Raw genomic sequence first — 144,179 nt, 5'->3', positions numbered from 1 at the left:
TCCCAATTCCTGTGCCATGCGTGCTGCAAACATGCAGAACCTCAGCAGCTTCTCAGTCTGTGTGGCCAAGGAGTAGGAGCAGAACACAGATATTACAGGTCTGCCTGAGCACCCTCAGAAGTTCCCTAATTTCCAGCGCAGTTCATCAGTTCCCAGCAAGGCAGATGTGTCTCACTGGGGAGGTTTCCCAGTAGCAGCAGCAGGGAAATACGGGGAAGAGTTTCTGTATAGCCACATCTGGACAATTGGTGCAGAGCCCAAATTAAAGATCTTCCTAACTTACTAGCTTTTTGACTTTCATACTAGCACTGCTGGAGCTGGTGACAGGACGATGAAGAGGTAAAAGCAGGGATTTGGGTGGGGTGGCAGACGAGGCAAAAGGAAGGGTCCAGTGGGCAAAAGGAAAAGGAAAAGGAAGATGAAGCAGCAGTAGTGAGGCTTACTCCAAGAGGTCTGAGGGATCTGAATCAATCCTTCCCAGCAGCAGAGAGCAGTGAGCTTCTTTGGGGACTGGTTGCTTTTCCTGGAAGGTCTTGGCTCCAGAAGGGTCCTACCTGACAGCTGAGCCATTGCTTTGCTTGCTGAGCTTGGGAAGGACTCTGGGAACGATTTCAGCTCTTTGCAAAACAGAGCAAGAGGCAAGGTATGGTTGGGGTGCATGGAAGGGTAACATCTTCATTTCAGCCTGAAGAAGAGAAGGCTGCGAGGGGACCTTATAAATGCCTACAAATATCTGAAGGGTGGTTGTCAGGAGGATTGGGCCAAGCTCTTTTCAGTGGTGCCCAGTGACAGGACAAGGGGCAATGGGCACAAACTGAGGCACAGGAAGTTCCGTCTGAACATGAGGAAGAACTTCTTCCCTCTGAGGGTGACGGAGCCCTGGCACAGGCTGCCCAGGGAGGCTGTGGAGTCTCCTTCTCTGGAGATATTCAAGACCCGCCTGGACAAGGTCCTGTGCAGCCTGCTCTGGGTGACCCTGCTTCGGCAGGAGGGTTGGACTAGATGACCCACAGAGGTCCCTTCCAACCCCTACTATTCTGTGATATTCTGTGATCTCTTTGACAGCCTTACAGGAAAAAACCTGCTGCAGGCGTAGCAAGTCCACAAAGGAAAATCTGCTGCCACAGCTTGGTGATCACTCATCTTAGTCCATGGGGCTGGTGAATGAGGTCTGGGCCCAGGGCAGGAGCAGCATCACTGTGACGGTCTCGTAGGGTGCAGAGGGACACCTGACAGCGGGGCTGTGCAGTTGCATGGGGAGAGCCAAGGAAGTAAAGGCACAGTGGACACCCTGCTTGCCTTCATGGAGTCATGCTTGACCTGAGCTGCAGCCACTGGTGCACTGGAGCATGCTGCAGAGACACTGGGGCCACCTTCATGACTGATAGCTCTTCAGCTGCAGCAATGTATGGCTTGGTAGGATTGCTTCATACCAGTGTGGTCAGAAGAGAAATGGACTCTTAGCTGACACCTCTGTCGTGACAGAGCTAGGTTACTGCAGACACCAAAAAGAAATAGGGCATCTCTGCACCAAAACACACTGTTTGCTCTGTATTTAGATTTAAGGTCTGTTGCTGAAATGTTTATCATATACCCTATTTGTCATTAGAATTGGAATTATCCAAGGCAGCCCAACTCCCACGGGAAGCAGGAGAGAGTTGGGAATACAGTTCCCCTAAGCTCCTTCCAAAACTGTCAGCAAAAAAAAAAAGGGTCTCATTTAGTATTCCAGAAGCTTTTAACAAAAACGTACATAATGCATCCAAAACTTACTTCCTGCTGTAAAAAAAGCAAAATACAGAACCAAGAAAACCCCTGGCTCAGCCTGATTTTTCAAAATGCCATTGTGCAAGTCTTTGGCAAGACTTTATCCAGCTCAGGTCACCCACATTCAAGAAAGAATTTAGTCAGACTGGGAGACTTGTGGAAGACTTCAGGCTCGGGGGAAGAAAACCCTGTCTTTCTGGATGAGACCAAAAGAGCCTGTCTTGTTTAGTCTAGCAAAAAGAAGGTTGAAATGTGTTCACTTTTTATAAATACATCAAGGCAGTAGACACCAGGAGGGCTGATGAGCTATTTAAGCTAAAGAATGATGTTGTCAGAAGAACAAATAGCAATAGACCGTCTCTGAATACGTTCCCACTGGAAATTGTGAGAAGTTTTCTACCACAAAAGGCAGCAGAAAATTTCTGGTAAAACATTACTAGTAGTTAAAATGTGAAGTTCGATCTGTTTACGAGAGGGAATATGTGACATAATTTCATGTATTAACAGGGGACTGAGTCAAAGATGGCTACTCAGGAGGTCCTTCCTGACCCAGCCTCCTCAGCTGGCTGGTGATTTGGATGCCTTTCCTGTTGGGTGCCCACACTCTGATGTGCTGGAATGACATCTTTTCCAGAAAGTGTGGAACCTTTCCGAGTATTTTGCTTGGGCCAACCTTAAAGACGTACCAAAAGTAAGTCAACATCATGACTTAAAAATACTCATTTTTCACCCCCCTCCCCCCCAAAAAATCTTTTCTGAGAGCTATTCTTTGATCACAGGCTCAGGATCAACATTCTCAGATAGACACTGGCTTGAAAGGGGAATTCCTGATACACTGTTAGGTGGATGCTAACTTGTTAACAGCAACGTGTTCTGGTGCTCATGCCCTAAGGCTAATTGTCCATCACTTTTTATTAACACCTATGTCTACCCGATACTATCTGATGGAAAGGGTAGTAATGAAGCACTCCATTGCCTTGAGGAATCTGAGGAGTCGTTCAACTAGATGAAGCAAGAGGACACATTACAGAAGTATACAGGTAGATCACAACATTCTGCATCAAATCCACCTTTTCTCTGGTCTACAAGGCCCAAAACCTAAGAGAAGACAGCAAGTTGCCTAAATACTTTTGAGTGTGTGCACACATCACACATGGTGATTACTACACAGATAATTGCAAAAAGCAAAACGGGCAATCTTGGCAGCAGAAATTCAGCTGGTGTTCCACTAGCATTTGCTGCCCTATAATATTGAATTATTTTCCATTTTTAAAGCAGCTTTCAAACAGTTTCATTATAAAACTGCATACACACATAGTTGCCTCCAAGCTACCTCACTCTTCTGACTTTTCTGAGATTCATTACACAGCTTCCCTCGATAATTTGAGTTACTATATGACGGGATCAGTATCTGGACAAGGCTGAACAAAAGTCCAGCTGTGAGTCGCAGCTTGGAAAATGCCAGTGCATAGTGCCTGTATCATGAGACTATTATTTGTAACAATGCAAGTAAGCAGACAGAATAATGCATGAACTATTCCTGGCATTTAGACATTATGGTGATGAATACTACATTTATGCAAAACTGCATACATATACAGTATCTGAACAGATAGGTCAATATGAGAAAAAATGACTGTCACTCCTGTACATGATAATCCGTATAGAATCTGGTATAAAAACAGAGAAAACCAACACATTTCTAGAAGCTGAGATTGCCTTTGCAGAAAGACGACTATTTACTGGTTCAGTTATACTGTACAACCGAGGCCATTCATAGTCGCTGAAGAAATGTCAATGAAACATCAGCTGACTGTGATTCTCGTTCTCCTATCAGCAAAGGCACGCTGTTGGGCGTGCTCCAACGTGACAGTCTTCCTACTTCACGCTCAAGTCAGGCTAACTAAATAAAAGGGACGAGTACACAAGGGAAATTTATTTTTTTCAGACAGCTTTTCAGGCATTGCAGTTCTTCCTTGTTTTATGTCTACACGGAGTTCAAGCTAGCTCAGACTAGCATCAGGCACTGTTTACCAGAATTCCTGTACTAGATTAAAAAACTGAAACCTGCAAACCTGGCATTTCTACACATTGAATTAATGGAATTTGAGAGAGAACATGGCAACCACGGTCATCCATTGATAGGAGATGCTTTATTTTCTTGCTAAAGACAAGAAGCTTGACTAAACTTTCTGAACACCACAAATATTGCTAGATTTTTCTCCCCAAACCAGCAGTAATGAAATATGGTTTACAAAGTGATGGATCTATGGATGGATCAATGAATATCCCAGCTGCTTGCAAGAACTGTATCCATTTGAACAATGTTCATCAGCTGCCTATATTGGAGAGACCTTTACATTCAAGAAAAAATCTCACCCTCTGTGAAAATTCATCTTTAAACTGGTTGCAGCACGAATTCAGACATGAAAGCAACTGGTGAAGGTTGCCTATCAACTGTAGGTAGTCAAAAGACACTGGAGATCTCTGGTAGGTTGTAAGGCCCTGCAGTCAACGGTTAAAGTGTAGGTGTATTTTTAACCAGTACTGTGCAGTTCATTTGCTCATTAAAAAGCACATATGCAAAACCAGCATTGATTTTCAGTCATCACTTAGCAGCTTCATCTGGAACAAAGTGAAGTGAAAAAGCATTTCCCACTGGAACATGAAAATGTTCGGAGGCTTTATTTTCTTTCTATACTATTGCTTTGAAATTGAATTAGGATCCAATCTAAGATAAATGAGGATAGGATAATTAAATAAAAATATTTGTACCAGCCTGAAAACTCTTTCGGCAGGTGATATTCCTAAGGGAGCTGTTTAAATAGTTTTTATAACTTCCAGACAAGCAAACAGCTATCTCTCCAGTGATAGCTGCATTCCTTCACAACGTTTCTGCCCGAATGACTTAAGCTGCAATAACCTGGTGGTCACTGTGGTTCCTCCTTGTGTAGACACTATGTTATCTGCTCTGTTGTTACCATGCTATCTCTTTAAAAATTAAAAGGGAATCTAAGCGGAAGAGTGGGGTGGTTGTTTTTTTGGGAAAGACAATACCAAAATAAATCACGTGCAGAATAAGGAAAAAAACCCCACAACCTTTACAATGTATACAGCATGCATAAATGAGCCATAGTTTCAACTGGTCCTTCTGAAGGCCTTCCTCCATGGTCTGTATTTAAAGTATCAGTCCTACTTCAGTGAAAATTGTTGAATCAGGTGAGCCGCTAAAATGCAGCTCCTCTGGGCCCTGTGGCTTGTCTGTTCCGTACATTCTGAAGGCACGATAAAATGTCCCATCTTTCTAAAGGATTAAACTTGCTGTCAAGTCATCATTTGTACCCACGGGAGGACTGATGAGATGGTCTTAGCTGAAGCCCTATGCACAGCCAATGGATCCAAAGAGCTGATGTTTGTATTAACGCTGCCCTTTCCAGCTCCTCATTTACCAGGTCCCTCCTCACCTGCCAACATATGCAAGCATTCGGCAGCACAATAAATGTGCACTTCTCAGTCTGGAGAAATATTCCAGAAGTCCAACACTGCATCATTCACTTGGAAAAATGTAACCAAAGAAAAGTTTTCATCCAGAAACAAAAATCAGATCGCTGTAAAACCTAAACTCTGTCTGAAGTTCTATGAACAGAGAGGTTGGATTTGCTGAGGCTCATGCCAGTGAAACTCCACTTCTTTGTAACAGAAACAAGTGGGCAAGTCTCTGCTAAAACTGACTTCAAATCTACAAGGATGGTGAGGGGACTGGAACATCTCCCCTACGAGGAGAGGCTGAGGGAGCTGGGCTTGTTCAGCCTGGAGAAGAGAAGGCTGAGAGGGGACCTTAGAAATGTTTATAAATATCTGAAGGGTGGGTGTCAGGAGGATGGGGCCAGACTCTTTCCAGTGGTGCCCAGAGACAGGACAAGGGGCAATGGGCACAAACTGAAGCAGAGGAAGCTCCGTCTGAACATGAGGAAGAACTTCTTCCCTCTGAGGGTGACGGAGCGCTGGAACAGGCTGCCCAGGGAGGTTGTGGAGTCTCCTTCTCTGGAGATATTCCAGACCCGCCTGGACAAGGTCCTGTGCAGCCTGCTGTGGGTGACCCTGCTTTGGCAGGGGGTTGGACTGGGTGACCCACAGAGGTCCCTTCCAACCCCAACCATTCTGTGATTCTGTGATTCTGTGAAATCAAAGCACAAAACGAGGTAGTCACCGACCTAGGCTACGATCCAGATACAATTTCTCTTGTCTGTTTTGCCTGACTGTGGCCTTGCCCCTTCTTTAGGTTCTTAGCACATCTCAAAGTTAACACGAACAGGCAATGGGATCGTGTTCCCTGTGGTCTGCAGACCTAACACCAGGCATCAGCTCCATTTCGTCACACTTCATTTATTGCTTTCCTTGGTTATGGCTTCAGTAAGATTTAGAACAAATTGGTTTTAAAGTATATAAAAAAGGAGCATTTTGATTTCAGCTCTCCACCAGGTGTGAGTATGTGGAATCAAAGCACCCGCAGCTTCCCAGGACACAAGACCCAGGGCCATCTTTCCTTTATGGTGATGGCTGTCATTCCTTCTCTTCAATAAAAAATACTGACTAAACAATGACCATAATCCTCAGTTTGTGCAATCTGAGGAAGCTTATGCTCTTTCCAACCTCTCTCATGGAAAAAGCGGGACCACACACTCAGTTTTCCTTTTTTTTAACTGGGACATTTCTTCCCCCCAGGGTCTTTTATACCCCTTTTAGCTGACCACCTAAAGACAAGGTGATGTGGCAGAGTTCTCATAACTGAAAGTGCCGTGGAACAGATTTCAGGCTGACTTGGTGATGGAGAGGGGCACGGCCTCGCAGCTGAAGGCCGAGTTCAAAGCCAGTATTGGCGCAGGGGTTTGCACTGACTGCTGTAGAGCCACGCTCGCTTTCTGAATTTGGCCCAGAGTCTCTTTGGCTAGGGAGTCAAACAACGAGCAAAAAAACGGTGGTTATGAAACTGCGCAGTTATTACAGCCTCGAAGAACTCAGCTTGTAACATATTATAGTTGTAAGAAAAAAAACCCTCACAATCTTTGCCTAAATTACTTCACTTGTTTGACAGCTGATTCTTATTAAGGGTTTGTATGGATCATACCAGTAATCTTGATAAACCTCTGATAAGGTGTCCAGATGTCCTAGTTTTTCCAGTTTCTAATTAGCAGTCCCAGGGTCCTGTCAATTTAAGTTGGTGTTTGCTGCCCAGGGCCATAAAGTGAAAAGTTCTCTGCATCTGATGTCAATTCTTCAAAGAAGGACCCCCTCCTTACTATTGGATATTGAGTCCCAGTTGGAGAGACTGCAAATTTGATCAGCCTAACAGAAATTACAGGCAAGCCTGGAAACAATATTCTCATGTGTATGTCCTAAGAAAGTGCCATTCTTCCTCCACGCTTTCCCTGCCCCTAGGGACAGACGTGCCCCAGCCTTCCTAGGCAGAGACAGGGCTTCCTCTGGTCCTGTGTCCTACACAGACAAAACTCCATGCCACTTCTCCCTAGCCCTGCTGAGGTTTGTGTCTCAAATACGACCAAAGGAGAAAAGAGTAAAAATAATGAATCCTGTCTAGATAGGGCTCATTTGCTCACAGGAATACAAGGGCAGCTGGAAACAAATGTGAACAGAGAGGTAAACGTACACGTGAGGCTCTTCTTAAAGCCTGTCCGGAGAGTCGAAGTGACTTGGCATTGAACTGCTGCTCCTAGGATGGCCTTTTCTAGTCTAGGGCAGGAAGCACAAGTCTTCTCCAAGGACCTCACACTTTCGGGAAGCTTGGGCATCTATATCAAGGCATGCTGTTGCATCTTTTTGGCAATGTGACAGGTAAAGGAAGCATGCAGCTAGAGAAAACTCTCATTGGAGAAGAAAAAACCCTCCGGTGTCTCAAGTGAAGGAAACTTGCAGCTGATTTCGTGTCCCTTCCCTAGTACCATTTCATTAACGATGCCTGTTGCATGCTGCTAACGTACATCACAGGACAAAACCTCCCCACTTTGTCTTGCTGAAAGACAGCCACTGGGAAGAGGCAGATGTCCAAGGGAGAGCCAAGCACGCAAAAAATGAAAACCTGAAGGGCAGTAGGTGTGCAGATAGTCTGATTAGTCCTTCAACAACGTGTGTCACAGCATTTCACTCCCTCTCTAAAAATATCATTCGTTCGTACCAAGCAGGCTGAAGCAACACCAGCCACTTCCCTGCCTACAGGGATCTCGGGATGACACCTCCTAAAAGTGGGACCATTTCAGTTTAGAATTCCCAGGCCAGATCGATCCGGTTTAAAGACTGAAATGAAGAGTACAGGTCATCTACCACCCTTCACACAACTGCTGGGAAAGGGAATTACGTGTGACAGTTCTGGCAGCAAATTCGGCCAGACCTTTCTTTGCTCTAAATGCCCTTAGATCCTATAAAACTCTGATCCTTTTTTTCCGTAACTCCAAAGGATAACATTTCAAGAACAAGCAAATTATGAGTTACTGAGGTAGGAGACAATCTAGATGTTGCCACAGCAGTTAAAATTTAGAGTTTAGCTTAAGACATTGAAATTTCTCACAACACAACAGTGTAACCCTTCTGTTTTAGTGACACCATTTGCTCATCCGCTGGTACCTTTGGTTTGTATCTCTTTTCTCCTGCCATTACGTGTGCATGCACATTGGAGTCGCAAATTACAGGGCTGATAGAGTCTTCAGAAAATAAAAAAGCAGCTACAGAATCCTAAAAATATCATCTCAGGCACTGCCTTTTCATCTGTAATCCGGAGGAGAGAGCTTTTACTGACAATCCCCCTGTGTTTTCCATGCTAGGAGAAGGCGTGACCCCAGGAATCTGCCAGAGCGGCTCCACTGCCACCTTCTCCACCCTCTTCCACTTTCCTTGTGGCTGCAGAAACAAAGCAGAGGTGTCTGAGAATGCAGAGCCATCGCTGAGATTATCAAGGGTCAACCCACAAAAGATTTCTCAACCAAAGCCTAAACAAGGGTATGAAATTGTCACGCTGAGAGGTAAATCCAGGTGCAAGGAAAGCCGTGCTGCGAGCCCGGATGCCCTACGAGAGGAAAGCCGCCGCGGTGGCATCCCGCAGGCGTGGGCTGGACCCAGACACGCTCAGCTCAGGGGTTTGGTATGCTTCCCCGGCAGAGCAGAGCTGTCCCTGTTTAGTTTCAGTGAAAACGTGTCCAGCCGGCTCCGCAGAGGAGAGCCTTCAGCTACGAAACGCAGCTTGGCAGGAAAGTCAGCCGGTCATGTGAAATCGCAGGAGGAAAACGAGGAACCCCATTTGTCAGCATTATAAACTGATAAAATTGGAGCCTTGCCTCTCAGATAATATTAATGGTAAATAAAATGCAGCTTTTCAACAAGCAGGCAAGCTAAGCAAAAAAAAACACAAAGTAAAGCTTCTGGATGTCTGTCCCACCACTGGCTCTGAAATATGTTGATATGGGGAGCAGAAGCCCTGCTTTATAGAGATGCAGCTTTTCACTCAGTGCCCAGTACAGTGTATTACGTCCTTCACATACACTTTACGCAGTGCAGGGACCTCACTGAGCAATGTCTACTCCTGCTGCTCCTGCCTGCCTGCTATCAAGCTCGCTGCAAGCTTTACATTCTTGTTTTCTTTAAGTGCAGTGAACTGCGGTAGTTCAGACCACAAAAGACTATTGTTGGATGTGTTAGAAAAGGAAGGATTTATAGGCTGTGCCTTTTTCTTCTTTCGACAGATAAATGCTAACGCCAAAATTATAGCACAAGTTCTTAAAGTCCAATAATTAAAAACAAAGTTTAGTCCCTGTGGCGAGAGGTACTGAGGTCTGCAAGATGTCCTTCAAATTGAAACCGACTGTGTAACTCACAAATAATATGGATACAAATTAGCTATATGTGATCATCCGCTTCTGTTTATCCAAAGTGTGTTCTTTTCTTGTGGTTTTTGCATATGTTGCATTTACAGTGTGAATGAGCCACACACACCTAATGTTTACCATCCAGTATTTCACATGAGGAAGATGGCAATTAACATTTTGGTTTAAATTCAATAAAATCTTCCCTTCTTTCCATGACCCAGTGCCTGATTTGACTCTAATGACAACTACAACTGCTTACCTTTGAGCAAAATAGAAAGAAGCATCTATAAAATGCAGTACTTCTCTCCAAAAATATGATACCCACTGAAGAGGAGCTGCAAAAATTCATTAATGCAGTGCTGGAAAAAAATAAATCATGGAAAGACTGAAACATGTATTTCAAAGTTTGTCCAGTGAACTTACTCCTTTTGATGTACAAATTAGGCTACACATCAAACAAGCCCCTGAGAAAATTCCTTGTGCTTCCTGCTTTCAATGACAAGCGAAATAAAATTTTTCTGGCCATTTCCAAAGGCATAATTTGTAATTTTAACAAAATGCTAAGGACCAGACCAGCCTGTGGATAGACTTACTTTTACTATGCTTTAGACTTTTACTAAAAGAAAGACAAGTTGCTCTCATAGTATGCTGGTATTTTTACATCAGACCCACGATGGGGTCAGGGAGTGGAGAGTAACCACAGTAACTAAGGAAAGCTAAACAAAACCCGGGCAGGATCAACAAGCCTTTTGCAGAGCTCAAGATCATCTGAGTTTGGACTGGGCTGCATTCATGGGGGAAGATCCTTGTTGATTTTTGTCTTGGCTGAACCCCCTCCCTAGCGTCTCCGGTCTGCGGCACGGCGTGGCGCGCATACCAGGACAGTCCAGTGCCTTGGCAGAGATTTCCACCTCTGGCGGCTGGAGCTCAAACCCTGGCCAAGGTCAAAAAGAAGAGTGACGGTGGTGGTCTAGACCTATCCCCCGGAGGAGCTTTGTCCACGTCATTCACACACGCTCAAATACAGCCCCCCCACCACACGTATTTGGAAGTCTGGGCTTCGGAGAGTCCCTGACCGCTCCCCGCAGCCCTGGAGCAGCAGGGCTGCTGCCGGTCAGGATGGCGTCGCGTTAGCAGAGCTGCGTGGGCGGCTGGCACAGTCCCTCCCGATGCTCTGCCTGGTTTCAAGCAACCCCACGAGCCCCTCCCTTTCACTAGCATTACTGTGCTGAGGAAGATTTCACCTTAATGAAATATTTTGGAAAAGCTCCCCCAAAAAATCCCCAGTCCTTTCGTGATGACAGGGAAATCGCATGGAGGAGGTTCTCACCTAAACGCCAGGAGTTGAGCTGCACAGTGCACAGAATCACAGAATGGTCGGGGTTGGAAGGGACCTCTGTGGGTCACCCAGCCCAACCCCCTGCCCAAGCAGGGTCACCCAGAGCAGGCTGCACAGGACCACGTCCAGGTGGGTCTTGAATATCTCCAGAGAAGGAGACTCCACAGCCTCCCTGGGCAGCCTGGGCCAGGGCTCCATCACCCTCAGAGGGAAGAAGTTCTTCCTCATGTTCAGACGGAACTTCCTCGGCTTCAGTTTGTGCCCGTTGCCCCTTGTCCTGTCGCTGGGCACCACTGGAAAGAGTCTGGCCCCATCCTCCTGACACCCACCCTTCAGATATTTGTAAGCATTTATTAGGTCCCCTCACAGCCTTCTCTTCTCCAGGCTGAACAAGCCCAGCTCCCTCAGCCTCTCCTCGTGGGAGAGATGCTCCAGTCCCCTCACCATCCTCGTAGCCCTCCGCTGGACTCTCTCCAGTAGCTCCTCATCTTTCCTGAAGTGGGGAGCCCAGAACTGAACAGAGTACTCCAGATGAGGCAGGGGGATGGCTGCTAACAGGGAGCACCGGGCAGCAAAAGCCCTCCCATCTATTAGTACCTCTGACTGGTCCAACTCATTCCTGAGGAGCCTTTCCCAGGGAAACACACTTCACACGCTCGTACATACACTGGCGTTTGACGAATCCCCATCTGCTAACAGCAAAATAAACATGGCCAGTCTGCAAGGCCAACGGGGTGGACTGAGAGCTGCAGTCACGTAGCTCCTGCAGAAGCACATGTCCCAGGGCTGAGGGAATCAGACGCCCCGGCTAAGATCCTTAACTCCCCCTCGCCCCCTTCTTTCCCACCCCTTCCTCTTCCCCCTCCCCCACACTTTATTTTGCTATTGACCCTTTCCCTTAAATACCCAGGGCTCCTTCTTTGGTCTGACTTCCCTCAGGAGCGCTACCAGCCCTGTCTCCTTTATGACCTACTGGACTCTGGCATCCTTCCAGCACTACAGAGTTAAGAAAGACATTTTCTATTCAGCAGTTCTGACTCCATCACATATGTCTCTGTAGAGTAGGTCAGAAGGCAAAGCCTGCAGAGTGCAATAATATTTGTACTGCTGTCTAATCCTAGAAGGAAATTCGTAGGAGGGAAGCAGAACCAGTTAAGAGAATGCCAAGTACCTCCAAACCACAGGGCTCTGCAATAAAAAGGGGAACAAAGAGAGATGGCTCTAACAATACCCACAGTGTTTCTTAATCTAATTATATCTTTACGCTCAAGTTCATCATCGTAAGAAATGCCCCTCATAAGATTTTGTTATCTTTTCCTCTTTCATAGGTAAAGTCGTTCACCTGGTTAAAAAGCAAGCTGCCAGTAAAACAGTCCAAATATACAGCAGATGCAAAAACATACTTTCAGAAATGATTGCTGGAGACATCAAATCTGATATTTTTCCCCCATAGTTCTTTTCTTTTCTTCCTCCTGTGGTGAAAATGCACCTCTCTCAGAAATGTCCCTGTTTGGTCTTGAACTGAGGCATGGTGGTCCTGCTTCAGGCTTGAATTATAGCATCACAGAAAGTATCTGAACTTACATTTTTATGAGACAAGTACACTACAAAGGAGAGCTTTTCCTTGCTCCATGGAAGAAGCTTTGCCCTTTCCAACACCCAGAGTGAGGAGACTTAACAACACAGCTCAGTTACCTATTAGAAATATCTCAGCTGACAAACTGTACTCTAATAAAGACTGGAAGTAGAGGAATGAGCCCAAACCATCGACACCACCTCTACTACTACCCGTGGCTTTCCACTCTTCCATATGAAATTTTAAAAAAAAATCCTTCCTTATTCCTTCCAGGAGAACAGAAGTATCACCTCTAACCTTATTCCTTCCAGGAGAACAGAAGTATCACCTCTAAGTAACAAAGGGCCTGAGTTAAAGTCATCACTGTAATTATGTTGGTTTAAGAGAACAGAATCCTGCAAGAAAGACATACTACAAAACAATCTCTCTTGTGAGAAATTTCTGTAACCCATGTGAAAATGCTTGCAACAAGGCATTAGGAGGTGGTATCACCTCAATTTAGAATCAGTAAACATACATGACCTTGACTGTTGTCCTTCCATTACCCTTTCTTGGAAAAAACGAGTCAGAAATGCTGAAAAGACACATCCTCATTCTTCTCATTTCCTCTGTACAATTATTCTTTCAGCTGATCTCAGTAAGTCTTTTCCATCTAGAAAGAGCAGAGAAAGGTAAAGTCACCTTTCTTCCCTCAAAACCGACGCGTAGTTTCCCATTTTCACTGGTTCTGATTAAGTGAAATACCCTGAGCTCAGCTCAGCTGCCCAAATGTGCTGTTTGAGATGCCACTGAGCATCCCGCTTGGCCTCCTGCTGCTGGAGGTCTCAGCCACACTATGGAACTGTGTAGCTATATAAACTCTCTAATCCACTCAGTGGGGTCAAAACCACTTGGGAGACATCGCCAGTCCTGAGCTGTTGAAAACAGACCCTGTTCCCCAGCTACCTAGGGCTCCAGAATCACACAGCCCCGCTCAGGAAAGGACAGCCTTGACGTGGTTGCAGATCTCCCAGGCTTTGTAGACAAAATAGCCTAAATATTGGTGTGCTTAATCTCTGCCTTTAATAATGACAGGAGCGCTACCGTTGGGTTACCTTTTGGGTCTTTGTTCTACATACAAGGCATGATGGAACAAGAGATCAGTTTTCAACGTGGGTCCTGCAAATTTGCTGCAGTAGTGGCAAGAATCATTAAAGTTATCATTTGGAGAACCAGCTTAACCCCCTCCGGAGAAAACTACTTTATTTCTAAAATGTGGAGGCATAAAAATTATTTCTGCCTCACATGTCGGTCATTTCAAATATGGTTTGAGACAGACAGGAGAGAAGCAGGGAGAAGAATGCTATATAAGTAAAATTAAAACATCTTTTTCCCTTTCCTCCGGAATATGCCACCATCGTCAGCCTGTCATTAAAAAATGCTTGCTGTTCTGCTGAGAAAAAGTACCAAGACATGAACAGTATGAGGGGTAAGAATACGCAAAAGAAAGCGGGAGGCAAAATTGCCACAATCCATTAAATAAAGAAATGAGGGATGAAAGAACTGACTTAAGATCTCCCTACTGAAAATCTGGATAAGCTGATTTCTGACTGTATTACACTAATGCCTGTGAAGATACAGCGACGTCATGTACTGAGCTGGACTGTCCACTCGGATGCAATGTGGGAAGAAACAGTCTGGTCTGAAGCTAATGTGCAAAATAGAGCTGTGAAGAAAAAGATTAAAGTTTTTTTGAGGATGGAGGTGAAAAGTAATCACATCATAAAAGAAATATAACATTTGCAACTCATTCGTTTGCCTCCGTTTTCAACTGAATCTATGAAAACTAGAGGTAAACGTTCCTCTCCTGCCAGTTCTGAGAAAGTTTGTTTTCCGAGAAAAAGCGAAAAAAAAAAAGGAAAATAGCACAGTAAACATCATTCTTCATGAAAGACGGGGATCAGGATGCCACGTCTTAACATTCATTTGTAACATTGTGTGCATCCAAATGTATGTTCATTTTTTATAAGTCCCTGTTCTACTTTTATGGGTCCTGGCAGATTATGTGATATGAGATGTGCTGCCCCAGCCTGACAGATGGAGCTAAAAAGCTTTCTACTGCTTGAAGATAAATCAAAATAGTAAACGTAAAACTTATGGTGGGAAGCATTAAAAAGGATTTGCTTGTAGCTAGATACAGATCCAAGGCAGGTATCATACCTGTCCCACTGCAGCATTTGTTCCCCAGCAGCATTCATGCTCTCCAGGATTGCCCTTCCTTTTTGCTTGTGTAGAGACCTTTGACTACATGCCAGGGGAAAGCTGACAGCCCAGAGCTATCTTCTCTTGGTCTAAGAGTAAAAAGTAAAGAGTAAAAATCTGCTGTTCTTCTTGAGCCCGGAGGAGAAGGTTGCTCCCTGCTGCCTCCCTGACCTGGACCAGGAAAGCCCTGTTGCAGGTGCCTTCCCTGAAGCAGCATTCCACACAGCTCACAGGATGCCAGCACAGCCAAAATAGCACACAGAATTTATCGCAAAACAGAAATGTACGTGAGGGTGGAGGGAAGCTGTTGCAGTGCTGTAACCCAGGCAGAAGTCAGAGCACTGCCCTTGTGTTCTGCCTTGGATCGAGCCAGACTTTGAGGACCGTAGTCTACTCCGTTGTGACTGCTCAGAGAATTTCAGCTTGAGTTTTGGCCTGGTTCCAGGCAAGATGAATGAGATGACTAATTATTGACAGGTTTTTGCAATACTTATAGGATTCAAGTATACATTTATGTCACAAGTCACTTAGGTCTTCTCAACTGATTTGATTTTCCTGATGTTCTGATTGAATGCTAAGAAGACCTGGTGGATATAGATGTTTTGGGTTTTCAAAGATGCTCTCTTTCGCACAAAAGAATCGCCCATAAAGCTAGAATAAACACAGAAGGAGCAGCAGCCAAGAGAAAAGAGTATTCTTTGAGCTAGGAATTACAACACCATGCAATCAAACACAGCATGGGATGATTTAATGAGGTTTTCAGATGTGTTAGAGTGCCTGCACTTTGGAAAGTCCTTGCTATTTTTAGTGACCTGCTAGACCATCAGTATCGCCACATAGGCTAGCGTGCTTTTTTCTGATTTCCTATGGGTCTCAGGAAGGTCTTTGCCTCCCGAGCGCTGCATCACACGAGGAGCTGGGGTGTGGACCAGCTCGGCAGTGGGATGTCGAGTAATAGTTCTTTGCTGAGTCACTTCAGGGGGTCACACAGGAGCACTCTGCTCTGCCTCTGCTAATTTCTGCGATCTCATTAGCTCTTCCCCTTTGCAAGCGTCTTGTTCACCCGCAAAAAATGTACATGCAGTCTAGTCATTACCCCATTCCAGTGGCCTGGATTTTAATCACTGCTCCATTCCTAGTTGTTCTGTGATGGGATCAGGCATAAAACAAATCTGCTCCTGATTCTTCCTGTCAACAAATGAACTGAAGGCCATAAACTATCCTCTTCCTAATCTACTGTTTCAGCATATTAGCTAACATAAACCTGTTCCAGTGACCCGTGTAATAGCCACACTGACATTTTATGCTTCGTTTCTCAGTCCCATATGTAAATGATTAAAACCTACAAGGGTTTTCTTTATACAAATCTATTAATAGCTCGGGGATTTTTTTGTTCAGTTTTTAGGGTAACGTATTTGGAGTTTGAAGTGTGGCGTGCATAGCAGTGGCTGGCGTCAGAAGCCGTTGCAATATCCATTTCAGTTTCCTTCAGCCAGCCACAGCAAGAAAATTGATGGCCTGTTCTCTGGGGCTCATGTGTCCCTCCTTGGCTGCTGTCTCCCACGCTGCTGGTGTATTACTCTGTTTTCACTGGAAAAGAATGCAGGACATTCAAGCTATTCCAAGCAGCATCCTTGATGTCTGGATTTCATGGGAATGTTTCACACCGCAGTTATTGCTAACTGTTAACTTTCATACCTCGGACTGTTTTTTTTGGCAGCCCCGTCTGTTTTGCTAGCCGGACAGATGTAAGCCAAAGCAGCCTGCGCTGCAAACACGAGACGCGTTGCCGTCTCTCATATTGTTGCCAACTGGGAGACCCAGACGATGGCACCCTGCTATGTGGAAAAAAGGAGGGAAAGAAAAAGAAATAGAAAAGGACTTTAAAAAAAAAATAAAAAAATCCATCTTTTCCCTGATCTCCAGGAAAGGCTTTCAGTTCATTCCATGGAATAACGTGGAATTTCAGCATCTTAGTGCAGTTAACAGGCATTCAGGCAACAGGGTGCACAAGTACAGGAGCAATGAGACAGCAGTTGTGTCTAAGAAATTCTGGCCCTCTTCATGATCTTCCACATGCTCCAGGAAAACTTCTTAAAGCAGTTACTCTCTGAGGAGTGGCTGGAAAGGCTTGGAGGAGGTAGAGGGCTATAACGCATACCCCACCATCTCCATGACTTGCATATCTCTTCTGTCGCTGGTGCTGTCTGCTGTTAGGAGGCCACAATCCGGGCTGGGTTAACCATTCTTTATGGTCTTACAGCTGGAAGCGTGTCAAAATATCCCCAACACTGGCTTGACGTTGCAGGAATGAAGAAGGGGCATGGGAAGAGAGGGATTATGTTTGAAGCTGCTCCTGTAGTTGATTTGACTGATACCAGAGAGATAATACAAAGCTTGGACTCCGACCCAGAGTTTGTCAGAGTTCATGGGTCTTCAGATGGAGAGCTTGGTTCAAGTCCTCAAATTAGGGGCTAAAAAAAGTTCAGATGCCGATCTGGTTTGCAATTTTCCTCATGCAGAGTTTGAAAAATTAGGGCTTTGGACTGAGTTCACATACTGCACAGAGAATAAACTGTTATTTATGTCACAATGAAAAAACAGGATATTTGTTATTAGGAAGCCGGGTCTATGTTCTATTCAAAAACTCTGGAAATCTCACAGGCTGTGGTGACTAGAAAAACAAAGCCAGACAGGAGTTTTTCAGAAGATTATTTAACAGGCTTTTGATGCTGTTTTTCTTTTCAGCTTGGAGTGCTTCTGTGGAGAGAGCTGGTTGCAAAGTGTCATACAAAAATCTGCTGAGCATGAAACGTTTCCTTGAAGCATCTCGAACTCCACAGCAGCACTCGGAGAGGGGAGCCTGCCTCCAGTCCTGGCAGGTCTACCATGGGCACAAGCCAGTTGACTGCCTTCTTCCCATCAAGATTTGGAGAGCTGTCATCCTGATCTCCCTCTGCAGTCACTGGAGGGAGAGGTTCATGCTTCCAGGAGGCAAAATGGATGTCCAGCTCTTTCGGAGAGTGGTTCAGCCCATGGTTCTAACTGTTGAATTCAGCGGGTGTTTGGGTTAACTGCATTCTTTAGAAACTCAATAAAGACACCTCAAATGAAATGCCATTGCTCTTCTGTAAATACTGAATGGATTAGGCATCTTTGTCAGCCAGCAATTGGTGTAAAACCAAAGAATATCAAGCTGTAAGGAAACTACAGATTTGAAAGGGGGGAAAAAAAAAAAGATAAAAAAAAGAACTGGGTTAAGTCCAGTTCAGTTCTTTCCTGCTAGTATAATCATCGTCTTACTGACAGAGAAGAAAAACACAAAGGCATTAATGGTTTGTCTGAGGCCACACAGGAAGCCTGAGAGAGGGCTGGAAACTGAGACTGTATCTTCAGCATCCAAATCCTTAACCACAAGGCCATCCTCCTTTTCATAGCTGTTTGTCCTGGGGAAGAGAAATAGAGTAATTCTGAATCCCGTGGGCCAATAAATTATATTACCATGACATGTGGAAGCAGTGCTTTGTGCTGGCGTAGTCTTTGCTGCTTGCAATTACCTTACCAGGGATCACTGGGCTGCATTTATTGGAAGACCGGTACATAATTTGGTGGAGATAATATGTCTCACTGTTTCATTAGACCTATAAATGAGCTTGGTGGTCTCTAAATCTATTGTCCAGTGAGTAATGGCCCATATTGCAAAATCTCTCCGCAATTTATCAGCATCTGCAATATGTTTTGAACTGACTTCTGACTGGAAAAGCAAAGGCTGCTGCAGATGAGGCTGAATGACACAACTGGTTAGAGGAAGCTCAGAATTACTTCCAGTATGTCTATCTGGCAATACTCGCTCATGTTTCTTATCACTCCTTGTGCTTTTAAAGATTCTGATGAAGAGAAGAAAGGAATGAATTTTTAGTAATTTTTTTAAACATAGCAGTCTAAGGATCAAAGCTGAGATGAGACAAGGTTGGTAGGGAGAGGTAATGCCTCATTTTAAGCACATAAAATAAAAACATCTGGCCTAATAAAAGATACTATCTCTGCCCTGTAGTCTGGCCAGAGGTCAGTAACAGAGTGCTGCTCTGGTGTTGTACGTAGCCTTCGTTAGCTGGTGTTGCAGTCATGCGCACAGCAGTTCTTCACAACACTGGTCCCTGCAGAGCTCAGAGATGGAAATAAATAGCTTAGTGTTTCTTTCAACCTTTAACATAAAATATTGAGCCTTCATGCGTAAGTTGTCTGAAATGTTAAAGTGAATCAGTGTGTTGTGAATGGAGGATACAGAATACAGAAGACATGCATCTTACGCTGGACTTCTAAATGGTGAAGATTCGGGAATTGCTCTTCATGGCAAGGAGCAGTAATGACGATTGAAAAATTGCTCCATCATTCAGAAGCAGTCGATACAAGAGGAGATGGGAAGGAAAGAACACTGTAATTCATTATTATCAGCGGGAGCCACAATGGGTTTTAGTACGGGTGATCTTTCTTCCACTCTTCCAGAGGAAAAGTGGCCAGGTTACTTGCACTCTTATGAAGGGGATGGGATGGAAGAACAGCGATGTCCCCTCATGGCAAGCTCCTTGCAGTTTTTTCCAAGTGCAGGATGAACCAGGTGAGGCAGCTGCAACTGGGCTTCACCTGCTGACAGTACTACAAGAGCCACTCACGCACAGCAGAGGGTCTGAGCCCATTCCTTTCCACAGGTGCTAATTCCAAGACATTGTTGACTAAGCCTGGGTGTAGTCATCCTGCAGGCTGCTCCATGCAACCCAACAGACCACAGTACAACTAATAAAGGAAGGAAGTCAACCTCAAGGGCAATTTAGGATACCAGAAATAGTCAATTACCTTGCTACCCTGAGTCAGTCCTTCCCTGGTGGCTCTTATGCAATCCTACAGCATTTTGGAAAGCAGTGCTGTGGCTAAATGGATATTCTCAGAAGAGGCAGGGTAAAGCCCTATACACACATCTCAACACGTAGATTAAGAGTTGGAGTTTCATCAGCCCCCACTGAAAAATAACTATGTCAGCACCGCTTGTGAGAATGACATCTCTTCTTCGACACGCAACCGTGGAGTTTGAGGTCTTGTGAAGCTTTGTCCTCCGGGTCTAGACAGAGACACATATTGATGAGGTGCTGTCGAAATACCCTTTGCGCTTAGCTCATGTCCTTGTCCTACAATAATTCATAGGTATTTCAAGACCTTCTGAAAACTGTGGAGCTGCTGTGACTAGATTTCATGCAAATGACATGTGTGACATTGGGCTAGCTGATAGCTTATGGCTGAATCAGCTTACCAGGGAGAGAGACTAAACAATTTAAGTGTGTCATAAACCATTTCTATATGTTTGAAGTACTAAGGGAAACCTTGTGGAATGCAATGAGAAAGACAGTGTCAAACTTTACACAGAGGAAGCACCTTATACTCATTCTAGAGTGAAATAACTGACCTTCACATCTTCTGAGGCATGCAGGGGGTGTACTCTACTTTTGCAGCCTTCACCCCTTCGGTTTTGTGATTGTTTCAGGCTCAAGGCTTCAAAGCTGCTCAAGAAGGACCTGGCCAGATGCAGAGATTATTTGCTAAACACCCTGAAAATATGCAGGTTTGTGAAAGCTGTGCCTGGCAGCGACTTCCACCCTCCCTCGCCAATGGAAAACAAATCTAGGTGCCAGGGGCTGTTCAGTAAAAGTTCACTAACGAACTTTGAACTGTGTGTTATAGGTATTCTTGTTAGCCAGTGTGTGTTATGTTTGGCTGTGGAAGTACCTCAGCTTTCGTTTTATGCAAATGAACGAGGCAGAGACATCTGACAAAACCTTGGATGGCCCGGCAGTACGGCTTTCTTGACTCTGCCGCCCTTCGGAGAGAGGGAGCCTGCGCGTGTACCCGAATTAAATTCATCAGAGCTTGGTTTCTCTGCTGACATGAGCTTCATGGAAATGGAAGGCTTCTCTGCGTAGGCTCATAGAAAGGAGACACACAGACACCTGCCCTGCTCCCTGGTTAAGAACATCTCACGTTGAAGAGAAGCCACCTCACTGCCAGCCTGCTGCAAGTTTAACATCCGTATTTCCCATTAACTGTGTGATATTGAGGAAAGCCTTATAACTCTGAAGCAATCTATAAAGGGATAGTGGCTTAAATAGTTGTAAAATTTACATCAACATAAAAAAACTTAATCCAGATGTTTGTGACTGGATTAATTACTTGTAAGTGTTCAGGTAGTGTGAGTCAACAATTTCTTGCTTGTAAGTTGTTCACAAGGGAACTGCTTTCTCCATGCACCATTTCTGCTGTGCAATTCATCACTTAGGCCCCATAATCATGTTTCTGGTTCCTGGCTGAGTAACTAAACACTTTTAGTCCCGTGGACACATTTAAACAGGAGCATAAGGAAGAAACAAGTGAAAAAATAGCGAACAGACAAAAAGCAGTTTTCAAACACACTAACATCCTAAATTAAAACAGTTGTAGCCCAAATATTTAACACAAATAAAGTCTTTGTGCAGTCATTGACATCTGTATCATCTGTTAATCACAAGTTTGGTAGAGCTAGACAAGAACACAAAGAATTTGGCTACAAATACCACTCTCACGAAAATCAACACACCCTGGTGTCAAACCTATTCTACTTCTTCAGCACAGGATGGTCAGGATAGATATCTTCAGGCAAAGGGAGAGAAGAAAATCATTCCCTTTCACCTGTTTAATTCTCTCTCCCGTTAGACTGAGGCAGTGTTTGTTATGTTAATTGAAAGGCATACTTAAGAAAGGTACTGCTTAGGTCTTGTTTTACTATAAAAAAGTCCCTGGCATAAGGCTAGCTATAACTCTTCTAAACTATCCATTTTGAATGACTGTCATTAGGAAAGAATTTAGTGGCTTTGCATTTCATACAAGGTAATAGTTTCTAGAGGATTTGGGGGCAGCAAATAATAACTTTAAACAGTCTCAGGAGAAGTCTGGATGACGTACAGCATTCAAAGCACCTGAAAGAGTCTGTCTTTTACCACCAAGTTTAAAGCATCTATTACTTACCTTCTTCTTCTTGTCTAAACCAGTTCCTCTGACATAGATAGGAACAACCCACCCAGTATCGCCCTACCATTGCCCTCTCAGTTGCAGTTCATACTAGTCCTACCCAAGTTACTACCTAACAGATGTAGGAGCTGCAAAACAATACAGTGGACACTCCTGTAGAAGTCCTGGGGGCATTTTTGAAGGAAAATAAATTTTCTTTATAGTATTACATCTTCAGTGGACTCTTCGTAAACTAACAACTGGTGTGGTGAACGCTGTCAGAAGATTTGAACCCAGCTCTTGTGATGATGTAAATCAGGATAGATCCATCCACTGCCACTTTACACAGCCTGCAGACTTGCCCCATAGTCTCTTGTTGAGGAGAAAAAGTACTTCATGCTGTATGCTGCCAATGGAAGTGCTGCGTAGCTTTATTGCGTGCTACCGTTGAGTATTTGTGGCGAGACTACAGAAGCATCCACTGCTCTGCACGTGTGGGCACATGCGGCTTTCTTTGAATCGATGGAAATCATATATAGATGAAAGTTCCTGGGAATAAAATCTTGTCAACTCAAGGAGAGTTGAGTTTTCCAGCTGAATTCAGTTCTTTCTTCAAGACAGTAGGAAAGAAAGGCAAGGAGAAGCAGACAAATTTAAGGGGCTGAGTTGTGTAGCATTCAACTGCAGCAAGTTTGCATGGGTTGAAAGTGGGAGCAGAATTTGTTACATAGATGAAATCCTGGTAGTGCTTCCATCATCTCACAGCTCTGGCCACAATGAAGGCAGCAGGAAGCACTGAGGACCTTTCTTCACTTTGCATATCTTAAGTTGTTTTTAGCACAGAAAGCTCATGATTAGACTGCAGATTTTTAGTGATTCCAGGATGGCTAAGCAGGTTTCTTCTCTGGGGCAGAAGGAGGGATGAGGAGTGAATGAAAAAAGAAGAAAAGCTTATGTTCAAAATCTGTACTCAATAGCACTTAATCTTAGTTGTACTTGGAAAATGGATAAAAATAAGGAAGAAAAAAAATGGTTTTGGAAGTGCTAAGATGTTATTTTACTAGTTTTCCAATACTTAACTAACATAACTGGATTCCAAGAGCACTCTAGCACAGGCCACAAAACCAGAATAGGCTACACACAATTTCTAGGTAGAGACACATAAACAGATCCTACTATAGTACACACTAGAATTTGGATGAAAACAGTCTCTCCCCCTCACACCATCGTGAAAGTCATAGTCAGAATATATGTCTTTTCATTCTGTCTTTTTATGATTCAGCCATTTAAATCCTCATATAATGTGGAGTAGCTTCGAGAGAACAAGACAAGGAAAGGCAGACGAGAATTCAATACAATCTTTCTCAAGGAAGAATGTCTGCTCTGAATCAGGTAAAGATGCGAGATGAACTTCGTTCCTCTCCATTCCCTGATGAGTAACCACAGCCCACTGCTTATGACATAGATTATAACTCAAGTTTCTGCTCTCTGTTTTGCCAACAATTCAAAAAATGCACATTCGTTTTTAGGTCAGCCCAAAATCATTTATTTGCTTTCTCCAGTTGGCCAGCACACCAAACCCTCCAAGCCTCAAATAATTTATATTTTCCTTGTCTTTAAAACCGTATCCCTCCAGAGTGAGCAATACATCTCTTGGGATTACACTATTGCAGTGACCTGATCTTCATCCATGGTTTGTCTAATGGAGTTCAGGAGAATAACTTCTAGCAGAAATAAATTTCAGGTCCTACCAGAGAATTTTAAAAGAAAACTTGATGGTAAAATTAAAGTATTTATCATTATCAAGAAGGTCCAAAACCAGAACCACTTTAAATATGGCTGTTTCATCTACTGTGTCTTTTATTAAGCTGGATCGTCAAAAGAACAAAAGGAATAAACAGTGAAGTCAGCACTGGGGGAGGGGGGTAAGGAATCTTTTCACCTATTATGATTTCTGTGTTTGAACTGCCTACAGAGAAGGAAGACACGTAGGGGAAGAGAAGAGGAGCAGATGACCGAAACAGGCAGTTGTGGATAAAAACATAGCTTTTACCATGTTTTTCTTCTCATTCTTGGCCACAGACTTCTTATGTGGTTTAAGATGGCTCTAGAGCTCCAAGAGGTAATATGCTTTTGTATTAATGATAACGTAGTTATGGTTGAACAAGTAGTTTTGTATCCCTGGAGATACTCTTTTACCCCTTGACTGAAGTTTTCTCTGTCTTGCTTTGAAACCCAGAATGTGGTTTACAAATTTGATTGGACTTTGTATGGTTTTGCTCTTGCTCCAAAATCTTCAATTTGCTGCCTGTTTTGGGTCCAATTTTATCAAAGCCCAGAACCACATACTTCAGTACAGCCAAGATCCAAGAAATCCATTTAAAGTCATTTAGCTACTTAAAGGCTTTATTGATTGAGGTCATAAGCATATACCATGAACAGAAATATGCCTTGTGCATGGTTAAAGAAGAAAGACTGAAACAAATTCATTGTAAAAAAAAGGAAAATAAAGAGAAGCTGTGCTTATTCTAACTAGTTGTACTTAAGGGCAGAAGGCTACCTGTGTAATGGCATTGCAGAAGAGAGATTTGCACACCAATGCTGTGTGTCTGAAGCTCCCCAGCCATAGGTGCGTATCCCCCCTCCAGAGGAGATTCCTTTCCAAAATGTTCCCCAGTCCACAGCTTGAAAACTGCTTTCTACTGCTGTCTTACAGAAGCAAGGACCAACACTCCTAACTCACAGCAGAGGATTTTCTCACTTCAGGGTGTCTCCCCATCATTGCACTCGTGCTAGACTGCTCTCAGGGTTCATGGACCGTCTTTTCAGTAATTTATCAACCAGATGGTTGTCCTCAAATATGGTTACTGAATGGCACATTAAAGAGTTCACAACAGAATATGTACTATATGTATAAACGTTACATGAAGAATGGCTAAGGATGGAGCCAGAAGGAAGTATTACTGCAGCTGAAGGGGATGATCCCACTTCAAAACCTCACTTCTTCCCTCTCCCTCCATTTCAAGCGGTGAGAAACAACCTTAAATACCAAGACAGAATGTTAATCTTTATATGAAGCATGTATTATTTTTTTATTATTATTTTAAAGTTCAAACCTCTAGACTGTAGCCAACACTTGTTAATTTTTATATGTAACAAAATTCATATATGACCAAGTAAATAAAAAAAGAGGGAAAGCTATGAAGATGTGGATAATTACAGCTGAATCTTACTGACATCATAAATCACAAAAGACCCTAGAAGTACTTGTAACTATGTCACTCTAAATTTCCCTTTGGGTATTCTGTGCATTATTACACACGCTCTCTCTATAAATGCAGATTTAAAAACCCCAAGAGTTTCAAATGGCACTTTATTATGTAGCATTTAAATCATTTCTGAGAGCAAGATCAATTTAAGCATGCAGAATTTTTATTAGTAGCACAAAAGAGGAGTCCAGCTGTTCCAGTGGACTAAACGTGTGTGAACCAGGCTTCAGAGCAATTTCTGCTGTGCCAGCTCCAGTGTTAAATGTTGGCCAAGAGGGACTTCGCAGAACAGAGCGAACGGAGTCTGCAGCACAGCTGAGGCAACACTGCCCCACATTTTGCATTTCTTATTAGAATGACCTAGTCCCTGGATCACCCAAACAAGCCTGTCGGAGATCTTGATTTCACAGCAGCAGGCGCTGCGCAAAACGCAATGTAAGAAGTTCTTCAAGCTCTTGGAATATGCGAGAAGGAGGGGTGGGTGGAAAGATGGCAAGTCTCAAATATTTGTCCGTCTAAGAAGAGCACCTACGTTCTGGGAACCAAAGAGTATAACCATTGTAACCGTATTATAGACTGGCACATTACTTGTTTTACCCATATGTGTAAACACTGGCTTAAGTTGTTTTTTTCAGTCAAACTCATGAGCTCACGCTTAGCTTCCAGAAATATACCTCCTAATTTAGGAATCATTGCAGGTAGCTAAGTCACCGTAGGGCACCCATTGGAGCTACTGGACTTTACACCAGTTATGAATTCATCTGTCCCTGGAGCCATTTTTGTTTCCAAAAAAGCACTCTTCTTCCAATGAAATAAATGCCTTTTTAAACACATAAGGAACATTTACCCAAATAATTGATCTTTTTCTCTGAATGCTAAGGAAAAAAAAAAAAAAAGTCAGACAGAAAAATGAACTAGGTCTGCCCTAGTTGGCCCCTGATGGTAATTGCAGAGAGAAATGTTTTAATTGCCAAAAGAAGTCCCTTTTGCCAAAAATCATGTCTTTATGGAGCTTGTCAGAAGTTTTCAGTTTCTATCCAAAAAGCTGCCAGAGTGAAATCCAATCACTAATGACAGCAGGATTAAAAGTGCACAGACTGGCTGTCTGAATAGCAGTTTATAATAGAACAAAAATGTTGTGGATTTTACACAGCTGATTCATGGCAAACTTCTTCATAGGACATAGATTTCAGTGTCAAATGCCCATCATTTTATCCCCTGGGATTTTTTGAATACATGGAAAATGTTATGCTGGAATACTGAAAAACAGAAGTTTTACTTAAAGTACATTTCCCTTTCTCTAGTGACAAATAAACAGTTAATAAAATTAATTAGAAGTGCGTACTACTGGAAATACAACAATGTTTGAATCCTTGCCAGTCTAGAACGCTGGTCTTGATCATGCATTTACCAAGGCTTCCATATCTTGCAAAAGCGCTTCCTCTGCAACAGGGAAACAATGCCAAAGGAATATGGCAGTGCCCTGTTGTTCGTTAGCCCATGTCTTTAACCACGGGATGGATTTGCAGTAGCAACACAAAGTAATTAGCTGAGTATTGTATGATACTGGCTTATACCAATTAAAAGTGGAATGCACTGTATGAAGACTTCAAAAATATCATTTATACAAGGAGGTGATATGGAGGGTAAATAGAAGTTTTGTTTTCTGCACCTTTCAACACAAGCATTTCTGACCAGCAATTGAGATCTTGAGCACGTGAAATAAATTTACACCTCAATAGATTATTAAACTCTCTTCCTCTTTTGGATGACTAGCTGGAGTTAGACAGACTCAGGTCAGGGGTACACCTGTCTGTGCAGCACTTCTACTCATTCAGCTGCACATCCATGCACGTACACACACAAATGCCCAGAGCAGCTCTTACCTCCCCGGCCCTTCAGCATAAACACTCGGGGCCAAGAAGATCCCACATGGAAGCTTTGGAAAAGACATGTGGACCCTTCACTACTGTTAGAAGCTGATCAGTTAAGAAAAGCACTATTTCAGAATCAAGGTTGTCAGGAGCTGGGGAACAACAAATTCCAACCTGAACCATTGTAATGGAACTTCCCTAGTAGAAATCAGAGCCAAACAGGTATATTTTCACGTTTTATAAACTCACAGCTTAATACAAGAATCTAAATCACACATCTCCTTCATTCATCTACAGATCAGCAATGTCACTATATATATACCTGCATGTACACTGAAGCCAAGTCTATGGCTTGCATACAAGATTAATTCTTTTATTTCTTATTGTACTATACAATTCAAGTATGAGACTTTCCTGAAGGGAGAAAGGTACACTGTGTGATAGTAGTACATCAAACAGTTTGGAAATGAAAACATCTGCTCTTTGTTTTAATGAAATCATTTGATGCTTGTCTTGCCCCAGTCAAATCAGAGTTAACACCTATGGATTTTACTAAATTTATTCCTTTTGTGAATATTCAACTCCTGTCTTTCAGATGTCTCATTGTATGTGACACACATATATAATATAATGAGACACAGGGACTCTTATTTTGCATTTCTACAACAACAATGCCAAAAAGCTCTTGGTGTAGCTGTACTATCCCTTAACACTCCGGGAGGCAACAGTGTCCTTAATGGTGTATTTGTGTTCAGTATAACCCCGGATCAAACAAAAGCACTGTTTGGATAGACACAGCCGTGATTTTGCCACGTAAGTATTAAAAACTAAGAACCAGAATGAAAAACAACGTAGTTCATACATTTAGACCTCGTTGTGTTTGCATGCATTAAGCATTCCACTTGGGATGAAACATGAGCAGAGGAGACCGGCAAACTTTTACCCCCAGTGATGTGCACAGTAAAATGATGGAGACCAGAAACAAGACCCATTCAGCCCAGAACAGCAAGACAGCCACTAAACCCAAGAATATTCATAAAGACTTATCTGTGCCTCTTCAAAAACAAACAAACAAAGAAAAAAACCCAAAGCCATCCAACCAAGAGCAATTTTTCCTCAGAGGCAGATTTTGGAGAGATAATATCGATTAGTGTGGGAAATAATCGCATAGGTTGATGAAAGCTCTATATAAACATAAAAGGTCCTTTGGGGTCCATTAAGAAGAATCTCAGCTGTTACAGAAAGTTAAAAAGGAAAAAAATACAAAGCGCTGGCTCCCTTCAAGTCAATTGAACTAGACTCATAGCAGAAAAAGCTATGATGTGTTATAGTCTGGGGACACAAAAGGTTTGGGCCCTAGATCCTAAAGCACTGAAGAAAGCAAGGAAAAATATACTTACTGAAGGCTGAAATAATTTGTTCTTTAAAAACCATGAAGAGATAGAGGATAACATTAAAGTTTGTCCAAAGGAGATAAAGAAGTACCAAACCACAGCAACAACAAAACCTTTACCATACTTTCAGAAAATTCTTCTCCAGCAGCTGAGCTGTTTTTAAGCCAGTAGGTAGTTTCATCTCTGTGTTTATTACTGTGATTACTGCAAAGGAAAAGTCAAAGGTTCCTTTTTTTCTGTTTTAGATGGGAAAACAGTCATCACAGACTGCATGCAAGAATCTGTAGCACCTTAAGAACTGAGGTAGTTTTAAATAAATAATTGGTGTTAAAGAGTAATATTTTTAAATAAGTTAGAAGAAGGGAAGCCCACAAACACATGCAACATCCAGTAACTTCAATTTAGGTGTGCTATACAAATCCTTTTTTTGGTTCTTCTGGTTTAAACTAACACCGTATACTTTCAGTAAGGGATTTTGGTTTTCCCCTCACGCTTTCACATACTTTAATTATTTTAATGACAGTAATACAACTTCCACTCCAGTTCAAACCTTTGCAAATTATGATCTCGCTTAGCAGTGCCATAATGCCAATCTGCCAAGCAGTTTGGGTAATGGGTGCTGTTACTTCTTGTTATTTTACATTAAGCTTTTCAGAATAATTTGGCCAATCATACACCTCCTAGTTCAGGCTTGTTCAGTCTAATAATACTAGATGAATGTGTCAACAGATTTCTTCTTTTTGTAGGCCTGTCAAAGTAATCAGTTGATTGTTGTTGGGAGTTGCCAAATACATGATTTACGTTCCTTAGTTTTGGGAAAAGTGATTAAAAAAATAGAAGTCACAAAGCAATCCAGATACTTTGCTGTTATAAAAGAACAGGTAATAATAATTCTTAACAGAACTTGCTCCAAGCAAAACGTTTTCTATTTGTCTCCTCACTGCATGAAAGAATAATGTGACGCATGAAAGCCATCATGGGTAAAGAGTAATGCTCTTCTGCATGTCTTTTAGATTGTTGATATCTCAACTCTACTACTTTTTCCACTGAAAACACATTCCTTCTCCCATCTTCCAGTGTCCACCTTCCAAGGGTGTGTACTAGAAATGAAGACCAAATAACAACAATTGTTTTTAAAATACAAATGAAAACCTATAAGCATAATACTTTAAGCATTTCCCAAAGACTGATCTGGTTAACACCAAATGTGTAGGGCAATGCAAAAGACACCACTGCCTTGATTCAGCAAAGAATTTAGTTATTTTCTTACATTTATGTGGCTGGCTGTTGTCGTTGGATGATTAGCCATTAGCTTAGCCATTAATAGATGATTAACATCTTGCAGATCCTCTCTTTCAAAACTGTTCAGAACTGTTTAAGTAAAAATTCTTCTATACATCTGAACTGCCCTAAAATTACTCATACAAGTAGGAAAAACTTTTCCCGGAAGTGTTTAGTTGAATATATCTCTCTTCCCTCCCCTCTACTCCACCCTTATCGCACCTCCTTTTCTTAGGAGGATTCAGGTCCCACTTTAGTCAACATGAGCTTTGGCATTGACCTTGGTGGAGCCAGGATTTCACCCCTAAAGGGTCAGGAAAGGCAACTAAAGAAGCATTAACCTCATAATTCTCAGACTGAAAGACAGTTTGGAAAATAGCCTACTGGAGTCTCAGCTTGAAATGTACCAAGATAACTTGTTAAGCAAAGAAAGAGAAAATTACATGCATAGTACTTTACATTACTGATCAAAAGATGGACCACCATAGCAAAAGCGTGCAAGTTTAACTTAGAAAAAAAAAAAAAAGAACGTGAAATTCATCTGAGTTATTCTAGTTTGTCCATTGAAGAAAGGATTCATGAAGTTGTTTATTTCAGTCTGGGCTATTCTTTGCACTCTCAGTTTTTCTTTAACACACGGCTCATCCTTACAGTTGCAAATTATACATAAGACAGAAACAATTCATAGTGATCTTACAGAATTTTATTTCCTTATTTTTTCATCTCTCATTCATTTCTCTTGTCCATTTCCTCCCAATCTATACTATGCTTTCATGTTTTTCCTCCTTGCACATTTGAAGATGAAAGTAATTGGAAAGGTGTTGTTCTTTATTTCCCCTATGTGAAGTTCTCTGGAGTCTACGGGAAACCATCCTGCCTAGCTACAAATTTAGTTGTTTCCTTATCTTGGTAAAATCCCAACACAAATTCTCAGATTGTCCCTAAAAGAATTTAGAAATAGGCATAATGAACAGTCTAACTGGCATTTCACTTGCAGAATTAGTAATGCATTATAGACCAAATTCTGCCAAACCCTCACTGATATCACAGAATCACAGAATCACAGAATGGTCGGGGTTGGAAGGGACCTCTGTGGGTCATCTAGTCCAACCCTCCTGCCGAGGCAGGGTCACCTACAGCAGGCTGCACAGGACCTTGTCCAGGCGGGTCTTGAATATCTCCAGAGAAAATATATAAAATATATAAAATATATAAAAATAATACTTCTCATTCAAGCTAGCAGCGAAAGCTCTTGGAATGGTGTACCCTTGCTAAAGCTTAAAAAAGTCTTGTCAATTTTCACACTCTGCTGTACTTAACGGCAATTAAAAGGACCAGTCAATCTCTCGTCCTTCAGTGATTCATCCTTTGCAGGCACAAAATGTTATTTAGCTATTTTCAATGTTTTCAGGGGACTCATCAAGGTAAAGAGAGATGACTGTTTATAAAAGGCCTCCTATCTGTATTATAACTCTAGAAGATACACAAATCCACCAAAGAAAAATGGCGGTAGGAACAAGGGGCGTTTTAGAAGGGAATGCCTCAGTCTCCACTTACTTTCCATGACAGTGAAACATTATCAGAGATATGCAATCATATCTGCCGCATCATCCTATCAAGACCAAATGATCTTCTTTTCTAAGGACACAAATCCATCTCCTCCCAGTACTCCAGACAAGCACAAGTCATACGGTTCATCACGAGTAAGAAGTTTCCTCCACCACAGCCAGCAAACTACTTCCCCTTCCAGCAGTCTCCACCACAGACCTATTGATCTACACACAGTCTCTTTCCAGTGGAAGTGATCTTGGTACCTCATCAGCATAACTATACACACTTTCAGTCTTACTACGTGAGTTACTGCAGCTGAGGAACAGATGGTGTCTCTGTTCATTTATTTTTTAGGGATGTTGTACAGCCCTTTTAAATTCAAGGCACTTCAAGTGAACCAAGGTAGTACTGACACACAGAGTGGGTTAACACCTTTATTAAGGCTTTTTAACATGAAGAATACAATCAAGAGAGCCACAAGAGCTCTTCAGATAGAAAGTAGGTGTCTATCTCAGGTAAGCCGGTTCTTTTGCCATACTCCACTGACTGTATTGATGATCTCTCCTCTAACTATGACGGTAGCTTAGATATTAGCTCACATTTAGACAGTTACATGCAGAAACCTTAATTTGTGCTTTAACATAGAGCTGAATCCCACAATTTCCACGCTGAGATAGCCAAGTGCCAATTCAGTTGTGCCCTGCAGTGACGGAATCCCTCTCTTGCCCCCTCACACAGGCAAGGTCCTCAACATATCCCTCCTACACCTTTCCAGGAAACCACTGGCACCCAGCCAGAGGACTTATCAACCCAAACTCTTGTTGGGCAAGAGTGACATTCAAGCCTCAGGGGCCCTAGGAGTACCATGTCAGTTATTTACAGTTCCAGCAGCATTGCACAAGGGTAAGGCAGTCCGATTGCAAGCCAGGTGTACCTCTTTCCTGCAAACACTTATTTCAACAGGCCCTCAAAATGATGTAGTATTCAGTAAACATCTTGCTACCTTCTTCACCATGATCTCAACACCTGACTACCATGAAAAGCCAGTTCTCTCTGTAACACTCAAGCTAGATCCTCCCAGAGCCACCCATCATAGCTGTAGCCAAGCACAAGGTTCTTCAGCAGACCCTCTGAGATGACAGTCCCTTTGGGCACTTGTACTACGATTTGGCATGACAGGACTGTTTAAGTGAGAGATGGGTCAGCACAGCCTGGAGACAAGACCTCGGACTGTATGATAAATAGCATCGTGACGCCAAGGGGAAAAAGATGGCTATGCCAAGTCTCAGCAGACCTAAGCACCAACGTGTAACAGCTGAAGGGACAGATCATTCTGTATACCCCAAGCCTTTAAATGAGCAAGGGCCTGCTGTCATGGCAGTGGTATAGCCCACATGGAGCAATGGATCTGAAATCACTTGGTTCATATTTCATTGCTTTTGGTGCAATATACAGTCATCTAGCTTGCTCCATCACGCCACTCATCATACTCTGAAATAGGGTCCTTGTCGAGCTTTTTTTGGTTTCAGCTGTTTCACTGCAATAACGTGACATTATGAGACATTTTTAAAAAATGTTTTCATATATGAACCATATTTTTTAATTTCTGCTTTCAGTCTCCAAACAAAGAATGGTTATTCTGTAATATAGTAAGAGCTATTTACTGGTATTGAAACCATAGACTTACTGTAAGTTTTACAGCATTCAAAATGCAATGTAATTCTTCTCTTTTTTTTTTTTTTAGCCCATAATAATTTACTGCCATAATCACATCAGCACTGTCCCATTGTTTAAAAAAAAAAATCATCTGTTGAAAGGCAGACTGTGAAATACTTGTATGTTACTATATAAATTGCTATTTAATAGAACAAGGTAGTGGCTAAAAGCAACTTCGGTCCAATTGGCAGTTTAATTCTCCTTTTCTTTTTTGATGTTCTCTTTACCTTCTTTCTTCTGAGTCAGGTTCCCCCAAACACAGGGGACACAGGCACAAACACTCTCTCTAGTTCACATAATGTTACTGACTGCTGAAGATCAAAATTTTGGCTCTGTACCTTGCCTGCAGCAAGAGATATGGCCTTTTTTTTCCTCCCACATCTGTTTTGAGGGTTGCCACACCTGGCTTTTCCTTATGCAGCAATGTAAGTTTTGGGAAGTAAAAAAAAACCCACGTAAAAACAACAACAAAAGAGAAAACACAAACCCCAAACCCTAGATAAACCCAAGAAAACCCGAATCTCAAAATCTAGACTCTTCAATTCCCAAGCACAGAGGAGGCATGCTTGTTGTCTGGGCATGTTATTCTCTAGTTTGGACTAAATGAGAGAAACTATATTTACAGTAAGTACGTGAAGCCTGCTCTAAAGCTCTTTAATATCTGTAGATTCACTCCCACTGCCACTCTCACCAGGATTTGAATCAAAGCTTTGCTGGGCTTCTCCAGCCAATCTTGTACAAGTCTTGCCAGCTCTGTCTGGACCCAAGTCTGTACAGGTTAGTCCACCCTCTTCAGCTCTGTAGATGTTGCTGGGGAAGCTTGACTTCTCCAAACCAAATCTGTTTAACATCTTGAAATCCTGATCTGGGCTCTTAATTTGGTGTGACTGACACATGTCCGAAATGGCAATTTGCTGTAGGGCCCCCACATCGCTCCCTATGCCACTTCTTCAGGAGGGACAGACGGTTAAGGAGACCTCTTCATACCACTCAAGTTACACACTGCACGTACTCCGAAGTCCCTGCAACTAGCAACAATTGATATCCAGAGATGCCTATTGGTATAAGAAGCCCTCCTGTCTACCACAAATTACTATCCTTTAATCATGATGCAGAAGGTTGGCTGGTGCTTGTTAATTTACTCATCGTGGAAGTCAGCATTAGTCATAAAAGCATTTTGCAATTTAAAAAAAAAGCCTGGATATAACACTGAAGAAACCTGACAGAGAAATTAATTCTAAATGGCACTCTACATAATTTACTTAGTTTTAAATTTACCTGTGCTTACTGTTGAAGTAGTGATCCTTGCTCACATTGTGTGACAGGATCAGAGGAGAGAAATGGATTTTTGTTTTACACTACAAAAGGAAAGTTCTTCATATATTCATCAGTCCAACCTCTTTCAACATATTTCACACAAGGAGATCCTAAAGAAGCCGGGATTTCCAGAAGTGAGTGGAGTCTCCTAAAGCACTTACTGACAGAGAATAATTCCAGTTAGTTGCTAATGTATTTTAGAGTTTCTTTTCCTCCAACAATTTATTTCAGCTTCTTTCCTCTCTTTTTATCTTACTCCTCCCTCTTCCCCAAAGTTCCCATCCTCTCAGTTGCAGCAAATGTTAAGCCAATTGTTTGAGTGACTGCACGCTACAGGAGGAGAAAGTGTCTAGGGAAGGTTGATACATGGGAGAAGGGATGCTGGCCGGGGGGAAGACAAAGAGGGGGGAAGTTCTAAATGTGGTACCAAAGACTTAGGTTTATTGTCTGTAAAATTAATCTTTTTTTTTTTTTTTTTTACAGATCCACATAACATCAACAAAAAACTTGAGTTTAAACTAATTGTAATCAATCAGATTTTGTTCCATTTACATGGCTTGTTCTGGTTAGGGCACACACATATAAGAGTATATTTGCATTTTTCACACTTGGATTTTCAAGAAATGTCTTTGTTCAGTCTCTGAACATGCTATATTTTGATGGCACGGTAGGGATTGTCTCTCGTAGTTTGTTGTTGCGCAATCAGAAAAATTTCCAGTTACCCTTCAGTTTTACACTGTAGAATGTAAAGTCCCTTTATGATCCTTGATTTTTCCACCACTTAATATCTTGGCGAACGTTCCACATTTTCTTGAAAGCTATTTCCTTTCCTAAGCAGTCAACCTAAATTTAGTAAAAGCTGGGATGCTGATGACCTCTACTCTTATTTATCCACAATTAGGTAATTCCACAATCACTCTCAGGGCTCTTTCACCAAGTTATTTGTCTTTGTGTCACTGTGTTATACACTCCGAATGAACTGTTGTCTGCTTGACTACCCAGATCTCGTTTGGAAGAACAGACCTATCAGACCTTTTAACATCAACATTATTCAATCATGAGTCAGCCAAGATGGCTATTAGATGAGGTCCTACAACATTTAACCTCATAACGTGTGAGCACAGTTTTATTTCAACATGGTTCAACCTTTTTTCCCACCCAACTCTCTCTTTTCTCAGCATATAATAGTGCCAGAATTTGGCATCGCAGTGCTCAACCAAGTGCCAAAAAGACTGCTAAACCTATTGCTACAGTCACATCATAACAGACATAGTGAGTGCAGGTGAAAAAATTAAAGAAAATAAGAAAAAATTAAAGAAAACAATGAAAAATATAAGAAATCAAAACAGGACAAGTCTGTTCTTTTATAATGGATATGGCTTTCTTAATTATTCCTTTCCTCAGCTTAAGCAAGGGGAATTTTCACTGTAACCCTTTCTTTCCCTGATTTTTGTGTTCAGGGGAATCAGGGTTTTTTACAGGACATCACCTTTCGTTCTTTCCTTATGATGAGGCAGTCTGACAGCCTTACCTATTATTTTGTGCTGATGGCAAAACCTAGCCATTCTCCACAGGGCACTAGAAGGCAGAGATGCTTATTTCAAAGCCTCATCCCTATCCCCACCTGAATTAATCAACCTCAGCAGACATCACATAACTCCTACTACCACTGCGTATCTGTTGTTGTAGAAGCTACACAACAGGCTTTTTAAACTCTCTTCCTCAAACCTGAGGCTCCTTTTTGGCATCTCCCCTGGGGAAGGATTGCCAGGGGGGCAGCTGAGAAAGTCACAGATGAAGAACTAGCACAGAATAAGGGAAAACCACGTGGAAGCACGCAGAGAGACACACATGGAGCACCTACCCTCAGGACAGAGCCACTGCAAACTCAGCCCCACCTGCAAGGAAAGCACACCAGGGAAAGCTGAAGGAGGAAAGACAGGGAGAAATGTAAAGGGGTCTTTCTTTGCTGAAATGGGCTTTCTTCCTAGAGGACTCAATCTTTCAACAAGTGCAGGCTTCAAACCATTTGACTAATGCAGTTTTGTCCAAGAAGACTTCAGGACTCGACTCTACAGTCTGAGAGCAGAGAAGCTGTCTAAGGGAGAACTTGTAAACGATATTTAAGTCAAGACACCGAAGTATGATGGACATCCACATATTGCCCTGACACTGTGTATAACAGCTGCCAAATGTGAATATTGTAGGACTGATATATTCTACACCAGAGATTTTCAGTGGTTTGGTAATAGAAGGCATCCGAAATGCACCAGTTACTTGACTGTTAATTTCCAGCAAGGATTTCTACCACCTCTGAAGATTATACTCCTGACAGATTCTCTAGAGCAAGAAATAGATATTTTAATTTCACAGCGTCTCAAGAATTAATCACACTGCTATCATCATATCGGGCATATCAAAGGACACAGCAGACAATATTTGTGTGATTTGTATAAATGGAGCTTACAATCAATTGATCTCAATGCCTAGAAAGAATGCAAAAAAAATGCATAGGAATCTCATTCTGTGGGGAACAGAGAGAAGAGCTCCCATTCAGATTTTATGGCCAAAAACACAGTAATGGAAAAGTAATCGTATTTATTGTACTGATGCTTTAGTGGAGTTGCTATGTTTTCTCTTTAGCTGAGAAATAGTTTTCAGTCCACCTAGATACACACAATCCTTTCCTTTTGGGAAGGACTCCAGGTTCTGAATGAATTCAAATGTAAGTTTTATTTACCCTGCAGGACATATAAGCAGAAAAATAAATTACATTAATCTTTCATTTCCAAAGCCAACTGAAACCAGTGGAGTCTTTGACTTCCTATCAACAGCCTCTGCTCTTCTTCCTGTTGAGGTTTCCCAGCATGACAGGGGTTATATGCTGTTCTCAATAAGGGCCTTCAGGGATGTGGCTCTTCACCAGAGGTTCACAACTCTATCATGTAGCAAGTGACACAGGTGAAAGCTTGTGCCCAGCATAGTCACATGTGACAACAGCAGGGTTGCTTCAGAACGAAGGGAACTGTTTCAACAGTGGAAGATGACTGATGAAAGTAGAAAGTCTTAAAGAGCAGTCAAGAGGGGAAAACCCCCAAACACTGAGCCTTTCTTCTGAACCAGTCATGTTTACAACAACTACGTGCCCACACTAGCCAATTAAATTCTGAGGGTCAGATATTTAAAGCAAAGCTAACCTTTACTTGGCTGGAACAGAGGCACAAGGAGCTCAATAGCAGCCCCTTCTGCCCAATGCCTTGTTTCAATGGCCACAAGAAAACAGCTCATGCCTCTCAAGACCCCAACAGCCAAAGTGTTGGACACAGAGCAGAGCAGGGGAACCACAGGCTCCTCAAACCCATTTGTGCCAAACACCTCTTGGCTGCCCCTGTCCTCCAGCTGCTGTTTGAAGGGCTCCCGTTCCCAGGAGGCCCAAAGACCCCTTATGCTAGGTGAGGAAAAAAAGGCAAAATAAAACCCTCTGATTGCCAGCTGAGCATGAGGGCTTACTGCAGGAGGAATGGAAATCATTCCTTGTAAAGTGAGTGCCTCTAACAGGGGGGTTGTTGAGAAAAAACACTTGGGTGTACTTTTATTCCATGCCTGGAGCTGGGCTCCCTTTGAACGCTAAAACTATCTCCCTCACACCTGAAGCATCCAGAACTTTGGATCTGTTACCAGTGTGAAGTTCACTGAAAGCTGTACAAGCACAACAGACGTTCTGAGAGGTCTATGCTGTCTTATGCACTTCTATGAACTGCATTTCCAAAAGCAGTCAACACCCAAAGCTCTCATGCCATCCCTCCTAACTGAAGTTCCTCAGCACCTCATTATCCTTAGAGAGGGAGGCATTCGTATAAAGCCCCCACATGCTGTTGCTGAGTGGCAAGGAGGAATGCAGGGAGATTAAGGACAAAATCCAGAGACAGAGCTGCAGAGCAAAATCCCACCATGTAAGAACATAAACCAACAACCTTGGCTTGGAAAGAAATGCTGATGGTGCCTACCTTGGGACAAGGCTCCAGGCTGCAGCTCCAGAGCAGGTTAAGGCACCTCCAGCGCCCAGGAGAAAGGAGCAGGGCTGAAGGCTGACCCCACTCCATCCCAGATCCTACCAGCCAGGTGCAGGCATTTCTCTGCTCATCAGGAGGGAGCAGGGCTGAAGGCTGACCCCACTCCACCCCAGATCCTACCAGCCAGGTGCAGGCATTTCTCTGCTCATCAGGGGGGAGCAGGGCTGAAGACTGACCCCACTCCACCCCAGATCCTACCAGCCAGGTGCAGGCATTTCTCTGCTCATCAGGGGGGAGCAGGGCTGAAGACTGACCCCGCTCCATCCTAGATCCTACCAGCCAGGTGCAGGTGTTTCTCTGCTCATCACAAGGAAGAAGAAATGAACTCCATTTGGAAGGGCCATACTTTTCCCACACATCAGACTGGGGGCACTGGTGCTTAATATACCATTCTGGACTTCCCTTCTGCCAAAAACTGAGCTTTTCAGCACCTGACTTTCAGACACTGAGGTAGTTTTTTGGATCTATCTTTACATGGTGTGCCAAAGATTGCATAGGAAGGCTGCAGCAGTCCAAGGTCTTGAACCACTGGTCTCCTGCAGTCTGTATTGAAGCGTTAATAACTGTGTCATTCTTCCTCCCCAGCAGGTTCTTTTTAAGAGTTACAGTCACCGAAAGAGAGAAGAGTTATATTGCATTATAAAATACACGACCAATCGTGTAGCTCAAATTTAATGCATAACAGCCACTGGCATCAGCCTGACAGCAAGCTTGTGACAAAGAATTATTCACAAGATGGCAACTGGCCCAAACTGGCAAATGCCTTTGAATTCAGAAGCTGTAATTACATACAGCTTGGTTTGGGATGTTTAGCTAAATACTGGTCTCTTCTTGGAGAAGGGGTACTTTCCAGCAAGCAGTGTATTTGACCTAAACAACAACTATGAAACACCATCGAGCACAGAAAATTTGTGGCCTCTCGGCTCTTCTTCCTGCGTCCAACGCCAGCCCTCAGCCTGCACACGACAGCAGCACGTCCCTCCGGCTCCAGACATACATTGCCATCCTGTGGCCGGGTTCTGCCAGAACAAGGGACTGTCCAAGGAGGCAAAAATCACTCCTGGGAACTCAGTGCCGCTATTTCTAGAGAGGTAAGGTACCACGCGGCACAAGCAAAGTAGGGCTTCATAGCAGACATAGGCTTGAGCTAGAAAATGCAAATCCAACCATGTTTTTGAACCTTTGCAGTTCAAGGTGCAGCTGGATTTATGATTCAGTGGAGTGTTGAAAAATATCTGAATAATATCGAGATGCAGGTAAGGAGAAAAGGAGCTTGAGGGAGAGGGGAAGGGAACACCGGGCTTTGAAACCTTCAGCAAAACCAGAAGTGGCCACCACTGACTTGAGCCCCACGCGGAGCATCAGGGAACAAGAATTGACCGGGGAAGTGTAAACACGAAGCAAAAGCCTTGACATGACAGATGACCCAAAAGCCTCTGGAAACTTGACCCCCCCCTGCCAAGAGGCAGTCGGAAAGAGGGCATGACTTGATTAGGGTGAGTGATAGGAGAAAGAAAGCAGAAGCTGGGTGGGAGTCTGAGAGTTGCTGACCCATTTCAGAAAGTAGCCCTGGGTGTTGTATCCAACCCTCTATGGCCAGGGCAAGGGGGACGTGCAGTTCTCGTAATGCTGTGTTTTGGTTGCCTAATTCTTTTGGCTTCCATGGAGGAGGCAATATTCCCCTTGCAACTGCTTAGGAAGGCAAAAGGAAAATGTTGATGAGCACTTAGCAGAGGAAGTGGCTTATTCGGCCTGATTAGAACCATGGGAACCTTGTTCCCTCTACTCCAGTGACCACATTGGTGGCATTAACTGGAAAGCCGAGTAACTGGTAAAGAAACTGCTGAATCAAGCTTAGTCTCATGCTGTTTGCATAACTTTCCTTGAATGGACATACAAGGAACCTTAACTTTCTTTACACATTGGGCCCTTGGTGGCTTTCTCCCCAAAAAAACATTTCACAACTCCTTATTGGGTCAAAATCTGCCTCTCTTTCCCTTGCGTGGCTGCTTGGACAGTGATAACGTTTCAGCAGGGGTGCCTGAGAGCAAAATCTGGGCCTGAGATGTACTGTAGCTATCAGTCTACCATCATTCAACATGCTGTCCTTGGGAATTATGTCTTAAGACCTTCTTCTAGTCAATGGTTTTCATGTGTGTGCTTAAAACAAAAATTTACAGTGCCATAGACATTAATTTCAGTTAAGGGTCACCCAGGCCAGAAGAAATAATGAAACAGTATTTTCATAATTGACACATTTTACGGTTGTATTATTAAATGCTGGAAAGCCAAAGTGAGATTTTCCTTAGCTCTGTTAAATTAATAGCTTAAGTTAACGTACTTATCGATTAATAGGCATTCATCTCAGCACAGGCTGGAAATCCTTGGGCGCGGGCAGCTAGAGCTTTTCCAGGGCCTGCTTATGTGTCAGTGTAGGGCAGCCCAAGGACTGCTTTAGGTCGTGCTTTACATTTCATTATGGTGGTGCATTATAGCTACGCCATCTCCCCATGTTCCCACGTTTCATCTCCCCCAGGCTAGGACACTGTCCTTGAGCACCCGGAGGCTGGGTCTCTGTGGGCCGTGGACGACGTCTGGTGTGGGCATTGTCCACAATTTCTGAGATTTTGTTGGTTTTTGGATTATTAGTCTAGCTGGAAATCAGGCCCACTGGATCTGAACACCAAAAGCAGAAGCCAGGAGAAAGGCTGGATTTCCTCTTCGTAAGAGAGCATTGCCGTTACCCTGCAGGACAGGGTTACCCTTTGCCCTCAAAGGCAAAACGAGAAGAAAAAAGGTAGCGCTTTGGCAACTTTCAACGAAGAGAACAGGTTAAAAAATGAATAAATCTTGTGGTGTCATTTTCAAGCCCTGTTTTGAGCAGTGGAGGCTGTTGGAGTTTATTAGAACACCATGTGGGAAAATGATTTTGTTTGGAAGATGCAAATAGAAAAGAATAATTAAAAGGTAACAGAAGACCGGTCCGCTTCGTGCTGAAACAGACACCCTGGGCTTAGGAGCACCAAACAAAATTACCCTGAAAAATATCCATTTAATCCTCCCATCTTCTCTTTCTCTTTAGATAAGAGCAGGGCAGAATATTCCAGGGATTTGAGGCATCGTTTGTTTACATGGCCATATTTTAATCATCCGCAAGAAGCTAAGGTTACACAACCCCAGCGTTCAAACGATCCCCTACCTTGCTGTTTATAAGAAGTGGGGCCATAACGCTCCCGGGCTGCTCGGAGGGGACAGGAGGAGAGGGGTGGGGAGGGAGGAGGAGGAGGGAAGAGAGGAGAGAAAGGTCAGCTCCCTTTTTAAGCACTTCTGAGCTTGCTGGCAGCTTTCAGCGCGTGGGTGGTAGGTGTATCGGCTGACGCGGGGAAGTGTAAGCGTGAAGCTGGCCACCCAAGACCTCGGGGTCACTGCTGACACTCCAGATCTCCGAGCCGGGGAAGGCACCTGCTCCCTTGCCAAAACAAACCATCTCCCGCTACGGGCATACTTGAAAAGACCTGCTTTTGTCAGCCCCGGGGAAGGGGGAAAGCGAGGGGGGAGGAATCAGAGGGACGCGGGGGCTTTTGGTTTTACTTAAACCGTCTCAAATAACCGGTTTACAATGCAGCGATGTTCTTCAGAATTTATTAAAGGGGGGGGGCGGGAAAAAAGGAGCCGAGGAGACTTGACTCCAGATCTGGTGAGCATTAATATGCATCGCGCTAGAATTTCATGAGGCAAGCGAGTTTCGTAGCCCTTGCTCTGGTGGTCCTCTGCTGACAGGATCTCAAGCCGCTATTTGTTATCTTTAGGCCTGATAAGTACATCTGGTTTTGATTCAGGTGGCCGCGAGCTTGTCTCAGAGTTGAAAAGGGTGCTTTGCTCAAATTGAATTTTCTCACAAATTTCAAACTGGGATGAGAACCAGAAGAAGCTGGGCCCTGTCACACAAAACTCCCGTTTTGCTTGCTCGGCCCTTGGGCTCGTAAAAACCTGGCACAAATCAGTTTCACCTGTTTGGCTAAGTGAGTACATGCTAAAAGTAATAAAGCTATTAGTGCAATCAGATATTTCTCTGCATGTGTTCTGATGTAAAAACGGGGGAAAAAAAAAAAAAAGGAGAAAGAAAGCGGGGAGGTGAACTCTTCTCAACCCTGCCTGTCATGTATCTTCCTGTCTCCCTGCAAATTAGTTGCAGAGAGACCGCTGCCAGTTCTCTGTGCCTTTCTGCCTGGGCATCGTAGGCTGGCATGGAGACCTGGCTGCAAAGAGCTGTCGGACTCCGCCGCCCTGCTTAGAAAAGCACCTGAAGTCGCTGTCTGAGGTGAGGAGGGCAAAGGACTAATAAATGCTTATAAATATCTGAAGGGTGGGCGTCAGGAGGACGGGGCCAGACTCTTTCCAGTGGTGCCCAGCAACAGGACAAGGGGCAATGGGCACAAACTGAAGCAGAGGAAGCTCCAGCTGAACAGGAGGAAGAACTTCTTCCCTCTGAGGGTGACAGAGCCCTGGCCCAGGCTGCCCAGGGAGGCTGGGGAGTCTCCTTCTCTGGAGTTATTCAAGACCCGCCTGGACAAGGTCCTGTGCAGCCTGCTCTGGGTGACCCTGCTTGGGCAGGGGGTTGGCCTGGGTGACCCACAGAGGTCCCTTCCAACCCCAACCATTCTGTGATTCTGTGATTCTGTGACTGTTTTTGTTGTTCACCATCTCATACTTCCCGGCTCTCTTTGTACCAGTACCAGACTTGCCCCTGTTTTTAGGCAGTGAAGCCGCGCGTGGCTTTCCAGCAAGGACAGCTTCAGCGCCTGAGCTGAACCCAGGTTCCCCTGACCCCATACACAGTCGCTTCCAGCAGCAGGACAGAGCCTGGGTGATTAGCTCTTGGGATGCCATAAAGTGTGAAGCAACACCCACTGCTGATGCCATCGTGTCATCGTGTCCTCACAGACCGTGTGTCTTTCACGGCTTTTGGGAAACTCTCAGGCAGAGAAAGGAAAGAATGTAGCAGGCTTCTGGCCCCAAATGAAAACCAGTGACACCTTTAATTAACTCCACTCTGGCAACACGTTTTATTACCCATAAATTTGTGGCATTCCAGTGGTGTCTCCTGCTCGTGCGAAATGCTCTGTAAAACGCTCTGGGAACCTGCTGGACAGAAAATAGTGTAAAAGCGTACTCTGTAGCTCTTCACCCTGACATTCGTCCACGCTCCACTTGAGGAACCATCGGGACAAAACATGGGGCATTTTTTGTTTGATCTATTATCTATTTTCCATGTCCCTTTTTTCCATTTTGTTATACGTTGATTTGTTGCACTTTTTTCCCTGCAGTGGCCTCTCTTCTGTCTCATTTTATAAGGAGCTTCACCGGACATGGAGATTAAGAAACTGCATTTGTGATACATATTTATCATGCCATCTAAATGTAGATAGTCTTACCTTAAGAAAATGAATAAAACAAGCCCCTGTGTATAAAATAATATTCTTCACAGAGATGTTTTAAAATTGCGTCAAAGCAGCTTCCTAACCTAGATCCGACTGTAGGAATAAAAAGAATGTTGGCATTTTTCGTAAGTATTTGTCCATATTTTCCAAAACTAAAATGCTACAAAAATATAAAACGTCTGTATAGCTTCTTGCAGAGAAGGGTGTCTTTCTTGAGGAAAAAATTACTGCATTTCCCTTAGAATGTTTTATATATTAACATCTTTTAAAAAAAAAGGTCACCAGCTGTACCAGTTCCCTCTCCTAAACCTACAGAGCAAGAAAACTGGCTGCTTTCTGATATGAAGGGTTGAGAAAGTGCAAAAAGCCATGTGATACCCATTTCATTCAATATTTCATAGCCAATATTTAACATGCTTATTCATGTACTCTTTGTGGTTCTCAGAAAAGGTACCCCATTTGCGTGCTCCATCTGTGCAACCGAGGTCTGAGAGGAATTCACTTTTGAAAGCATCCTTGTAATTTATCATGGCCCCTTTTAAATAAAGTGCTACGTAGTAAAGATGTCCTACCTTGCTCTTTTGGGTGCTCCCATGTAGCGCGCATTTCTGCATATCATACAAATGATGAGGTTCTCAGTTCCATGACTGAGCTCTGAACCAAGGAAGAGACGTGAAGGGTGCTGAGAGGACCATTGGCCATAAGCCAAAGGAGGAACTGGATGCTAGAACCAAAGCATTTCTGTCCATCAAGATCAATCTTATCTGGGGACGATTTTTGTGAGTGTCACGTTCTTAGGCAGGCGGATGGAGACAGAAAGCCACAGAGTATCTGAGTGTCTCCTCTAGCTGATTCTAGGCCCCTCAGGTGCTTGAGAATATCTGAGGGACTTCTCATTGTCTTCACGGCTTTATGGGATTTCCTACAGCAGCTTTCTACCAGATGGAGACTCTGCCATATTTGTGGGATCACCAGCCTCACAAATGCAATACCATGAGACATCTCTGTGGGCATTTGGGAAGCACTGTGGAAACTCATTTCTATGACTGTTCTGATACGATCAAAAAGGTCACTGACTCTACATCAGACAAACAGACAGACAGAGCTTTCAGACAATGTCTTCATGTCTTTTCAGACATCTCTTTACGGTGTAGGTCTCCTTTAAAAAACCCCCCACACTTCTTTTAGCCACGTATCTATTTTTGTTGTTGGGACCATCACTTGAGCCTGTCATCAGGCTGACTGAGTCCACGGCATTGTGTAGGTCATGGTTCTCCTCCACTCACCTTCGTTTACACAGTAGGGAGTCACCCAGGTCTGGGACACAGAGGCAGGACATGGATGAAGGCATACCCACGGCATAACCTCTTAGGACATGGTCCTGGCGTCCCTGTTCACACCAGTCTTCTCTTCTAGCATCTCATCACTTTCATTTCTTACAGATGGAAGCAAAGCACTGGTGACCATAATGGCAAGAATCATGCGGTGCAAAATTTATCACCGATTTCCACACTCGCTGCCCTGAATACCTCTGCCTAGATGTTCCTCAAACTGCCAGTGTGACTTTCCCAAACTCTAAACAAATGCAATTTTTTATCTTTCGTCCACTTCTGACATCCTGCCTTGCCTTTGCACCCGACCTACCAAAATTCTCCTCATTCCTGCAGTGTTTCTCTAGGCTGCGAATCGCAGAAAAGAATGGGAACAATCAAAAAAGAAAACATACTTAATTTCTACCGGTGGGATGCCTCCCTCCACCCACACCGGCCTTGTTTAGGTGGCTGTGCACACAGCATGGCCCTTTCTAAGCTGGCAAAGTTCATGCAATGGCAGCAAAGCCAGATCACCACAAGGTCACCATCAAGTTAATATCTGCGGTGTGTCTTGGCCCCTCTATATGACCTTTGGGGAAGAGACAGATCAAAGGGAAGGGCACCGAGATTGGGGACTGTTGCCTTCTAGGTCACGGGGACAAAATTTCACCAGCCAAAGAGCAGCAGTGGGAGCATCAGAGCGTAATTCACTGTGGGCAGGCAGAGGTGACAAGGAAAGGGTAAAGCCCTGGAAAGAAGTCGGTGTCCCTATCCCTGAAGGAGCTGGGGATCATGGTAGCAGAGTAACGCGGGGTGGCTCATTGGGTCTTTGTGCTGCAGCTTACACAACCCCACTGACCACAGTTTGTCACCTGCCCTCTCTCAAAACCCACCCTAATGCTCACATCAGTTCAGAACAATTTTTTCTAACTCCTTTCTATTCTCTCAGCTAAAATATTAGAAGGCAGAATTCATTTAAAAACCAAAATCTAAGTACCTTGGGTTTTTTCAGTAAGCTATTTCTGCAATGATGTATGCTTTTCCTCTTTACCTTTCTCGTCTTTCTTTCCATCAAATATTTTCCAACAGCCACAGTCTAACAATAAAAGCAAAATATTTAAAGTACCAAGAAAAAAAAAATGATTTAATCTGGTTGAAATAGGTCACAGCCACAGAAAGTACATAGAAGCAGCAAGAATGTCAGAATTTCAGAAGAAACATACTGTAAAAATGAAGGAGTTGAACAAAACAGGTTGGAATAAGTAGTCTTTTTTTAGAGGTCCTGGTTTCTAGGTTTTCTCTCTATACAGCCTTGTGCTATTTGTCTTTTGCTCCTTATATATCACACAATTGTTATGTGAAATTCTGTAAATTCAGAACTTTAAATACGTATTTTATTTTTTGTATGATTTTTTTTTGTTTCATAGAAGAAAAATAGGTAAAGAAAAAGCCTGTTTTAATACAATATGTCAGAAAGATGCTGGAAATGGCAGGATACAGGATAAGAGCAGAAAGAACAACGAATATATTTACTTAGTCTGTGGAGGGATACATACAGTCAGTAGTATTATACTGATGTTTTTTGGATAGTTTTCATTCCAGGAAGTGCTTAGAAAGTTTACATTTTTTCCTCCAGAAATCTAGAGGTTTTACTTTTGTTCACTTTTTAAAAAGAACTTTAAAGTTAACCACAGGTATAATTTATTTTTGAAATAAGATTAGTATTCAAGTAATTTCTAGTATTTAAAAGCTGTGAAATAAATCAGAAGTGAGTTTTGGGAAGAAACAACCCGTTTGTACAATACTAGATATCCAGAGAGTCAGAATATAATTAACCTTTGTTTGCCACACGTCTTTCTGTAGCAAAAGGGCAATGGATGGTTTAATATTTCTAAATTAGAGAGCAATATTATGACAGAAAGTACTTTAATGCAAAGTCAACAAATTTTAAGTTATGAAAGAGATGAGAAGGTAGAAAGAAATGGATTTTAAAATGTATTTTGCTTCTTTAAGAATGGGTATTCTTGGTGCAATCTTGTCGTCTTAGGAATGTCAGGCTCTATTTTTCGGTTTATTTCATTTTCTATTTCCTTTTCTCAGCCCACCAATAATCCACGCACAGACTGTGATCCAGTATGTATTTTGTTTACCGATTGCAGTAGAAAATATCATCCTATTACTTCTAGAGACATTTATTATTGTGTAGATCCCTCCTTCCTCAAAAACAGTTGGTCTTCACAAACGTGTGATTTTCTCCGCTGACTCGGATAAGCTGCCCAACCAAGCAGCACCTTGGTCTCATGGTTATGTGGGAACATGCTCAGAAACAGCTATGTTGCCATAGAGCTCTGTGAAACAATTGTGTGGACTACGCAAGAATTTAAGTGCTTTATCCATATGAATAAATTAAATTAGACTATGTTTGGGTGAGATACTGAGCTATATATCTCCATTTTGAAGGAAGGGAAACAGCCTCATCTACAAGCACACGAGATGTCCAGGTGGGAGTGGAACCAGAGAATCCCAACCTCACCTACGTTCTTCGTGAAAGGCATGGAAAAGATGTGCAATAAATGCACAAATTTTATTCAGTTCCTAACCCTTACCTACGCTTCAGTCCATTCTTCTTGCTGCTTTGACTTAAAAAATAGATATGTATCTATTTTTTTCCTTACCTTTTTCTTTGCATGCCCTCTCTTGTGTTGAAATTTTCCATGAAAGCATCAACCAAGAACTCTTTGAGTATTCCCAGCTTACCTGGAGTTACCTGCTACCGGCTATTGGGTAAGAGACTTTTTCCCACACTCGGGGATGCGTATGACTCAGAGAAGCTGTCAACAAACCCCTGCATATTTACCCTGTAAGCTACACCTGAAAGTTTCATTAGTTAGCCTTGGGGATTCATGCAGGGCTGGCACAGCTGCTGCAGCTGAGAAGAAAATAGTCCTGGCTTGTATTCCCCATCCTACATGCGGGGATGGTTCATCCTCACGTGAGCAAACCCCTGACTCACGGCAGTTTCTGGAGAGTCACTGGTTCTCCTTCCCCTCTACACTGCCCTGGTGAGGCCTCATCTGAAGTACTGTGTCCAGTTCTGGGCTCCCCAGTTCAAGAAAGATGAAGAGCTACTGGAGAGAGTCCAGCGGAGGGCTACAAGGATGGTGAGGGGACTGGAGCATCTCCCCTACGAGGAGAGGTTGAGGGAACTGGGCTTGTTCAGCCTGAAGAAGAGAAGGCTGCGAGGGGACCTTATAAATGCCTACAAATATCTGAAGGGTGGGTGTCAGGAGGATGGGGCCAAGCTCTTTTCAGTGGTGCCCAGCGACAGGACAAGGGGCAATGGGCACAAACTGAGGCAGAGGAAGTTCCGTCTGAACATGAGGAAGAACTTCTTCCCTCTGAGGGTGACAGAGCCCTGGCCCAGGCTGCCCAGGGAGGCTGTGGAGTCTCCTTCTCTGGAGATATTCCAGACCCGCCTGGACAAGGTCCTGTGCAGCCTGCTCTGGGTGACCCTGCTTCGGCAGGGGGGTTGGACTAGATGACCCACAGAGGTCCCTTCCAACCCCTACTATTCTGTGATTCTGTGATTCTGTGAGATTGGTGAGGGTTTGCCTTCAAACACCGTGCAGTGAAGCGCAGGCGTTCAGTGGCTCCTCCACAAGCAGTTCAGCCATCCGCACAGTAACGGGCGACTGGGGGCCGCAGCCTCTCCCAGTCCAACAAATCCCATCCCTGCTTTGTCAGTCGGGGCACGGGGACATTTATACATCACAGATTTTAAAGCCAGAAGGGAACATCGCTGCCATTTCAGCCTGACCTCCTATACGAGTTATAAGGCAACCTGACTTGGCAGTCTTATTACAATTAGACAGTGACTTTTTTCCTTACATCCTGAGCACTCTTCCCCGTAGAAGGAAGCTAAGCACGTTGGAAAAGCTCCCGTTCCCACAAGTCCTTACCCTGAGTTCACACAGGGAAGCGTAGCACAGGCGAGAGCACGTTGTATGCGCAGGAGATCCTTCTTGTTTCTGTATTCAAACAAAAAAAACCACGTTTGCTGATGCTTTTTCACGGCACTGAGCTCTTTCTACTGTCAGTTTTGCACTGTCAAACTGCTACAAAAATGAAGCACAGACAGACCTAGAGTGAAAATAATCTGTGAGGTCCATAATTTAGAGCAATAAAGAGCCCCTTAAAGTTAATGGCAGTAGTGGCCTGAGTATGCCCAAAGGTGCAGCATTTGAGGGGTTAAGGTTGAAAACTTGGGTCTTGAGAAAGTCTGGAAGATTTTAAATCCAAACTGGTTCCAACCAGATACCCACTAACCAGTTCCTTCAAGAGGTGCACAAGAACCTGACTATCATTTTGGGGCAGCCGGAAGAGAAGTAGTAGAATAGTATAACTTGTGCACTATAAACCTGTCTGGGTATTTCTGGCATTATTGTTAAATTAAAGTTATATTAAAATGAAACACTTCACTATTTAGCTTTCTGTCTGCCTGGCAGGTTTTGCTACATAAATCTAGCTGGAGAAAATTGGCCCATTTGAATTGGACACTGGATATGGCATTTCTGCACCATCAAGAAAATGGCTGCACGTTTTTTTAATTGTTTCCCTCACATATAATTTTTAAACAGTCTTATAAAAATGTTTTCCTTGTTTCACTCCCCACTGAATTAAGAATGCATATGAATAGCTGCCAGTTGGCCTACGCGATAGTCGTTCCAGCAGGCAGCAGTGAGAAAGTATGAAGTGGTTTTTGGAAGTACTACCTTGCTTTGCAAAATGCACTAGACTTTGCATAGCTTGAAAGAGATGCCTTTTATTCCCTGTGGACTGATTCCTTCAGCTCAAGAAAGAAGAATTTCCTAACGGGTGAACATAAAGGATAAACAGAAGAAGTCTTGCGTGTACTACTTGCCATCTGCTTCGCAGGCAAATAAACTTTTGCTGTTTCACTGAAATTTAAGTGACTTACATTCTCCACAGCTCTTGACTATGCATGAAGACAGAAGTCCCTTGTTGCTCTAGGCTTGTGTGGTATTTAATTCTCTCCTCGTCCCCCCCAGTCTCTGCCTTTCTCACAAATACACACGTGCATACACGGACCCATTAACACACTGACGATGCCATGTCGTTGCTCAGTTACAATTCTTTTTTAGGTGGCTGGGGGGAGTTGCAGCTTCCTGGAAAACATCATCATGCTGACATACAACCTCATGCACCAGTACAGGCTTGGGGTGGACCTGCTGGAGAGCAGCTCTGCGGAGAGGGACCTGGGTGTCCTGGTGGACGACAGGGTGACCATGAGCCAGCAGCGTGCCCTGGCTGCCAAGAAAGCCAATGGGATCCTGGGGTGCATCAAGAAGAGTGTGGCCAGCAGGACGAGGGAGGTTCTCCTTCCCCTCTACACTGCCCTAGTGAGGCCTCATCTGGAGTACTGTGTCCAGTTCTGGGCTCCCCAGTTCAAGAAAGATGAAGAGCTACTGGAGAGAGTCCAGCGGAGGGCTACGAGGATGGTGAGGGGACTGGAACATCTCTCCTATGAGGAGAGGTTGAGGGAGGTGGGCTTGTTCAGCCTGAAGAAGAGAAGGCTGCGAGGGGACCTTATAAATGCCTACAAATATCTGCAGGGTGGGTGTCAGGAGGATGGGGTCAGACTCTTTTCAGTGGTGCCCAGTGACAGGACAAGGGGCAATGGGCACAAACTGAGACACAGGAAGTTCCGTCTGAACATGAGGAAGAACTTCTTCCCTCTGAGGGTGACGGAGCCCTGGAACAGGCTGCCCAGGGAGGTTGTGGAGTCTCCTTCTCTAGAGATATTCAAGCCCCACCTGGACAAGGTCCTGTGCAGCCTGCTGTAGGTGACCCTGCTTGGGCAGGGGGTTGGACTAGATGACCCACAGAGGTCCCTTCCAACCCCTACTATTCTGTGATTCTGTGATTCTGTGATACAAAATGACAGTTGAGACATATGGGAAGCAAGGACAGTGACCAAAATATTTGGTGTTGCCAGCTTATCGGACAAAAGCCGTACGAAAAGGTGCAGGTCATACATATTTTCTGCCGCAGAGAGCGAGGGGAAGTAAATCAGCAAATGGGTTTCCCGCTGGGGCTGCACTCACCATCGATGTCTCTGGAGGTGTTCAAAGGGAACAGATAAGGAGACAGCTATTTTATTTCATTGCATTAAAAACAAAAGTGGAGCAGTTTCCAAAAACCAAGGCAAAAAAAGGCAAGGCTTGTCAGATGGGGGGAAAAAAAAAAGGAGGACGACTAGCAGTGAGCGCAAGCGGGGTGGTTACGTGGTGTGACCACAGCCGTCGGCGTCAGAGCAGGCTGCAGGAGCTCCCTGCCCTGCTCCGGGGACCCCCTGCCTGGGGGGCACCGAGGCTCCCCAGGGCCCCCCGAACAATCATGGGCTTGTTGCAGGGACCGGCTGCGTGGGGCCTCCCAGCCCAGCTGGAACAACATTCCCTGCTCCCAGACTGGCCTGGGGAGCTCCTCTGCCAGGTAACACTGGGCAAACCTACAGCAAGTGCAAATAATTGAAGGTTTTTAGCAAAAAAAAACCAAAACAAAACTCACAACAACTAATTTTCCGCTCTGGTGCTCACGCAATGCTTTCAGGTCTCAGGTAGCCCCAAAAGTCATCCACACCCTAGGACCAAAGCCTGATCCTGATGCCAGCAGAAGAGCAGAGACCTCCAATAGACTTGAAGGAGTCCTTACCACACAGGAATATCTCCCTGCTCTGCCCAGCTCCTCACCCAGTGGAGCTGATTTATCTGTGAGCACCACAACAGGGCGAGTCCTGGTGAGCCTCAGGGCAAAGCCGGGGTTTGCTCAGGAGCCCCCAGCCGGTGACACAGCCACCACCCTTGGTTTGCTCCATCTTTCAGTTGCGAGGCGGTTGCAAGAGCTCCCAGAGTAACGACGGGGAAACCTGGAAAAGGCACCTTTTATAATGACCTTTTCTCATTTCTGCTTTTGAGGATTTGGTTTCTTTCAGCGTGCTCTGGACTGTGTCATCTGGCAAGAGCTGGCTTTATCTAGATCTAATTGTTTTCTCAATTAAGCCCAGCGAGAGAGATTTTCCCTCTTGGATTACTAGGCTCATTTTAAGAAGATAATTTAGTGGCTTAATTTAGTAACATTAAAATTAAATTTAACTCCAGTTTTTACCCCCGTGCTGAGGCATGTAATGAATAAGTTACCTCCTGGGAGAGGTAAATTTCTCTCCTGTTTTTCCTTAGTGGAGAAGACACTAGGGAGGAAGGAAGTAAGAGGTGAGTTTAAAAAACCTAATCTTTTCATGTTCAGATCCTAATTCAGAGAATGAATTAGGCTAAAGAAAAATACAGTTTAATCTTGGCACCCGAGTGTGTAATCAAAAGCAAGATCTTCCTGCTGCTACCATGCTTCTTCTACCCAGATGAAGTTGTGAGGAATAAAACAAAGTGTGAAGATATCTTTTGTCAGTTTGGGAAACACAGCACCCTGTGCCCCCTTTTAGCCTTAAACTGGGTAGACTGAGGTACGGGTAGCACATTGCCCTCTTTCCTGGCTTCACCTGTGAAGGTGATGAGGATGTGAAGAGCCAGGCAGAGAGGCAGACCTGGGTGTTCCCTGCCACACCAATGTCCTCCAAACGCAGAAGAATGACATCGATTCGTTGACTTGGGCTGTTTAGTTTTACCTCTCCCCTCTTTAGGTCCTGTCTCCTGTTCCCCCCACACCAAAACCTTTCTCCATCCCTTTCCACCATCCTCGGCACTGCCAGCTCCCCAGCAAGCCCCCATGCAGCAGCCAACAGAGAGGTCCTGGCCCCACCATCCCCACCAGTGCAGAGGAATCCTGTGGGTAACTGGTTGTCCTAGAGTAAATCCTGCTCCTCCAACAGGCCTGGTCTGTAGTCATCAAAATTAATAATTTTACTGGGATCTGCACAATGTCCTGGAAGTTTCCAGCTTGGAGATGCTGCTAGGCGCCCAAATCTTGTACTGATCGGTTCTGTGATGGTTTTAATGGTTCTGAAAATCAGGGTCTGGGGGAGGTGGGAGGGCACAGGTCTGGAGAAGCAAGCAAGAAGAGCAGCTGAGCTGTCCATCCACTGCTTCTTCAACAGAAGGACTGGAGTTTTAAGGAAATTTATACTATTATAAGTTACTCCTCTGGATCCTGTTTAGATCCCCTTTCTCTTCCTTTGCACAGACGAATCTGTTGACTGCAGCTGAAATCAATGTGAGCTTTGTGTCACAAGGATGTTGAGAACATTGAATACAGCCTTTTGTTCCCACATTCATTTTATTTTCCAAAACGTACAGTGGCACTTCAGAAGCAAATGACAACACAGCTTCAGAAAAAGATGATAAAGGATTAATGTGCCAAAAAATGCTGTTAAAAACTGTTAAAGAGTGGAAATTACATGAAGAAAACCAGCATCTGAGAGTTGAAATACAGTGATGTGGTTCTGCTAGTGCTGCTGTCAAAGGACTGGAAAACACTCGAGTGGCAGCTATATCATAAAACACGTATATTCATCTCCAAATTTGTGATCTAGAAGATGTAAATTTGTTGGGCAATGATAATATTTTTTGTAACACAATTCAGAAAGTCTAGTCGATACGCTTTCTTCCTTACTTGAATAGTTACACATATTTTTAAAACATTGAGACTTCTAGTAATGCCTGCCTTACTGAATTAGTAGCAATTTTGTCTTGCTTTTTAACTTCATCTTCTGAACATGTGCCTCATCACATATCCGTATATTTCTCTCTCCCTATCATACACAAAAGATCTTTTTCACACCTCATCCCTCCCACACACAACCCCTCACTTGTCCCTCACACATCAATGTAAAGAACAGAGAAATAGCAATGCAGGCTTTTTCCTGATGTCAAGAGTAAAAAACATTTTAAAAAATTGTCACTAAGGAATGTAATATTTTTTTTTATTTAAATGTCCAAATGTTTTAGCAATAAAGGCATTTAAATTACTCAAATTTAAATACAAACCTTATTTCACATTTGAGTACTAACTGAAATTATTAGTGTTTTCCAGAGAACTTTTCCTTTCCTGAAACCTTTCAGTAGTTAATCAATTTTTTCTCATACTAAGACAAAAAAAAGTAATTTCCTAAAGAATAACCTGTAAGAGTATTCCTTAGTAATTCTGTTTGTCAGTCTTGTTGGAACCTACCAAGGACCAGTTGTACTTTGTCCCTAGGTGTGCTTCTAGAAATGGTACCCATAAACAGAAGAGTTAGACTTTAAAAATGAAAGTCTAGTGCTCTATTCTAACATCAGACTTCGCTGCATGGGCTGAGCCCGTTTCGTGTTGAGTGCTGCCCACAAAAAAGCAGGCAAAAAACCTCGTTGCCAGTGGGACTCTTCCAAGGAGCCTCCGAGATGTTTTTGCCCCGTGAGTACGGCCGTTGCGGCGGTCGTGGGGCATTCAGAGGTGCCATGAGGCCTCTGAAATGCTTTTCAAATATTTTTACAAGGAATGGAGAGATTTGTCCTTCAAAATGCTACGTGCCTCACAGAAGGCTCATAAATAAACAGCTTTCAGAATAATGTTTCACACTTCAGCTAACTCAAGAAAGGAGAGTATGTTACTCCCAACTATTTCTAAGGAAAAGCATTCCTCACAGAGCCTCGTAAAATACAGAAGTGCTTTCTGTCAGGCTTTGTCTGTGTTTCCTTCAGTGTGAATTAATTACCTGTATTCTTTGGTCTCTTAAGTCTCCTACTCACATACACTCCTATGATTTTATTACTGAGTTTTCAGTGTTTGCTGATCCCACCCTCACGCCCCTCCCAAAGTGTCTCTCAAAACCTCAACAGTTCTCTTCTGTTTTTCGCTTGGTGTGGGGTTTTGTTGCTTTTTTGGGTTTGTGTTTTTTTTTAAACATTTCCTGTTTCTCTCGATCTTGAATTCACAGCTCCATCAGAACAGCAGAACGCGCGCCGTAGTCACAGATCACACGTATAGCTGTTCCCACCGGGCATGAGCAAGAATACACGGATCAAAAAGCTCCTTTCTCCTCAGCTTATAGCTTAAGTAACAGTTTATAACGAACACTACAGAAAATCCCTACTGCAGAAATTGCTGATTGCCTGCTTAGGTTTTAATTTTGTCTAAGCTATTTGATCTATCCTGTTACAAGAGAAAAAGGTTTTTTGTCTCACCTTGCGATATAATTTAAGAAACCTCTGTGCCGCGCGTCACGATCCCTTTCGGCGTGCTGCGAGTCAGTCTCTGCCCAGGGGTCTGAGCTGCAACTTCTGAGCGACTTCTATCAACTTTATCAGATTTTAAATCAGGCTTAAATTCTGAGCACTGTGTTTTTCTTTGCTGCATACAGCTGCTTCTAGTGGGGTTTCTTGACAGCTTCTCAGCTCCTAATTCAGGCTACCTGTGAAACGCGCAGAAGCGTGCTGCAGGGATCAGCTGGCTGCTCTTTTCCCCAAAGATGAAAATTAATAAAAACCATGAATATTTCTGACAAAACCCAAACATTTCATCTAAGACTGAGAAAAGTCTATGGCAAATAAATGTGACAACACGTTGTTTTGTCTTGCTCCCTTCTCTTCTGCTGCTTCCAGTTTTAACCCCTGGAATATAAAATCTCTTCAAACTGCGTTGTCCCACTCCTGTGCCTGTGTTGTAACTCCGTCTTACAGTCACTCCCTCCTTTACATTAAGGTATCAATAGCTGACTCAAACCCCTGTTAGTGCAATGTAGCAATCCTAATTAACGTGCAATCATAAAGCTGATCAACCATTTGATTTTTCAGGTCATTGGTAAAAGCACAGTATTTCTTTCATCATTTTCACCTTATCCTGCAAGAAATATTTTTCCACCCTGTTGAGATAAAAATGTCACTGTGCTTCAAATATCTCAAACAAGGCATTTTATTTCCTGGATTGCCTTGCCTGTTAAAATTTTATTTCAGTAAATTAGGTCTTGAAGTATTTTTATTTTCAGAAGAAAAACTTTTGGTCTGAGAGTGTCAAATCGGTATTGTGAAGCTCTCTCACATTCTGTGGAGGGGCGTTTTTTTCCCAGTCAAGAACCTTCACCAAAATTGGGAACCAGACCAAACACCAAGGATCTGGACCATCGCGACCGCAAGTGCCTTTAAGCTGTGGCTAAACCTTCCTGGAGGATTTTTCGCACTGCTCTTACCCCTATAATTTTGAGTGCAGGCGAGCTAAAAGAGGGATATTTGATGGAAAAAAAGGTGTCGAACTGAAGAAGAAAACTGACAAAACCAGTGGCATCTCATAGGGACAGAGTGGGGCTTCGCAGGGATGACTCCAAAGACAGTGATTTTTAAAAGAAAAACGGGGCTTTTCAGTAACTTGTCAGCTTGTCCGGCTGTTTTCTGAATGACAGCTATATCCATACGCCACTTTACAGAGGGGATAGGGCTGCTTACAAACACGAGCCCACAGGAAAATCTGGAAAAACCTGCAGGAAACTTTGGAAAACCTGCCCAAACCTCACCTTCTCCCTTCACCCGTGTCCGGGATGCGGAGGAGGGAGAGGGGCGATGGGGGGCTGCAGCGGTGGCAGATGCCCAAGGTCGGGTGACAGCCCACCGGTGCGGCGGTGGCCTCGGCTGGCTGGCTGACCTCCCCCTGACTCAGGGCAGGCAGAAACAGAAAGATTTTGTGCTCCGGCAGAGCTGGGCCTTCCCGTGACCCGGGCGAAACCCTCCAGCCGCTTTCCCACAACGCTGCGCCGAAGCCTGGCTGCAGCTCTCCGTTTATTTTTTCAGGTGAGTAGAGGCTGTATCAAGTACTGGTTTCTCAGTTGCTTTTAATTAGGCTTCTGGAAGCCGCTCTTTCATCTCGGGCGAAGCCTGCGTCACTTCGCTCCAGCTATTTTCGGTCCTAAAGCCGCGGGTTCGCTTTCATGCGGCTAATTGAAGGCACACGGGAAAGCAGAAAAGGGCTAATCCCAACGATTTGAGATATTTTACGGTTAGGGTGAAACCGCACGTTTTTTAGCTGCAGAGAACCGCTTTCTAAATTTTAACCTCACAACCGCTTCACTGGCGGGGGGGGGGGAATCATGGGAGAAGCCAACTGTAACGACAGGAGACCCCCATGGGGCCCCGTGTGCTGTGTGGGAAGGTCGAGCAGGTGATGGAGACCTGACGGGACAGAATGGACTATCTGTGTTTTTAAACTCCTCCCAAGTTTTTAAGCTCCTCTTTCTCTCCCAGGTAAGCAGGTGAAGAAAGCTGGAGGAAGTCCAACAAATTGCCAGCTAAACTTTCAATGCGTCGTGCAGGGACGTTGAAGGCGTGTGACTGCCATTAACATCGGCTGGACTCGTGTGATGGGAATTGCCTTCATGGGTTTGAAAATGAAGGGATAAAAGTCATTCTAGCAGCTTACGGGAGATGTTCATAGTTACTCTCCAAGTTTTTGGCTGTAACAGCAGTGCCACGTGTGGCTGGGGCATTCATCACCCTGTCCCGCTCAAATCTGCTGCATGTCACAGTCATCATTAACAAGACGTCTTACCATGTCTGTGTTTCTCAACACATGAAGAATCACAGAGTCACAGAATCACAGAACGTTTGGGGTTGGAAGGGACCTCTGTGGGTCACCCAGTCCAACCCCCTGCCCAAGCAGGGTCACCCAGAGCAGGCTGCACAGGACCTTGTCCAGGTGGGTCTTGGATATCTCCAGAGAAGGAGACTCCACAGCCTCCCTGGGCAGCCTGTTCCAGTGCTCCATCACCCTCAGAATGAAGAAGTTCTTCCTCATATTCAGACGGAACTCACTCTCACCACAGCTTTGGGGCTATGCTTACAGACCCCCACACTTTAGAGGCAATTGGGTGAAAGCTGGTGCAAATTTACTTAAAATGCATGTACTGAGCATGAGTTTGTATCTGCTGTAAACCCAGCCTACAGCCTGATAGACCTGAAATAGCTTCTCACACCGACAACTGTTGGCAGTCAGAATCTGTCACCCCGTGATACAGTCGCTCCTTTTCTCAGCATTGTTGCTGAACTGCATTAAGGGCTTTTGACAAGTATTTCTCCTACAACATCAGTGTATGACACTTCGTAACTGGCATTTTGAATTAAACTTTGAGGAAAATAACCTAGAATCATATTCTTGCCCTGATTTTTAAACATATATGTGTAAATATATATATATATATATATATATATATATATATATCTCTACCAATTTGCAATCATCTGCTCCCAAACATGTAGCAGTATGTTCTGTGTAGCGATTGAATGAACAGCACGAGCAGTTAGGAGCAGAAATCGCTCCACCCCAAAATGTAACAGTGCTACGAATTGCCAGAGAACTCACAGAACCATAGAATCATTTAGGTTGGAAAAGACGTTTAAGATCATTGAGTCCAACTGTTAACCTAGCTCTGCCAAGTCTACCACTAAACCAAGTCCCACAAAAGACTGAAGAAATAGCCATTTTCTGCCCTGGCTGCTCCACAGGCCTTGGATAGCTGTTGCCTTTCATGTTGTTGGATTCGTATTTTCTTTTTCTGGCTAGCCAGTGTAGTGTGCAACATATCCAGCATGTGAGGAGCAGTGAAGAAGTGTGAGGAACCAGAGAGATCGGGGATACCACTGGTACGCTGGGCTGTGGGAAGCTGTGGGAAGGGCTCCAAGTTTGGGCACTTTTCTTCCTCTGGCATTTCAGAAACCTGTAGAAATTCAGGAAAGAACCAAGTTTACGTTCTCTGCACCTAGATTAAGTCATCTGGGTGAATGGACAAAGTTTTGTTGCTCTATAATTCATCCCCACAGTTGCTACGTACCATGCGACAAACTTTTCCTCTCCAGAAGATGGGCGCAGTCTGATGACTCACAGTGCTGTATGCCTGTACCGCGGGGTAGAACAGTTCTCTGCGGGGGCATTGGTGGTGGGAATACCCTCAGAGTGACAGCTGTGCTCCGGGCTAACGTAACCAGCACCGTCCCAAAGGCTTGACATCCAAAGGGTGCAAATGGGTGGAGAGTGCAGGGTAGAAAGAGAACAAGGAGACGGAGGGGTCAGCAGAAAACACAGTCAGCAGAAAACACAGCAAAGTATTTTTGGTCTTTTCTTTCTTCTTTTGAACATTAAATTAGCTAAAAATGCATTTCTGGGACAAGGCTTTTTGCAGATTTGGAACAAAAAGATAGCATGCTTATGGGAAGAATCCAAACTGCCGAAGGAGTTTGTCCTTTCTAAAGCAAGAAGTTTTGGGAATCCAAATCTTTCTGTTTGAAGGCTGAAGTGACACCATGACTTTTCACTCTGAAATGACATTTTTCACTTCACAGGCATCTAAAGTTTCTAAAGCATTTTAAAAGGATTAAGTAATTTGAAACAAAAAATAAAGAATTCCCACCTTTTAACATTTCAAGAAAATCTCAAAAATTCTCCTTTGGTTTAAACCAAATATTTTTTCCTCTGATACTTCTGCTCAGCAGCTGAACTGAAAACCCACTATTCTTCCAGTCCCTACATAGGTAATTGCAGTTGGAAAATGGGAAAGGTTACATAAATTATGCTCAACAATCCTTCTACTTAATTATTTGCTGGCTATTTTCTTGTACCTTCAAAGAACAAGTGGCTCTCCAAGCAGGATTTGAACGACACGAAGGTATAGGGCTAGCTTACAGTGGTTATGGGTTCATATTTTGCATGTGGAGCCATTATTCCAGCTAATAGATCACCACCAAGAGAAGACATTTAAAATATCTTTATGGCCTATATCCTGACAGGGAAGGAGTTGTAAAAAGGTCGTAAACTGTGCCAAGAAGCATAAAAAGAGGTTGGTGTTTTGCATTACAAGAAATGCAAGATAAGGTACTTGCACGTTCCAGGCATGGTGGGTGGGTGGGCAGGGGGCCTAACAATATCCAGATGGGCCCCGCAGCACGGGCTGGAGGTAGGATCTGCAAAGCCGACCCTTTCCGTCCTGCTGGTTCTTATCCACGTCACTACCACCTCGTCCCTAAGTTTCAACCTTTGCCTTTCGTAGCCATCCCGCTCTTTAGCCCCTGCTGGGCTTGTTGCCTTGTGTCCCTGAGACCTCCTTCCTTTGTGCCTGGGCTTCTTCGTTGCCCTTCCCAACTCTCCAGGAGCTTGCACCCTCCAGGGCTTTGCTCCTCCAGCCATGCTATGCTATGAAAGAGACCACAAACCCCCTCCTCATCCCCTGTCAGAGCAGGCGCCTGCTGTCTCGGGGATCATTTCAGGGGTGGCATGGGGGCAGAGGAAGCCAAACGAGTGGGCTGGTTCTGCAGGAGTTTCCAGTTGCTGGTCTCATCTCCTGAGAGCAGTGAGGATGGGGATTCGGTAACTCCGTCTAAATCCTGCGCCTGTGTCCTCTCCCAGTTTCTCCAGGGAGCATTTAATGAAAACACCGTGGCAGCTGGTGTCTGAGCAGGGTTTCACAGAATCACAGAATCACAGAATCACAGAATGTTCGGGGCTGGAAGGGACCTCTGTGGGTCACCCAGTCCAATCCCCTGCCGAAGCAGGGTCACCTACAGCAGGCTGCACAGGACCTTGTCCAGGCGGGGCTTGAATATCTCCAGAGAAGGAGACTCCACAACCTCCCTGGGCAGCCTGTTCCAGGGCTTCGTCACCCTCAGAGGGAAGAAGTTCTTCCTCTGAGGTTTATCTGCTTTTGCACCACAATGGATTTCCAGGCAGGACACACATACGTCTCCGCAGGATTTACCCCATACGCATAATGCCTTGTGCATCCTTGCTTTGAGTTTTGCTTTCTTTCTTTCAAGCAGAATCTTAATTTTGAGTTTCTGAGTTGACTAATATTTGGATGTTTTGAGACAGCTTCAGTGCCCTTAAAATGATTTGGGTTTTTTCCTGCAGGAATATGCTTTTTCCAGTCTTCTTCACTAAATCTATCAATGGAAAATGCAAAGGGACAGATCCCCATATATGCTGTGACTATTTTACCTTATGCTGCCAGTTTAGATGAACCATATGCTGAGTACGTTGGATCCCAGCCTCTTCTGAGATATCACAACTGTGCAAAAAAACATTAGTGTAAATAAGAAAGAATCTGTAATGACCAAATGTTTGGGTATTAATTCAGTCTTTACTTTGGCAAAAATCTCCCATTGCCTTCAATGAGAATTTCCATACTTGAGAACAAAGCAAATGCTATACGTTAGTTTTCATAACCTTTGCACGGTCTTGTGAGCACTTCTGCAGATGCTTAGTCGCACTGGGATAAATTTGGTGAGTAACTGCTCACCTATCTTGCTGTAGGTTGCACAGTCCACCTCTGAGTAAAACCCATGAAGACCTTTGACTTGGGAGGAGCAACGTGTCCGTGCTTGGGACACTCAGGGCTTCCCTGTCAAATTCGGTCTTCTATCAATAGTAACAGCAGAGCTCTGATTATAGTTGTGCTTGCATAACTCATGCAGCTGAGATTCACTGAATCCAAAGTGGCAGAGTCAGCGTTAAGCCATGATTTGCTGGCGTATCGCATGTTAACCCTCTGCTGCGGAGACTCACAAACCTGCTGGCTCTAAATAATCACTCCCTTTTACTTTCTCCACTTGCACAGCTCCTTGCCAGACTCCAGTAGAGAAGACTTAGCCAGCACCGAGCTCTGCAGGAGAGCATGGGTCTCAATATCTACATTTGTTTCTGACAGACCTCAGCCAACGTGCCTCTCTTTTTCCAGCAAGAGGGAAAAACATATTTCACCATTTCTAGCTCTGCTCCCTGCTATGCCGTCTTATGAGCTCTTTGTCTCACCTATATATTATACAGCTATCATACTTATGTAATGACTCCACTGAAGCCAGGGCCACAGGAAGCTAATCCAGGGATTTAGGTTCATTATGGTATGGGATCGCCTGGAGCCTCTCCTTCCACTTGCAGTAGAGATGGCCGGAAAACTCCCTCATTCAGGTAAAGTTGGGAATTATAGCCAGTAACACCCTTTCTCCAAATGCACACCAAGCACCAAGGGACTGTATGTGGGACTGAAGATGAGGATGGGTTCATTTTATATACTACTGGAATTGTAGCTGGCACTGAGGATTTAGCTTTGCATGTTAAGGCTCCTGGTGAAGTCCTGGGACTCAATCTCCGAAGGCTCTGCCTGAGGAAAACGTACTGGTCTCCATTTCCAAAGGCTCCAGAGGCTTAAATAAGCCAAGAGTGCCTAAAGCCCTTGCTCAGCTACTCCCCCATAAAGTCATTTGTCACATGTGTTTCCAACATTGTCATCTTCTAGACACCTGAAGCTCAGGCTTTTAGATAGACTTAACATCGTTTACTTCTCCCATAGCAAGTTCTCCACAACCTGGGTTTGCCATGATCCACAGAACATTTGTCTCTTTGCCTTTTCACTTGTGAACCTGATCTTGGACAATCCAAGTGGATTAGTGCCTACAGAAAACACAGCCAGAGAAGGTGGTCGCCCCTCACCATCTTCCTCCAAGGGCTGAAAGGTTAAAGCATTCACTGAGGATCTGGGAAACCCTAGTTCAGATCTTTCCTCTCTGCAGTAATTTGAACCTACATAAATAGCCAGTGTGCCAGAGACAAAGTGAGTGATAATGTCACAGGCCACACATAAAGCCTTCCCTTGGGATGAATGACGCAGATCTCCGTATTCCCACATCAGTGCCCTGACCTCTAGACCTCACCTTCTCCAATCTGGTGAAGAATTATTACTGGCAAAGTGAAACAGCTTCAGTGGTGGGAAAGGCCTGGCCTGGAATACCCTGTACAGCTTGGTCATGTCTCACATGCACCTACACTGGCAGTAGATGTGCATTCAGATCCCCTGAAACAGAAGCAAGAATTAAGCTAAGAACTGACACACCCCAGAGTACTTTTCGGTGATCCCAGCTGTGCCTGAAGGCCATGGCTGGGAGAATCATCACAACTTCTAGTGTGAAGGACGCCCATAAATGCCCTGTAACACATGCTCTAGCACCTTGCAGACAAGTGCACTTACGAACTTGACTACCCATCAACAAAGCAAGGACTTACACCCTTACCAGCTGTAAGAAAGGACTGGCTTAGGTGGTTATGACCAGAGCTGCAAATCTCAAACTGATGCCAATGCTTTTCTAAAATTGCGTGATACATAAATGTCACTGTCCTGAACACTACGGGAAGGAAATCTTTTCGAGAGTCCTTTGGGTGTGCTGGGCTAAGAGAGGCAAAACAATTTCTGCAATTTCTCTTTTAGGAGAGGGAAGATGAAGCAGAAAGGTGGAGCCTTGCACACTTCTGATCCTCTTCAAATTTTGCTCTTTTGTAAATGTGATGCCAGAGTCACCTTTACCCAGTCTGAGTCTGCTGGGCATGCCTATGTATAGGTCCTTACACAGGCTCATTGTATCTACCCCATGTAGACACATCTAGCTATATCATAGAATCATAGAATGGTTTGGGTTGGAAGGGACCTCAAAGATCACCTCGTTCCACTCCCCTTGCTGTGTGCAAGGACACCTTTCACTAGACCAGGTTGCTCAAAGCTTCATCCAACCTGGCCTTGAACACTTCCAGCCTTTCCTCACAGGACGGGTGTTCCATCCCTCTGATCATTTTTGTGGTCCTCCTCTGGACCCGCTCCAACAGCTCCATGTGTTTCTTGTGTCGAGGGTTCCAGAGCTGGATGCAGGACTCCAGGTGGGGTCTCAGCAGAACAGAGTAGAGGGGCAGAATCACCCCCCTCGACCTGCTGGCCATGCTTCTCTCGACGCAGCCCAGGATGTGGTTGGCCTTCTGGGCTGCGAGCACACATTGCTGGGTCATGTTGAGCTTCTCATCAACCAGCACCCCCCAGGTTCTTCTCCTCAGGGCTGCTTTAAATCCCTTCATCCTCCAGCCTGTATTGGTACTGCGAGTTGCCCTGACCCATGTGTAGGACCTTGCACGTGGCCTTGTTGAGCTTCATAAGATTTGCATAGGCCCACCTCTCAAGCCTGTCAAGGTCCCTCTTGATGGCATCCCTTCCCTCCAGTGTGTCAGCTGCACCACACAGCTTGGTCTTGTTGGCAAACTCTGAGGGTGCACTCAATCCCACTGTTCGTGTCACCAACAAAGACGTTAAACAGTGCTGGTCCCAATACTGACCCCTGAACATATCCATTTTGTGTGAACATCCAGCATCTCCTCGTGAGCATCAGATATAAATACAGCTACAGGCCTTCTCAGCTATGAGGAAAACCCTGTAGTTCAAGGGGGTTTTGTGCAGTAATGAAGAGCATGTATGTGCATATACAGAAACCGTTTTAAAAATGTAATCCTTTTGCAAATGGACATCGTCTTCTGAGACATCATGTAGCTCCAGAAGAATGACCCGTGGTCTCTTCCAGTTCTTACATCACCAACAGGATTTCTAAGTTCAGGCAAAAAGACCATATATGTGGAACTAGAGGATGTGACAGGAAACAGAATGCAGAATCTGATTTGCAGAATCTTTATTATTAATAATGTCTCAGAAGCCAGCAAGAGCTTAGTTTGATTTTTTAGATTCAGCGGTGAAGACAGAGCAAATTATCTATTTGTTAAACAATAAATTTAATTCCATATTTATTTCAGTTTTCAGAGTACAAAGCCATATCTTACTTTTCAGAGTATAATTGTGCTGTCCAAATTCTTAGAAACTTGCCTTTTCTTTTACTGTCACCCCAGTCCATTAACAGTTTTCAGGCAGAGAGTGTGCCGTAAAGTGTAGAATTGTCTTCTGCTAAATACTTTGGTGATTATCCCAGATCTAGAAGCAGCATCGGCCTCGAGCTTAGGTTATAGGCTGCTCTCTATTTCTTCTGTGTTATAGAAGCATCATATGCTCTGTTCCCTTGATAAATGGTTTTCTGTAGTGTTGTCACCTTGTATTTTAACCTTTTGTTACAGACTTATCAGAAATGACTGAGGAAGGAACGTTTCTTAAGAGCTTCTTGAGTGATAGACTGGGAAAATTAACATTTGCATGTTGCCGAGATTGGAAAGTAAGGAGAGAAAGGGCATGTTCTGGGCAAGCTGCTTTGGCAGGATGGGGATATTTTGTGGTAAACTGCCATTCTAATCTGAGGTATTTTAGACCAGACAACTACAGCTGCTGTCAAAGAGAAAAGCTCCTCGTTTCTGCTGATCTTGCAACGCTGGACAACGCGTGTATTTTCTGCTGCCAGTAAAGCGAGGGGTTCTTCCAGAGGGCACTGCTGATCCGGAGGGCAAAGCCATATATAATATTTTTTTGGTATACCATGATATGTTAGTCCTAAGGGAACTCAAGCATCCAGGGAAGACTGAAGTTAGAAACGTGGGTGGAAGCTTTGCAGCCCACAGATATTTCTAAATCCAAACGACATCCTGAGGAAGTGAGTCTGGAAAGGGACTTTCTCATGTTGTGTTCTTTCCCAGCTATTCACAGCGTTCTGTGCTTCATGGCACCATTCATGCACCAGAAACGCAATTACTTATCAGAGATGAAGGCTATTTAATCTAGTGTGGAATTCAGCCTTCGGATTAATGCATGGCATGCTGCTGATACTCCCCCTCCAAACATAATGTATTCCAGCCATAAATGGTGAAATTAGGCATGACAGATTAAGACTTGCAGTCTAACGGCCTGCCAGACAGGTTGGAGCTTTGCGTAGCCACCCACACTGAAAAGCCCCTCGGATGTTTTAGGTACAGTTGGAGCCGTCAAATCTTTAAATAAAGTCTCTTTGCAAGAGGTACTGGTCAGTTCTGGGCACTTCGAATGAAATACAAGGAAGATGTTTTTGCGGCGCCCTGTGCACGCACTTTATACAGTAATTTTTTGAGATTTTGAGCCAGGCCTATGTTACTAGCAATTGGGCAGCCCAAAACACATGATAATAAGCTAGTTGGAGTAATAGCATCTCCTTCATTTGACTCTTAGGTGAAAATTTCTTTGGGACTCTGCTTCTTTAGACCACCCTGGTCTGTCCAAATGACAATATCTCTGTCTTTGTTCCAGCGAGGCCATTTAGAGTTTCTGTACATTAGTGTCTCATCTCCTCACCAGGGAGAAAAATGGATCATTGAAAGAAAAAAAAATGAGGAAAAAGGCAAAAATAGCAGCTGTAGCAGAATGAGTCATGAAACATTTATATCGGCTTTAAAAAATGCTTGTTGGAAAGGGATTTATAGCAATGCAGTTGGAGTCTGTTCGAGTCTTCAGGCTGCTGGGGGCTTTATAACCTCACGATATTTCCATCATGGGAGACCCAGTGAAGAGGTAACAACATCGTACGTACGCAGAGGCATACACACAAGCATGCACACAGACATAACTTGCAACACAGCTGGCATTGCCTGGCACTACGGGAACACCATGCCTAGAGTAAGTTATACCTGGAAGTCTTGGAATGATTTCATATCGCCATTTGTTCAGATTTATGGCATCCTTCTGGCACAGAATTAGTTCTATCTTATAAATGAAGAGATTCAGAGCCCGTAAGCCTCATGAATCAGGGACAGGTTAGAAGAAAATGGCTAGGTTGATAGGGATAAATATGGAAAGGTACTCAGGCAATTGTAAAGCAGCTGAGTCTTTTCGGAGCCTAGATAAAATCTAACAGTCATAATTCACTGTTGACAGCCCCATCAAAAAGGCTAAGGACTTAAGAAATGTGGAAAATAAACTGTTCTTCTCCCATTTTAGAGATCTCCAAAGCTGAGATGAAGCCCCTTGGAAGGGCAGATGTTTATACTGCTATGTGTGTGCCTTATTAAGATTTTTTCAGTACTTCAATTTTTCACAGCAGGGATGTGTCTTTGAAGAAAGGACCACCAACTATCCACGTATGACTTAGTGGCTTGTATAAAAAAAAATATTTCAGAAACTCTTACAAGAATGGTACAGACTTTCTGATATTGCAAAGAGAAACGCTGCTTTGGAAGAATGTCTTGTCATTATGGATCCTATATGACCTGCTGCTTACTTGGCTGCTACAGATTTCAAAATGTTCTGAGCATTTATCATGTAACTTTTCAAAGGTTATTTGGTGCATTAAGCCTTTACATTTCTTTAGTTGCGCCAATATCCTGCCTATTGTGGCCCTTCTCCACCTTCCTGTTATGCTATGGTAGCATCTGCTGCTGGAAAAGTCTCTACTACGGTAAATGACCCTCAGATACCAAACAACCACTAGGCAACTTCTAGACTCACTTTAGCAAGCTGTTTTAAAATAATAGTTCTGGGAAATGCTTTTAGGTGGTGTAGATTTCAAATAAGAAATTAGTTCAGATCATACAAATAAACAAGAGGGGAGGAAGGTCAGCGTGTTCCAGCAGAGGAGCAGAATTTATTTCCCCTGCCTCAAAGTTACAACAATATTCAGGGTTCCAGACATTTTTCTGATCAAATATTAAAACTCTGCTTTCTACAACGCAGGGCTGGGAAATTTTTGTGTTCTGTACAGGAGCACGGCGAGAGAGCTGGGAGAAAGGAGAGTGACATGGTAGTGCAAGAGATGGGTGGCGTGGAGAGAAAATTAATTTATATTGGGACATCTGATTTTCTCTTTCTCACAAATGTGCTGTTCTAGAAGGGGATGAGCACAGAAACCAGTGTGTGGATATAGGCACATCAGTACGAAATCCAGATTTCTTACATCTAAATTTCAGAGGTCTGTCTGACTTGGGACACTAAGGTCTGTGTTCAGGTCAGGCACCTATGGGAGAGCTGAACATCCATGGGTACGCTGAACAACGTAAAAATGGAGGAATCATGAAACTTCCTTCACCAGACCTAATTCCAGGCAAAAGACTGTTCTTAGGAACAAACCCGTATGGAGGAGAAGTGATTTCTGGCCATTATGCAGACCCGTTCATCGGGCACGGGGTGGCTGGGATCTGTCTCTCCCACTTGGCTTTGCTCAAATTTTTCTGCCAGCAAGACTGATGCGACGTCAAAGGACTCCTTCACACGTCAGCACCTGAGACTCTTCATGCAATGAGGATTATTTCCTTCCTGCCCCTCCGGATCACACCCTCCACGCCTCCGGTGCATCCCAAAGTCCCCAGCAGATTATTTCCCTCTGTCTCCCTGCAAGTTTTGAATGAGATGAAAAAAGAAGGAAAACATTTTTTCTGTGTTGCAGAAATGACAAAGGAAACAGCTTTTGTATGTGCCCAGGGGCTCGGATTGTGAAGACGGATTTGGTGCTGTCTCCCGGTCATAGGTGTGGGTGGTTTTTTAGCGGAGAGGTGAAGCAGAGGGAACTCAACAAACTCATCGGAATTTTCTTTAGTTCAAGCATTTTTTTTGTAGGGACTCACTGAGGTAAAAAAAAAATGTTAAAAGAGCAAAAGCAGGAAAGGGCCATTTGGCTTATCTTGTTCACTTCCTGAAATCCAAACAAACTTTCAGAAAAATCCGTATCACACCCTATCCATTCACCCTGTTTCCCCGCGCTGAGGATGGGAGAGTCCAGACAAATCTGGGCTTTGGGAAACCTTTGGAACTTTTTCTGAAAATAGGTTCCAAATATTTTGTTAAAGGCTTCGAACACGTTGGAAAACACTAGCTGGGGGTTTGAGGGAGGTTTTTTGGGTTTATTTATTTGTTTTCACTCTAAGCACCATTGCCAAGTGCGCAGGAGAAACGGGCTGGGAGGTCTGCACCGGCGAGCAATTACTCACCCGTGGCAGTCTTGGTGACTTCCTTGGGACACCATTTGCCAGCAGTGACTCAGCCCGTATCACCGAAAGGCGAGAGCCAGACCCGGCTGGACGCAAGATCCCCCGGGTCATTCCACAGCAGGTGCCTCAGGAGAGCTCCTACCCTTATACCCCTCGCTCCAGGCACGGGAGCACGGTTTTCCAGGGTCTGGTGAAGCATCTCCGTGTGGGTCCTCTTTTTGGCCGGAGATTCCTGGCCCCCTCACCGGCTCCCGAGGAGCACCACCTGGAAGCCAGGTCTGCGGACATACGAAGGTACTTTGGTCCAAACAAGGTGCCTAAAAGCTTGTGTGAATCTGGGCTTTGCTCTCTATCGACCCAGGACATATTTTAACTTGTGGCTGGCGGTTTCTAGACTAGTGAGTCCAAATCTTCTTCACAAGTCAGATTAAAAAAAGGAAAAATAAAAAAAAGAAAGAAGGGCAGCAACAGAGATATCCACTACAATATTGGAGAGGGGAATTTCCTCAGAGCGTATGCCTACCTCCTTTCCTTGCTCACTCCTCTGGCCTTCTGCTGTGGTTGCCAGCTAATAAATATATTTCCTTTTACTTGAATCCCACCCTTTGCAAATATTCTGCTCTTTCTCATGTCCTGATGGAAGAAATGCTCCAGAAATGAGCCAGTCTCTCTGGGCATCCTGGAAAACACTTGGCTGCTAACTTTCTGCCATAAAATAGAAGCAAGCAGGGCAGTCACTTCAGCCCATGGAGATTTAATTGACAATTCACTGAGTTAAGTGATGAAAGTTTGGAGCTTTCATCATAGGTTTGACCTCTTAATGTCTCAAACCTTTCTTGTAAGAACCAGGGAATGGGCATGTTCAAGTTCTAGCTGGTTTAAGTGTTTTATCTATTCAACCTGTTTGCTGAAATGTAACAAAAATGTATAGGAGGATTTCAGAACACTCTTACTACTTGTATCGACTTTCTGGATTTACTTTAAACAGTCCGCAAATCCTGTAGGATATTTTTGACTCCATAAGGCAATTAGCAACCTTAGAAAAGCTGTCGGGAAAAAATCATGGAGCAATGCTTCTGGGAGACAACTAGAGATTTAAGGGACAGTGTCACCAGAAAAGTAACATGAAGGAAGTTTTGACCATTTCCCAGCTGATACAAAAATCAATAACCACAACGCCACGTTGTGAGATCCTGAAGTAGCCCAACGCCTTCTTTTATGTTGTTTAGCAGAGGCTGGACAGCTTTGGGAAAAGGTTAGCTCACATGTTCCCCTGGAACACAGGCTGGGCTTTGGGAAAGTGTGGGAAATGCACGTAAATGTTTTTCACACACTTCAGCAGATCTTACATTTGGAAGTGACAGAAGAGAGAGCGAAGGCCGGGGGGGGTGAATAGTTTTTTGGTGGATCTGCGCTTCTCAGACATCTGAAACCAAGACATCCTGCAGAACATGTAAGGAACCTCTTCCTCCAGTAAAACAAGGACCAGTTTCTAGCTTGGCCATGCAAAGTAACAAATTTGGCTAATCGCCTGAAAGTTTGGATTAAACCGTTAATAAATTAAGCCTAAGGAGCAGCCAAAATTCACATCTTGCTCCTAAGATCTGTATTTGATCGAAAAATCCTGCGGTTTGACGGAGAAAGGAATTTTGTACCAGTTTTACGTTGCTCATTGGATCGGCACTTCATTGTCTCCTCAGGAGAGGCTCTTCTGTGAGCTGCCCTGTGCAGAGTGGAGAGGGGAGCATAGACCTCCCCGTCCTTGCCCCCTGCCCCTCTCCTGGCTCACGCCCCACCATCTTTTTCATTAGCAAGCTACAGGGCCCGAGTGGACCCCATGCCTCATTTCAGAAAGAGGAAGACAAATCCAAGGCTTTCAGCCAGTTTCTAGGCATTAACGGGCATAAATAGTTCTGGAAATGCCTGGAACTCCATTGACTCTTTAGAAGAAGGAAAAAAAAAAAGATAAAATCAAAGCCTCATCCTATCCTGTAAATTGCAGCACTAGCACAGAACTCACTTAAAATTTCAAATGTGTGTTCTACATGTTTAAAAAGAGGTCTTCTGCTGAGCGAAAAGAATTGGAGATGCTTTTCACAGATTATATCTGGTAATACATTCTTTACAGGAGCAGAGATAGGATTATGAAACAGAGCAGTCCAATCAAAACCGCAGTCTCCAAAAAACCAAATCCCCAAATATCGTACCACGGGCCTTTCCGCTTTCCTGGCCAGCAATCCATTTAGATGGATTAGCTTCTGAATGCCCTTCATCTGGTAACAGAGACTCCGTCAGGTAAATCTCACTGAATACCAGAGAGACAGAGGTGCCTTTTGATAGGTAAAAAAAGGGGGTGAAGGGGGAGAGGGACAAAACCATTTTTTTTAAAGGTGGCAGAGGCAATCTGCACCCTTCTGGAGACCACCACTTTTCACCTCTGAGCCAAACTTTTGCACAAATAAGGTCAGGCTGGCAGAGCCTTAACTTTGGGATGAAGTGAGACACCGGTGTTATGTTTTGCTATTTTCTTTGGTTTCTTTGTTGAGAGGGTGTGGCTTTTTTGTTCCTCCTCGTCTGAGCTCCGGTGATCCATCCATCTCTAAATGTTGACACTTTAACCCAATACAAATCCCTCTGCCTAGCTTTCTGTCTTTTCCATTTTCAGTTCAGATTTCCCTCGTGGACATGCAATTCACTCTCAGGTCATTAATATCCTTTGCTGGCAAATCCTTCTCGATGTATGGAGCAAGAGCCCTCGCCGCCGCCTGATCTTCCTTCACCTCTTACTTCCAATAAGGAATGCAGCCTCAGCTGCCTTTCGACATTTCCGGCTCCTATTTTTCTACCCCTGTCATTTGTAGTTGCATAATGGCCACTTTACCTCAGTTGTCAAGGCTCTTTATTTCTGTTCGCTCGTTGCTGATGTTTGCCTGTAACCTCACTTTTCCAGAGGGCTGGCAGACGGGAGGCAAGACAGGCTCAGGCGGCTGAGCACGGTCTTTTCTGACTATCCAGGATGTGGCAGAAGCCAAGAAAGTTCCCCCTCCTTCCGAAGAAATAAGGACAGGGGGAGGGAAAAAAAGAAACCAGCAATCAAGTTTCAAGACCAATTTAAGCAGAATGAATGAGTCTTTGTTCTCTAGGGCAGGATTTGCATTTATATTTGCGGTGTTAGCCACGGTCGTGATTTAATTGCACATCTTAATGACTTCTGGTGTTTCCCTTAAAGACCCAGAAGCTGGAATCAAGGGAGTCCATAAGGCCCTTTGCATTCATTCAGAGCAAAAGGTAAACCTTTATTTTTGCAACAAAGAGGAAGAAAATTCTCCCCAGAAGACTCCAAAACCCAAAGGAAAATAAAAGGAAATGGACATTTGTTGGTTTTAAGAAGTCTCAGGATCTGTAAGCCAGTCTCAGGATTTTGGAAGGCGTGATGCTTTGATGCTCAAAACTGACAATGCTGCCTTTGTGTTGCATGTGCCACCACGCATGAGTTTGCTCAAGAAACGAAGAGTAAGGACTCCATCTGCTCTGTCAGTCCTTTCAGCTTGTTTCTTCTTCTCTTGGTTCAAGTGGCAGCAAAGAGAGAAGACACGGCCCACCTCACCTTCACTGCCTTTCGAGGTTGCCCATCCCTCATGCCGTTGCGAGTTAGACACCTGTGACATCTCACAGCTTGCAAGAAAGCCTATGTCAGCACGCAGTGTGGAGGGGTTTTTTTTGACTTAAATGGGAACACATGAACATAAGGTTGAGGTTCACAGGAGAACGAGGCCAATGGCTGATTTCCCACTGTCCTGGAGTGAGATTCTTCCCTGCAAACCAGCACAACCAAAGGCCCTGACCCTGTTTAGTGAAATCACCAGTAACATTGCTGTAACTTCAGTGGTGATCACCATGGCAGGAAGCAGAGTCTGAGCAGGATGATCTGTGTCCTCCACCTTCTGCTATCTGGTTTTACCTATTTGTAACAAACTACTTCCTGCAGCCTTTTGCCCTCTTCTACCCATTTCATCCCCTAACAGATTCCTTGCTGACTGACTGGGTTGCTGGGGCTTTGCATCCACTTCTTTCAAACGAGCTAGTCTCATTCCCTGTCTGTACCAGGGATTTATGCAGGCTGCAGCTGGGATAAGCACCAGAGACTCCAGCTGAAGCTCTTCTACAGAACGTGCTGACTGGTCCACCAGGCTGCAGGCGAGCTGGCTGTGGACGTGAGGAGCTTCATCCCACCCCTGGCTGTCCATTATCTTCCCTCTGCCAGAGCTGCTGTAAGAACTCCTTTTGTGAGTGTTTATTAGCTGCTGTCTGTCAGCGTGAGCCGTGTTAGCAATGATCTACTGCCTGAGCTCAGTTTTTGCTTGGGAAAGGCTGGGGAACGCTCACACTAGTGGTTAAGAAGCACACCTGGGTGGCAGAAGTTTGTGGCAGTACAGATGGGTGGTGGCCGGCAGCAGGCGATGTAGCTTATTTGGGCGGGACTCAAGACGAGATGTGTGACCAAGTCTGGAGCAGGAGTGGACTCCTCTCCAGCCACTTTGCACTTCTGCTCTTCTTGCTGCCTTCCTTCGGCTTGCTTGGATTGTAAACCGTGCAGGCAACAGACTGTCTCTTAGCTATGGGTTGGAGGACCAAAATGAATGGCAGAAGATTAACTTGGTCTCAGTTCTTTTAGGCCTTACTGTAAAACATTCTGCTAAACCCTCAAGAGCGTTTTTTTCCTCACTGGCAAATATGATACTGCTGGAGTTCCTCACTCTTACCCCCATCACCATCACAGAATCACAGAATAGTAGGGGTTGGAAGGGACCTCTGTGGGTCATCTAGTCCAACCCCCCTGCCAAAGCAGGGTCACCTACAGTAGGCTGCACAGGATCTTGTCCAGGCGGGTCTTGAATATCTGCAGAGAAGGAGACTCCACAACCTCCCTGGGCAGCCTGTTCCAATGCTCCGTCACCCTCAGAGGGAAGAAGTTCTTCCTCATGTTCAGACGGAACTTCCTGTGCCTCAGTTTGTGCCCATTGCCCATCACGCGCTTACAGTGAGCCAGACTTCTGGTTTTTCTAAGGCTGGGTTACTCCTACCTTACTCCCACACTACCCATGATATCTTCCTTGCCTTGACTCTCACAAACAGGGCCTTCCTCGATTTATACCGTATTTCCTTAACAAGTCTCTTCTGTTGACCCTACTGGCTTCTTTGGAATTTGAGCTTTGATTGAAAGAATCTATAGCTCCAGCCATCTCCAGATTCCAGAAACAATCTATGGTTCCACCCAGGTGGCTGGAGTGAAAACCTCTGGACCAACCTGAGACGCTGTTGTCACACGCGGTCTTCAGCTGGTACGCAGAGAGAAGGTGCGGCCACTCAGTGCAAACTGACGTTATTTCTGGAGCCCAGTGACTGCTGCCCGCATATCAACGTTATTAACCAGAGGCCAAAAAATCACAAGGCCTGCTTGTGGACTGTGAACTTCCGTCCAGTGAAAGCCAGGCACTGGGAACTTGCAGGTCATAGCTGAAATTTAGTGACCTAATGACCAGTGAGGCTAATGGTGATCAAGAGCATGGAAAGAGACAACTGGGGAACGAACAGGAAGGACCCCGTGCTCCTGTTATATCTGACACTGAGGTGACAGCTACTGGTATGCTGTGTTGCATTACATTGCCCACAGTAGAAGAATGACCTTGGAAAACCAACATACACACACAAAAGACTCGTGAGAATGATTCAGACATTCTGTGGTGAAAGGTGGGAACGAGCAACCCTGCGTATCGTAAAGAAAAGGTAGAGGAGGGGGCTTGCACAGTCAGTCTAGAAGTACGGAGGTGAGGAGACATTTGCTGGTAGGGATTTCTTCAGCCTGGCAGATGTAAAGCAAGAGCCAGCAGCCAGAAGGTGAACAAAATCAGACAAGTAAGATTTTTTTTTTTTTAATGTGATATAGTTAAAAAAGAAATCAATTGGGGAAGGTCTTATGTCATCTAATGGGCTGAAGATCAGACAAGGCCATCATTGAGGTCTTCTCTGACCATATAATTTCTGGTTCTCTTTAATGAATAAGCATTCAGCTTCCATACAAATAGAGAAAGAGATAATATATGGAACCTGAGACCTCTGCTCCTGCTCTTTCTCTCAGGACAGCAACAGGACTTCTGTGCACAGAGCAAAGACAGAATAGGCACTTTAGTACACCAAGGACCAACCCTAGTCGTTGCCTAGTGGTCTCACACCCCATTCAAGCCAGTAGAGGAGTAGTCATCATCTCAATTCTACGAGTTTAACTTCTTAGAGAACCTCTTTCTCATCACACACAGAATCACAGAATCACAGAATGTTAGGCGTTGGAAGGGACCTCTGTGGGTCATCTAGTCCAACCCCCCTGCCCAAGCAGGGTCACCCAGAGCAGGCTGCACAGCACCGCGTCCAGGCAGGTCTGGAATATCTCCAGAGAAGGAGACTCCACAGCCTCCCTGGGCAGCCTGGGCCAGGTCTCCGTCACCCTCAGAGGGAAGAAGTTCTTCCTTATGTTCAGCTGAAACTTCCTCTGCTTCAGTTTGTGCCCGTTGCCCCTTGTCCTGTTGCTGGGCACCACTGAAAAGAGCTTGGCCCCATCCTCCTGACACCCACCCTGCAGATATTTATAAGCATTTATGAGGTCCACAAACCACATGGTGTGGAGATTCCTATTTATAACAGGAGTGTGCAAGTTCCTTCATGTTTTTCTAGTCATGTCAGCTGATTTACATGCCAATCCTAAATCATAGCTCTTTTCTGTTCGTGTTCTGCAGAGGACCTAAAGCAGTGCTATTGCTAAAGGGAGAACGGCATAAAATCGCAGTAAGTGAGGCGCACTCCCAGCTCCACCATTCTTTTCCCCACATTCGCTTTGGTCAATGTCATCTGCACAAACTCTCTGATCCTCTTCTCATATCATACCTCAGGCCCTTCCCTGGGTCCTTCTACTTGGTGTGCTAAGAACAGGCTTGGCATGGGGAGAGGTTAAAAGCTGCATTTAGTGCAGTTTGTGCCTGAAAATAAATACTGTTATAGTAGTTAAACATATTTTAAGGGTCACCCACCTCCACATGCATGGGCTGGCAAGGTGGTCCCTAACTGGGCTTTGGGAGTGCCACAGCACTACGTACCCCAGCCGGAGCCGGCGGTTCTGCGGGTGACTTGACTTTCCCAAGCAGCCCCTCAACAAAGAGATGGAAGCGACCATTTCGTTAAATAAGAAACACCAACGCTGACCTCTCGCGGCCATCCCAGCCGTTTGCAGCAAGGTCTCACCATTGGAATCTTTGCGCACCAGCTGTGCGTGCACAGCTGCCGGGCTCCGCTGGACACCAGCAGGCCTGAGGCTCCCTGTCTCTGGAGATGGTTCTCACAACCGGGGCACCACCTTCCCACTGCTACCAGCTCCACCTCGCTGGTACTGACCGCTTAATTTGGCCCCAGCTCAGGAAGGTATCAATGGCCAAGGGTCCAACTTGCTGCTACGGCGTGGAAATCAAGCCGGCTGCACGTTTCCTTGCCTGCTGGATGGTGACCTATCTGCCTGGAGGAGGTTGATCAGGGAGCACTGGGCATGGCCGAGTGCTGCTCAAGCTGAATATACGGTCGCAATACAACAGCAGTAACTAAAAAAGCGTTGGGACAACAGGTTATTGCGAGATAAAATTCTACCATGAATTGATGTAACATACATCACAGGAAATTTCATGGGTCATTTACAGGTGGCGATTCCACCCAAACAACAAACTGCATCTTTATGTGACATACCACATTTTTAATTCAGTTCTTCACTTGGCTTTTTTCCTCTGTCTACTAATGCCCGTGGGACTAAGCCAAATGTTTCAGGCCCTCTGAATAGCTCTTAGACAGCCCTTTCACCAAAAAAAAGAAAAATTACCGCCTTTAATTAGAAAGCTTCTTCCAGCCTCTGAAACCTGGGCATCTGCAGAGATTAAGAACAGAATAGATGAAAGCTCCTCACAGTCGGCAAATGCAGGGTCCTGCACCTGGGGAGGAACAACCCCATGCATCAGTACAGGCTTCGGGCGGAGCTGCTGGAGAGCAGCTCTGCGGAGAGGGACCTGGGTGTGCTGGTGGATGACAAGTTGAACATGAGCCAGCAGTGTGCCCTGGCTGCCAAGAAGGCCAGTGAGATCCTGGGGTGCATTAGGAGGAATGTGGCCAGTAGGTCGAGGGAGGTTCTCCTGCCCCTCTACTCTGCCCTTGTGAGGCCCCATCTGGAGCTCTGGGTCCAGTTCTGGGCTCCCCAGTTCAAGAAAGATGAGGAGCTACTGGAGAGAATCCAGCGGAGGGCTACGAGGATGGTGAGGGGACTGGAGCATCTCTCCTACGAAGAGAGGCTGAGGGAGCTGGGCTTGTTCAGCCTGGAGAAGAGAAGGCTGAGAGGGGACCTTAGAAATGCTTATAAATATCTGCAGGGTGGGTGTCAGGAGGATGGGGCCAGACTCTTTCCAGTGGTGCCCAGCGACAGGACAAGGGGCAATGGGCACAAACTGAAGCAGAGGAAGTTCTGTCTGAACATGAGGAAGAACTTCTTCCCTCTGAGGGTGATGGAGCCCTGGCCCAGGCTGCCCAGGGAGGCTGTGGAATCTCCTTCTCTGGAGATAGTCCAGACCTGCCTGGACAAGGTCCTGTGCAGCCTGCTCTGGGTGACCCTGCTTCGGCAGGGGGTTGGACTGGGTGACCCACAGAGGTCCCTTCCAACCTCTACCATTCTGTGATTCTGTGATTCTGTGATATTTCTTTGGTCTGCACAAGTGAACCATAACAAAAAATAAAGCTAGAAGGAAAATGGAGAAACCTAGCCAACGTCGGTACCAGTTAAATAGCTCCTCTCAGCAGTCTGGTGGTTTGGGTTGCTCAAATGTTACCCACGAAGCAAGGTTTGTCGGTGAAGAAGCAGAAACCCACGATGGACAGCGTGACAAACCAGAGGGCTACCAAGTGGCAGGTGGCACGGCGCTGCCGTGGCAACGCTCGGTCGCCACGTCAAGGCCATCGCATTTTAACAGGGCGAGACCCTACCACATGTCTCCAAATCATCTCCAACCCCCGAGACCACTCGGTCTGAAATGGGGTTGGTGTGCTCGAGGAGCTGTGCCCGCTCCAGCGCAGGGGTTCTTGGTACCTTCTCCATGAACCCTCCAGCACTGCCCGCTCTGAGGTTCATCCCATGGTGGCGGGGCAGGCAGACCCCCACCCGCTGCACTCCCTGCTGAGGCTTTCACTGATGTAGGGCCTGGTCCAAAGAGAGTGAAGGTGCCCCTTGCTTGCTACAAGCTTTACAGGAGGCCCTCAAATGGCGCAGCCTGGAGCCGTGAGAGCTCGGTCCTGCCCGTAGCCAGGCACCCTCGCTTCCTGCTGTGGTCACCAAGAGCCAGGGGGGGTCTGGCCCCTCGCCCCCATACACATCGCCAGTCACAGGGTGGCTTAGCTCCTGGTGAATACCTGCTGGGTGCAAGAGATGCGAGTCACCCCTGATGAAGTGCACTTTTTTTTTCCACCCCTCCCTTTTTTAAGATGAGGAGGCTTCAAGCGAGGAATTTGGAAATCTCCAGTCCCCTTTCCAAACGCTTTCATTAAAACAGGCCATAAAAGCAGTCTCTGGAAACTTTAGGAGGCCTTTAAGGAAAAAAATGAAAATGAAAATTCAGTTTTATTGAACAAATGGGCAGGACTGAAAATATTCAGAAAATTAAAATTAATTTGAAAATAATTAAAAATAAGAGAAGCTTAGTGTATGTTTCCAAGTTCTGGGTAATATTAAAGTAGCATTTAAAGATTGCAAAGGAAATTTACTGTGAGCAGGTGTTTGAAATAATTGGGGGAGAAAAAGGGCTGACTATTAATTAATGAAGAATTATGAATGTCCCTTGTTGGATTTTTTTTCCTGTAGTCAACATATTTTTAACCACATGAACTCAGCGAACACATTTTAACAGTGTGGAGTAGCTTTACAGACACATACAGGGAGCTGAGTGTTATTTTATCCCCATTTATTTTATTTTCGCCAGTGGCATGCATTTAGCAGGAGATGCTGAGAGTCTCGAGGTACTACAGCAAAGTCTTCCTCATCAGCTATAAAGCACAGACGCTAATATTTTCAGGGGGAAAAAAAAAAACCAACCTTCTACACCAGGGTCAAAGGCACTGGAAGCTAAAACACAGCGACTGGCTTCAGAGAGGCAAATGGAGACTTCCCCGGGGGACGAGGGCAGCTCTTGGGTTGATTTAACTTACAGCTTCATCAGGAAAGTGTTTTCTTCTACGCTTCGATCTCCTACCTGCAGAACTCAGGCTCATCAGATACACGCTGAGGCTAAATTGGAGCCTTCCAGTGTAAGAAGCCACAGTTGATCCTGAAGCTCAGCGAATGTCTCAAGTGTCGCACCCAGAGTTGTGGATGAACCTCGCAGAAAAAGTGCTGCCTACTGAATATGGGCCACCGCCAGCCAGAGGTTGCATCCTGCAGTCTCATCCTGTCACCTTTTCCTCTTGCTCTTCATTTTTCCACTAGCCAGCCCAATTTAAGGTTGATTTAACTCCGCAGGAAACCTTCCTTCTGATTCTGGGCTGCTTCATCAGCCAGTGAACTCTTCGATGGGGTAAGGTTAAAGCGTGCTCCCCAGACAGCAGCAGTGAATACCAAGCCCACAGTCCAAGCGTGATGATTTAGGGAAAAAAGAGTGACACCAGCTCCCCTGAGTGACCGAGAACCCAGAATTTCATCTATATCTCCTCTCGCCTCCCTAGTGACCCGGTCTAAGGGCTTGCAGCGGGACTGCAGCCTGGAGCATCTCCAGTCCTAGTTATCTGCGGAGAGAGCTGAGGCTTGCGTACAAGGGGTGAGTACAGACTGTGAGCCTGAGCAAGCCTTTCACAGAATCACAGAATCACAGAATAGTAGGGGTTGGAAGGGACCTCTGTGGATCATCTAGTCCAACCCTCCTGCCGAAGCAGGGTCACCTACAGCAAGCTGCACAGGACCTTGTCCAGGAGGGTCTTGAATATCTGCAGAGAAGGAGACTCCACAACCTCCCTGGGCAGCCTGTTCCAGGGCTCCGTCACCCTCAGAGTGAAGAAGTTCTTCCTCATGTTCAGACTTGTTTCAATGGAAATTAGAGAAATTAGAGACAGCAGTTGGCGAAAAGGCCATGTTTCTTTCTGTTACTTACTAGTATAAATGACAGGCACATAAAACATAGCAAACAAAAACCCTGGAGTAAACAAAATCAGCGTTTATTCCTCAGTCATCATTTTACAAGATTGCTCTACGTTTTTCACAAAAGAACACATACCAGAGATGCATGAGTTGATCTACAAAACCAGACATGCAACCCAAAGGGATACGGTACATGAAAATCCACGTGCTTTGCAATTTAGCTCTCACACGCCTGTCGTCTAAATTTAAGAGAGGTCGCTGTGGGGTACACAAACACCAGCTCTGCCACACGAAAATGTCATCACTAACTCTACGGACATAGCTAAACAACATATTTACAAAGCGTTATCTCTACCAGTCCTCATCTAAGATTTGAACCAGGTAGGTGGTTGTTCAGCTACCAAGCCTTCACGGAAGGTGAAACAGTCTAACGTCCCTAAATGGATTCATGCAGCGTTTAGTTTCATTCTTGCAGTGTTTAGTTTCATTCATGCGAGACACAAGGACAAGTATCTATCAGTGATGATAGAAGTAGTGGGTGAAGACGCAGCGTCCTCCTGGAGGGGGCTTGGAGCATCGACGTCCACTCCTCACTGCGGTGGGATTGACACTAAGCAAAACTGCGATCGTTATCACGTAGCAAGGGTCCACACGCTCGGAACTGCCCTGCTCACCAGTGGGGCCAGGGGAAGGGGATGGGATGTTTTCAGGTGCCCACCAGTGGAGAAGAGCTGACAAACGCCTGCTTTTCCCACAGCTCCTGCTGGTGGGGGCCATCCTGCTGAAGGAGGCTGCCAGTGATTTCTAGTCTCAGCATTAAACTGAAGATGCTAAAATACCTTGATTCTTACTGCAGCCATTTCACCACTGCTGAAAAACTGCATCTTGACTCAGATTCCTTAACTGTTAAAAAACTAAGTTTCCTTGTATTTTTACTGGTCAAGACTGGTGCAAAGTAGCTGTTTTTGGCAGGGAGGGGGATTTAAATGGGACTCTTGTGCTCCTCACATCACAAACGGTGGACCAAGCACTTCCCTTAATTCTGTGGAGCTGTACTGTCATTCCTGGTTGGAATCAAGTTATAGCAGAATTTAGCTTAGGCTTTAACTTTGTTCAGCTTCTGACATTAGAAGGAATCTGAAAAAGAAATTTAAGAAGTAGCTTCTGTTATAGTCTCCAGTGTGGATTATCACAGCTTGCCAACGCTTCTGCTGTCAGGGTACTCAGGGGAGCAACTGGCTGCAGGTGCTCACAAACATGGATATGATACTGTGGACATCTTTCTGCGGTAAAGGTTTTTACCTATTTCATAGCCTCCAGGGTGTTCAACATGTGAGAAGAGTTGGAAAGCTACTAGTGTGCCACCTTCGGCCAAACAAATTTGCTTCTAATCCTGTTGGTAGTTTACTCTAGACTACTCTGGGCAAAACTCTCTGAGATTTTCTATAGAAACGGGAATAACAGTAACCTAGTTTATATATGCAGAACTGGGGGGTCAAATAATCACCTGGTATAAATCACTGTATCCCCAAGACATGGCCTTTAATTTTCACGTGCCAGGAAGAAGTCGATGGTGTACTCCTGTGAGTGCTGGTGGACAACAAGCTGACCATGAGCCAGCAGTGTGCCCTGGCTGCTAAGAAGGCCAATGGCATCATGGGGTGCATCAAGAGGAGTGTGGGCAGGAGGCAGAGGGAGGTTCTCTTCCCCCTCTACTCAGCCCTAGTGAGGCCCCATCTGGAGCACTGGGTCCAGTGCTGGGCTCCCCAGTTCAAGAAAGATGAGGAGCTACTGGAGAGAGTCCAGCGGAGGGCTACGAGGATGATGAGGGGACAGGAGCATCTCTCCTGCGAGGAGAGGCTGAGGGAGCTGGGCTTGTTCAGCCTGGAGAAGAGAAGGCTGAGAGGGGACCTTAGAAATGCTGATAAATATCTGCAGGGTGGGTGTCAGGAGGACAGGGCCAAACTCTTTCCAGTGGTGCCCAGCGACAGGACAAGGGGCAATGGGCACAAACTGAGGCACAGGAAGTTCCACCTGAACACGAGGAAGAACTTCTTCCCTCTGAGGGTGACGGAGCCCTGGCACAGGCTGCCCAGGGAGGTTGTGGAGTCTCCTTCTCTGGAGATATTCCAGACCCACCTGGACAAGGTCCTGTGCAGCCTGCTCTGGGTGACCCTGCTTCGGCAGGGGGGTTGGGCTGGGTGACCCACAGAGGTCCCTTCCAACCCCGACCATTCTGTGATTCTGTGCACACAGACCAAATGCTGCATCCTGACACTTTGCCCCTCGCACCACAACTGATGTTTCTGCATCGCTCATGTGGCAGCTGCAGCCGCCTCTGTCTGCGGGCACACGGCTAAATGGAGCCTTTCACACCCAAACCTGCTCTCAAGCACAGCAATTCACAGTTTCCAAGTGAAATCGTGTAAACCAATGCGCAACAAAAATGATTATAAGCAAACTCACATAGATGCAGTTGACTTGTTAGAACCTATTCGACTTGTTATCTAGCAGAAAATAAATAATGACATGTCAAAACAATAATTTAATATAGCAGTCTCTAGCTATTAGTCATTACAGAATGTATTTAAGGAAAACTGAACCAAAACCAAGCTTGCACACACACACTAGCATGCTGCTCAGAGTGCAATGAGACAGAGTTAGAAAGCCACCAAAAAGAAGCTGTGACAAGTTATTATTTAACTAAAATTACAACAGCCAGAAGATACAAACGAGCATCTCTGGAGAAATTCTTCTCAGGCACTTTTCTACATATAGAAATGATAATTACACAGCAGTATGATTTTTTTTACCCTTAATAACGATAATGATCTTGGTAACGCACCTCCCTTTTGGCGTGGTGCTGCAGAGCTAGAATCAAGCTCTCCCACCCTCCCTAGCAATCCCTGTATGCGTATTTCTGACAGAGCGCAGTACGGGTGAGCTCTGTGGATGCACGTAACCATGGCCACGTTCTCTTACGGCTCCTGGAGGACTCGTGGCTGTGTGTAACCGTGGCCACGTTCTCTTACGGCTCCTGGAGGACTCGTGGCTGTGTGTAACCGTGGCCACGTTCTCTTACGGCTCCTGGAGGACTCGTGGCTGTGTGTAACAGCGGCCACGTTCTCTTACGGCTCCTGGAGGACTCGTGGCTGTGTGTAACCGTGGCCACGTTCTCTTACGGCTCCTGGAGGACTCGTGGCTGTGTGTAACCGTGGCCACGTTCTCTTACGGCTCCTGGAGGACTCGTGGCTGTGTGTAACAGCGGCCACGTTCTCTTACGGCTCCTGGAGGACTCGTGGCTGTGTGTAACCGTGGCCACGTTCTCTTACGGCTCCTGGAGGACTCGTGGCTGTGTGTAACAGCGGCCACGTTCTCTTACGGCTCCTGGAGGACTCGTGGCTGTGTGTAACAGCGGCCACGTTCTCTTACGGCTCCTGGAGGACTCGTGGCTGACTCAGCACAACACGCTCTAACGCTGGGCTGATCTTCCTGGCACTAAACTCGTAATTACTACTCAGATGTATATATCCATAAATGATAAATCGTCTTAACTCAACTGAGCAACAAAGCAGGTAAGACTGTAGTCACGCTGTTATTTTAGTAGAGTTAGTAAGATTCAAAATTACATGCAATTTATTCATACCCGTGTAAAATCTACCACAGGAAACACAAAACCCCCAATCCTTCAATACTGGCACTAAAATGCATAATGGCATCTTGTCATTCCAAAGGGGTCTGCTGCATTTTAGTCTGATCATTGAGTTGTTTACTGTACAAAAAAGCCACAATATCTTGAAGGCAGTCAGAACAGGAGTGTGAACTCCAGCCCTAACAGAAACGTAGCTTTTCTATTTATTTTGCTCAGGCAATCGTAAACGCTGACTAAAAATAAGCAGCCCAGTTTCTATCTAAAAGTTATATGCTCATTTTCTTGCTTTGAGACTTCGTAGTCTTCTCCCAGAAACTTCCATTTCTGCTAGTCAACTTTTACTTTAGTTAAGACTACAGATAAGGATTTAAAGGTGGCAGTGCTCTACATGGTATCATAGTTACATGGTGAGTCATTGAGTGATAGTAGTAATGGGTCTCCTGTATTTGCAACAACTAGTACAACACACCAGTATTTCTCAGATTTCACAGCTGTAAGAAGCCCTGTTCATTTACAGGAGTAGTCTTAAGAGAGCTGCTACAATGGCTTTAAAACATTGGATCAAACTGGCTGTAGAGAATGTCATGGCCACGATGTCCCATTAATGGGCCCCTTTTATTTCAACATGAATTCTATCCAGAAAGCATAAAGGTATGAAAAACAATTCATTGGGTGGTGATGAATAATACTGTTTTGTCTTTATGTTGATCCCCTTTAAAACGAGACATAGTTTAAATATAAATATATACGAAATGTATAGATAAATATATAGAGATAGCTATGATAATCTGTAGTTTGATCAGAACTGGATTAATCAAGGAAAATCTAAAGGCACCACAATATATCAGCATCACTGAATAAAATACTCACTATACTTTGCATTTATGTAGTTCTGAAACCAAGCAGTCAGAACTCCGTATACAGCAAGGAGTAAGTCTCATTATATTAACCTCACAGCCTAGGCAACTAACACTCAGATTCACTTAACGATGATACTCAAACTATCTCAGGTAAAGAATTCAGCTGTTCTGACTCCCAGTTTTTTATCTAGTTAAGAATCAGAAAGGCTTGGGATAAGGAAACAAAACTTTAGAAAAACAGAATTTATCATTTGGGCCTGCACCCAGAGGTTATAATGAGCAGACAACTGACTCTCCTCTGTTCCAAGGGTCTTAATCCGTCCTATTAGCATCAAACAAATTAGCTGGCATAAAATCACCCTCTGTTAAAATAACTCCAAATTATAGTTGCATATTGTAGAACAGAGTATGCATGGGTACCAGTGAATAGTGCCTTGTTTTCTTTCTTGTTTAATTAATCCAAGTGTATTTAAAGTGAACAGTAATTCATCAGGCTAAAAAATCGTAAAATGTATCATATCACAGCTGCAGCAAACTCACCTACGTGCAAGGAAAGCCTCATTTCTCACTTCCACTGGTGTTACATTAACATGGCTTTAACTCTGGTTGAGCTAATCCTTAGCTCATTTTAGTGTGACAGGAAAAACAAACTTCAAATCTCCTCCATAAGGCAGATTTAAATTGGCTGCAATTATTTTTTTTCTTTTTAATTATTTGACTCCAGTGTCAAATCAGCCTTGGCTACAGATCTAACAGTGACAGGCTGCCTTCTGGGCTGCGACAGTCAATGTAACCTGATAATTTGAACCTTAAGGAGCCTTTGATAAGTAAATGAGGATGTAAGACAAGAGAAAAGTTCGTTATGAATTCAAGCTAATGTAGCACTCCCAGACATGGAGAACATGGTGCTCCAGAAGAAACACCTTCCTCAACCTGGGGAAACACTTTCCTTCTTTCAAATGCTGAATAGAGAAGCAGCAGCTCAGCAACGCTGGGACTTGTCCTGCAGCTAAAGTGCTCTTGGTCCATCTAGTAGAAGTCTCAGTCACAGCACGGGGGTAAAGCACCAAGGCTGCTGATATTTTCAAATCTCTTAGCAGCAGTAACCACACAGCAGCTTTTCTGCAAAATAAACAAAACAAGAATCCAGTTAATCTAGCAGTACACTTTTTTATTTGGTTAAGCGTTCTAGGACAACCACATGGTGGTTTCTTTGTGCATAAGGAAAAGAAAGCTTCTTGCTTACAAAGGGTTCTTGCAGCCTCCTTATTTGTCAGATGTTTTACACAATATTAAAAAGACAAGGCCTCTTTGTTAAGTGGACAAATGGTCCTGGACATCTCTCTCGAAATGCAGCTACTCTGCTTTTTTGCCTCTCTTGTCATACAGATCACAGCTTGAAAAGCTGCAAACCTCTCCATTTACTGCAAGCATTTATAATGCCAGGTCTAAAGCCACTGGCACTTGAGTGTATTATTTGGGGTTAAATGTGGTAACCATACTACTTGCCTGACAAAAATAGCTGAAGGGATTCTTCAAAAACAAAGCACTGCTATGACTCTAGATCCACTCATTAAGTAAACCCAAATAAACTCCAAAAAGAAAAACACACGCAGAGGAAATAACACTGCAAAAGCCAAAACCAGGTTTTCCTGCAGGTTAGATCATGGGTAGGTTACTACGTTACAAAGCTATAAAAAGTTTATTTAAAAATAATTTTGACTGCTGTTGGACAGTCCATTTATCTCAAAGTTGATTTTGGTTGTAACAGAAAATTGTGCAATACAGTGCTTCCTGCATTAGAGAGGGAGGATTCTCACCATTTGGTTGCTGTGCAGTTAGTGGCTTGAAATGGGAAACACAAATAAAAACACGAGTCCTGTAACAGGTCAGGAAAACCTGCTTAGAAAACTGCTACATAAAAGCACACAGGTGAGTGGACCAGAGCTTCGTGTAACCTGTCCAAGCACCAGTGAGGTGGGGATGAATGCTGAGGATCACAAAGAGGTCTTCGTTCCCACTTGATTCCTACTGCGGAAGACGATGCTCTGACATTACTGTCGGAGCAAGTTAGGAAGTTCTGTTGCACCAGAGAGCAAGCAGGACATAGTAGTGGTACCTTAGCCCTCACCAGCCTCCAGTGTACCAGGGAAAGGCAGCTTCAGGTCCCCAAGATAGCTCATTTAAAGACCATTAACTTCTGCGCTACTACACTGCATTGTATAAAAACTGTTCTAATTTTGCTTAGTCAAAACAGAACAAAAATTTCAACCTCTCACAATACTCTCTTTTTCACATGTTTCTGGACAAAATCTGTTGCAAACAAACCCCAGTTCATCACTTGCCCTACGAAGCAGATGATGGATGATGGCAGCTTTAAAAACTCGCCTGTAGTGAAAGTGGACTACTTTAATTTTGGCATCCTGGTCGTTACTAATGACGCACGACTAAAAGGAAGTGGTTTTACAGTGTGTGTGTTCTCAGCCTCACTCACATCTTGACCCTCCACTGAGTTTTGCCCAGAGATGGCCCCAGAACCTCTGAGTGGTTCCCATGGTTCTTCAACAGCCACACCAACTTCTGTGGTAGTTGGTAAAAGGGGCCGTGGGAATTGGTGTGCTGTTTTAGGGAGATACTGTACTGCCTGAGGTAGCCTGATTTCAAAGTGGCTGAGGGACTCTGCTTTGGTCAAAGACCAGAGACAGAACATGAGAGCAGACTTGAGTCTCCCCGATCCCCGGGGGAGGCAACCAAGCCAGCCTGAGAACCACTAATGAAGTGTTTGTTAATGAAAGGGCAAAGACAGGGAGCCAGAAAAAACGGACAGAGAGAGATGCTCTGGCAAAATTGTTTGGGTTGTTACAGGCTAAAAGGGCAGAGAAGTGCTCTGTCAGAACTGGGTCCTCAAAAGTGCGGAGCAGCTTCTTTTAGGGGACACCTCATTTTCGTTTCACTACAGTTAGTGGAGCTACCCTGCGGGTCTGGCCCGTGCCTTTGCTAAAAAGTAATTACTTTTCATATTTCTACCCTTTTTAAACCATACTCCTAACCACAGCATGAAAACCTGAAAGCTTTCAACACCGAAAAATTATTGGGTGAAATTCTGCCCCATGAGAGCCAGTGGGAGCATAACTATTCCCTCTAAAATGGCCAGGGTTTGCAGCACATATGGCTTCATACATAGGAAATTTTTTTCCTGTTTCTGTGACTTGGTATAAGTGATAGGGCCGGTTTATGTTTTGAATGCTTTCCAAACAACAGCAAGGATGGTGGTGGTGAATACAGCTCGGACCGTGCACTTTGGAACTTTGTAAGGTTTTTGGCTGCCCACTTATCCCTTCCGCAGGGGCTACAGTATTAATGCCTGAAGAAACACTTGGGGCCCGAAACAAACCTTCTGTTCAGCAGCTCTTTCAGAGAGGTTATTGAGCCGGGGGTGCTTGGGACACACCTTTAGCCTTCTATGGCAAAAGAGAAACAAAAAAAGAAAGAAAGATGCCATTATTGGAGCATTAATTGAAGATCCATCACATCTTACCTCTAGTTAAGGTAATGGCAGAACCTCCAGTTAAGGTAACAGCAGAACACAACAACATCAGCATGTTTTGGTAAAGCACAAGAAGTATGAACAAAAAATACTCAGGCAGGAGCTACAAAGGACAACACGAGTTGTAAGGTTTCTGTTAGGGTAGGGTTTCCCCAGGAGAAAACTGGTGATAGGAAGCAGCACAGCAGCTAAGCAGCCCATGTTCTTGCAGCATTTGGAAAAGACAGCCTGTCCCCCATGCTACAGAAGTCAGAGCTTCGCTAGAGCCCAACAACGGAGTCTAACTGTATCCTACGAAACCCTCTAAAGAGATACTTACCTGTGCCAAACTCTCTTATTTTTTACTGTGTACGCACTTATAAATCTTCTAATAATCTCATGGGCATTGCTGTTCTGGGAGATTATAATGAAAACTAAATTTAAATGAGAATTATAATAATTTATTTTATTTTTATCATTTCCCATTTTATACTACTTCCTGTTATCCTTACTCTGTATAACAGGAACATCTCGCAAGGACAGAGCTGTCAGGACACTACTCAGTCCATCCTGCCCAGAACCCACATCACCTCAGCAGCAGAATTACTACTGCTTTATTATCATCATAATCTTTGCTCTTCTCTAGATTCTTTTACTAATTAATAATATGGTCTCTTAATTCTTAATGATGGCTTTAGTTCAAAAGGCACCTTGACATGTACATCCTAGGCAATACAGCAGTCATTTTATTTAACATAGATGTGCTTTGCCTGCAAAGGAGGAAGCGAACATTGCACTTCAAATGTTGTAAAAATTCTGAAGCCTGCTTAAAATTCTCCCCTCATGAACCACTGAACCACAGAGTGGACTCACCCAGAATCAGCCAATAGCAAGCTCATCAACAGTGTGAATCCCCAAAACTCACTGACTACTTAACAGAGGAATAATCAAAATTATTTAAAATCTTGTTGATCCTCCAGCTCAGCCCAGCTGAATTGTTTGTCTGAACAAACAACTGCTTCTTTTGTGCTGACCACCTCAAAAAGCACAAAGGTGCTTCAGTACAAAGATAGGCACTGAGTGAGGTTCCAAGCTCTGTTGGGAAAAGGTATCCCTTGGGAAGAGCTGGGATGAAATCTAAGAGTACTCATGGGGGACTTCAGGAAAGCCTGAAAGGGTTTTCAAAGCAGGAAGCAAAATCATCCCCAGCTGGAAAACTCTTCTCATATGGTAATTCAGGGCCCATTTTGTAAATAGTCTCATTTTGCTAAGAAATGGATCCACTCAGCAACACACAGGAATTGCATGATCTTATATTTCTTCCCAGATGTGCAAGAACTGATGAGCAAGTGTGAGCATGCAAATTACAGTAGCTGAAAAAAATGCAAGGGGACACACATGGCTCACAGCGGCAAGCAATGCAGCAGCAGGGAAGACTCAAATACATTTCAGAAAAATGTCAAAGCATATAGTAATGTGGCAACACAAGAAGGCAGCAGTAGATCTACAATGCACATGGATATTTAAATTTAGGGACCTGGAGTCTGCAGTGGAGCTTGTGGTCTGATAACCATGGGTGTTTTAAGGCAGCAGTTGCACTTATTCTCCAGCTAAAGGAAAACCAGAATGCTTTTAAGTCATTTTCCCAGAATCTTACAGCTGAACAACTATCTGCTACAGGTCACGTGTTCTGCCATCATGCAATGCTGTCATTTCAGGACACTATGCCAGATGACAGCTAACCCGTGAAGTAAGTTAGTTTTGCTTCACAGCAAAAATGCATTCAGGTAACTTCGGAGTATTTTATGGATGCAATGAACAACATCAATGAAGTGACGTTATAATATTCTATGTGGACATAAAAAACTTTGATAAGTCCTGATAGTTCTGCAATGGAGCAGCACACGTGACGCAGCTGTGACATGATGGCATGGAACACACATTTCAAAGATATAGAGATTATATACCATTTTTCCTTGATGAGAAGCTTTGAGATGAAATCTTTAGCCTGATCAGAAACACCTCGAAATTCCTCATCTTCAAAATCCCAGCTACAGGACAGGATATTGTTGAGGGTCTCATTGTCATCATCACCCAAAAAAGGAGACAATCCACTGAGGCTAAAGTAAAAAGAAATATGTTCAGTTCTCTTGTCTTTTGCCCTTCCTATACATGACCTCTGATGTGCCATCTATGATTGTTCTGTCACTCCTGGCCTGTCTTGCAACATGTTATTGTCTAAGAAAGTCTCCAGACTGTTCCTATGCTCTCTTCGACTTAAATAACCACCCTTCTTCCCTGACAAACTAAGTGTTACTGTCTTTCATGGTAGCTCATATTTTCTAGACCTCTGACCACTCCTGCACACACCTACTGGGAACCTACCAAGCAGTCTACATTATTCTGGAAGTGTGATGCTCAGATCCTCATGAGAGATGTGCAATGAAACAAAGGAGAAAAGTTCATGGTGACTGGAAAAGAGGAGAGATTACTGAATACGGAATTTGGAAAGAAGCCTACATTTTCTATTTTGGGTAAAGATTTTGTCAATAGTCCAGTATAACAACAAATTTGGATGACTGACTTTCTAGTTCAGCCTAGAAACAGCTTACAAAGCAGATACTGAATCCTACTTACAGCATATAAGCAATGACTCCTACACTCCACATGTCTGTAGGAAAGGAGACAAACTCATAATTCACAACTTCAGGAGCAAGAAATTCTGGAGTACCAAAGTTAATTCGAAGTTTCTCCCTGGGTTTATACCTAGGGAATGGAAACATCAACAGAGGATATGAATTGCAGCTCTAACTAAAGCTGTCTAGCACTTAGAGGGAATTCAGAAGCATACAGGAAATTTGGTAGGAAAACAAGGACAGACAGAGGTACAAAACAAAAATAAATATACCCACATATAGAATGAAAAATCTTTGCAAGCTTTGTATCATACTTTAGGGCAAAACCCAACTGCTATACAAAGGAAGAAATTCAGATTTCAAGGACTCCTCAGAGCAGCTGTTCTCATCCTTTTGGGACTTCTCCATATCATAGGCATGGAATTTTTAACCAGTAAATCCTTCACTGAGGTTATGGTACCTAATTAAACTAGAAAGTGATATAGCATGGAATATATTGTAAGAACCCTTGATGGTCTTTTACACTCGCTTTTGAAGAATCTCGTAACATTGGAGACAAGAGGGCAGACAGGATGTACCACTATTTTTGTCCATTTCAGCTGTTCCAAGATACTTCTGTGCATGCTTAGTCAGAATCAGCCCTCTTTCAACCTTCTGCCTGAAAAAAGGCTTCAGAACAAACCTCCTCCACTCAGCTCCAAACACTCCTTATTAAAAGATATCCCTAGTTAAAAGAGCCGCATTAAATTTGTCCTAAGAACGGTAGGACACCGTTATGTATCAAATGTGTCACTGCAGAGATGTAATACTTTTTTTGTTAGTTTTGTTATTCATTTACGATTAGCAAGAACACATGCACGTACCTTCTTGCCAATCCAAAATCAATAATTTTTATTTGATTTGCTGCTCGGTTCACACACAGGATATTCTCAGGCTGCCAAGAGAAACCAAAAAACACTTTAATAAGAAACAAGTATGAAAAACTGGGCTTTTAGCAAACTGTAGGGAGAAAAACACTAAAAACACAGCAAACATCTCATAAGCACCTTTCGGTTTCCTCCTTGGTCAGACTTCTCTGCATGGGCACCCCCCCACCCCCACCCCCCGCTATCACACAGCGGTTGAGGCTGTGTGTTCTGTGCCTTGCAACTGCTTTTTCTTCTCCTTGGCTTTTCAATTTGACATAAGGCAGAAGTTCAGATAAAGAACTCATTAGGAGGAGTGGGACAGAGAATGCAGACTTCCAAAGAGGGGTTTCAGAATGCTGGCACTGTGATTTTACAGACCTTAATAAGCTGACACTCTTTTTTTAGAAAAAAAAAACAAAACAACACTAATTTGATGGGCTTTGAAGTTTATCTTAGAGCTTTAAGTTTCTGAGTTCACGAATGTTCTAGCAGTAACTGATTGAACACTAATATATAAAGCTAGTCACATCAACTTTATGCTTTTCTCACGTATTTTAGCAAAAGGTAGGATTCACAGGTTAAATCCCTCTGGATTTTCATAGGGCCAAACGCTGTTCTTCACTTCCCTGGCAGAAATCCATTAACTTCCTAGAATTAATCCAAATTCATACAGAAGGGACTGAGAACAGAATCTGGCCGATTGTCTTTGAAATGTAAATACCTAAAATAGAGTCTCCTTCGCTGCCAGCAGTTTTATAGCTACTCCGTCTCGTTGCTCATTGAGTCGTTTTTGAAACAAAACAGCCCTCAACACTTAAAACATTAGTTAACCTTTGTCACCATTACTAATTCATTTTACATGTAGGACTTTTAAACGCCATAGGACTTTTAAACACCACATGTCCATAGTTTCTGAGGTCCTGGATGATTATAGTCAGGATGATTTTCTTTCAATTTAAAGCTTTCTTCCCCAAACTCATTTGTTCCTGACAGAGATCTATGAACAAGTAAAACAGAAGGGAGAAGCCATCACTGGCAAGCACATGAAAAGAGGTCTCTGGGGAGAATTTCTTGGATTGTTTATGTATCTTTTTGTCAGCAGTTTGACCTCATATTACAACTGTGCCATCTCCAAGATCATAATTAATGCGTCCCAAAGAACCGTGCAAACTTCTGCTTGACAGGTTTCTAGGTAACTGGGTGTTTATAAAGAAAGAGAAAAGTGAGTCTGGTCACTGATTAGCAACTGAAGCAGGTCCCAACGAGCATCTGCTCATTTGCTTAACCAATGCAATAATACCTATGTTAACATTAAATACGTACTATGTTAACCCAGTTATTACAAGCCAAAAACAGCAGCTGTAATAAAACTCTCACCAAAGAGAAACCCATTTTGTGCACTTTTTGTTTCTTTTTGCTTGGTTGCAAAGCTCGGGGATCACTAGGAAGCTTTATAGCCAGTCATAAAACTAAAGACATCATCCCGTTTTATTCCTGCACTAAACAGAGGTAAGAAACAAGTCTCTTATTTGATAAAAACTTGGGTTAGGGGAGAAAGAGCCAGCTCAAATGTGCAGTCTAATGAAAAATACCTTGACAACAAATGTTTTGTAATGGGGGACAGTTAACCATTGGCAGTCAACCAGAGTAAGCCTGTGCAATTGGTGGATTTGTTTTTAAAGAGAAGTGAGGGGACTTTGTGCGTACATAGTTGAATAGTTCAGATAACCAAGAAAGCACGTGGCAGACAATCTGCCACCCTTCTCCGGGCTTTCAGCTGCACTAGCAGCTATTGCCTAACCCAATACAGACATACTGTATTTGTTACACCAGCCATTGACTAGTTTTATTTCTTAAATTTTAACAAGTATATTTTAATGTATTTTCCCTGAATCTAGCTATTTATTGAGGCTTTTTCATGATCAGGACAGTGTAGTGTAGTCCTCAGAAAGATGCACAGGGTTTCCACTGACCCTCAATGACCCTTGAATTTAGTTCCACTCGCTCATGCCTTGGTTTCTGCACGGTAAAAAATGGGGATAATCGCTACCCCGTGGCTGACGTGTAAAAAAGAGATCTTGTGCAGTTGAATTAAATACTATTTGCATAATATCTTGAGATCCAAATATCAAAATTGAAAACAGCAAGATACTTGTAGTCAGCTGCTGGCTTTTTTTAAAGCAGTCTGTAGAAAATTTAAGTGCTACGAGGCTTGATGACATACGCCCACAATTCTCATCTAATTTACTTACTCCTGTAGTAATTTAACTGATCTCAATGCGGTTAAAGTAAATACACATTGATCTAAGGAAAGAGGAATAAGGCTCTTTATTGTTTCTGGCATGGGAATCTGCTAAGCTGTATGGCGTACAATTCAGAATAAGAATTTCCACAACTGTCATTGCACAAAACATATATCTCAATTCTCTACCTTGAGATCCAAATGAAGAATGTACATTTGGTGCATGTACTGAATTCCCTCGCAGATCTGCTTTATGAACAAGATAGTATCCATCTCTGTCAAATTGCAGTTTTCATCAATAATTCGGTCAAATAACTCTCCCCCTTCCACGCTGATGAGAGAAAGACAATAAAGTGGCAACCAGGTTCAAAACCAATCCCATATAATTAGAGTAATACCTAATTTATATTATTGACAATTTGAATCACTCACAGTCAAGTTCAGTAAGGCGAGTCTACAATATGAGCTTGTACTCTGATCTGAACTTTGCAAGAACTGGGTTCTCATGCATACTGGCCTGAACTTCTTCACAGTCTGAGAGTCCAGTCTCCCACCCATTGATAAGTATTAGTCTTGAAATCTGAACCTTCTGCTGCCTTGAGTCATCATTTTGTACCAGGGAAATTAATGAAGTCACATGGAAAACCAAGACAACATGCTGGAGAATTTGCATTTAACTGCGCAGTCTCCTCCCTCAGAGTTTAAGAAGGACATGATCCAAAACTTCAATTTGAAACTATCTAAAGTCAACAAAAATTACTTCTTAATTTCTCATCACATTTCAGAATGCCTCCATCTTACCCATTCACACCTACACAGACATTTTACCTTTTGTGATACTCTAATCACGCAGACCAATTTCAGAGTATTATCTGAGAATGTCCAGAATAGCCAAACTCGCATAACATTAAACCTTCTACCATGCCTTTCAATGCTTTAGTTATGCCCATTTTGGCTTCCTTAAGACAACACCTGCTTAACCTGACTTTAAGGCAACTATTTTGTGCCTGTTTAGCCTGATAACCCAGCATATAAACCAGGTTTATCCATTCAGGCAGCCAGTATAAGGATTAAGCTGGCTCCTCTTCAGCGTAAGCTGTCTTCTCATTTGCCTCACAGAACTGGAGATACTCTGAGAGGTCTGTTTCTTAGCTGACACAAATTAAAATTTGAAATTAAAGAGAAGACAGATAACACAGCTTCATCTTCAAATGGAGCAGTGGCTTTACAGCACTAGAAATGTGGCACATCCCTGGAAAAAATGCATAAATGGCTGCATGGGAAAACTTTCCTCTTAACTTCCATTTTTATTTTTTCCTGAGAACATCTTTCATATGTTCTTTCCACCTGTAAGAAGCTCAATTTCTAATTTCAAGAGAAAGTAAGAAGGAAATGGACAATTCTAGCAAAAGTGGTACAGACAGAAAAGGAAAGAAAAGAACACACTTACTATTCCATGACTAGGACAATGTCATTTTTTGATTCAAAGGCATCATACAGCTGGATGAGGTTTACGTGATTCAGCTGGTTCATGACATTGATTTCATTCTTTACTTCATCCTGTAAAGAGTCATGAGTATTGTTTCAGAAGCCTTTTCTCTAAGAAAGCTACATGAAACAGGACATAGTTATGAACAGACATCTACATTATCTTCATGTTTTCACTCGTGGCAAACCAAACTCAGGGTTTTCCTTTGATTGTTCCTGCAGTGGTGGATGTCAAGGCTATATGAGCTACTAGACTGAAGTCAGAGCTGAATTAGGGGACTGCTTCATTAATAAGCTACTTGGGGGGAAAAGGAGTGGGAGAGTCCACGTGGACAAGTGGTGGGTCCACAGGGATGTAAAGGAAAGAGAGAAGCAGAACAGAACTTGGTTCAGCCACCTACAGGTATACAAACTCACGCTGTGTAAGAAAAGTCCAGGTCAGTCCTCAAAACCTCCCTTTGCAGTCAGGGGAGAGAGACTGGTACCTCCATTCAGCCCAGCTATTTTAGATGTGCAGTTTAGGATGGGCTGAATCATTCTCTGGCGATGAAAAAAAAAGGAAAGCCAAAGGAACACAAAGAGTTAAAAAGAAAGTTGGAAAATTTAAGATTAAAAAAAAAAAAAGAAACTCAAAAAGAGGACATTGATGAGTTACTAGAAATTCTGGAGGAGAAGGGAAATAGAACCAGAGCCAATGGTAATCCAACAGGTCCTATGAGCCTGACGGCTTTTGAGCCACTTGGCCATGGTCTGTTGCATAGCTGAAGAACAGCATAGGATCTGTTGGGGAACAAAAGACGAATATCACACTCTACCAACCTTCTGTTTAGGACCTTTCGCTTTTATAATTTTGGCTGCTAGTTTGAGACCTGTTGCTTTCTCTTCACATTTGTGCACTTGGCCAAATCGCCCTCTAGGAAACAAAAGGAGGAAAAAAACAAAAGATATCATTCAGTGGTACTGGTGTCGGCCCTGAATGTAAACTAGGTTATAAACTACAGAAATTATCAAGTAACTACACGGTCTGTCAGATTAGTCTGAAAACATGCATGTGTTTTCACGGATGGGACCCACTGAGAGCAAGAAGGCTACAACATGTCTCTACGTCCTGCTGGTCGCAATGTGAGGTAAAGTATTACAGCATCCTCGGAGCCCCGTCATAAAGCCTGAGGGCAGCTGGCTGACCTAGAACAATACCAAATACAAGCCAAGTCTGCTGGTGCCAAACCTTAAGCCAAAATTCACTCACACAGTAAAGTCAGCCTCCTGTTTTCATCCCTCTCTAAAGCACTGTTAGAGCTTAGACTTTCATGACTTCGGCTTTAGTGAGGCATGTTGCTTCCATTCACCTCCCGGGGTGCCTGGCTGTAAATTTGTGCCTTGCTTTCCATGTTGATTGTGTTCACCTGACTTACCCTCCCAGGATTTCGTTCTCACTGACGTTGTAATAACTGCTGATCCCCACCCTTTTGGCTGAGACAATCCGGTGATCAAACGGTGCTGGTGGAGTAAGACTATCATCTACAAAAGACAAAACAGACAGATAGCATATAAGGAAATGCAGTACTTGTATACCTCAAATTTTAGTCCCTTTTTTCCCCAGATAAGCTCATTTAAGAACTGACTACACCTACTGTAAGTTTCATAGATAGGTCGTTGTCTGTTATTTAAAGAGAGTTTTATTCCAGGAGCTCCAGCTCAGAAAACGGGGTGTTGCTGGGGAGCTACATTACCAAGACAAGGACTCCTTTACTAAGTTACTGTCTTCTGCACAACAGCACCAAGACTCAAAGTGAAGACCACTAGACTAAACTAATGTAGCTTCATGCCCACAACAGGCCTCAGCAATCTGTTTGGAAGGAATTCAGCTTTTTTTCTGAGTTGGCGGTTTTTTCCCCTGCCTCTTTTTTCCTCAGGGACTGTTGAGTATGTACTGCAACGCACCAGTGGGGTAGGAAGAGAGACTGAGCTCTCCTCTAGGCCCAGCTATAAGAGGCCATTTCCCAGCTTTTGATGTTCATAGCGAAGAATTCCCTTCTCTACCGATTGACACAGGTTGTCATTCTCCACAGTGTGGTTATCACCTTTAAAGATGACATTTAGAGTTTGTGCACATGAGGGCGTTTCACCCTGGCAGGCAGCACCTGGGATTTCCAGTATGGCTCAGGACCCGGTGTGGTAGGACACATGGTAACTGTCACGTGCTGCTCTGAAGAATTTCTGTCCTTAAAAAAAGACGGCAGATAAAAGGTAAAGAGTGGCACAGAGAAGAGATGGGTTCCCAACACCACACTACAGCAGCTATGGAGTTTCGGCACAAATGCTGGTCTCTGGTATTATTGTCTGGACCTCCACATGCTGGACCATTCTGCCATCCTGATGTCAAAATCCCCGCTGGAGACCAGCCCTGCATGCCTCATTTCTCTTTGGATTTTTTGCAGGGTGTTGCGACTTCAATTTCATACCCACGTTGTTTTTCATTTGATTGATATTCCCGAGAGTGACCTTTGGCTGACCAAGGTGACAAATACTTCTTCAACTGGTTGGGAGGGCTAGAGCCCCAGCGTTTCAACATGAGCTTTCTGGTTTGGAATGCCGGCTCCCTTTTGTGTGGGGCTTGCTGAGCAATTTTTAAATTGTTCATTACTCCAGTGAAAATGATTAAAAACACAAACAAAAAAACCCCCATGACAGCATGTAGCTGGCAAGAACACTTTGGTCATTAATGTAGCAGTAGATTGTCCTTATTCACAGTGAATGTCCATTTTTCCAGGACACCAGCTGCGTACCTAGATTTTTTTTTTGACAGTGCTAATAACTTACGTGGTCAGGAAGTTAGTTCATGGTCAAGGAATTGTGAAAAGCTGGGCCTTCTGGAAGTTTGCCACCTACTTGGGATTCTGAAGAGTTTGAATTACACGTCCTTAAGTGTGGGCCTTTCCGTGTTACCAAGACCCACAAAATGCCAAGAAAACCTCTACCTTAAAGGCAGAATTTGACTCTAAAAACACAAACTCCAAGGGCCCCAGCATGTAAGTGACAGAAGAAAATGTCTTTCTGAAAGCTCAGCTCCCAAGTGTTACCAAACTTTGGGCAAGGAAGCCTTCTTTTAAAGAGGCCAGAGTGCCTCATTAAAACTATGCCTAAGTTTTAGCCTTCAAGATTTTCCCAGTGACAGACCCTCTCGTTTTCTTTTCCTGCACACCAGAGGGGATTTCTCCCTATTCAAGAACGACCTCCCACTACAGATCAAAGCTGCTCCAAGAGAGACCCTCTAACCTCAGTGTCATCCCTAACAATCTGCCAGAGCTCAGGACAGATTACGGAGTTTGAAGTTTCAGTGCACTGTCTCCTGTTTCCTGCTACAAGAGCCTAGCACAAACACTTAATAAATGTTTCCCTTTCCCACTCTCCCTCCATTCCCAAAGCAAAGAAACTCAGTTCTGAGTCCTATGCATGCACACACGCACACACATATCTTCAAATCCTTCAGGCCATCCTCTCATGTGCCATCATTTCATACCCAGGGGTAGGCACTGAAATTCTCAAGCTGGAAATCCAATATTAGAAATCTCTGCCTCACCCCAGTAGGCACTGCTTCAGAGTTCGGTGCCTGAGCACCGTTGATCTGACTGTCCAACAGCATCAGTCAGGCTTTCACACAAAAAAAATCTGTATTTCTTTATTTTGTAGGCTGCAGTTGTTCTCGCTTCAGGTTGCAACGGTACTAATATGAGCAGGCTGATTTTCCAGGCTACATCCAGAGCATCTCAGACTCTGTGTTAACACATGTTCTCAGCACTTCTGCAGGTCAACCAGTTTTGCCACACATGACATAATTTCTCACACCACTCTATACTTAGGAATTTTAGCTCTGTTGCTAAAAGAAGAGGGAAAGAGGATAGTATTAGTGGAGTAGCTGTGGCAGAAGCAAATTAATTGCAACTAATTTCTGCCAGAACAGAAGCCTCTATGATGGAAGCAAACAGAACCACGTTATTTCCCGTCAACTTAGTATGTGGCCTATGAACAACTGCTTCCCATCAGAGCTGCCATGCACACCTTTTCCCCCTACTAATCACAATCGTGAAATCATTCTTTTCTACAGATGTCTCTGATTGCCACTGTAACACCAGTGGAATTGAATGTTTTGCCTTTAGGAATACTTCCTGTGAGAGCTTTTTTTAGTTTTACGTATGCCATCAGCACTTTCTGCATCTAGCCCCCTCTTCTTGTTGTCATCTTTGATTTGGCCTTCATCATCCACTCGAAGCTTACTGCTACCACTACGCCCAAACTGCAAGGTCTGTTCAGTGGCTGAACTATAATTTCCTGTACCTTTTTCGCAGCCTTTACACCTGCAAGGACAAAACATGGCATTAGAGCAGGGTACACTTAAAGCAGAGCAAATTTAGAAACATAGGTGAAAAATGCCTACGCACATATTGCATTCAAATAACATTAGGGTATTTTGCTTCACAGTGTAAACTGTTTTAATATTCACTTTGAGAAATAAAAATGACCCCTAAGTTAATCATGACAGCAAAATGTTTCTCCATTACTGAAATCCTCACCTGAGTTCTGAATTTAACATTTGGCTGTCAATCTCACCTTTAAAGCAATTCGAGAGAATTGGGAATTCATTACGTTCATATAGGTTCCTGAGAGCTTAAACTGGCAGGGCTATATATCAATGCAGCAAAGAAAGAGTTATAATAAATATATTTATCAGTTTAATTGCCTGGGCAAAGCTTCACAGTTTTATGTTATCACTTCAGTTACTACATTTTGCAGTAACTTAATTCCCAATTAGTACATGGCCTAATCTAACTTTACTTTGCTCGTGGGTTATATGATGCTGCAGTATATAAGCCTAAGAATGGGAGAATTCTCCTCAGAGCTGAAGAATAGCCTAACGCAATTCCCATGTTCCTAACCTATTTCCCTACCCAACAACCAAAGCACACTGCTAGTACTGGCTATGGTAGATTGTTTGCCTGCCATTTTTAAGGGTATCATTTCAGCTTAGAGCTCAGATCAAAGAGATAAACTCATTTTACACTTTTTTATTGAGCTGGATGTTGACCAATATTTATACCAGCCACTTGAACTACACATTCTTCTAAGGCATGAGTCTCTTAAGCACGTGCAGCCTGAGCTTCAGACCTTACCTTCCCTCTGGTGCCTCTTGATCATGGCTTTGGCCTGCCTCATCTTCCTTTTGGGAAGGAGCTGGTGGTTCCTCAACTTCTTTCTCACTCTTATCAGCATTTCCCTCCCTTTCATTCTTCTTCTTCTCTTGTCTTGCACCTCCAGACACCTGATGTTCCTCCTTCCTCTCCTCATCTGCTGGGCACTCACTCTCTATCTCCTGCCCAGTTATCCTTTGACAAGTATCATCAACAGCACCTTCTTGCTGCTTTTCTGTAGGGAAGGATTTCTGAACAGAGCTTCTCCTGTATTTGTAATAGCTTTCAGAAGCCAAATTTCCTCCTTTCTCCTCTGGCCCTTCAGTATGAAATCTGGGAGGATCCGTCTGAAGCAGAACAGAACTTTCCCTCTCAGCATTTTCCTTGTTGAGCTTTTCGACCTCTTCCTGAGAGCAGAACTGGCTCTTCTGGATGGCCCCCTCTGTAAGTAAACAGATTAGCAAAGGACCTGTCAGTAATTCTCTGATAGTCAGCAACAATATTAAAGCAGGGTCGCACACTTAGCACAACTTCTGTTGCATTTTGAACTAGACATTTGCTTTCCTCTCCCACGTTCGAGGTCAGTGTAGATCTCTCCTAAGCAAGAACAGACTACTTCTTTAAAACCAGGATATCAGGGTGCACAAACTCCTCGTTTCAGACACAGCACTGGAAACCATTTTTCTCACTCAAATTTATGGTCAGCCAAGTCAAGTTTAATAAACTCTTCACTTTGAGCAGTTTGCCACCATATGCACAGGCACGTGAAAAGTAGGTTGATGTTGCCCGGGCAATTCTCACGCATGCTGAGGAGCACACATTTAACCCAACCAACTTCAGTGGAGCTGCTCAGGAGAGTAATGGCTACTTCCATGCAGTTGTACCCTTAGGAACTAGAAGCTGACCAGAAAAAAAAATATTCTAACCTGTTGAATCTGGTGGCTTCTTCACTTTTGTTCCCATCTCATTCAAATGCGACTTTTCTTTGATGACCTGTGGAGAAGGCAGTTGATGTATTAGTCAGTGTACACAGTGTTCACGTTGTATTGTTCCTCACGAAATCGCAGTCTGATTTTTTTGGTCATAACTCACACTTTTCCTATAAATGATCGCGCTTATTTTAACCACTACCAAGCTGATCAGATTGGTACCAGTGTAAAGCAAGAGAAATTATGTCAGTTGTAATCAACATCTGTGTTGGAATAAACACAGCCCAGAAAAGATCAAGATCAAGCCTCAGGGACTGAAAGAAAAAAAAACATCCAGAAATGAGCTGTTGCCCTGCACTAGCTGTTGCTATTAAAGGACAGGTTAGTGTAAACCAAAGCTAGGAATATTTAATATTCTAGTAAAATGTTCAGTAACAGTCTTACTGAAAGATTTCAAAAAGCTTTTTGCTGTTAATCAACGTCTGGTAACAGGATTTTTAATGATCCAGTAATTTATTACAGGCTGACCGAAACAGTTACCAGGAATCCGAGCATTTAAACCATAATGCCAGCTTTGTAGGTTCTCTAATCTCCATTTTACGATGTTACAGTGACATCTAGAGCCAGCTCCTCATAAAACCTCTGCTTTTACTGTTACCTTTACGGCTATGGACTCCTATTCCTACGCCGCTTGCTCAGTGTGGTTTTTCACCAGCCACTCCTCGGCCTGTAGTAGGATGCTGACCACAGTAAACCATGGTGTCTGCTGTTACTCGATGCTCCTTTTCCTCTTGCCTTCTTCCTCTCACAGTGCTGTGAAACTGGCACTGTCATTATTAGTAACAGATCCACAGGGTGTGAAAAAAGCAGATATCTCCAAATATTTTCCAGAGGGACTACTTTTGGTCTTTGAGCTACCAGCTGAAGCAGTGTAATACATATTTCAACAAAATATACAGAGCCAGGCACTTAATTTTGGATGTCTTAATCATGCAAGCAGTCCCACAGCTTATTCATATTGTACTCTGGGCATGAATCAGTCCTATTACTAAACATTTGTTCTTGTAAGCCCTCTGCATTTATTAAGTGATTTTTTTTGCTGTTTTAATTTCATCAGGCTATAGAGAAAATAGGCACAAAATTAAAGCAATGTGTATCTGCTATGGACAGAATCCAAGGGAAAGGAAAGTCCACGAGAAGGAAAAAGAGTTGAGAAAAACTGCAGGAAACTGCATGAAAGGATTTCAGCAGGACTTCTTCAGAAAATCTTGATCTGCAAGGGACAAAGAAACTGCAACATGAGCAGAAGAACTGAGACTGACAACCATTTGGGATGCAGTTGGCCCCAGGAAGCTGCAAGCTGCAAAAAGAAAAAGGCCTAAATACAGCTAGGTGGGTACCTTTGAAACATAAATTGGAGCCTTGTTCACACAGAACTTAAATATAAATGTCACAATTCCAGATGGAGAACAGGGAATCAACCAACGCTCATTCTGGGGTTTTTTTCAATGCTGAAAAGCACTGAAAAAAGCAGGGAAAAGCCTCAGACTTCTTCATGCTGAAATGTGACCGCAATTAGTAATGCACTCGGGTTCCTGTAAGTATGTCAACCTCACCGTACTGCTGAGGACATCAGCTCGGATCAGATACAGTCAGCTGAGCAAATAACCGGAGAAACGGCCTCCAAGCTCTTTGATGCATGGGGCCAGACTTCACCTCTGCATTCAGAATTCATTGCAGGCACACAGCACTTCCTCCTAAATATTGCTGTAGCTTGCAGGTGTGAAATACAGAAGCCAGCTTTTGAAAACCCGTCTAATGGAACACTGGACGATGCCGAATCTCTGAAACTGCCAGGGCGTTACATAAATTACTACAGCGTTTATTCAAGCATCATTTCTGATCTCTTACACTTTAACAGCAGATGAGGAGCTCACGCTAATTTAAATGAGGAAAAAAAATACAAATGAAACATTTGGGGCTTGTTCAGCCTGGAGAAGAGAAGGCTGTGAGGGGACCTAATAAATGTTTATAAATATCTGCAGGGTGGGTGTCAGGAGGATGGGGCCAGACTCTTTCCAGTGGTGCCCAGCGACAGGACAAGGGGCAATGGGCACAAACTGAAGCAGAGGAAGCTCCAGCTGAACCCGAGGAAGAACTTCTTCCCTCTGAGGGTGAAGGAGCCCTGGCCCAGGCTGCCCAGGGAGGCTGTGGAGTCTCCTTCTCTGGAGATATTCCAGACCTGCCTGGACAAGGTCCTGTGCAGCCTGCTCTGGGTGACCCTGCTTGGGCAGGGGGTTGGACTAGATGACCCACAGAGGTCCCTTCCAACCCCGACCATTCTGTGATTCTGTGATTCGTTTACTGATATCCTTCAGAATCAATAAATGTAGATATTTGCAATAAATATACAGTTAGTAGTGCACCAGAATAATAAACACAAATATAAGGACAACATATTGGACTGTTCATAGGCACACGAGTAGCCTACACATGAGCATCTCCGTTTTCTCCATGTTTTGCCATTTGTAGCAACACGTGATTTCAACTTGTCACGTCTTGACACGGCAATAACAACACTACCTTTCATTCATTATTTCTTCCCCAGAAAGTGTGGGATGGTGACAGGTTCCCTAGAGCTGACAGAAGGCCACGCATCCCTGCCAGCCCGGCGGCGGGAGGCACGAGGACCCTCCCTGCAGTCTGTCAGGGGCGCGTGCCCCCGTGATGTCCGACCCCTGGCCGTGGAGCCAGCTGCTCCCAGCGCCCACAGCCTGTGAGCACCCAAGGTGGTCACGCTCTTCCCAAAATCTGATCCAAAAGGTGTTGTTAATGGCAGCCATCCCACCTGACTATTCGTTGTAACACGCCTCGTCCTGCAGCCTGTTAACAGTGGTTTCTTGAGGGTTTTTTTAACCCTAATGGGATTTTATTTATTTAAGTGTTCTTCTTCCTGAACTTTGGTGACGTGACTTTTTCCAGTCAGTAGTTTCTAAAATTATAAGAATCAATATTTCTTAGCGGGAACTATGCCTCCACCTTATTTTTCCCCCCTTTCTTTACTGACTTGGATATGTGCAATGAGGTTAACAGCACTACAGTCATTTTCCCTATTCATACAAGGCAAAAGCTTCCAACAAAGTTTTCATTTTAATTCCACAAAAGGTTAAATCTGAAACTTTGCATTACGACCCTGTAAAATATACCAAAGCAAAAAGGTGTCTGTACTTACACAACTTGGTATTTGTCTTCAAAAATACATTTTCCTGACTTAAAGATATTCTTTCACACAGGGTATTGCTAGAACCCAAGTAATAGACACATAATAAAAGCCCACGTGATGATAACAGAATAATGCAAGATAGTCCAGAGGCTAAAACTCCAGTATAGACCAATGGAAAAAAACCCACTTTTTGAAATTATTTAAATTAGACTTTAGAACCTTGCAGAAATTAAGCAATAAGCAATTACATAAATATAATATATTTTAACAGAGATTTCAAATACAGAGAGAAATTAATGTTTTTTATAGACATCTGACTCCTTTTTAATGAGCTGTACTTCGTTAAATTCCTTCTTTATACTGTAGCAGTTCTACCCTTGGAATGTTTTCCTAGCTAACTTTCAATTTTTTTTTATTCACCTAATAAAACTCACTTGATTTTTTTTTCCCTACTGCAAAAATTTTTGTAATGAATGGCCTCATGAAGCAGCCCCAGCCTTTGAGTTAGAGGTCCTTTATCATCCCATCACCTTTCATTTGGTGTAAAGACATTATTCTCAACTTCAGCCAGTCGATACCAAGACACAAAACTTTGCATATCCCTAAATGACATTTCTCACTCAGTGTCTCTTTGTCAAGTTCTTAAGATACTTTGCAGAGTATTTATTTATTATGGCAAGACATCCTGGTTTTGGGTAAGACCTGATGACCACCCATTTATCCGTATGGTTGAGTTATTTGAGCTTCGCCACAAATTCATTTCAGTGACAGCCAGAAATCAGCCCTGAGCTTTCCCACCTGAGCACTGTGGATGCTCCCAGTATCTCCACATCGGTACCTGGGAGAACGGATCACACACGACAGAGAACCTTGGGGCAACAGCATGCACGGCGATGCCTCCTGTGCTATCCCCCAGAGCTGGAATCCATCCGCTCCTTCCCTTTCGTGTTCCTCTGCAATACACACCCTTTTTTCCCCATCAGCAATATAAAATATTCAACAAATGTATTTATGATACAAACTTACAAACGATACAAAATGGGAATTCTGCTTTTAATGGCAGGCGGTAGATCTGCTTCCATGCCGTTGTTTTTTGCGGCACTACACAAACTGCCGGCACCTTCAGGCAAAGAGTTTGACTCTTCCATGCTCTTAAACGAGATAAAGAAAGCATTCTTCTGTATAAACCAAAACCAAGTCACAAGTATCTTTCAGTCACACACAGAAACCACCTCTGAGCCATGACAATCGTGATTCCACCACTAGGAAATAAAAGAGAATTTCTATGTATTGGCAATGGGCACAAACTGAAGCAGAGGAAGTTCCATCTGAACACAAGGAAGAACTTCTTCCCTCTGAGGGTGACGGAGCCCTGGCCCAGGCTGCCCAGGGAGGCTGTGGAGTCTCCTTCTCTGGAGATATTCAAGACCCGCCTGGACAAGGTCCTGTGCAGCCTGCTCTGGGTGACCCTGCTTCGGCAGGGGTTTGGACTGGGTGACCCACAGAGGTCCCTTCCAACCCCGACCATGCTGTGATTCTGTGATGTCTTTGCTTCCTCTTTATAGCCAGACCTTCTCCTGTGGCACCTCACCATGCAGGCAGCACCCAGCGAATGGAACGTGGTGGGACTCCTCTGAGACTCTGCTGGGGCTGCTGCCCAGCCAGCCATCACCACTCCTCCTTACCGGTGCACATGTGTGCAAAACCCAAGGCGCTGCCAGGATGGCACCAAATTAATTGCATTCCAGAGCGGCTACCCTTGTCACCAAAACCCAGTGTGGTGGAGACTCCACTTTTAGTCTACCAGAGGAGGCATTCAACCACGGTACCTTACTACTGGCAGATGTCTCTGACTTCTGAAAGGGGCTGAGAGGAGTCATCACCTGAAAACTGACTAGATGGCTAGGATGTCTGATTACTAAAGGTGGATTTTAGATGGCTGGAGTGGGTGAAGACCTCTTGCCTGAGCAAATCCCACCTACCACTGTCTCGCCTCTTCGAGGAAGCTCCTGCTTTTACAGGACTGCTCTCTGATGACCTGCCTTGTCTTGCTCTCCTGCATTTACGAGTTACCTCTCCATCTTTATCATGAGGTCTCTCTGGTTTTGCAAAGGAATTGTAATGGATTCCCAAAACAGTCACTGTAACATGCAGGTATCAATGCCATGCCCATAAGCCACCCAAAGGGGTATTTAGAAATCAGCTGTGCCTGCTCTGATTCCACACATTCCTCAGAGTTGTCGAGAGAGCCAGACCACAACAACAGTGCCCAGGGCACGATCCCACCCAGGTAACGTTGTAGAGCAGACAGCAACTTCAGGGGCTACATTAAAGCAAAATTCAACAGCATTCTGAATTTGAAGGGCATGAAAAACCTCCTATGGCTGTCAGTAAGGGAGAAAATGCAGCAAAACAAGATGAAAATGTCTTGTCTGGAGAGAACATACTGGTTCTATAGACAGACAAAGTCAGAGAGAGAATTATAACTCCAGTATACTACAGCTCAGTCAAAAACTGGAGTGGCTCTACCGAGTACGTATTTAGGTAAAGGCATCAGTCTTGAGGAGAAGGAAGGAATTCCCCAGTCTAAGGACAGCTGAAGGCGCTGACTGGCTGCATCACCCAAGCAGCGAGCAACCCATTTGCTGAGGCTCTGCAGAAAGCCTCTACCCCCAAAAGCACCGAGGACAGCAGAAAGCCTTGCAGACAGATGAAAAAAAAAAAAAAAAAAAGTTCAACAATTCCTGCCTATTTGGCTGGAATATTAAAAATTCGCAGAACACGGCCAATCTGGAGAGAATTTAAATAATGCATAAGGGACCCGTTAGTGTTTGTAGGCCAAATGAAGGAGTCAGAAGAATGGTTACAGAAATGAGTCTGAACGGATCTTAAAACACACGTGGCAAGCAGCAGTTTCATTGCAGACTCCTGCTAAAGCAGCCAGTGAGCTACAACTGCGGCGCGATACCTGCGCAGGAGGGACGGAGGGTTCAACCAGAAAGCACAGCTCCCACTGCTGGGGTGTTTTCAGGGTGGGGAACAGCCTGAAACTGCCAATAGTTATTAGTCCTGTGGCAAAGCCTGCAGAGATGGCAGGAGACTGAAGTTACAGCAACCTGCAGGCAACTGCAGCAAGTTCAGCATCGTTTTACGATGGCAACAAAAGGGATTTTCTGACTCTCCAGGTGAGTATTTGCAGGTTAATAGCATAGAATCTCTAAACTGTTTAATTTGGAGGAAATAAGTGAAGTATTATTTTACTCCCTTTTTTAATAAGTGGAAGGAATCAGACTGAAAATGGAGTTACAGGGTCATTTTGCAACAGGATTATCACGGACTACTTAAAAAGGTGAATTTGAGGAAAACCTCAAGACTCTTAAAGACCGTTACCGTAGAACTGCTGATTTCCCTGGGCGGTAGTAGTGAGAAAATAACTTAAAATGACAAGTAATACATGCTACTCCTCTCAGCCGCGTGGTGATAGGGTCACGCTGCACTCGCTGGAAAACGGCTGGGAGACATTTGGCAGCACTGACAAAGCACGAAGTGTCTGCAGGCTACACAATATCGTAACTCCAACCCAAAGCAGCAATGAACTAACCTCCTGTATGAGGCAGCGGAGGTATTTCAGGATGGCAGTAAAAGGCAGGAAAGCAGAAATTTTGCTTCAGAGGAGAGCGATCCCTGTATTTTGCAGAGCACAACAAGTCCCTGTGGAGCCTGTGAACTGGAAACTGTTCCAGCTGCTGCTGAAGCCAGAAGAGAGATTACACACCCCAGCTGCTTATCAGCCCCTCTTTACCTCTTTCCCATTCCCCCTCTTCCCTCACTTTTGCTCTGCCTTTTCACTGCTCTTGACTTAATCCAGTTCTGTAAAACAAGCCAGTTAGGAAAAATTATAAAACAATCCTACAATTAATAAAGCAAAGAGCAGCACGTCTCTGAAGAGGGAAGCATGGGAAGGTAGGTGATTAAGCAGTATGTAAAGACAATCCACTGCCTTATCCAGATGTATCCATGGCCACCTACTGCACCACCTATTAGTAATTAAGAATGATTGGATTATTTTGCAGAACCAAGCTGGGGACACCCAAGTATTTGTCAGACAGTTCAGCCATTAGAACTACGAGGTTGCATTTGCTTGTAGCTGGGGCAGAGTGGATGACAAACAGGCACATCATCCAAAATATCTGACCATCTCCAGCAGTGCAGAAAAGCAGATTAACTGTAGTGAATGGATTACCTGGCCCACAGCCATAAGGAAACAGAATAGGGCTGTGTATGTCTAAAGTGATTGCAGGGTTGCTCAGTGTTGCCATATGGAGTCCACCTAGGACAAAAGAGATGTTGGCCTTGCTGCCTGGGGGGCCAGCATTTCTGCAGGGTCAGCATTGTTCAAAATTGTCATTAGCTGGGGACTAGAGACAGTGATAAGGATTGTGTTAATAGAACCAAGGATTGATTTCTGCATAATCAGGCAGGTCTGTTCACTGCTATGCCACCAGGTATCAGTGGTACATTTCAGGTGTAAAACTCTGCAAGGATGAGATCCCCTATTTCTCTATTCCTTTGGGGTTTTTTTACTTTTGTCACAGTAATTTAAAACCTCATTTGTAAATCCAGTTTGAATACATGGCAGGCAGAGGCACAAGCAACCAGCGTCACAGTGTCTCACGGACCACTCTTTTCACTAACTTGCTCAGAGATGCTGCTCCTACCCTCTCAGGTAGAGGAGAGTCCTCAACGCTGGTAAATGGTGGCTCTTATTAACTGACAGCCAAGCTCAGCAGTCTCTGCTGAAGGATATCATACCATATTCTATTATTCTTAATGCAGGGCTGAATTCTAGTCTGGTTTTACTTAAACCCAAGCTGACTAAGTGTTTACTAAAGCCAGCTGTTGTTCACAGGATAGCTTGATAATTTTATGATGGTCCTTGATAATAAATCAAACGTACAGAGAGGAAAGTAACGACAAGCTAACATATGTATGCTATCTCACAAAACAAACAAAATATTAACAATGTAATATCACCAGCGTGGTTCCAGACGTGCTCATGCCGCCTTTCCTTAGCCCTCATGCTAGACAAGCGCCTACCAAATCCACTCAGCATCGCCGAGAGTCTGCCTAAACACAAATGAATCAGTGGGGGGCTTACAAATGGAGCTGCTGTTGGAAAAAGACACCGACTCCGCTCACCCCTTCCCTCTCCAGGTCTTTGGTGGTCGGCTGCCTCTGTTTTCACCACATTTAAGCCCCCCACCCTCTGCTTCCAGGTGCTTTGTAGCTCTGAACTCTCCACCGGACACCTGCGTCTCCGCCATCCCGGTTCTCCTCTTGCCTGCCGGGAGCACGACCTCCTCCGCTGACCTGCCCCTTCCACTACACCCACCAGCTCCCACAGACCCACCAGCAACGCCCGCACGGTCCCCTCCTTTCTCTCACCCTGCGTTTCTAGCGCAGGGAGCCTCGCACCTACTCAGGTCTCCAGGAGCTGCTGCCAGTTCGTTAACATCCCAGGCCTGATTCAGTTTATATTTATGAACAGTTTAGATGAATATGTAATTTCACCGAGACAGGTAGAGCTCTAGCACAAACTGCAGTGATGGCAGCAACACAGAGATGACCTGCGAGCGTCACTACGATGGGGCTTTTACAGCAGATCTTTTCATTGAGGTTTTGAAAAGTAAAAGAAGCCCTAAACTCAGATGCTCAAAATACGCAATCTTTTCTCATCAAAATAATGGTACAAAAGAAGAAAACTTTTCTCTTCCTAAAAATCCTTTGTTGAAACCAGTCCAACCTGATGTTCCAGAAGGGCCTGTAAAAACCACTTTTGCTGTCAGTCTCTTGACAGAGCAGCAACTTTTCCCTACAGTTAATGATGCTCTGGGAACAGGGCTGCACATTTTATGCTCTTACACGGTGGCCGATCAGCCAGTTCAGCTGACAGAGCTTTACAAGATGCTCCTCTGCCGCTGCTCAGCACTGACCACTGTTTTTATAGCTTCCTGCAATGGTTCAAACACTTCTCATCTACCTGAGAAGCGGGGCTGCCTAACAGCAACTAAGCTGAAAAGCACTTGGATTGCTGACCAGTAATACTGGGTGCTTCTTTTTTCAAAGAATGCCATTTCCATTAACACCTTCACACGATGTTTTTCCTGCTCAAAAAAACTTTAGAAAAACCAACTCAAGAATTACTCTTTAAATGTATCAAAAAGCAAAGCCTGTATGTAACTTTTTTGGACAAAACAAAAAAAGCAGGAAAGAATACGAAAGGCAACCTTTTTGGTTCACTGTAGGTTAATTAAATATTAACTCACTTTGTCAGAAAAAAATCCTTAATTTTCTAAAGCTACTGGGCTTCTTCACCAAAAAAAAGAATAGTCAAACTACCTTACAAGAGCCTGTTATAATCAATTGAGCCATTCAAGAGATTTTTGTGGTCTTTTAATCCGACCTGTAAAGAACACGATGAAACTCCCGTTACAGTGACACAGGCATTTTTCCCCCCAAGGAAGTTTACACAAGCCACAGCTCCAGTTACAGTAACCCTACCTCAGATCCCAGTTTAGAAGTCCCCCCCCCTCCCCTCCCAATGTCAGCAGAAATACCAGATTGGAACAGCACACTTAAGTTGTTCTTTGAAATAAAGGACATACACATGTACGTGCCCTGACCCAAGAAGGATTTTTACCAGTTTCGCTAAGCTCTAGACCCCACTGCATATAACATGACTGCTGCAACTTGATTCTTCTAGATAATTATAAATGCAGAGAAGAACAACAAAATGTACGGCCAGGACCCAAGCCTCCTGAAGTCTCTGTTAATCTTTGTCACCCATATCAGGGACCCCTAGTTATGTTTTACAACTGTAAAGAAATCATCAGAAAAAAAGGAAGGTATTTATCACTCAGCAGATTTTCGGTATCTTTGCCACTGAAACTTGCTCAGTTTGTTCTAATACTTTTCATTTTTAGAGCATATTGGTTGCTCTCTCTTAAATGTTAAAGAAATGAAAAAGCTCAGCATATAGCAGAACATCTCCGTAGCTTGCAAAGATTCCTGATAAGACGAAACACAAACCTGGGCTCACCTTGTCACTCTTCTTCTTGAGCAGGGCTTCAGCTGTTGCCTCCGAGAAAACGTGCATCCTAAAGAGATGTCCAGCTTCTTTTGTATAAACACCTGCCTTGCAAAGTTTACGTTTTTGAACATGGTGTTTTACACTTGAATTATGAATTACTAATGTTTTAACCTTTTCAACCAGAGACCCTACGAGCTTCTGTATTCCAGAAACGCTTTGTTCCAGTCCATCTAGTCTTTTAACCTGCCGCTCTGCATTCCTGTTTATATCAGAAAGAGATTTTTCCATTTTAAGGCAAAGCCTCTTCATTTCACTGCTTCTCAGATCTTTATTTCTTTCCATCCTTGATCCAGGTTCAGATGTTTCTGCCTTTACGATCTCCATGTCTTTTTCAATGCAACAGACATCTTGGGAAACACTGTTAAGCTTCTTAAGGACATTGTCTTGCAGAGTGAACAGCTTATCTATTTTCTGTTCGAGGGAGGCAAACTTCATATCCATGATGTTAAAACTTTCAGATGTGCTGACATCATTGCCTGCAACACGAAGAATTTGGGGGGGTTCCATTCCATTATCAGGCCCTTGGTTTTGCAAAGCATTTGGATCAAATATTCTGGCCAAGTTGTTGACCATAGACGTAGAAGAGCTCTGCCTGCTGGATGTGGTCATTTTGCTGGTTTGGGTAGGGGAAGGAAATGCTCTGACGATCAGCTGCTTGAGGACAATATCAGTCGCAACGGCTTCCCATCCAGACTGCTCAGATATACAGCCAAGTCTGGCAGCTCCAGCTCAACTAATTTATAAACTACTCTCGTATATTTGACTAAAACAGAGGAAAGAGACACTCAAATTATTAAGGAAAAAAAATGCCTTTGATCCATTCTCTTTATACATGTATCTACCTATCTGTTTCAAAAATGAAGTGAATATAGCACCGCGCATCCTAAACGCACGCAGTTCAGTGACATCAGCCCTAGCAGGAACTGAACTATTTGCTCGCCAATGGAATTTGACAGCAAAAAGGCTACACGATACGTGAGAAGCCTCTAAGGGTAGAGACACTTTGGCAGTGGTGGTGTTGCTTTTAAAAAGCGTAGTATGTAACACGATGCCTGCTCTGAAGAGAATAAGGGTCCTTACAGGGACCTTAAATGTGGCTACTTGAAATTTCTATGTCTTAAGGTGAGCTTTTCAGATTAAAACCTCTATTGCTTGAAAAGCCTGCTATGCCAGGCAGGAAGTCAATGGCGTTGTTAAAAAATAAATACATTAAAGAAAGTAAAAGAAGAAGGAGACACTGGAATGCAGATATTTGCAAAAATCGGGGCCCCTTTCTCTACCCTATATTTCAGCTACCACACAGCCAGCTATTTATACACAAGCAATTCCCTTCCTAGATAATATCTTAGTTTACTTCTGTATTTATCAAGACTGTACTAATTTGCCACGAATGAAAAGGCTGTTACGTTTCACTATGATCTGGTCATACAAATTTCAAAATACAAAGTTTGATAGAGAGACTCAGTTCTTTGCTTTGTTTGCCTGCCAATAAACATCTCAAAACCACTGATTAGTATTCACAACTCAAACAGTTTAAGTTTTTCTTTTGCAAAAGGCCTTCATTTCTTTCAGAAAGACAACACTTGACAAAGAAGAAACCTCATGACTTGGAACAGGACTCCGCTAGGTGTAGGTCTGAATTGTTGAACATTTCTCATGTTGGTTAGAAAAACAGAATTAAAAAGAAAGAATAAAACCAGAAGTCCTCATCTCAAGTCAACTATATTCCACAAGAGCAAGAAGCAAATCAGTATGGATCACCTTGATGGAGAAAGGCCGCCTCTGAAACACAAAGAAAAGGTTACCTTGGACAAACGACTGTCACAGATTGACCACACATAGATCAGTCTGCACTTGTGCCATACTTCTCGTGGAAATCAACACATAAAGTCAGCCAGCTGGATGTAAAATAGCCAGACTGATGGATCTCAAAGGATCTTGAGCTTCTTCTGCGTTTCAGGTGAATTATTTCTTTTCCCAACCTCAGTTTCTCCATCCTTTAAACGGGGAGCGTGAGGGATAATTAGGTAAAGCACATAGCGAACTCTGAATATCTAACACACTAAACAGCCTTTCAAAATTGCATCTATTCACTACTTCAAGAATATGAAAGGTCTTCTCTTTATTTTCAGGTGCCAAAGATGTCTGTCAGAGTCAATCACAGCTGAAGTTTTCAAAAGTTTCCAAAGGCATTCTCCCACAGTCATTTATGAATCAACATGTAGTCAGTGTTGATAAGCTAATTCAGGAGCTTGTTCTCCAGTTACCACAGTTTAATAAAGGAAAAATGTTCCTAGGTACCTTTGTCACCTTCCAAGAGCAGCGTGTTATTGTGAGTGAAAGGTGAACTGTGTCCACGCATGACCCTAAAACATGGACTGAAATCTCTTCTTCACGTACCAGACATTACCAAGAGGTGACCGCTATGCATTATTCTGCATAGCATATTCACTGAGCAGATCGAGGCAGTTAAATGATTTTAAAATAGGAAACAGGACAGGAAAAAAAAAAAAAAAAGACAGGGAGTTTAGGGATCCCTATTTCATGGAAAGAATAATATACAGGACAGCAGTTAAAAAAGAAGAGAATACCGAAGCAAAGAACATCACGTTGGTTCCAGCAGAGCAGTTATGTTTGAACCCCTCTGCCTTCTTCCGTTCGTCTCTGTTAGAAACATAAACTGAAGCCCCCTGACAGTTTCACATCTGCAGCAGCCCCTGTTAAACACAAACTTCCAGGAGAGGCGTTCGCATGTCTGTAAAATGGCCAGGTTTGAAGAGCCATTTACCTCGGATGAAACATCCCTGCAGGAGTTCACAGGGAGCTTCTCCCCTGTCCCCCACACCCCCTGCACAAAAAAACACGGTGAAAGGTTTATTTATTAGACCTTGCCACCCATTCAGCTAGGACTCCGGCTCTGGGGGATTTCATAGGCAAAGCCTGTCACCCACAGCGATCCTCTCCATAAGGAACATCATTTTGTAAAAGCAAGGAAATGATTATAAAAGAAAAAAAAAAAAAGGACATACAGATAGTAATGGTAAAATCATGTGTTATATTAGTGCGCACAGCCACATATGTTAAACATTTAAATCTCTCCCAACAGTTGCCCAGGGAAATGTTATGTGAAATACCTCAGACCGATACTATAAACACTAATAAAACTTTTAAGCTCTGTGAGGTAAGATCCTATTATCAAGTATCATCTGTAAAGTCCTATTGATTTAATATTATGCCATGACATTAAAAAATGCCTGACACTTAAAATGTAGAAAGCAAGCTATAAAAATGCTTCATTAAAACCTCATCACTATGTGTTAGTAGTTCTACCTGAAGCTGAAGGGAATTGGAAGAGAGAACTGCTGTGCAGTGGTTAGAAAAGACGAATAAATGAAAGAAAGCTAACATCAGCTTGCTTTCTGGGCTCAGAAAGCTCTTGCCAGGAACTGCTTCGCAGCTGGGAATCTGTGATCCCTGCCTCTTGCTCTGTAAACTGGAATTAATCTTGCATGTTCAGATACCTCTCAAGAGTTCAGGGAGAATGAATTATTTAAGGGAAAGTCTTCTGTGAAAAACAGTATTATGTAAAGTATTTGAACATTTCTTTCTTTGGGGGTGGATTATTACCGCAGCTACTTTATGAAATTCAATAATATTACATGTAAATAATTTGAGATATTTTTAATAGTCAAATACCCTAATGCACTTTTCCTAGACACTGGAAGAATCTCTTAGCAACTGTACCTATCATTCATACACAACATAAGCCCACATAACAGCTTTCTTATTTTCATCTCACAAATTTTAGTGACGACTGGTCATTGGATTTGCCCAGCACCAAAACTGCTAGAAAGTCTGTTGGAGATTACAGAATCACAGAATCACAGAATGGTCGGGGTTGGAAGGGACCTCTGTGGGTCACCCAGCCCAACCCCCTGCCCAAGCAGGGTCACCCACAGCAGGCTGCACAGGACCTTGTCCAGGTGGGTCTGGAATATCTCCAGAGAAGGAGACTCCACAGCCTCCCTGGGCAGCCTGGGCCAGGGCTCCGTCACCCTCAGAGGAAAGAAGTTCTTCCTCGGGTTCAGCTGGAGCTTCCTCTGCTTCAGTTTGTGCCCGTTGCCCCTTGTCCTGTCACTGGGCACCACTGAAAAGAGTCTGGCCCCATCCTCCTGACACCCACCCTGCAGATATTTGTAGGCATTTATTAGGTCCCCTCGCAGCCTTCTCTTCTCCAGGCTGAACAAGCCCAGCTCCCTCAGCCTCTCCTCCTAGGAGAGATGTTCCAGTCCCCTCACCATCCTCGTAGCCCTACAAGCTACAGCAACCGTTACTCTTCATGAATTGAAAATAAAGAAACAACCAACCAAGATACTGTAGACAGAAAACAATTCCACTAGTTTTGAAGATGACACAATTCCCCACATGCCTAACATTACATTTCAGAATATTAACACCAGGCCACTGCCCCGTGGCGGTGACAGTGTCAGCCCAAAGGCTGACGCTGAACCCTGGGAATTTTTGCTCACAAGAGTAACAAATACCAGCACTACATAATATAGCACTAATCAACTGTGAAAACGGACAGTATTTAATAATCTACCAAAAGAGTTTTATTTCTTCCATAGAATTGCTGCTCTGTGGATGTTGAATTACTTTAAGTGGCTTTGATATAAAAAAAAAAATCAACCCTTAATTCTTTTTTATTTCAAGTTCAACCGAAAAAGGCCTTGAAGCAGCGTGTGTAATTTCCAAAGTACAGAGGCACCTAAAAATCAGAAAAAATAGCAACAAAGTAGCAATGGGTAAGTTACTGCTACTGTGACTTTCACATTTTTAACCTGTCTGCAGACATGATACGAGTTTGTAAGAGATGCGATAAAACTCCACGCTTTGTGCAGACATACATAAAGGGGCTAAAGGTGAAGACTGGACAGACTAGAGAAGTGAAGTCCTCCTTTTGCTTTCTCTCTTGAACTCAGACTGTGGTCAGGGATATTTTCTCTGCGCACACAAATATGGAAAGCTGGTTAGCACCAGGAAATTATCACAGGCAAGTCTGTTTGCTACTGCAGCTCTGTCAGCTGCCTCCTTCTGCACAGCAAGTCTCTGGTTCAGAGATGCCCAGACCAAGCTTTCAGCACGTTCTGACCCAAAGCCTGCGAAGGACGGGAGGACCTCCAGTTACACAGCATTTAGACATCAGTCTCACAGGTATTAGAGAAAAACATATTTTAAAAAATTATCACAGCCCAAACCATCTGAACAGTCTCTAATCAGCAAAAAGAGGTAATACCTGTTTTTTTTAATTTCACATAACAAGATATCAGTGCAAAAAAAGCCTGCTTTCTGTTTGAAAAATTTGTTCACTCAGTTTTCATCAACTCTTGGTCATCTGATCGTAGTGCCGAGATGTTAACTGCCCTGCCTTACCTTTATCTTCTTCTCCTGGACCCACGTTAAAAAGAGTTTTCCTCCCCCTCCCCGCTTTTTTAGCCTGAGTCTTTTCAATTTACTTCAGTTCAGCTCTTCATACTTCCCAACCATTAAAGACCCAGACAGAGCGCCTCGTAACTTTATGGCTGCTGGCATCAAACATTGTAAACAAGAGCACAAGTGGAAATGTTTGAGTTGTAGAGTTTTCTTCCAACTTCCTCGGGCTGTAAGCCGTGTATGGGGACACGCTGCATTAGGTGGAAGACTGCTATCACTAAACCTTTTCTGGAGAACACAGTACCACGGTCATCAATCTCGAGCCATTCTAGATAAGATGTCTCCAAAGCTCCCAAGTCTGGTTTGATATTTGACTGCTGTGGAGGCTCGGGGTGTTTCACCCCCAGAAATAGCATGGGGCCGCCTGCCATGCATGGGCTTGCAGCACGTGTATGACGCACGCTCCACATTCCAGCCATTGCTCGCTCATACGTGCGAGCAGCATATGTCCTCCTGACATTTCTATACCTATGTCCCGGCAAGGATCAGGCTTGGATGGGGTATATATTAAGTGGGAAATGAGAACAATTAGCTCTGACTTACAAGTGGTAATTCAGACCGCGCCGCTGTGACCTCCACCTTTCATAAAAAAGGCGTTATAAAACAACCTCCCTCCATCACTCAGAGATGCATTATATGAAATATTATGCAATCTAGGTAAGAGTGGATAGGGCATGATGTATTTTAAGTTCTGTCCATACTGAATCTTCCTGCACATTTATTACTAAAATAGTGGGAAGATCTGGAGGAAAGTCATCTGTCTTTATGCAGGTAAAAGACAACGTGGAGCACACAAAGTTCTTGAACTTGTATGAAAACTTGACTCGTACACTGAGCTTATTCTTAAAAACTCCCAGTGCTGGAGCTTCCACAGCTTCTCTAAGCAACCTGGCACAGTGCTGACAATTTTCTTTGTTAGAGTTTTCCTAAAGCATAATCTAAATTTTCCTTGGTGCAATTGAAGTCACTTTATTCTTGTCCTATCCATGGATGACAAGAACAGTTTATTCTCTTCTCCTTTGCAGCTACCTTTCATGTATTTTAAGTTTGTTATTGCATCTCCCTCTCAGTAGCCTGACAAGTATATAGCTATATTGCACACAAAAATATATTACCATTTTCTAGAAGTGATCAGTACAGAGAAAAAAGGGGAAAATTTTTCTTGAATATTTTTCTGAAGAAGTTGCCTTCCTACATGAAAAGAAATTGAAGATATTCTCTGTGTGTCTGTGGATACATAACAAATTCCTTTGTGAACATGGCACAAATCAACATGTTACCTGTATCTCCCAGAAAACAAGGTAAGATTCGGCTTTCCTTTGAACATAATGATTTTTCTCCAGAAATCTTGACCACCTCCTTGTCTTAAGCTTTTATCCCACCGTTGATCTGTATTTATCCGCTTAAAGAAAACTCAACCATAAACTAAGAAAGAGCATAGAATGTATTTTCATGAAGTTCTAGTTCAAATTCTTCATTCAAATGCTGTCTCTTTTACAAACCAGCAAAAAAATCCCAACACCCAACACCTTTTTCTGAAACTCTGATCAAGAGAGATGCAGATTTTGTTCTCTGATTTGCCATAGAGAGGCACATTTTGTGGCTGGACTGGCCATAGAACCTAGCAGAGAAGTTCCAAAAATATCTTTTATATCTGAATGATCAATTGTGTTTTACAGATAAATCATGTCTTTGCATTGTTCCTCATTCGGATAGTGGTCATAAACTGTAGACATCCCTAGCAAAGGCGGCTGCCGCCTCTAATCACTTGCAAATTATTTGAAGAAGACCTTTATATCATTTACAGAATATTTCTGTAGAAATCTCAGTAAGATTCAAATCTCAATAAGCCTCAAAGTAGAAACAACTTCAGACTTCCGGGAACAGGAGAGCCACTATCTAAAATATTAAAGGACTGCTATATGCTAGTCACAAAGCGAAGTACCATACGCAGCAGTGCACAAGTGAGAGCTAAAGCATGTCTGCTCTTTCTCTAGCACACAGCCACAGCTCCCTGAGAAACAACGTGAGCTTACAGCCTCTCAGCTCTGAACGTGATTAGAAACCCAGCACGAAAGCTATGAACCAGATTCAGAAAGTCATGCTGTTTACTGAAAGTTCGCAGACGTCCGTGATGGTAGAACAGAAAAGCCATTCTCTTCCCCTTTCCCTCCTCCCTCTCACCCTTCCCAACCAAAAAAGATACATCAACATGGATCAGGGAGTTTATCCAAACTGATACGTTTCTACAATCAGCAGTCACGCTGGACTCTCTCACCATGGGGGCTGAAATAACCGTACGGCGAAGATTAAGTGACATACTGTGTCATAAGTGATATACCTTCATGGCTCCCCTGGGGTCTGCCCAGAACACTGGTCTGGAACTCTGCTTAAGGTCAGCAAAGGAAACAGCTTTATACAGGGCAGGAGCACACAGCAAGAAAAGTCTGGCACTGAACTTCATGAGGTAGGACTAGGGAATTTACTGCTCCACAGGGCTCTCTGCATACAACTGCTCTATGACCTGTTAATTAATTATGAATTCTGACTTCCTTTACTATCATGACCCTGGTAACTAAGTATCCTGGAGATGCCCTAGTGACAAACGATGAGAGCAAGTCCCTGAAACAAACTACAGAGAGATCCTGGTTACAGTTCAGTGATCAATCTGCAGATGCTGTGTGCTGGCCTTTTAGATATCTTACCACCTTCAAATTTCGAGCCTCTCTGTAAGTGTTCATATGACCACTTCTTGCATGAAAAAAAAATAATGTTAGTTGAGCTGTATATCTCTCCATAGAAAATATCTTGATCTTTGAAGAAGAAAATGATAATGGAAGACACTATCTATGTTCTGGGGGTGATACTCCTCATACTCTGGAGTTCTGCAGACTTCTTTCATGTGGAAAAGCATTTGCACAGGAGAGGTAATCCACTGCAAGTTGCATGGTGCAGCATTTATCCAGGTCAAGCACAACTCACTCACACTTGGCATCCCACTGTTAATGTCTTTCCTTGGGTAAGAACTGCTCTGCACATAAAAAAGCTGCCATAATCAGCATCTGTCTGCTTAACAGCTGAAGCTGGAGTTCAAAGCACTTCACCATCAAAGCACATGATGTTCTTTCACTGAGGGCTGGTCTCCACTATCATCATCTCCTGCTGTCAAGATATCACATCAAGAGTCTCACCTTTGCTTAGCTGTCCCCAATTTACTATACCAAAAACAAAACAAACCTCAAAACCCAGAGTTTCTTAAGGCTGAAAAATACTGTGTGATAAATTACCCATTAATAGCCTAAAACTCTATTTCCAGGAAGCCTGTTTAAAGGAAAATTCCTGACTTTCTGAGGCTAAAGCAGAGGTGTCATAACTCTGAAACAGAGCAATGAAAGAAGTACTGTCTCCAGGTGCAGCAGGAGCTGTACCTCATTTCATCTGCTGGGTAGACTGGTTAAAATCTTTGGTTGCAATCCAAAACTTTCTGGCAGCTAGCATCCTGTATTAAAATTTATAAACCACGAAAGGCCTTTCCTTACAAAAAAGTTAATTCAGGATGGATAGGCTGAAAAGACTTGAAAGGGACAGTCATCAGAAGTGGTTATATGGAAAATTGGATGTAAGTAACACCTTTCGCTCCATCAGAACATACTAAAAATACAGTAAATGTAATTTCAGTGAGAAAGGGAAACTGTATTGATTAAAAGATCTTTAAAAGAGCTGTGGAGAAGAGCCCCAAAGCTGCCTGGCCTGTTGGAAGGCAGAAGTTTTACAAAGGATGTATTATCTTCTCCAGAAGAAACGTACGGATAGCTCAGCCTCCTTCAAGCTGCAAAACTTCGCTACTGTCCAGCCCGGGATACCAGAGCCCTGGTCAGAAACAGTGGGCATCCTCTGTGGTGGCTGCTCACTCAACAGGCAGTATCAAGAGAAAAAGCAGTCAAAATCCATGTGTGTCTCAGGCTGTCATTCTGCAATCAGCCAGCTTTATGAAACCAGCCTTCAAAAAGCAAAGGCAATAATCTGGGGAATCAGCATGAGTTAACCTATTTTCTCTGCTGCAAGAACACTGCAAAGATAACAACACCCAGGCTAGCGAAGCTCCCAGCGTGTAAACGAGGGGAATGCAGTGCTCTTCTGCTGAATTACTACCGATTCATTTTCACTTGTGCTGGTTTTTTCCTTGCTGCCTTCTACGGTGAGACCGGCTACAGGAGTGCAGAAGTGGGAAGGAGGGTTTGCAGATTTCTACTTGTTTGTTTTTTTTTTTTAAATACCAGTAAACACTCTCCACAACTACTATTAGCCTATTTCTGCATCATCTACTCACTAAGAAATTATTTTATCCCGCTCCACTGCTAAGGCACTGCACAAAAACCAGGAATCCACTCATTCTGTAAGTGAGCCAGGGCATTGGTTATTTACCCAGGCAGGCTCTGCTGAAGCAAACATTTTTTTACAAGTATGACTGCAACCAGAGTAGGAATTTAACAGACTTCAACTAAGTAAACCAGCACAAAAAGCTGCGTGCACAAAATATCTTGACCCATCTCTTCTTCTTGGAAGTCCAGTGTCAAAAAAGTGAAATAAATGGCACATTCACACTAAGCATGAACGTCAGAATCCAGGAGCTTGTAGAAGAAGGGAAAGCACCATGAGATGCATATACTGGAGATCAGTGTTTTTAGGGAAGGGGTAATTTGAGCTGATTTTACTTGTAGGGTTGGCTAATTATGGTGAATATTTGTTGATATTTTAATAGATTGCAACTCGCGCCTGGCAAGTTTCCATAGCATACCTTTACACTTTAGGGATGAAGAATTCAAAGGAAGGGTGTTACATAAAATTTAACTTCTGAGCTATATTAAAAAGCCCTAAAATCCAGGAAGTTAAGTATTACAGTTTCTCTCCCCTTTGATCTGTTTGTTTTATACCAATACAACTAGCCCATTCTGCTCAATTTCATATGACAGAATGAATGGACATGAAGTAAATAAAGGTCATAGAAGTCTTCCTCCCTGTCTTCTTGTCCTGCCCAGAGTGCACGTGCTAATACCTTTTTGCACTGGTGGATACTCTCAGTGACAGAAATGCCTTATAGCTACGTGCCTTCTTTCGCAGTTATTTTTTTCCCCCTAGAACATCCACTTCAAAATGAAACATGGCAAGTTCTCAGCCTTAGAACTGAACTTGGAAAGCCATCACAATCATCACCTATTTTTGTCTCCTTTAACCCCTACGTATTTCAATTAAACGATCATTCCAGACACCTGGCCAACTGGCTGTAAAGATGAGCCACATCCAATGCCCAACCAAAGATGCTTGGGAAATGAACAATATCAACAGCCATTACAAAGATCCTACGTGGCACTTCTTCAGTTTTCAATTACCTGATGACATCTAAAAGGTGCTATGGTAGCTGGCAGGACACTGATATACAAAACAAGCTGAGAATCACCAAATATCTTCTATAATAAAGCCTTTTTGTTTTAATTCATCAAGCTTTAGTAGTTCAACTTGAAACTTCCAAAAATTAATATCAGTCTTGGCCTTCATGTTGTGACAAATTTCAAATTAGATTATTTCCAAGAAAAAAAAGAACTTAAAAAGACAATTTGTGTGTGTGCTAAACACATTGTTATCACCACTTACACGAAAGCTGGGGAGAGGACTCTTGCTGACAATTACCTGCTGTGATTAACTGTACACAAAAACGCTCAGATCTCACCAACTTCTAAGGCTCTCACACCAGAGGTTTCACAGAGCCTTTCTGTAGCCACACACCAGATGCATGGAGCATGTTTTCCTGGGGGCCATCGAGTCAAGGGAGGACTTCCCTTGCAGATGCAGGGAGTCTGGGCAGGATTTACCTTGCAGATGCTTCTCTCACCTTCAAGAGCCTGCAGTGGCACTGGCAGATGCACACCTGCAGACTGACATCTTTTCTCCCATGCTTTCACTCCTCTCTATGACATCCTTCAGGCAGTCCAGAATTGGTAAAGAACCTGCTTAAACAGAGAGGAACGAGTAATGCAAGGAAGAATGCACTGAATGGGAATAAACAAAAGTCCTGAGAATCGAGTTGTTGAGAACAGGCTCCTGTTTACCATCCAGGAGGGTCCCCAAAAGAGTAGTATGTGACCAGATGTTAGGACAGTCCATAAGAACTGGGGGAGAAACTCTGAGGCTGCACATTTGCCATTTTTCAGCTTCTCAGTGCTTTTCTTGGGAGGCAGTGTCCCTTAAGCCAGGCCAGGAGTAAAATAACAGCTGCATCATTCATTAAGAAGATGAGCTAAGTTTTTATTTTATAGAAATGCTGCGGGGAAACTGCTTTCAGAGGTCACTTTGGGCATCTGATGAACATAATGACCCAAAAGACACACAGCTGGATTACAGTGCCTATAACTGAAACACTATTTCCCCACCTTAATGTGCAGACCAAGTAAAATTATGTAAGATTTAAAGTGCCTGGCCTTTGAGCCAACTGGCTAAGCAAAAAGAGCGCTTCCTTTGGCCAGCCATAGCTTTTCCCAGACAGAAGTTTCTTTTCACAGAAATTTTATCAACCTGTAATGCTGGAGAAGTCTGCAGTTTGAATAAACAATAAAGTACACCAGCGTTACAGAAGTTGGCTGAATAAAACAGAGTCTGGCATTACTGATTCATTAATATTCCACTGCTGAAACAGTATGTTTCAGCCTGTAAATGCTGAGGAATTACTTTTTTATTTTTTAGGGAAAAAGTATTTTATTAGTGCTATGTTGCCTGCTAAGCTACCTCTTAAACCTCTGATTTCATGCAGCTACCAGAGTCTTCTCTTTTTTTTCTTCCAGAAAGTGTGAGGCAGTCTTTCTTTAGACTTTGAAGAACTTCAGTAGTCAGCATTATTAAACTAGAGTCCAGAATGAAAGGCTTACGTTTACAGAATAGCTTAATAACAGGTTAAACAAGCTCACAAGCATCTAAAGCTGGATATTTTTTCCCAGCAAGTACAGAAGAACCGAACCAAAGGGCTTGATCTGCCTACTTAAGCTCAGCCAAAACGTGCACTTTGTGCTTTCCAGTTGTCATCTGCTTCAAACTCAAATGCAGTTACAGTGCACACCTGCAGGCTACCGAAGTGGAGGCTTTAAGCCTTTGCTAAGTTCATGCCACGGGATTCAGCGTTAGTTTTATGAGAAGGATTTTCAGCTAAAGACACCAGAACTGAAGTATGATCCATTTAGGAAGGAACTTCCACAGAGGTGGCCAGAACAGGTGCAAGGCAGCCTTTGCAGAGAGTAGTCATGTTGCAGTGTGCTTCACCACCTGATATCATTAGGTGCATCCAGAAGCCTTTTAAAAAGCCTCTGGGGAAAAGTTTTGCCTGCTGTTCGTACTTACTTGTGAACTTCTGAAGTGCCTGCTTGAACGTTCAGGTGAAAAAAACGTGTCCTGCTATGTTATAGGCATGGGAACCCTTCAGAAGCTGAAGAGAAGAGTGCTCATCCTCTGAACAGCTCATGCAGGACACCAGCTGCACGATCAGAGCAAGCACTGCCCTCAGGAGAACCTCGGAGCTCTCCTAGAAACTTGTCCAGCAAAAAGGAAGAGAGGTGGACAGTGTGTACCCTTACCTTTCCCGTTTGCCCCATGTAGATAGTCCAATTGCTAATTGGATTTCTTCTCCTATCTGAGAACAGAAAAGGGGGTGATGATGTCTATCCAGCACGGTCTGCTTGAACTTGTAACTTCCCTGTGCTTCTGCACAGGGGGGACTACAGGCTATCTCCAACTTTGCATTGTTAAAATTCAAAGAAAGAAGGAACAGAAATGATAGGACTCTTGCTGCATTGTACAGGCGACCACAGCGAACATCCTGTGTTAGGCAGTGGTATAACATTTAATAAAACCTCATAAATAGGGAACTCCGACTTGAAAAAACAGCAGGATTAAGAAAATTTGTAGCTATGCAATGTCAGAAAACTAACATTCCCTAGGAACCAGACCTTCTGCATCCCTTGATGTGTTTTCAGGCTAAATTGTTACCTCTTTTTTGTATTTAAAAAAAGTAAACATAACATTGCTTAGAATAAGTTTGTTGTATTTATGTTAATGAAAGATCAGATCTGCATTCCTGAGCGTCTAGTGACAGGGAAATACGAGAAGAGCAGTCTTGTTATGAAACAAACTCTCCTCTTACCTCAGAGGCCCTCTCCTCTCTTCCCCTGACCTGTCCTCATCTGCTCACTTCTATTTACAGAACTCCATTAACATTACTCGCCCTAATTTGATCACAAGTTTTTGGGCTCCGTGCAGACACCACCTGGCCCATTTCCATGGCCTCTGCCCTGTGGAAGGGCAGAGCGGAGGATCAAAACGGTCCCTTCTCATTTCATGCAGCTGGTGGAAGCTTACATTATAGGCCTTTTTTTCTTTTAAACTCTAGTATTTTTGGGATCACAGATACAAGTCACACCCTTTTTCTTTTTCCTATTTGAAGGGAAAGCATACGTAGATAAAGCCCTACTGACACTCCTGTCTGCCTTTCCTCTCCTCAGCAGGATAGCCAGCAATTAGTACTATTACACTGGTTAAAGCTGGACATGGACACAAGAAAAATGAAGTTACAGAACCTCTAAAAGATATAAATCTAACTCCAGTAATTTAAAAGATGTTTAGCCTAAGGTAGGCATCCCACATAGTCAAAGGAGAGAAAAAGTGAGCGATGTCCACAGGACAGTTCAACCCCATGTTACTGTGGAGGACAAACGGGAAGAAGTGTCCCCGGTGCCACTGCTCTCCCTCCTGACTAAAGGAGGGGACCAGCTTCGATCGGACACCTAACTTCTCCAGGGCTATGGGCAGAGAAGGCTCATCTCACCTTTCAGCCCCACTTTGATAATGGTTACAGGTATTCTTAGAAAACAGTCCGTCATCATTGAGGCCTCATCTGGAGTACTGTGTCCAGTTCTGGGCTCCCCAGTTCAAGAAAGATGAAGAGCTACTGGACAGAGTCCAGCGGAGGGCTACGAGGATGATGAGGGGACTGGAACATCTCCCCTACGAGGAGAGGCTGAGGGAACTGGGCTTGTTCAGCCTGAAGAAGAGAAGGCTGCGAGGTGACCTAATAAATGCTTACAAATATCTGAAGGGTGGGTGTCAGGAGGATGGGGCCAGACTCTTTTCAGTGGTGCCCAGCAACAGGACAAGGGGCAATGGGCACAAACTGAGGCACAGGAAGTTCCGTCTGAACATGAGGAAGAACTTCTTCCCTCTGAGGGTGACAGAGCCCTGGCCCAGGCTGCCCAGGGAGGCTGTGGAGTCTCCTTCTCTGGAGATATTCAAGACCTGCCTGGACAAGGTCCTGTGCAGCTTGCTGTAGGTGACCCTGCTTCGGCAGGAGGGTTGGACTAGATGACCCACAGAGGTCCCTTCCAACTCCTACTATTCTGTGATTCTGTGATCATCACTGAAACTTGAATTATGGATTTCAGCATCATTTAAATTATCTCTGGCCTTGTTCTGGGCAAGAGCCAGTCCGGTAACCCTGCTCCTTCTGCACCATCAGGGCAGGTTCTAATGAGAGAGAGCAATAAAACATCCTATTCTCATCTCAAAACATTAAGTAGTGGGTCTTTGATTTTGTGAGAAGACGTGACGGATGGTATTTTGATCATAACTCCTATCGATTTATCTATTATGAACATTGCTTGGAGAAATAGTATCAGCAGGAATCGTGGATTAGACCTTGACCTAAGAGTATGAAATATATGGGGACTGATCAGAAATCACAAATTATTTTCTCACTCTGCCTACGCAACACAGATGAGCATTGCAAAAAGGCATTATTCCTCTCAAAATCTCTGACTTTTGCTCTTTAGAAAGGCAATTTGCAGGAGCTGGAAAAAATCCATGGTCTTTGGAAAGGCAGGGCAATTTCACACAGCAATCTCACTTTGCAACCAGGCCATGCTGTTCGGTTTCTTGTTAGTCTGCTCAGCTGGTTTTATGGTCTCATAAAACAGTTCATTTCTCTCTCACTCACTCTCTTTTCTATTTGTATTTTTTAAAGAAATATGGTCTTTGTAACTAACGCTTTTGCCTTAATCTCAGTACTCCAAACCATTCCATGATACTACTCACTAAAAAGTCATACATAGGCCTATAAGTAATATCATGGCTCTAGAAAATCATGATTGCTGCGACAAGATGAAAGGGGAATGACCGACTGCCATTTCTCCCCTTGCAAGAGGATGGAGACACTCAGCACAAGTACTGCATATCAGTTTCAAATGAGAAACAACAGATTCTCCCACTAATTACTTGTGGTGGAGCTTACTGTCCCAGGACGTTGTGGGAGCGATGGGGGTAAATGGACAGACAACAAGGCACCGGGCATAATTATAAAGCATAGCTTCATTAGTGCCAATAGCGAAGATGTAACTTCTGGCCATGGGCTGCTGTCTGACTGTCTGAAGCTAAGAAGGTCTCACCAGGAAAGAAACTCACCTCATGTTCCCCAATTTTAGACACTGCTACTAGCCACCTGCAGCTGGGATGCTGGCCAACCTCTAAATCCAGAATATTCATATGAAAACCTCTGCTTAATCGATTGTAATAATTTCTTTCTGCCACTAGAACATAGTGGAGATACTCATCACTTCTAGGTCTGTCTACCGAACAGCATGGAAGATTTCAGGCTCTTTGGCTCCTCTCCCATCCTGCTTACACATGGAAACATTTGGAAGGCTTGACGTGACCTCAGTCACCTTTCTGCCTGTGGGATTAAATTCGTGACTGCTGCATTTTTTTTTTTTTAACCTAAATTTTTCATCTGACACTATGGAAAATGAATTGTGATCACCAGGAGCGCAAGTCTCTATTCCCTGATCAATTCGTATGATCTAGTGCAAGAATTCAAAATAGTTGTCACTGGAGCTAACCAAAGAGTTTTGAAACAAAACACTGGAATGCGTTGGAAAATGATGTCTCATGAGAACAGAGGACTTTGATGGACACATGAGGATCTGCTGCTTCCAAATAAAATTAACTGGGCAAGAATGCAAAGCAATGCTTGCAACCCTACTGGAATGAAGCAGGTGTATTTTTCATTTCAGTGCACTTTTCCTTATTGCAGCCCTCTCTTCAGGGGCACAAAATGATTACAATGAAACTGAAAACCTCATGAAATGATCCAGATTATAAATTTCATTGCAAACTAATTTCAACCAGCTTGCTTAGCCAAAGGTTTTTTTTTTAGCTTCTGGAAACTTACTGACAGAACTGAAGTATACTTCTTGTGAAACAGAATCAACCAAACTTGACATAAAAAGATGATTTTACTTGAAGCTGGGAGCAGCTATTTTTGGTTTTGTTTTAAATGCTAGTGTTGAAGACAGCATACAGAGGTAAGGCAGAGCATGAAGCTCTAAAAACAGATACAACTGTTGGGATCTGCACAGGGGTTTTTTTTAGTATTTCGTCCTTCTTTTCTCCTTTACCCCTGCACTACCAATTCTTGACGTTTTCCTTAAAATATATGGTTTCTTCATGTCATGTTTCAGCCCAGGTATCTGCAGAGTAGAGCCAAATCCTTCAATTCTTCACTTTTGCTGTACTAGCTGTTTCAAATTTACTTTCAGGGGTAAGCATGCCACAATGGGAAACATCACCATATATCAAGTAGCTGTGATCAGGCAGATCAGGTATCAGTAATTTTCCTAATGGAGATCCAGTGTCAGAGATCAAGCACGAAGGATCAGATGTTTGCATTGCCACCGTCCAGAGTCAAGTGTCATGGATCAGGAGCGTAACGGCAAGGAATGAAGCGTCACGTGTGGCAAAGCAGGGAGCCCTGGACCTCCCTGGGGGGACTGTGTCTCCATAGCTTCACCACTGGGCATCGAGGATTAACAGAGCAAAGGCAAAGGTGGTTAAATGATTGTTCTCTTAGGTGAGCCCATTGCCTCCTTGCCAAACACTGATTTGGTCATACAGGCGTGTCTCTGGGCAAGCTGTACCAGCAACATTGCGTGTGCAGCTAATCTTTTTAGACACTGCTAGTCATGCATTTGACTTGCTGCTCAACGTATAGATACGTACATGTTTTTTAAGGAACACGCCCTGAATGCATGTAGCGACAACGGACCATCCCAAACTTGCCTAGCAGTGCTCCTGCAAGGAGCTGAAGGGGCATGATATTTTGAAACGGTCCAATTCGAACCTCAGGGACCTGTCAGTGCCCTCTACTCCTGTTCAACACATTATCACTATGCCCAGTGCTTTCAGACTTAGCTGAAACGGGGAACTGTAGCAGAACATGAAGAAAAGAGAAAGAATATGAAGCTAAAAATCTAGGATTTTTTTTAATACAAAAAAAAAAAGAAAATATTTCTTCTGATTTGGTTCATGTTTCAGGTTTTGAGACGAAGGGAAACAGCAGCAGCCTAAGGTCAAGTCTCTGCTCAGTACCCATTTGCTGTGCACCCCCTTAAGCAAGTTGTGTAATAGTTTTCTGACTCAGTTTCTCCATTTGTTGAACGGGGATAATAACACAGCAGTATCACTCAGAGGAGGCATAAGATGTTTTGAGAGCTTTGAGATTGGAAGGAGGCATCAGGGCATGAAAAGGCAAAGAACTGTCACGTTGCAAGGTATCCACAGGAGCATCTGTAACTGTCACGAACATAATTAGACCTGGAGTGGAGTGGATATGCATCACGCTAACAGAAAGAACAATTACTCCTCTTTTGAGTAATGATAGCTAAAGTAAGCAATCTGCTTTAACCTCTCCACTTTCTGAATGAGTGTTCACAAGATTGCTTACTGCTATAGGAAAAATAACCCACAGACACCAAGCCACGAGTAACAGCTGAAGGGACACGATTTCTTGACACGGTCCAACTGGAATATCAAGGACCTGTTAGCTGTCTGCTTCTCTTGAACACATTATCACTGTGCTCAGGTCACTGTTCTGAAGCGTTTTGTGCAAAGCTGTTGATTCTTGTAACCTGGGTGTTTAGATGTGACAGAATGCCCACTGGCAGCACGCTCCCTACCTGCTAACTCCACGTACCGCATCTCTTAGGCCCTCGAAGCACAAATAAACTTTCAAAGAAAAATTGTTGACTTAGTCCATGTGCTAATACTGTATATGTGAAGACTAAGTAAGGAGATGCTGGTAGGCTCTAACATGCATTCACCTGCTTGAACAGACAAACCTCTATCAAGGAAAAATTTCACTGAACAGGGGATGGTGAAGGAGCATTACACACAACAAACAACTTACATAAACCTTGAATATCTGATTGCAGTGTAAAAGGCTTCAGTTTGCTTTGCTAGCGCTGCAGTCCCCCTCCCAGCACTACAAGTTAGTCTGCTCAAGCTCAGGACAGACTATTTGAGTACAATTGTTTTAAAACTTTGCTTTTTGAATACTCAACAGAAGAATGTGAGGCAACAAAATACAAAGGAGAAATAGACAGATAGATTGACAGAAAAATAAATACAAAAATAATTTCAGCTCTTCCACCCTCCCCTCTCTTCCCACCTTACCTCCCCAATCTATAGCTAGATATAACAATCATTCAAAACATGAAACCCTGCAAATGTCTTTAAATTGGAAAATATTTCAGCGGCTTGCATCCCGCCTTTCCTTCCTCCAAGGTAGAGACTTTCATTTGTCCCAAGGAAGGCATCAGAAGTGCCTCATACAGTGATATCCTTCACTCCTTAACTAGACACTGATCATCTGGAGGCACAAATCTTGTTTCTGCCCTGCTTCATCTTGAGCTGGGAAATAAGGCTGCTGGATGCAAGCAGCCTTAATTTTTTTTTTTTATGTTAATACACAGAGACACAGACCTGTAGATTTTAGGGCAGGATGAGCAGTCTATAATCATGTATTTTTATTAGCTTGCATTAGTTCCTAACGATTACCTTGCGATTCTCCAGAATCCCTCAGAAAACAGCTCATTGTCAAGATGCCTACCACTGCTGAACCAAATAAGGAAACACCATTGTCCTCAGGAAGCACTCCTGGAAAGTACTGACACGAGTAGGTTCACACAGAACATCCAAAACTATGTTTTGAAGCTATGACACATTTTGATAGTGCTTGGTATTAAGTCCTTGGTACATGAGCCGTCTGTAAATCCCATCTATTATTAGGACAGCTAAAGGAATGTGCCTGGAGCCATTTAAGGAGCAGAAACAATTGTAGAGGTGGACTTGTTATAGTTATCATTCATATCACTGAACACCATGTTTAGAAAGTCTCCTGTGCCCACAAGAATCATCACCATCTGTAGGTACTTCAGTTCCCAGCTAGCTTTGATACCAACGATTTATAAGCCAGAACAGAGGAGCCAGCTACAGCCACTGCACCGTCACATTTCGTGTCACAGGTCTGAACCTTCGTCACTCCAACACCTGCTGTGCTGCTGACAACTACAGTCTTCTAACTTTTCAAGCTGCTCTGACACCATCAGCATCTCTTCAGAGATCCACAGCCTCTCAGAGGGGCATGAAACCTGATGTCTGTATTCCACTGCCCGGAGATTACTGGAGAAACCTTACAGGGTGAGCAGCGCACGCCTGTCACTGCAGAAACAGCCGCGGCTACGTCTGTCACCAGTTCTTCACCTCAAGTCCAGTGTGAGCCCTGGTTTTTTGTCAGCCTGGAAAACCAAACGAATGGGCTATCCTTATACATGTTTATTCCACAGATGGTAGAAATATGCATTCATTTTCCAGGTATTTGCAGAGTTCACAAGGAGCAGGCTACCAAGAGATTCCCAGGAAGTTAACTGCCTCCTCGCCAGCATGGCACCCAAGCTCCCTGTCTCTTAGGACTTGAATATTCCCATTTAAAAGCATAGTTCCACCCTTGCAGCCCAGATTAAGGAAAGCACAAATGCGGTCAAGAAGGGCAAGAGCCCCTTTTCTTTTACAAGGACAACAGGATCTTCCACTCCCAGGCACTGTGGTCGTGGCAAAGGCACGGTAAGCCTCTCTGAAGGAAATTCAACAGCACCCAAGTGACACCCTGGGGAAGGATTTATGACAGAGTGTTTTATGCTTCATCCTTCAGTGGGCTGCTCAGCTGTTTTGTTTAATTAGCTTTGTTTTCCAAATTTTAGCTCATCTCAAGCAAGACAAGGTACTCCATTCCGACAGTCCCTCAAATGCCATCCCAAAGAAAGTCCATGAGAATCAAAGACGCTCATCACCAAAGCCTGGTTCAGAAAGTCAACCAACAAGACTTCTCTTGCAAATTCTGAAACCTAATCATCATACCTGGTTTTTCTGTCTCTCTATCTAGATATTCCCAGGAAAAGACAACTCCCACTATAAACTCATTGGCAACTTGGAATATGTCCACTCCAGTCACGCACATGTGAATTTACATTCACAGCAGCTGGCTGAAGTCTGATGATTTCTGATCCCTTGCATGTCTACCACAGAGCACATTTACTTGGTATATGATGTGTAAAAGAATGAAAATCATCTGGGAAAGGCAAGTGATTCCTGTATCATATTAACCCCAAAAAATTTCCTCCCCACCCCTATAAAACCACAAATGACCTGACATCTTGACTGCTCTTTGTAGAATCCAGCTCCACTTTCAATCCCGAAGACAGCTCTCTATTTTCTACAGGGAAAGGTCAGTAATGCTAAGAAATGGAAGTAAAGAATGCCAATCACTTGACATCACACTCATCTGTGCTGCCCACAGTACAGAAGTCAGAGTAGGCAAAGACAGGTATTCTTCTAATAAAAACTGCTGGGAAGGACTCTAAAGCATAAAGGTATATTTGTCCTTGTAGAACACGGAAATATCTTCCCTCCACCCCCAGTGCCATATTCCAGCACCATCAATTCCAGAAATCTACTCTTTCATACTACTTGTGGGGTCTGGGCTAGCCAGATGGCAAAACCATTACAGAATCAGCGTTTAAAATAGAACAGTGAAGAAGCCAGCTTAGGCGAAATGGAAGAAGTCCTCAATGAACAACATATGAGAGACTTTGTAAATACATGGGAAAGCCAGACAGGCAGATGTGGAAGGAGCTGAAAGAAATTGTGAGCATTGAGAAGCCTACAGAAAATAAGATTTCTGAGGGGAGGAAGACCAGAACTGATCTCACGCTATTATACCAGGAAACACATAATCAGCAAAGCCTCATACAGCTCATATACAATGTAGCTCCAGCATGACCATAGTCAGCTATTGTCAATCCAAAAGCCAAGAAGATCCTGAGAAGAGAAAGAGCAGAAAGAAGAAAAATCCAAGATTATCCTAAAAAGCAACAACAGAAACAAGGCTCAAAACATGCTGAATAAATCTGAATGTAATATGCTTTATACGACTGAAATCTGCATCACCTAAAGCCTCTGAGGAATGACTTTCAGACAAAATCGGGATATTAGCGATGCCATTCTTCCAGAAAGTTCTTTCACCACTGGAGGTCACTGTAAACTGTAGTTGCTCTTTATCAGTCCCTCAAAATTAAAAAACCCACACTGTACGCAAGGTATGTAGGCTCCACGCTTTGGGGTGAGACAGAACTGAAATATCACTTGCAGAGCATTTGAAAAATACCTGTAGCTAATTAGCGAGGACTTCTCTTTGCTGGGGACAGACTTGCTCTTGTTCCAACTCACTCCAAGCAGAGGAACTGGCAGACTGCGGATTTAGCCATGCGCCTGTGTATACACAGGGATCAGTTCTGCATCTGCCGGCCTGATTTCTTACCAGTCTTGGACACTCTTCCTGACCACCAGCAAGCTAAGGACAGGTAAGCTGGTGGGAACACAAGGGGAGACTTGCTATTGCAGCTCAAAAATCACGGGGCTTTTTTTAGAAAATGAACGTAGGATTATCTGCATTTGGCTCTCTAACAAAAGACAAATGTTTGGCAACAGTTTCTAATAAAAACATAAGCCTGCTAGGTTTGAAGGTTTACATCCTATGTAATCCATAGATCACAGTTCATCTGAATGCAATTTTCTTTTCTCTGCTCATTGCATTCAGATGACCAGTATTGGGAAAAATCTTTCAAACAATTCCTAGCCCACCCCATTCAATCAGATAGCAGCACATATGTACTATATACATTACAGATTTTAAACTGATGCTCAGACAGTAACGGGATGTTAGTCCAAGTTCCTGTCTCCCATATTGTGGGAGTCCTTCTGATATGAATATCAGAAGGAACAGCTGATGTTCACAAAACAGAGATGCTGGGCCACTCTCGGGGAAAGTAAGTATGAAAGCACTGGAAAAGAATAAAGAGAAATGAGCCTGGCTAGTTCCCAATGGCTTAAAATAAAAAAAAAAAAAAAAAAAGTCCAGCTTCATAAACAAAGAATTTACATTTCAGGCATAGAACTGAAACTCCCATTTGACCACAATTCTGACAATGAATCAGTGGCAGCTGGGCAAGTTTTATCTGAAAAGCATATTTTATTTACTGAAATTCCACTTTTTGGTGGGGAGAGGGAATCATTCTAATGCAGGTTTCTTAATTTTCTGCTCAGCGAACTACAGCAGACTAATTCATGGCTTGTGTCAACCAGAATAGCTCCAAAGCAGTTTGGCCTTGTTTGATCTAAATGGAGAACTTCTGTAAAAGAGAAGCAATCTGGGTCTCTGACAATTCAAAAAGTAATTAAAAAGGGGACAGCTTTTCTTCACTCCTCCAATTTATCTTCTAGCTTTTCCGTTATTCTTTTGCACTTCAACCTATTTCAAGGAATCAGGAACAGGAGGTTTATTATACAATCCACAGTACAGCAAAATCCTAACAAAAACCAAGCCCTGCAGAGTGAAGTTTGAAAAAGTTCTCTGACGTGATTAAAGCATTACACTGGTTAAGCAAAGGCTAGCTACAAAGACAAGTTCACTGAACAGTAACTTCATTGCTTTGTTGTGTCATTCTCCCTTTGTTTTTATTTACACATAGAATATAAGGTCCTTGAAAGAGTAATTGCCTTTTTATTGGATGTATGCTCAGACAGTCACAGTGTAAATAAATACATAATACCTAACAACCCTGATTAAACAAAGCATTTCAGCACATGCTTAACTTCAAGCACGTGCATAGACCCACTGCAAATAAAGTGTAATCCAAGACCACCCACACGGTGAAGCATCTCCAGCCATATCCTTTAGCATGGCATTTTAGCTCACTGGAAGGTAGAAAATCTCGGCTTTCCACCGGAACAAACCGTACTTGCTTGTTTGCAATTATAATTGATCAACAGATAGCAGCACTTTAAATGTCTTTCTTAGTTCAGAAAGCTACATCTTAGTTTCATCCAGTTCTTTCGAATACTGATTGATTCTTTTGGACTACAATGGAGTGCCACAAAGACCAAAGGAAGCACGCCTTTATAAACTGAGAATAGAAGAAAACAAAACAGGACAGATATTGAACAAGGGATAAACCAATGCTCCAAAGCAACGTTTTGGGGTTTTATTCTATAAAATGTTTTTCTGGCATAAACCTCAGTGTTTCATTTGACACTCAAATCAATCCCCATTCCAAATTCATGCTGATAAAACTTGTATGTATCACTACAGACATGCACTTCTCTTCTTGACCTTGCTTATATTGATGGGTCCCTATAAATCATTATGATTTCCAAGTTAAAACACAAAATGCAGTTTCGAAACTCAAATACAAGTGAAAGATAGTGTGGTTTTTTAGTTTTAAGAGTCTATTTTTTTATTTGGTGTCTGCTGAAGATTTTGGGAAACCATTCATAGTTCCAGACACTGTATACGTTAAGAATATGATTCCAGATGCAGGAGATCCTGGGAACTACGGGAGACTTGGCAGATCTGGAAACAGAGCTTAAATCATTATTACCCACCCATATTCTTTCAATTAAGCATTCCACTGATTTTGGAACCCAGAGGTAGCTAAGAAGCCAATTTTCTGTACCACAGTCACATGATGCTGAAATGGAGATGACTGAAGAATTTGGGGGGCGGGAGGAGATCTCCCACACACTCGGCAAATGCTAGCTAATAACGTGAAGGCTTTCATACAACGTGTGTCAGAGAACACAATTCCAGGTATAAGAAACAGGTGTGATATGGAAGACATTTCTTTCATTGCAAGGGGGTCACGCTGCGGTAGCAGTATGCCTCAGGCCCTGGCCTGGAAGTCAGAAAGTCTGGCTTATCGCCCTGCTTCTGTCACAGATCTGCTGGGTGACCTTGGGTGCTTCTTTCCATCCCTCTGAGCCCCCGCCTCTCCATGCAGTTCTGTAACAGCCTGCCTACCGAGACGGTCAAGTCTCTGACGTGACAACTGTCACTCACAGTGTCCACAAATCATCTCTAATGCAGTGAAACTTTGCATTGCCTGAAGACACAAGGAGCAAATGCTCATCCTGAGCTGGCCTCCTGAACTCTCTAACCATGCGTGACATTACTGCTAATGAAGCAGGGGGACCATGTACAGCACAAGCGTGAGCCAGGAACCATGAAAATAGGCATCACAAAAGCTCTCTTTACAAGTCCCACATTACCCCTCACAAACATTTTGAATCAATCTGTTCGCAGTTGGTGGCAGACAGAAAATATTTCATAGGCATTCTTTAAGAAGATCATTAAATAAAATCTGTCTGACTTGTTAGGAATTCCAACCATTAATTCCTAGCTAAAGATGTTCGTGCTTCTTCTCCGAGTAGCTCCCTGATACAAATGTAAACAATTTTTAATAAATGACTTACAACTGAATTTACAACTTATATTTGTTGTACAACTTTACTAAAAACATTTGTAATAATACATATTTTATTATGCAGCTTCTTGTGTACAAGGTGTTCTCCTCACTGCAAGGAAAGCGCTGTAAATACTGTGTTTAACAAACCCGATAACTGACGTGACAGGAGAGGCAGTAGCTGTGTGTGGAATCAGGGCAATGAAGAGAAAATGCCTTCAAAAACCTGGGCAATTTAAGTATTTGGATAAATCCATACCTTTGATTGTGTCTCTGTTTTAACAGACAGTGAGTTATTCTACAACTACAAATGAAGCATGTACACAACGGAGTGTAAAGGTACAAATCTTGGATGTAGTGCTGGAAAGCTGCAACAGGGAGACAGATCTGCCTTTTAGCAGCTACAATATTGTCTTGAAAGAAGGACAGCTCCGAGGATTAGAAGTCACTAAAATAAAAATTCCTCTTCACAGAAACAGAAGTTAATAGTTTCTGTCAATGTGTCTGATTCATTTTCCTAATCTTCTGAATTTTGTTCACTCTTCCATTTTAGTGGTGCTACATGGACTTGCGTTTAGACCCTCCAACCCTTCCGATGCCCTCACCAACAAGCTGCATTTCCATACTGTACATTTCTATTCTTATAGAATGGGTTTCTTACAAAACTGTAGTAAAGCCCTGTTAACCTATGAGTTGGAAGACATACGTAGGGTAGGTATAAACAGGAGACCTGGGATGGTCTAAAACATGTAGGACTAAGAGGCCTTAGGCAACTTACCCAGATTTAGAACTACCAAACATGGGTCTACCACAAATTTCAGAAAGACAGCAGACCACGTTTGGTTTGACAAAAGCAAGAGCTCTCTTGGTGAACACATCTTTTAAAATGCAGTGCTGATATTAAGGGTTGTAGCATTGTCAAAGGTCAACAGAAAATCATGCTGCACCTTGTTGTATCAATACCAATAGTGAAGATAAAAGGCTGTAATTTTCTCCTACCATCTTCAACTACAGTCACTATTTAAGATATGAGGTCAGCTAGACAGGCCCATAACTAGATGGGGCCATAGCTGAAATAAAACCCATCTGTCCACATATCTGCTCTATCGCTGTTTAGTCCAGGCATGGAGTTAGGGAGATCTTGTGTACCAGTATGTCTGCTTAGTTAGCCGTGAAGACAGGGAACTATGGAAAAATACTCTCCCCGCTCATTTTACTATCAATAACAAATTATTTTACATGTATTATAGCAACATCTTGTGTGCTTTCTTCAGCATGAGGTCATATTAGAGAGCCTCATTTTAATTTCTCTCAGGAATTTCATTCGTAAACTTCTATCGAGCACTTCCAAGTACTTGTCTACACAGTACTTCAAAAAAATTCTCCCTTATATACTGCACAGTGCATGTCTAACAAGCACCTATGTTCTCAATATAAGCAATTAAGGGATTTCTTTAACTCGGGAATGAAAAATAAACCATTTTCAGCAAACACGGAAGGATCAAACACCAGCAATTATGTTGGATTGTCCATGTAAGGGGAAAAACGAAGATACTCAGCTCCTCAAAATGCTCATTACACGTGAGGTTTCCGTCTGAGGTGACAGAATTGTGACCTCTCCTACACAAGGGCCCTTGTTTGGAATCCTCACGCTGTGCTCAGCACTAGAAAGTCACTTTTACTGCACCGTGACTTCTGCTAAACGTGTCCACTAGACATTGCACAAGGGTGCCAGAAGAGAAAGGTCACAGGGATAGTCTGGATGTATCTCCCTGCACCTCCGTGTATATTACAAATTGGCTGGGTAGGTAACCTGTAATGAGACACCTTTGAATGATCATGGCCAAAAGCCATGCATCTAAGGTCAAAGAGGAGTTTTTAAGGGAAGGAGGTATTTTTCTAAACATACGAGAGTCAACATTTTTTACACTGAAACAAATATCTATGCCTTTTCTCTGTCAAAACTGATCTGATTTTCATACTTTGTAACAGTCACATATTCCAAAGGTTGTGACAAACCACGGTATTCATAGGCTCTAAATAAAAATCAAGCAGAATGAACTGGGGGAGGAAGGAGTGAATTGCATGTAAATGAACACCAGAAAAATAAGGAAAACATCTAGAAGCTGCTACAGATATTTGAAATTTTAGATCCCGGACCAAATGGTGTGCAGGGCCTTCACAAAGTAATCAGCATTCATGAAACAGCTGGGACCCAGTAGGCTGAGGGTTTGGAGGCATGCCTCCCCTCAGATCTCAGCATACAGCTGTGTAAGGAGGATACCAGACAGAGAGTCAGCAATTTCATTTCTCCATTACAGATGCCTCTTTATGGATGTCGCTGGCTCACAGCATGACCTGAGGAGACTCTTCATCCGTCTCTGTATCTGCTTACTTCTCCCTCATCCAGCTGTTCAGACAATGAATGCTGTGGAGTGGATCCAACCCGGACTGTGTCTCACACAATCTCAGTTAGGGTCTCTGTTTGCTCATAATAATGCTTATAATTGTTATCAAAGGTGCTTTACAACCTACTGAACAGATACAGGCTCACCAAAAGCAGAGCTATCTGCTGCCGGCAGTAGTATCCTGTTGTAGTATCACATACAGAAAGAAAATGGATTTACTGAAAATTGCTTGTTACAGTTCTAAATTTTCTTTCTTGATTAACATTGCTTTGATGAAAGAGCAGCATGACCAAGCGGTAGCACTGCTCCCTCACATTCCCTTAGGAGGCCAAACTTGCATTTTTTCCAGAACCACAGAATATGCAGCTCTTTAGATCCCATCGCACTCATCTCCTTACTTCGTGAGTTCAAAGAGAGTACCATTCTCAAATACAAACTCTGGTAGAGACCACCAGCCTTTCTGATCACACCAGCCATCTGCTGTCCAAACCTTCACAGGTCTGAGAGCCACAGGACACACATCAGCATGCAGAGGAACAAGGGAGCTCTAGGAACAGTTTACTTGCAGTTGACAACAATACTTCTCTAGAGAGCGTGAAGGATGAGTCTGGAATGGACATGCCACGGGGTCCTGAGATGACACAGCAATCTTGGTCTCAGGCTGCTTTTGGCTCATATCCTCCCAAAGCGAAGGATTCAGATTCTCCAGGAGTCCCTGCATTAGCACAGCCCTACTGCCAGTCCCTGGCAAGGACACTCACCCTGCTCTTGAAATACTTCTGAGTCCATGCCACCTTTCGACGTATGAGGACTTAGCAGACAGCCTGGGAAACCTGCACTTCATGAAAGACCTTTTAACTCAAAAGAACAAATGTAACTTATAGGCAGAGCAATCAAAAAGCAAGTATGTGAGAGATGTTACCACCCTGAATTTCAGAAGTGGGTTCATGATCTGTGCAACAAAACTAGCAAAGAGCTCTGACAGTCACTGACATGCAAAATTCAGAAAAAAAAATACTTTAGTGCAGAAAAGGACTGGAAAGCAATCTTTGGTAGCCTTAACAGAGGGTATTTTAAAATCTGCTTTCTTCACAATGCAATGGATATAGTTCTCCTGCTAACAAATACAATTTAATACAGGTCTTAAAAGGTCTTAAAAACTGGAAAATAAATTGACAGTAGCAAAACAGAAGTACAATAAATACAGGACAGTGGAATGAAATGAACTTCTTTTTCCTTACAAACTACAATTCACCCAAGGAAAAAATGCAAAATCTTAGTGAGCTAGGCATAAACAAAAACGTGAATCTCTCTTCAAGTTCATCTGTGATCGCTGTAACAGCTTCAGACTGCATCAGAGACAACATGCAAACTACCAACACAGACTTGATTTTTATTTGCCAGTGAATCTACAGAAACCATTTTCTAGAAAAAACAGTGCAGGAATGTTTTTTGTGTGTCTATTCATTATCTTCTCTTTACCACTCTGACTGTCTTGCATGAAATTCACAATTCTACACTGTTAGTGGTTTCAGTAATTGAATGTCACTGAACTTTAGATATGACAGAGCTGCCTACCAGGGACAACACTCTCCTTGACAGTATGGTACTGAACAGCTAGTTCTTCATCTTCTATCAAGTTAGTTAAAGAATGGACTTAAAGATACTTAAAATGAACGTATACAAAAAAAAAAACATCATTCAGTAACTGGCATTACCAAATTAATTACCAAAATGGATAAAGACATTTCTAACATGGGTTTTTTTTCTAAGTGTCCTTTTAGTTTTTCTTTTCTTTCTATTTATCCATGCATGCATGTCACCGAAGCAGAATCAGAATAAATGGAAACCGCATCAAAAACCTTAATAAAATCTGGCTAGTTTGCTTTTACTGAGAAAAATATTAGTACAGATTTACAATTTTTTTGATGGATTAGAGGACTCGTAATGAGCTTCTTAGGTCATCATCGAAGAGTATACAAAGAATTCTACACATTTTTTTCCTTCTTCAGTTTCTTTATGAATCTTATTAATCTTAAGTGCTGATATGTGAAGTAATATTTCAATTACTCTCCTTATCACTGTCTTGCAAGTTCCTCACACAATGCGTGAAAAATTCCGTCACATATTCACACTAGGTCATGGCTTTTTTGGCTAATAGTACTAGAAGAACGTGCAAGTGTCAGGTTGCACACTTCTCAGATTTCAAACCTTTAACCTTAAATCAGTTTTGCGATTCTGCAGGTGGATCTCTTCAAAGAAAGAAAGAAAAATTTCCTTTGCAGCAATCTAATTAAAATCGTAAGCATTCTGGCAAGCTACATCCTTGGAGCTACTTTAGAACCAATGTCTTCCTTTTTGCCCTTTTAAACTCGGTATATTTATTTTGTTTAAGCAATGTTTCCGGTTAAGAATTCTTCTAAAGGGTCTTGAGTGAAAACACGACGGGTCATCACAGCACTGTACTACTGCCTGGGAAATCACAGCAAAGGTACATACTATCTCTGACTGCAACAGCGAGTGATGGAATAAGCGGTGATGCTACTTTTTGGGGGAGATAATGCAATGGTCACTTGAAAACAACACAAAAATAACGGGCGTGAGCCTTACTGGGGACCTTCGAGTCCCACAGCAAGGAGGGCTGGCAACCTCACTCCCACCATGGCGAAAGAGGGCAACCTTGGGGCAGTCCCTTGTGCTGCACCCAGCAGAGGTCACCCGAGGGTGCGTCATGTTCCAATGGCAAGGCAAAGCACCCCGACAGCAAGAGGAGAGACGCATCTTCCTGAAAAGCACATCGACTCTCCAGGATTTACTACCACAGTCTCCCATAAAAGAGAGGAGTATGTGCCGCTCCACGACAGAACAGATACATCCGAATACCAGCAGTATTCATCCAGCTAAACAATATCGACAGCGATCGGTGAAATATATCTAACTTATTAAAAGTATATCTACTACCTGTGCATTTCCAGATGCAGGGATCTCTTTCTTTCTTCCACAGCTTAACACAGTCCACAAGGTATGCCAGAGATACGACGCCAAAAGGCAGAAACTACCTGCAATCCAGGGCACATTTCTTTGCAGGGGTAGATCCATACCTTTGTAATCAACTGACTAACTTGGTTCTCCTGCTCTAGCAGATGCAATTTGGCAGGCACCTTCAAAACCCTCCCCCTCTCTTTAAGTAGCACCTAGCCAGGCAAGGCTCAGACACACAGCAGGATCCCATCTCACACTCCCAACACGTTCCCTGAACCTATAAGGAGAAGAAGCGATGGCCTACTGACAAGCATGAAACAGGTGCAGGGATCTACGCATGAGATGGGTATTGCACGGACTTGAAAGGTAATTACTCAGACATCCCAGAGCTTCTCACAAGAAAGCAAGCTGTTAGTGCCATCCCTCTGCAGTCAGCAGTCATCATTTTCCCCTTTTAATAGGCAAGAAATGGAAAAATATACTCAAAGAGCAAAACTGAAGACAATCACTTAAAATGTGTCATGGTGCACATGCACAGGAAGGTCAGTCTGAAATGCCATGGCTTTCCTGTCTGCAGTCCCTTCCATTCCCGTGCTGGCAGTCTCCATGTGTTGCTCCCACATTCAAAACCACCACCATGCAGAAAGCAGGTCCCAGCTGTCTCTCCATCTCAGATGCAGCAGCTGCTCACCTGCTAACTATCAAATCCTTGATGGACATGCCCAATCATTTCAATCACATGGATGTGAGACTTTCAATATCATCAAGGTAACTTCTTTCCCCTAAGATTTTCCAGAAGCAGATAGGCTGCTTCTGTTGAATTTTCCCAAGCAATTCAACGTGATGTAAATCCTGCACGGAAAATTTTGGCTGGAGCAGCGAAAACCTGGGAAATTTTTAAGCAACTGAAAACAGGATCTTAAAATTGGAAAAGGTAAGCAACTTTAATAAAAAAAATCCTGCTACCAGCTCCATTATAAGCCCAGGGAAGCTGTTTTACTTCTAGAGATAGAAAACTAAAAATCTGAGGAACATAATGTCTCATGGTTTATTGTCGTATGGATATATATAAAGATTGTGGAGGACTATTACATAAGGTCTTAGGTCTACATATAAGGAAGGAATCCTTATATATAAGGATTGTAAATCTTCTGTGCAACAGATGCCCATAATTACAGAGCGCTAACAGTCATTGTGGAAGATGCAGCAGTAAGAAGAAACAGTGCCATTTCTTCCCTGTTTGTGTATTTATCTGATTGGAGGTGAATATGCGAAGAATTTAAAATCTCCTTCTGGCTGTGGAGAAATATGACTACCAGAAGTCTCAAGTACAAAAAAAAAATCACAAATCAAACCACAAAAATCATGACATCATTTGAAAAAAGTCATGAGATTAAAAAATTATAATGACTGTTGTCTCTTCCTTAGTCAACTTCTGAGACTTCAGAGCACTTTCAGGCCACATTTTGAGTTATTATGTAGTTGTTATGTTGGTGGGTTTAGTTCTGGGGTTTTTTTTTTCAGTCAGCAAACCTTGATACTGCGCTCTCTTTTTCCAAGACAGACAGACATATATTTGAAAATGGGAGCATTAAGTAAAACAAAGCTGCCTGAAATCACGGGATCACTAGATGGCCATGAACTGAAGAGTGCACTGCAGAAAGGATATTCTGTAAAGCTGCACCGGGCTGAGGCTGGCAATGCAATGCCTGGTAACAGCATTTCAAGCAAGTTGAAAGGGAGGTTGGTACAAAAAAAATGGGCCCAAACTTGGCTGAAGTTCACTTACACTTTTCTGCCCATACCAAGCCAAGCTTTAGGCAGGGTGCTTTGATTTC

At 43.5% G+C, this 144,179-nt stretch overlaps 1 protein-coding gene across 2 annotated transcripts; it reads right to left on the bottom strand.

The window, feature by feature from the left end:
• Positions 1 to 79,994: 79,994 nt before the first annotated feature.
• Positions 79,995 to 142,581, bottom strand: MYLK4 (myosin light chain kinase family member 4). Of its 2 annotated transcripts, none has more exons than XM_075417175.1 (14): positions 142,321 to 142,581; positions 101,362 to 101,428; positions 100,418 to 100,877; positions 99,585 to 99,604; positions 96,662 to 96,767; positions 96,066 to 96,159; positions 95,209 to 95,318; positions 93,948 to 94,089; positions 91,472 to 91,542; positions 90,610 to 90,738; positions 89,940 to 90,092; positions 89,510 to 89,582; positions 87,841 to 87,907; positions 79,995 to 85,568 (listed from the first exon to the last, which is right to left on the bottom strand). In XM_075417175.1, exons 1-13 carry the CDS (start codon positions 142,456 to 142,458, stop codon positions 87,869 to 87,871), a joined length of 1,602 nt encoding a protein of 533 aa, XP_075273290.1. In that variant the 5' UTR covers positions 142,459 to 142,581; the 3' UTR covers positions 79,995 to 85,568; positions 87,841 to 87,868. The 2 variants fall into 2 exon arrangements, with proteins under 2 accessions (XP_075273290.1, XP_075273289.1); XM_075417174.1 differs by lacking the exon at positions 142,321 to 142,581 and adding an exon at positions 111,687 to 112,710.
• Between the last annotated feature and the right edge of the window lie 1,598 nt (positions 142,582 to 144,179).

This window comes from Opisthocomus hoazin, chromosome 3 (genome assembly GCF_030867145.1).
Source record: "Opisthocomus hoazin isolate bOpiHoa1 chromosome 3, bOpiHoa1.hap1, whole genome shotgun sequence".
Classification (NCBI taxonomy): domain Eukaryota; kingdom Metazoa; phylum Chordata; class Aves; order Opisthocomiformes; family Opisthocomidae; genus Opisthocomus; species Opisthocomus hoazin.
The sequence above is the reverse complement of the archived record's forward strand: the minus strand, read 5'-3'. Positions and strand labels throughout refer to the sequence as shown.

Bases quoted from the DNA above. Each gene is read 5' to 3' on its own strand.
- MYLK4 (XM_075417174.1), bottom strand. From the start codon at position 112,346: ATGACCACATCCAGCAGGCAGAGCTCTTCTACGTCTATGGTCAACAAC. The intron at 99,605-100,417 runs GTAAGGTCTGAA...TTGTCCTTGCAG, and splicing joins CAAGAGGCACCAGAGGGAAG to GTGTAAAGGCTGCGAAAAAG. The intron at 90,739-91,471 runs GTACGTGCATGT...TCCATTCCCTAG, and splicing joins GATTTTGGATTGGCAAGAAG to GTATAAACCCAGGGAGAAAC.